Below are 144,179 nucleotides of genomic sequence, written 5' to 3' on the forward strand. Positions count from 1 at the left end.
TTCTGAGTGTTTCATACAGATAGTATCTATGCATTCTATTTGTGGTAGGATAACAACATCTATAACTTATGTGAAAATCTTAAAATTCTAGATCAAAGCCAATGTAAAGATTTAAATACTTTTACTCCAAAAGGGAACTTCATGGTAAAGACTGTATCAACCTAAATGTTAGCTTTCTCAACAATTTTTGAAAGATAAATGATATTTAAATCATTTAAAAAATATCTTTACTAATTATAATAAAAGGAATACATTGTTATTTAAAAGAACAAATAAGTTTACCTTAGTATATTAACTTCAAATGAACCAATAGCATCATGTTTTATTAAATATATATATAATTAATTTATTCATGCATATTTTATTGATTCCCTAAAAAACACATCATATTGTGGAGATTGTAAAGATAAATCATAATTCCAGAGATCAAGGGACTTATAATCATAAAATTATAGAAAAGTTGCTACAACTCTGGTTCTATTATATACACACAGTCCTTTTTACAGATTCATTCCAGATTCTCGATCAAAAATGCAATTATAAAATATAACATTTGGGGAACAAAAAATTCTCCACAAATTTATTTAGGGAATCTGACACATAAAATCATATTTTAATGTACATGTTTATGTTGTCAACTTTATAATATGGAAAATATTATTACTATTTATAATAATTATTTAAAATATAATTTTATAATTATTTATAATAATTATTTTAAAATTCTTTTAAATTTTTATTAAAAGAACTCCATAATGACTGTCTTGGAAATGCCCAACAAAGACAGTGGTTGTGTGTACATTGTTACCAGGCACTGAGGTGCTTTTGGAGCATTCTATGTTATTTTTCTAGTCTTAGTGGTGTAAGTAACCCCTTTATAGCTTTTCTTCATAAAGTCACACTGTTCCTCAAGACAGAGATGTCATCAATTTTCTGGCTTTGTCCAGTTTGCAACTACCTAGTTTTTACGACATGTTCCTAAGTAGCTCAGAGAATCAGATAATAACTGAATTTCCTTAAAAATATAAATATGTTTCAATAAACATCTGAAGGCATTCTCTCTTCAATTAGGTGACACTCAACAAACAGTTTTTGGTTTGCTGAATGAGAGAGAAAGTAAAATCATTCAAATAAATAAGCAAAAATCATATTGCAAATGTTTTTGTAACCAGCCTCCACCAGTAAATTTAATATAACAAAACTGACAAGTTATTTTGATTTTATTTACTCTTGCCTTGAATTTTAACTCTCTAAGGTACGAGACAATATTAAGAAAGCCAAAACGAGTGAAGATGTATTACTGTATTACATCCATTATTGCAAGAGTTTCCATTCTCCAAAGCGATGGAGGAGTAATGCCCTTTTCAAGTGTATCAAATGATCTCCACATTTGCAAGCATCTGGTAACAACAGAAATAAAATGCAAGTAAAAGCATAAAATATGTAGTTATATGGGAGCAACTATAAAAAGCATTTCTCTTTGATTTTCAATAAATTGTCCATGGCTCAGCTACAGAGAGTGTCTATACTAACTCTTTGTGGAAATAAATGCAGTTCATTCCACATCTGCAAAATATTTGGAAATATAATAAACATAAACATACTTAAAATATTTTTATCATTATTTTACCTGATGTAACATATGTAATTTTAGTTATCATTTGTTTGTTGATGGATTGATGGAATAGAAATTTATGAGCCTGTATCCATCATGTATCATCAATATCTATCTTAAATTGACTTCATAGCCCATAATGCATTATATTACCACACTTCCCTTTTTACTACTTCTCTGTATTTATGCAGCAACAATTGGCATCTTTGATTTTCAAATAACTGGAAATATTAGTTCCTCTGAAAGTGACTGAAATGAAAAAATATGACACAACCTCCTTGTAAAATTCTAATGCAGTCAGTTGGCTAAGTTTCTGGCCATCTGCCTCTTCTTAGGGTTGGAGTTAAGAAGACAGTGGTTTGTAATTAAAGACTTATCTGTCCATCTTTCTACTCCTATTGCCTCTTCTGCTTGATGTTTTGTGAGACTGTATCTTGCAATTAATCACTTCAAAGTGAAGTTCATAAAAATTTCCCACAGACTTTGGTCAATGTTTTCACATTTCATCAATTTCCAATGTTCATTCTAGTATTTTAATTTTCTATATCTTCATGAAAATCTACCGGGAAGCTGGGGGAGACGGTAGCAGAAACATCTAGAGGATCATGATATTGACCTTTCTCTTGGGTGGGTTCCCTAGGAAAAAGACTTGGAGATGGCATGTGCAGGAAGTTTACTGGAAAGTTCCTTTGTGATGAAGGCCTGTGGGGAAGTGAAGGAAGTAGGAGAAGAGAAATTATTGAAAAACCCAGAAGTTGCAGCAAAGACTTCGGATGATCCCACAACATCTTCTAGAACTAGGATAGCCCTTCAGAACTGTCCCACCTAAAGGCAAAGTGGGTGACCACTTATATTCCCTACATTGACTAGTCATTGGCCGTAGGCTGCTCCAAGAAGGGAGCCTGAGCTTAGACAAGGCTGAGAGAAACTTCCACAGAGTGATTTGGCTAAGAGCTTGAGATGCCACTGCTTTCAGCTCCTAGAAAAACCAATGCTCTAGTCTTAAAGAAGAAATCTCAATAATGCACCATGGCATCCACAGCTATCGTACATATGACATCACTATTGGCTGAAAATATTCTTAGTGGTTACCTGTTCCTGTCAGAACCATTTATAGTGTCTCTTGAGTGGTGGTTCCAAACTCTTGCTAAGTTTTGATATGGAAAGGTGCAAACCACAGCCCAACATATATATATGTTCAGCTAAAAAATTAAACATATATATTCATTTATATCTAAATAGTTAGGTAATTGTATCTAGCCAATTAATATCTGAAATAACAAGTGAAGCTATGCCTGAACTACATGACTATTGTATACACAAAATGTATATGAATGTATTTACATACATAAATACACATGCGTATTTATATATGTATATATGCTTGTGTCTATGCATGTATGTGTGTGTATAATTGTATATTGACTGGGTGACTCACTATGCATAAGAATGTCTCTATTAGTTCATGAAGTAACCTAAAAACCCATATTTATTCTTAATATAATATAGATATTTAAATCTAATCTTTAAAATAGCCAAACATGTTAGGTCTAATAATAAATCACTTTTTACTTATCATCTTTTTATCTTTTTTTTTTTTTAATTAATTAATTTATTTATTTATGGCTGTGTTGGGTCCTCGTTTCTGTGCGAGGGCTTTCTCCAGTTGTGGCGAGCGGGGGCCACTCTTCATCGCGGTGCGCGGGCCTCTCACTATCGCGGCCTCTCTTGTTGCGCAGCACAGGCTCCAGACGCGCAGGCTCAGTAATTGTGGCTCACGGGCCTAGTTGCTCCGCAGCATGTGGGATCCTCCCAGACAGGGCTCGAACCCGTGTCCCCTGCATTGGCAGGCAGATTCTCAACCACTGCGCCACCAGGGAAGCCCTATCATCTTTTTTAAAAATTGTAGTAAAGTACATAAAAATTACCATTAACCATTTTTTTTTAAGTGTAGAGTTCAACAGCACTAAGTACATTCACATTGCTGTGCTACCATTACCATCATCTATCTATAGAAGTCTTGTTATCTTGCAGAACTGAAACTCTGTACCTATTCTAAAATACTCCTAATTCCCTCCTACTCTCAGCCCTTGCCAACCATTATTCTACTTTCTGTTTCTATGAATTTGATTACTCTAGGTACTTCATGTAAGTGGAATCATACAGTATTTGTTCTTTTGTGACTGGCATATTTCACTTAGCATAATGTCCTTAGGGTTAATCCATCCTATAGCACATGTCAGAATTCACTCCTTTTTTAAGGTTGAAGAATATTCAATTGTATGCATATTGCACATTTTGTTTATCCATTCATCCATCAATCGATACTTGGGTTACTTCCACCTTTTGGCTACTGTAAATAATGCTGCAATAACATGGGTGTACCAAATATCTCTTTAAGATGCTGTTTTCAGTTCTTTTGGGTATATACCCAGAAGTGAAATTGCTATATCATATGGTTATTCTATATTTAATTTTTTGAGGAACTGCCATACTGTTTTTCCTAGCAGCTGCACCATTTACATTCCCATCAACAGTGTACAAAATTTCCCATTTCTCCACATCCTTGCCAACACTTCTTATTTCCTATTTTTTGATAGTAGTCATACTTATGAATGTGAGGTGGTATCTCATTGTGGTTTTGATTTGCATTTCCCTAATTATTAGTGATGTTGAGCATCTTTTCCTATGTTTATTAGCCATATATATTTTTTTTCTTTGAAGAAATGTCTATTCAAGTCCTTTCTCTCTTTTTTAAATTGAGTTTGTTCTTTTGCATATGTTATTAAGATGTAGGAGGTCTTTATATGTTTCTGATATTAATTCCTTTACAGATTTATGATTTGCAGATATTTTCTCCCATTTTATGGGTTGCCCTTTCACTCTGGAAAAATTGTTATGTTGATGCAGTTCTTTATCTGTAGGCTTTACTTTCCTTATCTCCTTGATACATTTTTCCTCAGCAGTTAAGCTTACACACCCCATGCATGCATCACTAAATTCCTTCAGACAATTTTTCATAAACTGTATAATAATATTCACACCTTATCTCTGCAAGTAGTGATCTACACTGTTATAATAATACTGAGCAATTCCATCAAATGTGTTTATTTTCTCTATCAGATTTGCTCTTCTGTCTTCATTGTAGATTTAATTTTAATATTGGAATGGCAGTAACTCTGTTATAATGCAGTAGGCAATCAAAACAGATATAAGCTTTTCAAGCAAGTAAAATATTTATATAGTGGTTATCAAGGAAATATCTTTAATTCCTTGAAACATTTTCATCTATTCTACGCCTTAGAACACCAAATTTATTAACTTCTGATTACCATTCCATCTTTATAGTAATTATATCCACCTTGTCTCTAAAGGTTAAGTGATACAACTTGACATCTATTTTAGAATTTTGTCATGCCTGTTGAAAATAGGGAGCCTAGTTTCACAACATTATCTCTACTATCAGCTGTGGCTTACAGAAATGAGTCATGCTGACCTAAACAACAAAAGCAGTGTGCATTTCACCAGAAAAATTCTTTTGAGCCCAGTGAACAGAGATCTCTTTGGCTTTCTCAAGAAACAAAGTCATCCTGTGGGTTCTCTTACACATTTTGAGTTATTTGATCATTTTCTCCACACCCTGCAAAGGGACTTTTTCTTTTTACATTTTTATTTCAGGTGAGCCATCACATTTGCAAGTTTCCAGGATCATTGGTTTCTGGTGTTATAGAAAAGCACTTAAATTCTAAACCAAAGAAGAGTCTCTCTATCCATAACACATTTTAGTTTATCTAGACTTAATTTCTTATTTCCTGCTATTCCATAAACTCATGGGCCACTCACAAACATGCTCTCAAAGTCTCTAATGATTAATTACTGCATGTTACTTTGATTTACCAAGGTTGCTTCGGTGCACATGCTGTTTTGTACACAGCTTGCTAGTCATATCAGCAGAGATTTGACCTCACGACTGGACTCATGGCCAGGAGAGGTAAGTATTGTCTTACAACTCATCTGTCTCACAATTTCAGGGTAGAAATGATATGTCCAGTGAGGAAAACTTGGATAGGAATCAATACTGTAATATGTCAATCCACAATTCTCCCTGAGTCCCAGTTCTACCACTTAGCAGGCATGTGAATTTTGATCATGTTATGAACCTCTCCAGGTCTCAGATTCTCAGTATGAAATGTGTATATAATACATATATGTATATATATATATATATATATACATAAAATATAAAATATACATTTTATATATATAATATATATGAGAGAGAGATAAGAATTAGTTCATTCTTGGAATTTTAGGTTGCAATCTGAACATTAGACTTGAAATAAATGACAATCTAACATAGAATGTGTCCCAAAGAGTATGAACAGGATTGTGAGGAAAACAAATGTTTATGTATGTGAAATGAACTTTGCCTGTTGAAGAGAAAAATGGTGGGGGGGGAGAAGGAGGCATGAAGATTTTCTTTAAATTATCAAAAGGGCACTCTCATAAGAGGAATTAGATGTATAGAATAAAACCACAGATGAGAGAAGTAAAAGTAATGGATAGAAATTATGGTGAGGAAGACTCTGTATCAAGATGATAGTGTTCTATAAACAACTACAGAAAAAATGTGGACTAAAATTTCTCTGAAATGGGCTTATTCTCACCTCTGTGGATGTGTTTAAGTAGAGTGGGATGTGCATTTGCACAATATTTTGAACAAATTTATGTGCCTCACAGGGGTCAGGACAACATGATAAGAAATTAATTTTGATTATGAGATCCTAGCCCCATGATAAGTTATAATTAATTCATGATTATATTTAATGGAATATCCAGGAACAGTATTAATATACATGAGTATTAATAGACATTAATATGCATAATATGCATTTATTTGTTATAAAGATTTGTACCATAATACATATAACACTTTGGTTTAGGAAAAAATAATTATTGACAAATTCAAAACAGCCTAGAGGTATGGATTCATTTATAAAATTACGTATGAAATGTTGGTGCTTTCTCACACTCAGTACTGCAGAAAGTCATGGCTAAGATATTTCATTTTATCTTTTATTTATTGTAGGTTTACTTTCCTACTGCTATTAATCAATGTAAATATAACTTAAATAAACTAAACCATCATTATTCATTTTGTTCTGTTTTTGTGAAACTTGGCTTTGCTAGGTGTAATAGTGATTAAAGTTTCTAGGTAGCCCAATTTCCCCTTGATAATCAAGATCAGTATCCCACCCAGTACATTAACCCCCTTCTTTGCCTAACTTAGAGGCATGAGGAGGTCAGAGTGGACAGTGGCAGTAGTAACTTCTCACCAGTGGAAACATTTTGTGTCTTGAAGGAAGCAAGGCTGCCTTTGGAAGTCTCTAAACCAGGACAGCCTAAGGTCATGGGGATAAGAAGCAAACGTTTTGCTAATGGATCACTAGGCATCAGTGTGAGTCAGCCACTCCCATTTCCACTCTTGATTCCTGAACTTATAAATCCTGGCTGTGGGAAAAACAGCAACATATTTGGACACTGGTTAAGATCATATACAGAATCTTGATGAGTATATCTTTAGCCCCACAAGGTATTACCACTTAGCTGACACTGAGAATCTTCAAAAGGCTATTCTATCCCTCTTGTCAAGCCAGGTGGACCAGTGAATTGCATGTGCATGGTTCCACTGATGCACTTTATTTACGGTGTAGTGAGTTCCATGATATGTAAAGATTAAGCCTGCCATTTTATTATTTGTTTCTATCTCACCAAAGGAAATAAAAAAGGAAAAGAAGAAAGAAAAAAAATGTTCATTCTCAAGAAAATAACTCACTTTGTTGAAATATGTTGAGACTGTTTCAGAGAAATACTCGATAAAAAGTCAAGGGACTTCCCTGGTGGCACAGTGGTTGAGAATCCACCTGCCAATGCAGGGGATACGGGTTCAAGCCCTGGTCCGGGAAGATCCCACATGATGCAGAACAACTAAGCCCGTGTGCCACAACTACTGAGCCTGTGAGCCACAACTACTGAGCTCGCGTGCCACAACTACTGAGCCCACGCACCTAGGACCCATGCTGCGCAACAAGAGAAGCCACTGCAATGAAAAATCCGTGAACGGCAACGAATAGCCCCCGCTCACTGCAACTAGAGAAAGCCCGCGGACAACAATGAAGACCCAACGCAGCCAAAAATAAATAAATAAAATCTTTTTTAAAAAGTTGAACAACATTCTTACATTCTTTTGTGGAATAATGTAATAATTTTTTTTTTTAATTCAAGATTAAGAGTATGAATACTCTTTCAAAGCAACCTGAGGTCCAGGTCTCAGATTTTTTGTGCCTAGCAAAATTTACTTCAAAATGATAATGGAAATTTAACCATAAATCAATTTTTGTGTAAAAACATATTAGAGAAGATGAGTTTGGCTGCATACTGAGTGATGCCTTAGAGAGTGCTGTAAAACTGATTTTTTAATGAATATTGTCATTTTGCCAGGTTTTTTAAAATTATAAAAACAATATAAGGTAATGGGTAAGTCCTCAGTAAACATTTTTGAATGGCTGACTATATGAATGAATAAGGAGAGATCACAAATTTTATAATAAACATGTTCTTTGATATGCTTATTGACAAAATTACTTATTTTTATCACTATTTTTCATAACTTCTAATAATTGCTTAGAAATATATTGAATTATCTATAATAATTTATCTTGGACAATTTTTATAATTTCTGAATTTTTTGAACTGGAGAAGTTGGCAAATATTAAGGATAAGTATTTAGAAATTTAAAAATGTAAAATATTTGCATATGTCATTAATTCAGAAAAATATAAAGCACCATAAAAAGTGAATGAAATGATTTGGAAAAAATGAAATAACAATTACAATATGGAATAATTACCTTTATGCTGAAAATAATTATTTAAAAAATTAAGATACAGATGAAAAAACTGGACACATCCCAGCTGATCTAATACTCAACAAGGGTATTAGATTAGCTAATATCAAAAGTATACAAATATCAAATTAAGAAAGGGCAAGAGAAACTCACAGAACAAAGACATTTAAAAAAGGAGAAAGAAAATATATCTCTATATATAAATCTGGAAACCCAGATGAAATGTATGCTTTGGAGAAAATATGGTATAGAAAAACTGCAACCAGAAGATACAGAGAGTGTAAACAATTTAAAAGAACTTCCCAGTAAAATGCCCAAGAACTGTACTTTTTCTCTGAGGGGAATTTTACCAAATCTTTAAAGATCAGAGAATAAAATCATACCTAAGCTATTTCAGAGAATAGAAAAGAAAGGACATTTTCCAATTTGTATGGGGGCATACTGAAGTGTAATTAATGTAAATGATAAAATACTACTCTAGGTCAATATCACTTAAGAATATCAATAAAAATTATTATCAAGCAATCCCACAGAATATTAAAGATAATACATTATGACTAATTACATTTTTGAAATTCAATGATTGTATAGATTAAGAAATCCTTTAATATGATACATTCTATCTATAGAACTTAAAAATAATAGTCATTTCCATGCATACAAAAGTATATTTTAAAAAACTGAACTTCTTCAACAAATACCTGAGATAATATCAGTTTTACAAATGAAAAAATTGAGGTTCAGATGGTTTAAAGGATTTTGTCACAGATGACAAGCTAGCAAGTAGTGGGTGTGGGATTCCAGCCTTCACTTTCCTGATTCTAAATGTCACTGTAACCCAGCTCTCATCAGTGGGCAAGGCTTTCATTCACATGCTGGGCAGTTGCTCTGTGCCAGGCACTGTTCTACATGCTTTATTTCCATCATCCTATTTAATCCTCCTAACAGTCACATGAGATAGGTAATATAATTCTCCCTGTTCAACAAAAATGGAAACAAGCCCAGAAGGGTTAAAAAAAAAATCAAACTTCTATTAATTGTAAAAAGAAGCAATAAAATAGTATGATGTGACATATGGTTATTACCTCTTTATATTATAAACTCAAGAATCAGAATCTTATTGGTCAATGGGTACAAACTTGCAGTTATAAGATGATAAAGTTCTGAGGATTTAACTCGCAACACTGTGAATATAGTTGACTATACAGTTTTATATTCTTGAAAGCTGCTAAGAGAGTAGATCTTAAAGGTTCTCACCACAAAAAAGAAATGGCATTATGTGACATGATGGCGGTGTTAGGTAACACTACAGAGGTAATCATATTGCAATATATAAGTGTATCAAATCAACACATTGTACACATTAAACTTGCACAATGTTATATGTCAATTATATCTCAATAAAGCTTGAAAAATTGTATATAAATAGAAATAAAATTATTAAAAAGAGAGAGATCCCACCAAGCTCTGGAGCCCTTTCTACCATGTGAGGACACAATGAGAAGTTTGTCACCTGGGAGAGGCCCCTCAGCCAACCATGCTGGCATCCTGACCTGGGACTTTCAGGCTCCAGAACTGTGAGAAATAAATTTCTGTTGTTTATAAGCTACTCAGTCTGTGGTACTTTGCTATAGCAGCTCGAACGAGCTAAGATAGCACTATAATAAAAATTATTAATGCTACATCTCTGATTTCCATCAGACTTTTTTTTTGTTAGTCTCCACGATACCATGCATGCATAAGTGTGAGAGCAGGAAAATTCTACAAAATCCATAGAATGAAACTAGAGCAGTTAATAAACCAAACACTGTGGTACACTGTTAATTCGGGTCCATGTAAAGGTCCAGTATGAACAGTATCAACATTGTGAGACTGTGTTTAAACAATTGTTGATTACTTATGTCTTATTTTTACCCAGATGATAGATGTGTGTATTTTTAAGGAAACAATGCTTTTTGTCTGTTTTTTTTTTTTTTTTTTTGAATAGAAAACATGCCTTGAGAAAAACCTTTCACTCTTTTACCTGAATTTATAAATCTGGGTCTCAGCATTTGTTTTGGAGGGAAAGTGGGGAATGAGAATATCAGGTCCCAACATTTAGTATGTAGTTTCCAGTAATATAACAACATTATACTGCATATTTTATGAATTGAAAATAGGACACCATGTCTATGCAGACAGAGCCCTACAGGTGAAGGGGTAGGGTATAGAATCTTGTCTTAGTCTGCTTTGGAAAAATGCTATAAAAACTGCTATAAAAAGCTACCACAGACTAGGTTGTTTATACACAACATTTATTTCTTATAGTTCTAGAGACTGGGAAGTCCAAGATCATGATGCCAGCAGATTCAGCGTGGTGTCGTGTGAAGACCGATTCTTGGTTTGTAGACAGTGCCGTGTGGTGGAAGGGCAAGCAAGCTCTCTGGTCTCCTTTATAAAGGGCACTAATCCCATTCATGAGGGCACTTCCCTCATGACCTAATCATCTCCCAAAAGCCCCACCTTCAAATAACATCACCTCAGGGCTTAGGATTTCAACATAAGACTTTTGGGAGAACACAAACATTCGGAGCATTGCAAATCCCCTGATCTCAGTCACTCCTTTTCTCTTCTGCAGGGTACACAGACTTCACACATGTAGGCTGTGCCCTGACAGATACCCACTCACTGCCTTCTGTGCAGTATGGTAACATTGCTCTCATTCAGTCCTGGCAGCCTCCAATCCAGAGATACTGTTTGTTCATTCCGCAAGAAAAACCCTGCTACTCTTCAGATAGGGTACAGAGAAGTGGCTTCAGGGTGCAGAATGAACACTTCTTTTATAGATATTCACCTTATCCCTGATTTATGCCACACTTTCAGCTCACATTTAGGGAAACCTGAAGCCACTAATTCCTAAGCATTTTGAGAATTTTGTCAGGGAAATCAGGGAGCATCTTGAGTTCTCCACCATTAGTTTACGATTATTCTTTCTTGCGTCTGTTAAGTCAGTTATCACCTTTACATTTGCTCTCCAGCTTTTGTACTTTGTTGTTTTCTTCATTTATATTCTCCTTTTTTTTGTGGAATCACCTCTTAAAAATCCCAGTACTGTCATTTTAGGGGGATTCTCTGAGGCAAGGGAGGTAAATCCATATACTTAGTTCAGTGATTCTATATGAAGTGATCATAGGCTTTTGAAAAGAACATGTTTATAGTATTATCTATCTTTTTGCCTACATCCTTGAGGTGTTCAACACTAAAAGAGAAAAACATAAAAGGGAAATCATGAATGTGGATAGAAAAGCAGAAAACTGCTAGAAAATATAGGGTGACATTTAAAATACAACCTGGATGATATTACCTGCCTGAAGAAGAGGTTTCTTTCAAAACTATTTGTTTCTCCAGTCATATTCTATTACTCACACATACAAATATCATAATGTAAAATTTAGCTCAATCCAAACACATTATCAAAGCAAAAAAAATAGCAGAGCAAAACAAAGCCTAAAATATTTATGCTACACTGATCACCTGCTACTCCCAATATTGTCAATTTTCTCTGCACCATATGTAGACTGTTCAAAGAAACATTGGTATGGTGTTCTGGACATATACTAACTAAATAAACTTAATGTAATTGCCTGGCAGTTCTCAAATACATTGAAAATGGCTTGCCTTGTTTTAAGATAATATTTTAAAGTTTTTTTTTTCCAGTCATTTTATGAGAAGAGGTGTAAAAGCTGAATCTTCAAGAGGCAAAATATGCTCTTTCTGTAATTAATATTATAATTTGAGGGAATGTAAAACTGTGTAAGTCAATGTAGATCATATCATTTGAAGTATTTATTCTGCTGAATAATGTTGAACTTTGCTTCCAAACAATAAACTCTGTGACTAAAAATTATACAATTTTATATTAATATATAAACATTTCTTCAGCTTTCCATTTGTTTAGTGTGTGGGATGCAATCAAGTAGGTGTACTGAGGAACTTGTATTAGTAATTGGTAATTTTCTTGCAATTAGCCAAAGATTTTTGTTAATTTGGGGGAGAGAAGATAATATGAGAGAAAAAAGAAGGATATAAATATTGAACTAAGAATCAGGGAAACTGGCATTAGAATTTTGGGTGAAAGAAATTAACCAGGTGTACATAAAGTACTGTTATTTCGCCTTTGTATACCATGAGCTAATAAATTGAAATGTCTGTTTCATGACCTGCGGAAATCGGGAAGCCTTTTTGTCACTACCAAAGGCAAACATAGACTTTGTTTAGGCTGTTGGAATGCAATCACCCTGCTTGAGAAGAAAAGTAAAACTTCATAAATGTTTTCCCTTATATAGATTATCAGAAAATAGCAACACACACACACAAAAACAAAACACAGAATCAGCTTAATTCTGAGGAAGATAAAAAGTTCAAGTACGAAGTCAGGAAGATGAAGAATGAAGAAATATGAAACAGAGAGAGAAAAGGAAAACTCTCAAACTTCCTCAGTGTACACTGCATATCATTGAAACTAAAGGGATATCAAAACATGGAGAAAAATGTGGTCCTTATGCAGATTTTAAAAATTGGAACTACATTTACTGTGGCAAGCCCAAATCAAGTGTGATCCACACGTACACAGTTTCATTTATTCTATTTTACCAAGTTAGATGGTGTTAAGGAACCCAAGGGACCGACTTACTGAACCAAAATCCCAAGATATCAATTTATTTCAAAGAAGATTAATTTATTAATTTAGAATGAGAGATTTTTCTGGTTTAAACTCATTGTACTATCTCCTGGAAGCAAATCCATCATGGAGATGAAAGTATAGACAAGAATTATGCTTAATGAGAAAAAAACTTAGAACAAAAAAAATGAGACCCCCAAAGGATATTTTCATGTAACAGCAATATTATGGATTGTCTTTCTAAACTAAGGCTTAATTATGCACTTAGAATACAAGCCACAACAACAACGAACATGAAGAAACTATTTCCTTTTATTATTTCCTAATAATTTCTGGACTCTACCCAAAATGACACCAACCTTTTTAAAAACATCATTATTTCTGAAAGGTTATGATTTAAAGGAATTATTATGTTAATTTAAATGCTCATTTATAATCAATTTTAGCCTTAAACATAATTGGAATATTGATAACTGTCCCTCCAAATGCTAAATTCTGCAGATGGCTAATCCCATTTCTCACATGATGATCTCTATTTGTAACATTTCAGAGGAAAAAAATGTTCTATTTGGAGGATGCCACCACCTACTCCTTGGTTATCAGTATATGGTGTACTTCCTTAGTACTGTTTAAGAAGATTTTTCTTTAAAGGCTTTAACAATATGAACGAACCACAGACAAACACAAATCACGGTGTTACTCTTCCAGGATGAAGAGTAACATTTTTTTCAAAGAGAGAGAAAGTTGTATACAATATTAGGAAGGAAGCATAAAGGAAGGAAGGGAGGGAGGGAGGAAGGAGGGAGGAAGGAAGGAGGGAGGGAGGAGGGGGGAGGGAGAGAGGAAGGAAGAAAGGAAGGAACCACCATGTCAGATTGAAAGTATATTATCCTCTTAGATTATGTAATAATATGAGATCAAGCCTTTCAAGATTTACCAAAATACTAATACCTAAAAATTCATCATCGTCATCAAGTCAAGAAATAATGGACCATGAAGGCACAAAACAACAGTTGATGCAATGAACTTGTCTTCAAAGTACAGAATTCCAAATTCTATTGATGTTTTTAAAAAATTTTGGTAGACACACATTTTTATATCACTAGCTTGTATCAAAATTAAAATGTATTTTATTTTATTAATATATATATATTGCATTTTATTAGTAAATAATGGAAAGACAATTTGGCTCCTGGATACAAGATCGAAAACATGGTATACATTGCCAGTTGATATCGACTAAATGTTTGTGTCCCCCCAAAATTCATGCATTGAAATTCTAATCCCCAGTGCAGTAGTACATGGAGGTGGGGCCTTTGGGGGGTGATGAGGTCATAAGGGTGGAGCCCTCGTGACTGGAGTTACTGCTTGTATAAAAGTGGCCGCAGGAAGCTAGTCTCAGTAAGAAGATGGCTATCTAAGAAAGGTGGCTTTCACCAGACATCGGATCTGCTGTCCCCTTTATCTTGGGCTTCCCAGTCTCCAGAATTGTGAAAAATACATCTCTGTCCTTTGTAAGCCACACAGTCTATAGCATTTTGTTACAGAAGCCTGAACAGATCAAGATACCATTGTATATCTAATTTTAATTGTTGTATACATGACACCTTAATATTATTGATCTTTTGACCCATTAACAAGGTATATCTCTTTAAATTATACAGGTCATCTTTAATTTTTCTCAGCACTATTTGTACTTTTCAGTGTGCAAGTGTTCACTCTTGTCAGAATTCTTCCTGTTTTATGTTTTTTATAATATTATACATCACTTTAATATCAATTTATGCTTTTTATTCCTATATATATATAGAATATTGTTGATTTTTGTATATTGATCTCATATTCAGTCTTTATCAAAGTTATTAGTTCCAGTAGCTTTTTTGTAGATTTCATGGAATTTTCTACATAAACTATTATGCTATTTGCAAATAAAGACAGTTTTACAATGACTGTCTTCCATTTTAACTTTAATGTAAAATCTACTTGAAAAAAGGAAACTTTGTACATTTCCAGAGGACAAGATGTCTGGAGGGATTAAAAAAATATATTGATCAAAATGATAAGAAAAGGTTTATGTTTAATAAATTAAGAACATTAATAGGAATGGCTCAAACACCCTCTAATTATCACCCTGTGTGGCATGTTTCTTAGGTGTGCTGACAATAATAATAGAATATAGTGCTTTTACTTGATGTAATGCTCAAAGGAAATTGATAATAAGATCTCACTCACAAAAACTAAAATAATCTTTGTCTTCATTCACATCTTTGTACTGGAATGAAGTTGTTGCTAATTTTCTTCCCACACATGTGAGATTACACATGTGTTATATGTTTAGCTTTGTACAATACACCTTAGAAAAAGAGGACTGTAGTTCGTTTATGGAGAGTCAGAGAGGGCTATCTAACACCAGTATGTGAAAAATGATTGGAGAGTGAGAATTGCTTATTTTGCAGAAGAGAAAGCTTGATATGAGAAAACTTACACATGCTAGCTGATAATGGCTCTTAATATCTGAAGGGCCTACGCATGAAAAAATTGTACTTCCATCCCACCTACTTGGCTTTATGTTCCTTTCAGCAAATCACGTGGTATTGGGTTTTATTAATTAACTTGCCTTCAAAGTTTTAACATGATGGTATTTGGCCAATTACTACCCCACTACTGAAAAATTCTAAATTCAAACTTCACACATTGGTCCTGGTGACAATGTTTTGGCTCTGTTTTTCACAATTAGAAGAGAGATAATTATTAATATTGTTGTTTCTTGAATTTATTTTTGGTACAGTTAAAACTTTTCAAAATTTCAGCATCTTGGTAAATAAATTTGAGAAAAAGAACAATTATTACAAGTTGGCAGTGTTTGTACCATGAATTATTTACTAGTTTTTATTAGAAATACTTGAATAACACTACCAAAATTTATCACAGAGGAATGGGATTTGTGCTTATCTAGACATTATTTTCAGAGCAGAGCTCAATTAAATTTTTATATAAAATAGATGGTAAATACAACTTTTTTTTAAAAAATTGATCTTTGTTGTCTTTATTTGATGACTTTTCTATAAGCCTAAGTTCTTAAGAAAGTTGTACATTGCATATTTTATATAACTGAAAGAAATAGCTTTAGGATCTAAAAAATGAAATACTAATATTTTATCTCCTGTTTATTTGCACATCTCTCACTCAATATTATTTTCAGTAGAAAAGTGACTCATTAGTTTTAGTGGGGGGTTTACATATTTTCGTAAGTATTACAGATGATTAAAACTGAGTACTCTTTCAATGAAATTCTGCCATTCGCAGCAATGTGCATATACCTAAAGAATATTATGCTTAGTAAGATAAATCGGAGAAAGACAGACACTGTATGATATCACTTCTTTGTGGAATCTAAAAAATAAAACAAACGAATGTGTATAGCAAAATGGAAACACACTCACAGAGAGAGAAAACAAACTAGTGGCTAACAGTGGGGAGAGGGAAGCAGGAAGGGGCAAGTTAGGGGTATGGGATTAAGAGATACAAACTACTATGTATAAAATAGGTAAGCAACAAGGATAAATTGTTAGCACAGGGAATTATAGCCATTATCTTGTAATAACTTTGAATGGAGTATAATCTGTAAAAATACTGAATTACTATGCTATACAACTGAAACTAATATGATATAGTAAATCAACTACATTTCAAATAAAAAAATTAAAAATTAAAAGGGAAAACCAGTGTGCTTTCAAGTTCTTACTCTCCATTTTTATTTAGATTAAATTAATCTGATCAGGTTTATGAAATAAACACCATCATTGAATAAATCTGTGGTGTACAGTTTCTTACGCACAGCAATCAAATAACATATACAGATAAGGTAATAATATAGGTGACTTTAAGCATAATTCATTTTCAAAACTACATCGAATACCTAATGCTCATAAAACACTATTTTTCCCAGGAACTGTTTGAACTGCTTAACATACATTAAGTCACTAAATGGTTGTAGGTTTATTATTAGTTCCATCCTACCTATGAGAAAACAAGCCACAGAGAGGCTCAGACTTGTTCAAGCTGGAAATAGCTCAGCTGGTTTCATACTCAGCCTATGAGGCGCGAGAGTGTTCCCTAGAAAGTAATTTTAATTTCCATCATGTTATAATGCTTCTTATTGAAATTAAGAAATATGTTTGTTCACTTTGTATTTTATGGAATTCATTTTATATAATTAAAATTGTGATTCTCATGCACAAAGGGTTTGAATGTGAGAAATTATAAAGATCAACTCCATGTTTTAACTGAGGCATTTTTCCATTTCGCTGCAAACATGAGCAACTATTTACTACTGTAAATCATTTGAGTATCCATACTATATCAGGGTATGAAGAATCCTTGAACCTTGCTAAATTATTCAGGAAATTTTCATTAATCTTCCTTTCATGCTTGTGATAAAATTTGAACTTCAAATTGAAATCCCAATTTAAATATGAATATCCAATATTGCTGCTGTACGAACTGGGTACCACTTTTAGAGGGTTTCCAGAGTCAGGCTGTTTTCAAATGCTTTCAGTTATGTGTACAACAGTAATGTTTAATAAAATATAGAAGGAATTTTCAAGTATCAGTGAGACCACTTCATGAAATTTTAGATTAAAAGGAATAAATCTAAATTATTAGATTAAAAGAGATAAATGTGTGGAAGTAAGTTCATGTATTTATTCATTTACCCAACATTTATTCAGCACCAATTTCGAAATTCACATCCATGTTATCCATGATGATGACCCAAGATGTGGAATATTTGAAACATCAATAGAGTCCACAGTCTCCTTTTAATCTCTGTTTCATAGAAGAATCAACTCTGTTATCAAAGTGTTAAGAAATGCTTTCCCCTCCCTTCCTGACTATCATTGATATCTGACTTCTGCCTGAGTGCCCCCTATAAAGTAGGCTGCTTATTATCTCTTACGCTGCCCTTATACCAGTTTCATTTGCAGAGTAGAAATTTGCTTTATGTACCTCTCACTCTTTCTGTCAGTGTTGTATACCAATTTTCTGGTCATTATCCCCCATTTATCCATCTTTCTCTCTACCCAGATCTTACCTTCATTATTGATATCTAAAATCTTAATACAGATGATTCATCCTCTCCCCTTTACCCACCCACTCTCAGGATCATACCTTGAATCCTGTCACCATAAATACTTGTTTCCTAAGTTTAAAAAAGGGTATTTAGACATCTTGTTTTCTGAAACCACCATACAGCCTTCCTGTGATGAACACCATCAACTCTTTCCTAAGAGATTCTCAAACTAACTCATTTCCAGATATCTACCTATAAAAAGGCAGCACATTTCCTATATTACAGTTGAAATGATAGTTCTAAAAGCTAAATATGATTATGAAAATTCTTTCATCGTACCTTACTGCAACTCTAGAGAAACTTCCCCAAAGTTTTCAATACAACATAAATCTTTCATGAGCCAGCTCTGCTTTTATTCCGTAATTTTTCATCATGCCCCACCTCAAGGAACTAAGAAGTACATTTGAAATTACAGAGAACATTGTATTAGTCAAGGTTCACCAGAGAAATAGTACCAATAGGAGATGATAGTTTAGATATATAGATAGATGATAGATAGATGATAGATAGATAGATAGATAGATAGATAGATAGATAGATAGATAGATAGATAGACAAATAGATATTTTAAGGAACTTGGGCTTTGACAAGACCAAAATCTGTAGGACAGTCTGGCAGGCTAGAAATTCAGGTCACAGTTGATGTTGCAAACTTGAGTCCAAATCCCTTCTCTGGGTAACCTCAATCTTTGCCCTTAAGACCTTCAACTGATTGGATGAGTTTGACCCATGTCACTGAAGGTAATCTGCTTTACTCAGACTCTACTGATTTAAATGTTAATCACATCTGAAAAATATCTTCACAGCAACATCTTAGTCTAGTCTTTGAAAAAACTATTGATCAACATAGCCTAGTCAAGGTGATACACAAAATTAATCATCAGGGACAGCAAGGAAAAACAAAAGATATGTTGAATAAAAAATTGTACATCCATACTGTGCATATTTTAATGCGTATGTATTGACTGTGATGAATGTGTGCAGTGGAACAAATAATGACAAGTTACTCAGTGGTACAGTGTCATACCACATAGGTAGAATGGAGAATATAGCAATGCATAAAATCTGGAAATAATCTCAACATATATCCTTTATATACGTTCATATCTTGTTATACTGTACATTTACCTCTTTCAGATAAAGCTCCAGTTTCTAGTGCAAATGAGTAAATAAATTTTTATTTTAAAAATTTAGAAAAAATTATTTATCTAAAAATTACCAAGAAATAGAAAGGTAGTAGTTACAAAATCTGGTTTAAAAGAATAATTATAATTAAAATATATGTTCTGAGTGGAGAACATATATTTATATCCCTTATTGACATGGAATGAATATAATACACTTTGACATCAAGTTATTTTTGACCATGAGACTTCAGTTGATTGGAGGTAGTTAACCTTTGATGTGAAAACATACAAACGACACTCTCTAGAAAAATTAAATTAAAAAAAAGAAAAGAAAAAGTAGTTTTTGAGGCTGTATACAGACTCTTTAGAGTCACAGGTTAGACTGGGTTGTAGACCACTGGGGAAACTGCCTCCAGCAAATGTCTGAACTTAGGAGAATTGAATGCAAAGAAAGAACCTAACTGAACTAACATTTCTGGGGACATGTTGGTCCAGCACTTGCCAATAGAAGTACATTGCAAGTAAGAAATGAAGGATAAACATGCAAACTTAATATTCTAGTAGCTACATTTTAAAAAGTAAAAATAAACAGGTTGTTACGTTGATTTTAATACCATATTTCACTTAACCCAACACGTTCACTATAGTATTTTGACATGAAATCAATATAATATTATTAATGATATTATATATTCTTTGTTTTCACATTGCCTTTGAAAAGCTATGTGTATTTTACACTTATATGACATCTCAGTCCAAACTAGCCTCATTTCTCATGCTCAACAATACACCTGGGGCTTCCCTGGTGGCGCAGTGGTTAAGAATCCACCTGCCAATTCAGGGGACATGGGTTCGAGCCCTGGTCCGGGAAGATCCCATACACCGCGGAGCAACTCAGCCCGTGCACCACAACTACTGAGGCTGTGCCCTAGAGCCTGCGCACCACAACTACTGAGCCCACGCACCACAACTACAGAAGCTGGCGCGCCTAGAGCCTGTGCTCCTCAACAAGAGAAGCCACCGCAATGAGAAGCCCGTGCACCACAATGAAGAGTAACCCCTGCTCTCCCCAACTAGAGAAAGCCCGCGCACAGCAAGGAAGACCTAATGCAGCCAAAAATAAAATAAATTTATTTTTAAAAATTACTTTAAAAAAATACATCTGTCTTGTCACTATCACATAGCAAATATGGCACGTGGTAAATATATAATAAATATTAGTTATTATTACTGGCACTATTTTAAGGAGTTTGATTTTATTTTAAATGCAAAGTAAGACATGAACTGGTTTAAGTAGTGGTGTGACATAATGCAATAAACATTTTAGAACAATGACTCCGCCAGCTGAGCAAATTTGATGTAGATGAATTCTTATTAGAAGTATTTACAGACCAGTTAAGAATTGTTACAATAGTCCCGGTGAGAAAGAATGATGGCATGTAACAGGAGGATAAGAGTCAACGTGGAGATAAGTGAATACATTTGAGATCTGTATAACAAGTATTCAATAGAATCAACAGAACTTGATGAGGGTTTGGATATGGGTGAGTGTGAAATGGGGAAATCAACATATTTCAACTAACAATCAACCCCATCATCTTCTGGTCCTTGCTGAATTATGGACAGGAAACATTGAGAGCAAATTTCTGGTTGAGGTTTACCAATGAGAAACTTTGAAAAGAAAAAAATCAAAGCCAGTTTGGAAGGCAGAAAAGAAGCAGAAACCATTGTTTCTCCTGCAATGGTTTCAGGCATAAGCCTGTGCTTTGGCAGACATGAAGTTATGTGGCTCTCCCAGTGCTCCCCTGAAAATTTCCCTGTCTGCTGTTATAGGCAGTTCCTATTATTGCCTAAAGTTTCCTTGTATTTCTGCAAAACTGATTTTCTAAAATCTAAGACTGAAATTAAGAGTTAGTAATAACTTTCTAGGCCTTGACTTCTCCAGCATTCTAACAGAATTTTAAGGATATCATTTATTGTATTAAATACCTATCTGCGGGAAAGGGAGGTTTCTATTTTTCTGTCTGATTCTGGCCAAACTGTGCCTGATGTGAGAAATGGGCTGAACCTCCCTCCCAGTCTGCTTTATTTCGGTTTTAACTCTACTGATAAGATGTAGTTTGTGAGATCTAGAAAGTGAAAGAGAAAACTAAAGGCAATTATTCCAGTCATGGTGGGCAGGACACATGGGCTTCTGAGGGAGTAATATATTGCAACTCCTCAGGCTTTAATATTTTTTTCCTGCAAATTTCCTGTCCTGTGCTATAGGCATCTGTGATCATTGGCATTTTCCTGCTAGTTTGATTACTCTTTGATTTCCTAAAACCTTTCCTAGGAAAGGTTCTCCTAGACTTTTGTAAATCAAATCTTCCAATAATTCTTATGCATTTAATTCCTTCAATTACTTTTTGACTTACCTAGAGTGATAATAATCAAGCTTCAATAGGCACATACTCAGTCCTATAAATTATGCTTTGCAATTACAAGATTAGGATATAGAGTCAGAAAATAATGCATCTGTATTTTAACAACAAGCTTGAAAGTGTTTCTTATGATATTTTACTGATACCTCTGAATAATGCAAAATCTGTAATAGTGTTTTTAGAAGACGTATACATGTTAATGAGAGTATCTCACCAGAATTGATACCTTAAGGTACAATACTAATAATCTTTTGTAGATCAACGTTGAAATTTAAGCTTTCAAAATGTTTGTCCAAGACTTCAATTAAAAACTAGAAGATATTTTATCATATTATCAGATTCAATAAAGCTGAGAGATTGAAAGAATAAATTGTATACTGTTGAAAATTCTCCTTGGTTTGTGATTTTAGCCAGTCTACTACCTAAATTTATTTTGACATTTATCAAATCCAAATCTTTAACTTATAAGAAGTCACAGGAGATCTTTCACCTGCTTGGTACTTTTTCCCATGTTTGATATAAGAATATATAAAAATGTAGTTGGTGTAAATTCATGCAATATAGATGCAGAGCAGCATGCAGGCTGCGGCATTTCATTTAATTCTTATTAACTTGAAATAGGAAGCATCTATGACCCCAAAAGAGCAATCGTCTCTCCCAGCCCAGCTTTAACTATTTGCCTTTTTGGATAAGTAAATTTTGTAAGGAAGGATAATTTATATCTATCTTAAGAGCCTAATTTATTATTTCATTGATGACCTATTAAGCTGTCAGCTCTGTACTATGCCCTGTGATTATTAAAGAGATAACCTTTTGGCATGATAAATTAGGATCAATTCAGAAAGAAGTATCAGATAAGAATTTTTAAATCTAAGCTAACTAGAGATAAAAAGATAAGTGACCACTCCATCTTCCTATGTCCTGTAAAGTGTCACTCTGGGACTTTGCAAATGAAGTGACTTGCATTTAATATTCCTTTTCTAAACGTACTTCTCTATGCATTTACAAGTTTCTCAAGAAGTGAATGTGGATGGAGAGAGTGCTTTAAAACTATTTCAGAATATGCTCCACTTGTATTAATTTTGAAATCAAGAAGGCTGATCCATATTGGACTATGTTTCAGAATAAAATGCCCATAAAGATATTGTAGTTCCATTCTGATAAATTCATGTTTTAGAGAAGTTTCCATAATTCTTAAGTAAAACATTAAACCCACTTCTCTGTTAAATTATATGAGAAAAAAATAATCTACAGGCTTTTGCTTTAAAGAAATGACAGGGATGGCGACTACTTAAACAAGATCTGTATCTTATAAGAAGTACTGTATATGATAATCACTTTAGGAAAAGTGTCCATTCAAAGAAATGGCTGCACTGGGAGAAGTTATGAATGAATTGTAGAGTCATATGCTGAAAATCTAGGTTATTTCAAAGTCATACAATCTTCTTTGCAGGTTAAAGCAGAGCCCAATGACAAAACCTGTGCTACAGAAGCATCTCCTTTAAGGTATCAAAGAACCAGGGATAAAAAAGTAATTGCTGTTCAATTGGTTAATTGATTGGATAGTGTATCAATCACTGGAATATGTCCAATTAGAAGCTTAGATAATATTTACCTGGCTATAAAGAACAGAGTATGTTTACTATTCATAATTACAATAACCCTTAAGTATCAAGTATCATATAATTTACTACATATTTTCAGATACATTTTCTAATTTGACCTTCAAAAACAGGCCAAGTAAATAAAGCAGGTGTGTTTAGTGAATTCCTACAAAGAACTGTAATAGGCATTGGGAAGTTATGACCATTTAATTTGTTTTCCTCAATTCTAGCCTCCTCTCTCATAGAGATATTACTATATTTGATTTTTCACATGAATAAAATGAAATAGGAAATTTTAATTACTTGCTGATATCTGACAGAATCTACATAAAGCCTGCTCTTCATAATCCAGGCAAATTCCACACCAGGTTGCTTAACTCTTTGGACATTGAAAAAACAATCATTATTTAAAGCACTAAAGTACTAACATATAGCTGTAAGTGTATTGGATTTCCAAAGAATACCTTAAAACAAGGGTTAGAAAACTATGGCCTGTGAGCCTGCTGCCTGATTTTACAAATAATGTTTTATTGGAACATAGCCATGCCATTAATTTATGTATCGTCTGTGGCTGCTTTATACTATAAAATCAAACACTGAAAAGTTGCAATAAAGACTATATGCACGGCAAGGCTAAATTATTTACTATCTGAGCCTTTAACGAAAGATTTGCTGACCACTGCCTGGAATTCACAAGGGCCACGAACAATTTCAAATTACAACAAAACAGTAGGGAGAACGCAACCCACAACAAAGAGGGAATTCAAAACCGTAGCTTCTGCCCGCGAAACGAATGGTTCTAACTCCACACTGAGCACCCCGACTTGTTCAGCTGGCTGGGTACCCACTGAGACACCTGAAAGATGAACCCCCAAAACATCCAACTTTGAAAACCAACATGGCTCGAGGCTCGCGACCACAATACCCGGCAGCGAACTGAGAAACCGCTCCTAAAAGGCTTACCCCAGGGCCCAGCACAGAAGCAGCCCTTTGAAAAGCACCCAAACTTTATATGAAGGAAGCCAATTCGCTAACCTTAAGGAGTTGGTCTGAGGGTCAGCGGCTGCTGAGATAAACTCCAGGGACAGAGACTGGCGGGCATAGTCTTTTTCTTTTTTCTTCTTTCCAGGTAGTGCCCCCTTTGTGCTCCCCTCTGCCTTGCTGCAGCTGGTGGGCTCCAGCTTCAGGCTTTCCTTCTGCCTTGCTTAAATTTTGAAGAGAGATTTCTGGCACAAGCCACGACGGATAAAGAGCTTGGAAGATGTCACCCCCCCCCCCACTTCTTACAGCAAAAACTGAACTGAAATTCACTGACTTTTCTTAAACCCGTCAGGTAACTGATATTGCAGCTTATTATTGGAAGGCAAACTGCCGCGCTGAAATTTGGAAAGACAGGTGAATCCAGTCAGTCTCAGCTCCTGGGCCCATTAACTGGTAGTTTGAACAAATTGCTGGGGACTGAGTGTTGACTAGCACAAGGGTGAGAAACTCCTGAAAGCTGCGGTCTTTGGTGGATTTCCCCTCTGGAATTCCAGCAGGTTTTATGAAAAAGAGCCCTCAGGTCCCCCAAAACAAACAGGAAAGAAAATGGAGAAGGGAGAAAGGAGGGAAGAAGAAAAGAAAGAAGGAAGGAAAGAAAAGGTAATAAAGAAAGGTTCCTTGTGTTTCTGGCAGTGGGGAAAGAAAAATAATCTTTGTGAAAATACACCCAGTATATTCTTGGTAGACCTGCAGAAGAGGGTTATTGCCGTGGCCTACCCTCCAGGGAAAAAGACCTTTCCAGAGACATACCCACCTAGAGACAAGGGCATTTATCTAAGTCCAGCTCCCACTACCTTTCTGCCTCACTTAAGCGGTTGGGGGAAGAAAGAAATACTTGTGAAGGTCACAGCACTGGGACAGAGGGCCACTGAGAGACATTAATCATAAGCTGAGATTTAATCATAATGTTATAGAATGCTTCCCCTCCCCCCCACATTATTACCGCCTCATTAGAGCTCCAGTAAATAAGAGTGGATTATAAATGAAATAACCGCAACCCAAGGACTCCATGTAAGGAGACAAACAGAAGGACACGAGGCGAATTTGAAGATATATACATGTAATCACTTTAAAAATGAATGGTATAATCATTAAAAAAAGAGATTGTAAGAGTGGATATAAAAATAATCCACTATATCTTGGGTATATGAAATGCACTTTAAATGTAAAGATTCAAAAAAGTTAAAAGTAAAGGGATGAGAAAAATGTACCATGTAAATATTAATTTAAAAAAAACCTTGAATCTGTATATAAATTTCAGAAAAAGTGGACTTCAGGACAGAGAAAAGTATCAGGTATAAAGAGGGATATTATATAGATTATAGACATAGACATAGAGATAGGAATAGATATAGTCAATTCTCCCTGAAAATATAACAGATAACGGTCCTTAATGTGTATGCATCTAACAAAAGAGCACCAACATACAGGGCAAAAACTTAAAGAACTAAAGGATAAATAAACAAATTCATTCTTAGTTTGACACTTCAACACCCTCTTTCAGTAACTGACAGTTCAAGCAGGCAGAAAATCAGTAATAATATAATTACCTGACCAACATTGTCATTCAATCGAATTGACATTTATAGAATACTCTATCTAAACACAGCTGAATAGATACATACAAAGTTTCATCCTAAAGGGGTACTTGTTAACAATTCTGATACTGCTATAGATGTATATTAGAATTGAATAATTAAGTAAATGGATGGCAGATATTAGAAACAAGGTTTCTCACTGTTGGAGCATAGTCTAGATATAAGCAAGTGTAGAAGGCTAGAATGACCCATTAGCTAATGGATTAGTGTTGGAAACATAAGTATAAGCTCATATTTTGCTTAATACAGATACAGATGGTTGCATATGGAAATATTTATGATATGATTAAGATATGTGAATCTACACATGACAGTAAACACATGTATATTTCCCTGCTCTTACAGCTGAGAGCCTAAAAGGAGGAAAAAAACCCAAGAAAAACCAATACCCCAGTAGCAATAAACACTCTTATTGCCCAAATCTTGGTTTCTAACATCATTCACCAGTAGAAGTCCCCAGAGCTCACTGGAGAAAAGGCTGCTTCTGAGAGTGAAGCAGGAAATATACAAAATAAACCTAGAACATCTTATTGTGCCAGAAAGTGCTACACACAGACATATACACATACACAGAGTCATGGGGGGGTTGTGTCAAAATGACACAAAATCCAAATATAAGAACTCCAAATGGCCAAAGCTGGAACAATTTGAGCAACAAAATAAAGTAATATTGGATTATAACCCAAAATATAAAGTAAATATCCATGAGTATATACTGATATAAATAACTGAGTGAATAAATAATCAGGAGACCTCTCTTCCATGAATAAGAATCTCTATAAGTATGCACTTACTCTGCCCTCAATGAGGGGAAGCATAATTCCCCATGTCCTAGATGTGGGCTGTACGTAGGCACTTCCTTCCAAAAAATATAGTATGAAAAGGGAGAAAAAAGAGTAACTTAACTATGGAGAAAAGTGACAGACACTACCCCAACCAGGCAAAGTCAACAACAGCAGCAGCAAATCATATGGAAAGTATGTACCCTTGATTTGGTATGATTAACATGGCACCTCAGTGATCTTCCCCCCAAAACACACAACCCCAGTCGAAACACTAGGAAGACATTAGTCAAATTAAATTAGAGGGATGTTCAACAAAATTCCTGACCAGAGATATTCAAAACAGTCAGGTTCATCAGAAACAGTGAAAGCCTGAGAAACTGTCACAGCCAAGAGGAACCTAAGGAGCAGTGAAAACAAAGTGTGTTGTATCCTGAAAAGGACCCTGGAACAAAAGAGACATTAGTTAATATCTATGGAAATTTTAATAAATTGTGGACTTTATTTAATAATAATATATCATTATTGGTTCATTAATTGTAATAAGTGTACTATACTAATGTAGAATGTTGATACTGGGGAGACTGGGTATGTGGTATATGGGAAGTCTGTACTATCAACACAAATGTAAATCTAAAATGCAACATAACAAACATAAATCTAGAATTGTCTGAAAAATAAAGTATATTCACAATTTCCTTGGGAGAGAGACATCTGTGGCCAGAGTTGCCTCATGAGTCAAATCCTATTGCAACATTGATTGCAAATGAATGGCACCCCTAAGAGTTTCTCTATGCATGGTTATGCCCTCTACCTAGCTGTCTGCATTTGCACCAAAACTGGCATTCACTACTTGTATATTTGGGGCAAGCCTAGCTTTGAGGCAATTCTTATGTCCCTGCAAGCTAAACAGGGTGTCACCAGAAGGTTCTGTCTAACATCTAAAGAAATTCCACTGTGTGGTAGGTAAATGTGTATGAGGTACAGTATTGTATCCACAAAAATCACGTGAACAACCATCTCCTTATCAATCTTCTTCAAACCCAGCTCAAACATCACCAGCTTATGGAGTGTTTTCTCACCACACCTCTCTGCCCTATCCCCTACTGGGCACTGCTAGCCTTGGGATTATGAGAAATGTATTGTTGCACACCTGTCTCTCATTTAGAGTATATTTTTGGTATTAAGAGACCTTGTAGTATTCTCTTTGATTTTCTCAGCATCTACTAAAGTGCTTGCCATGTAATCGGTGCTCAATAGTATTTATTGATTGGGGTTTAAAAGGGAAAATTGAATAAATAATAAATATGCTACATGCCCTTAGAAAAAACCAGGGATGAGAACATAGCAGAATGGATTCTCACTATCTTATGGTGTGACTTCTGCCTCTTACGATATATGTTACTATGAGTTGTTATATATACATAATGGTATTTTTCATTGCACAACTCTATAGGTACTTAGTAAACTAGAACCAAATCATCTTAAAAAATGCAACAATATAGGATCACATAGCTATCACATTTTAAAGATATTTAATAGTATTATTCAAATGGATCTTTTGAAGAAAATAATTGCTTAAGTAACAAAATATCTTCTAAAATTTGCATTTTCAACTTTTCTTGCTACTTTTAGTAGTTGAAGGACACTTTAAGAACATTGTGTCTTACAAGTAGTTTAACAGTGGTTTAACTGTATGAAATTTAACTTTTGAAAAGATTAACAGTGTTAACTACACATTATATTTCCCCAAAGAATATCTACTAAATACTTGAGTATTCCAAACCAAATTGCTTGACTCTTTTATTACTAATGCAAAGCAGTATAGGTATGATATTTAAAAATCCATTGTTATTCTGATCCTCTCTCATCTGGGGCAATGTCTTAAGTCAAAAGCTAATTGTAAAAGCCACATCTCAGATAATTTCTGCTTGAATAAGGGAACTGTCTGGAAGAAGAGGGGCATCTTGAATTGCTTTATAAAGGTGTGATGTTGTTGAGATTCCCAGTCTCTCAGTGGGAAAGTTGCCGTGTTTAACATATTTAATACATTTAAGTATCCTACCTTTCAGAAAAGCAATTAGAGGTCATAATGGAATTAACATTAACTTAATGTTATATACAGTATGAAAACCAATGGAAGTGATTAGGGAAAGGAAAATATGGGCTGAAACCTTGGGCAGAGATTAGCATACATGCCACAAAAAAGTAGCATTTGGCTTTTGGAAGTGTAAGGCGTGTGGCAAAACACGAGTCAGATTGGAAATGAATAGCTCTGCCCCCACAAGGCATTTGAGTTCAAATCTCAAGGTTCCACAAGCTTTTTGCAACCAATTTAATTAGAAAAAAGAATACATTATAAAGTAGCAAATGATTTACAAGGGCCGAAACCCTTCTGCAATCTGGAATGTTAAATACACTAAGATGACTCACTCCTAAAAGCTTCAGCTATGACTTTCAGTTCTAGTTATCTATACATTTTAATAAATCTAGTAGTTTTTATTAATGTTGCAAACCAAAATTTTTTTAAAGGCTGAAAACCATAAGAAATTCAGGATTTTAATGTACTATAAAATTCTGTGTGGGTTGGTGCTACTTCCTCATACATATTCAGTTATATTCTCTTACTCTGAGCTGTCAGTGGTAATGTTTGCTTTGACACAAAATACAGAAGGGCCCATAGTCTTCCATCTAAGTAAAAATGGGTAGAATGCACCCCCTGCCGGGGCAGATTATATGGGTGTCTTGTCTACCTTGCCTTTCCCAGATCAGAGTCAAGCTTCATTTCATGAACAGAAACAAGGCATTTTAATTACTTGGTTAGGAACACAGTAATGATTCAATGCTAATAACTGCCCACCATGTTTTAATATTTACTCTAAAAATATTAAGAGGAAGGATTTTAGGTTACATTCTTCCCACATGGAGAGTAGAAAGAGAGCATGGAGAATAGTCACTTGAATACATTTCCTTTGCAAAGGGCTCTAGGTATGTGGCTCCTGAGTTATTCTCTCTCTTTCTTGTTTTCATCCTTTCCAGGTTTATTATATTAAAGATTTGCATGGTTTTGGGCCCTAAAGTTGATCAGAAGACAATTTTAAACAAAGAATTTCAAGTTAAAAACTTGACATTTTTAAAGTCAAATTAAATTGACTTGTATCATTCTATGTTGACCACCTTAAAAATTAAGACCAGAGGGCTTCCCTGGTAACACAGTGGTTAAGAATCCACCTGCTAATGCAGGGTTTGAGCCCTGGTCTGGGAAGATCCCACATGCCGCGGAGCAACTAAGCCCACTAGCCACAACTACTGAGTCCACGTGCCACAACTACTGAAGCCCGCACACCTAGAGTCCATGCTCCACAACAACAGAAGCCACCCCAATGAGAAGCCTGTGCACCGCAACAAAGAGTAGACCCCACTTGCCACGACTAGAGAAAGCCTGCGTGCAGCAACAAAGACCCAGTGCAGCCAAAAATAAATAAATAAATAGATAGATAAATAGATAAAGACCATATTTGAGTATGTATGTAGAAAGATCAAAAATAAAAACAATTACAATTCAGATGTGCAAAAAATCAGTTGATTGATATGCTTCCCAGTGTGTTAATTTTATATGATGACCATATAGCCCAATATACAATCACACATTGCTGTGGACGAAATAGAAACTTCTATTTTGTTTTAATCCTGAGTGAAGAGGATGTGTGCTGGTGAAATCAATAGATGACCTGGTGCTCAGTAGTGATGGTGGCTATTATCTTGGTATTTCAGGTGGTCTCTTGGTCAGTTGCTGTCTCCTTTATTCAAGGAGTACTACATTCTTTAATATGATTCAGACCATGAACTCTGATGTCAGTAGAGGAAAGCTAAAGGAACATGTCAGACTTATTATCATGCTTTTGTTCCTAAGGCACAGATCATTGCTGAAAAATACATCAGGGAATCATGTGTGTTTATTTACGAAAGCTTACTTTGTGCTACCCAACCACATCAGAATAATTCAACAATCCTGTGAGTCTTGGTGTTCAGTTCTCTGTTTCTATGAACCTCAAAAGTCATTGCTTAAAAATAGCTAATCCTTGTCTCTGATTGAGGATTAAATTATGAAAAATAAATCAAGCACATTCTAAGATACAGAAAATGCTCAAATAGAAAAAAAAACAGCAAAGAAAGAAGCAGGGGGATGTGACAAAAGCAATGTAAATGAATGGTAGTTGCTCTGAATTCCCAATGTGAATTTAGTGGTTTTTTCATATTCTTGCCGAATCTTCTTTCTTTCTTTTGCTCATTATTTATTTGCTATTCATGACAACATATACACAAGTATTTATTTTATTCCCTTTATGGGGGGATTATTACTAAGGAGAGGGAAAAATATAAGTCATATTAAGTAAATTAATATACTGGATTTTTATGCCATTATCTAATATAACAATAATTTAAGAGTATCCTTAAATAATCAATCTTCTTTCTGTTCTCAAATATGTTTTGAGGGTGTCATTTCTATGGTTGATTAGTAGCAATAAGGAAAGGTATGTAATAATAATGGGAAAAGTAAAATGTTCAACATTTAATTTTGAAAGAAACAGTTTCAGTAATAATATAAAAATGGCTCAGTATATTTTGAAAAAAGAATACTAATCAACTCTTTATCCTATCTATATGTATATATAATTTATATGCTACCATAACGTCTAAAGTAACAAAAAAATATCATTGGTAACCAAATGAATAAAGCCCCTACATTAATAACCTAAGGAGGTGATGCAAATTAGGAGCCGATATGGTATGATGGGTGAAAGCCTGGAATCTAGGACTAACTTGCCTGGGTTTACATTATCACCACTTATTATATATATTACTTCAGGCAAATTGCTCAGTCTTTCTTTGTCCCAGTTTAATACTTATTAGTATTAGTATAAGTATTTAATACTTATTAGTATTAGTACCTTTCTCTTATAATAGAGATTTAAATAACACTTAAAACAACACTTAGAATAACACCTGGAAATGCAACTGCATTAAAAAAGAAAAAAGAAAAAAAAAGAGTGAGAGAGATTTAAAGGAACAGCTTTATTTATTTTCTTTTTTAACATCTTTATTGGAGTATAATTGCTTTACAATGGTGTGTTAGTTTCTGCTGTATAACAAAGTGAACCAGCTATGTATATACATATAACCCCATATCTCCTCCCTCTTGCATCTCCCTCCCACCCTCCCTATCCCACCCCTCTAGGTGGTCACAAAGCACCGAACTGATCTCCCTGTGCTATGCAGCTGCTTCCCACTAGCTATCTATTTTACATTTGGTAGTGTATATATGTCCATGCCACTCTCTCACTTCGTCCCAGCTTACCCTTCCCCCTCCCCGTGTCCTCAAGTCCATGCTCTATGTCTGCGTAAAGGAACAGCTTTGTTTGACATATTCAGAAACATTTGAAATAATACAAATCTCATCATTAATACTTTCCTGTTTGGGGCCAGTAGCGTAACTGAATGAAGACCAGTAAGAGGCAGTGACTCCTTTGCAAAGCACAGAGGGGAGCTGAACTCAACACCGAATCTCACCTTAGCGCCAGCTGTCACCCTGGTCACAGTCTCTCACTACACCTCCACTTGTTCCTCACCATAATTTTTCAAGCCAGGATGCAGATATAGCATTTGTTAGGATTCCAATCAGGGTTCATTATGCAGTACTCAACTTGGAGATGCTCAGTAGATGATTCTAGTGGATAAAATCTTTGATGTTTGTTATTTACTTATGGAGGATGAGTGAACACAAGTGTGAGAAATATGTAGGATTTTCACAGTTCACACTTTTTGCTAGTATGTCCTTTGGTACAGATTTCATTTTCAAGCATTTATACAAAAAAATAAAGTAACATGACTGTAGACTATTTTATAAAGTGGGAGAAAGTTTTGCTCTTAAAAACTATGTTATTGGGACAAATTATTTTAACAATGTGTGATAATGGTAAGGTAGTATGAATAAATATACCATATGATTTATCAACTTCTAATTTTATTTATATAATCTCTAAAACTTAAAACATTTTCAATTGATCAGATGAAATTCTAGGTAAATTGAATTTGTCATGTGCAGGTATGTTTTAAGTTTTAAAGAGAGTTAAAATTAGTTAATTAGCTCTGCAGAGGAATAATGCGGAGGTCATCTGGGATAAGAAAGGAGTTTCTGAACACTGAGGTGGCAGTATGAGCTGGATAATTGCCTAGAAGTTGCCTGAGCCCTAAGATTGGATAGAAGAAAAGGAGATGATAAAAAAGTACTCATCAGAGAACATATGGCAATGGGTCCTTAATTTTTTGTTTTTAAAATGAGAAAGGACAGGGGAATGTAGATAGAAGCCAAAGTGCAGCTTTTCATTTTGTACCTTCAGAGTTGATGAGAACAATCTGCTTTGTAATTTAATTTTAAATTCTTGACATAAAATTAGAACTGTGGGTTTCAGACCTTAGATATTACAACTGGTATGAAAGCTTTCTCTTGGAGCCATTAGCATGTTGACTTCACGTTTTCCATGTAGTTCTAATAAAGCATAGAAATAACTTCATTTCTCCATTAGTTGCAAAAGTGAGCAAAACCAACCCTTTCTTTTTTGATAGTTTTTGTTTCTAATATATATATACCTAGAAAAAGTTGCCGGCAAATGTTGTTACTACTTAACTTAGCAGGTCTTTTTCCAAATAAATGTCACAGAGGAGCGACTTTCAATCAGAACACCTCATACATAATGTATAACTTGAGCAATTAATTTTTTCCTTTGGTAATAACGGCACATTACCCTGGAAGGGTGAAGGTGGGCAGGCAGGAAGTAACAGCAAGCTAATTATTGTCCTGAATTAATTCATTTTCTTCTCTCCTTTTTTTTTTTTTTGTATTATTAACCATAGTCAGCATACTGTACCTTACATCCCCAGGATTTATTTATTTTATAAGTGGAAGTTTGTACCTTTTAGCCATCTTTGCCCATTTTCACTTCATTTTCTTTTTGGCCATAATATTTCAAGAGTAAGGAGATGAGTCTATGCGCATTCCTAAAGTTAAACTTAATATAATTATAATAATTATTATTTTAAGAAGCACAACAGGTAAAAATGTCATGTTTGCTATACATTAAGCCCAGTTAATTATTTATATGTATTATTTCAGTTAATTCCTCCAATAGTATGATGAGTTATATATCCTTAATATCCCTATTGTACAGATGAATCCCATATATCATCTCTATTCCCTTTCCTAGGACAAAATATTCTATAGATTTGTACCTCTATGTAATCATGAATATATGGTCGTTTCCATGTCCAGCCTTATTTCCAGCTGAGATAAACCACTTAGCACTGCAGAAGCCAAAAGAACATATCACATTTTAAATATTAAAATGAATAAGCACAAAGAAATAGCATGAAATAAAGTTGTGTAAACTATTTTAACAGGCTTTCAAATGTCCTAAGAAATCTATAAATTATATTTACTTTTTTTGTATTTTGCTAATGTTTTCTACTAGTAAGGTGAATTTTAAATTATTCAAACTATATGAAATGCCAAATTGATTTGATATGTTAATGTATCCACTTTATCGATTAGTTTGTAACTTGAAAGAAACATCATGAAGGGGCTTCCCTGGTGGCGCAGTGGTTGAGAATCTGCCTGCCAATTCAGGGGACACGGGTTCGAGCCCTGGTCTGGGAAGATCCCACATGCCGCGGAGCAACTGGGCCCGTGAGCCACAATTACTGAGCCTGCGCGTCTGGAGCCTCTGCTCCGCAACAAGAGAGGCCGCGATAGTGAGAGGCCCGCGCACCGCGATGAAGAGTGGCCCCCACTCGCCGCAACTGGAGAAAGCCCTCACACAGAAACGAAGACCCAACACAGCCAAAAATAAAAAATAATAAATAAATAATAAATTAAAAAATTAAAAAGAAAAGAAACATCATGAAAATGTTTCATTTTATTCAGTTTTTAAGAAACATTTGCCTTGATCTTTCTTATGCCCACTTTGGCCAAGGTGGTTGTCTCTCTCCCTGTTCCACTTACTCTGCAGCATCTGGACCTATGGTTTCTGGGTGGGGATGGAAAGATGAGAGATAAAGGGCATATAATCAAGGCTAGCGCTATCATAATTTCACAGCCAAAGTCCTGTGTGATGGCAGGCATCTGACTGCTGGAACTCTATTCTGGAGCTCATGCATTGGGTATTTGGAGACATTTTACGGACCAGAGGTCCCTGTTTTTCCTTAGCCTGTGTGACACAGTCTTTGGATGACTGATTTAAGCTCCCTTTCAGCTTCTACATTCTGTGCAAAATTTCTACACCTGGAACCACTTAACCTACGGGAAATTCATGCAGTTTTGCCTTGCCAAAGGCTAGGAACTGCATTTTGCCCAGTTTTAGCCCTCTCTGTTTCCCTGCCATTTCATATCAGGCAGCTTCCCATCCTTAGAGCTCTCTAGGAAAAAAAGACAGCAAGAAATACTAACATGTCTCAAGGATCTAATTTGTGATTGAGATGCTAGTCTCTAATGTAATCGTGAAATTACAGTTTCCTGGAAGAGGGGATAGATAGTAGAAAGGAGATAGTTGATAGATGGATATGTGGATGGAAGGATGGTTGGAGGGGTACATAGATATATAAGATAGACGTAATTGGATACGTAAAAGCCCCATAATCCTCTTCTACATTTATTTCCAGCTTTTAATGTACTTGATATCTAATGCCTATTTATATCATATAAAAGAACATGAAGCTACCTTGTAGGTTTTGTGTAGCCCTGTGAGCTTAACAATGCACTTGTTACCAAATTGTATTCTAAAATGTGAAGCATAGAATTCTCATGCATCACAAATGTTTTCCTATTCATCACACTTCATGGGAACTTATTCATATGAGACTTCTTCAGCAATCATCAAAGGACGTGTTTTGACTAAACAGTATAACATTATCACCTTTCCCCACAACAGGAAATGATATCAATAAGTACAAACAAGTTAAAATACCAAATTCATATAATTTCTAGAAAGATTTTGAAAAAAATCTTATTGTAACCCAGAACTACCCAGTGCTAACCTGGTTTGAAAAATACATTAATTTCACATTAATATTCAACAATGTCAATATGGCTTCCATACAGGACCAAGTAAAATAGATTGGGATTCATTATTACATTCATTTAAGAAATATTTATTGGTCACATACCATGCGCTAGAAACAATTTTAGACAAGAACAAATGAAAAAGTCAGACAACCCCTTGCCCAATTAGGGTTTACATTCTAATAAAGGATAAAGGCAATAACAAGTAACATATATATAATGTACTTGCTACAAGGTAGCTGAGTGATTTGATGCAAAGAAAGGCAGAGCAAGGGACACAGTGGCAGAGAGTGGTCCTTTAGGCCTTTCTGAGGAAGTTGCAATTGATCACTGACTTGAATGAAGTGAGGGAATGAAAAATAGAAATGTTTGGAGGAAGATTGCTTCAGGCCTAGAGCATGGCATTAGAAGAGGTCAGAGCACACAGAGATAAGCAGACACAGCATAATATATGACCTTGTATGTCAGGTCAGAAAACTGATTTATATTTCAAATGCGCTGTGAAGCCCTTGGGATCACTCAGTGCTAGAAAAGAAAGGGATCTGTGCATTCCAGCAGAATAATGTCAGCTGTTACGATGTTGGGCTGTTATTTATTGAACTCTTGCGTTTTGTCTAGTACTACGTGTGCTTCCTGTTTTACTTATTCTTCACAACAATCGTGTGAAATAGGTAGACTGGATCTCGTTTTACCGATTACAACCTCAGATACGGAAAGATTAGTTCGATAAAGTTCACACAGTTATTTAAATAAAAGTGAACTAATTCAAACTCAGATCTGATAGGTTCAAGCTATGTGCTTAGTGAACAACTATTATTGCTAACATTTTCTGATCCCTATAAAGGATTTCAATATTTTCCTGTTTCAACCACTAGTAATTTAAGACTTACACATAAACCTGTAAGTTAATGAAGGGTGCTATTTAAGTAGTGCAGGTATTAATGCAAAGCTGTGCTATTTCATAAATATCCTCGCATTGATTTACCTTTATTAAAATTTAGGAAAGTGAGACCTTAATGTCATGTCTTTAGCTTAGGATACAGCTGTGTTCTTGCAACAGCTGTGTGACTAGAAAAAAAGGTTAAAATAGTTATTGAAATATTACCAAGTATAATTTCTAGAAAATTGCAACTTATCTACTAGAATCAGATAGTATTTTCTTGATATAGTTTAAAAGGACACTTTCTAGACTAGCAAATAGGTATCCAGCCCTGAATCTCCTTTCCTATGTACCCTATGATTGACAATCCTATCATTAACTAAACCAGAATTTATTTTAACACATCTGCTTAGTGTCACTGGACTCAAACACTAAACTTAGTGATGCAGATACTGCATTTTTATGAGGTGTTCATCCAAGTTGATAAGTTGTTTATAAGGCTTTCATTCATGACTGAACTAACTGCAAGCCTCAGAAGACGCTATTTCTTTTTTTCTAATCTATTTTCCATGGATTGCTTCATCTGCTGTTTATCATACATTCCAGTTCTTCAACCAAGATTATATAGCACTATTTTCTAAATATAGGGTACAGCCATTCATGGAATAATTCATGAAAATTTCCCTAACTATACTCTTTCAACTTTTATGTCAATATGATAGGAATATAAATGTTCTCTCAACCCATACATTTTTTTACTTGCAAGTTTTTACACTTTTTGAATTTTCTTTTGTTTACTGTTCTTACTTTTCCCTAAGTAAATAATGATATGAATATACAAGGATTTACTACAGCTTATGTCCTCTCTACTACATTTAATATCTTCCTAAATTGTTGTATTTCAAGTCTGATTTTCTCAGGCCTTTGTAAAATGGTGATATCTCTGTTGCTGACATAATGGTACCTGATTGATACTGATGAAAAAATTCTCTTCTATTACATGGTATGGATGGTATTGTCTTAAAGTACAGAGAAAAAAATATTGTAGCCATTCAACTACTCCAACTTTAGCTCCAAATTATCTGAAATACTTGATTAGAACATATATGGTCAATTTGCTTCAGCTCAGTTTCACATGCTATTAATAAAAAATGAACACATAAAGCTATTTTGAGGACACAGTATTCACTACTTTCTTTCTGTTCAACCTGTGAATTTTGAATTCTACTTTGATTTGGATAGAATAATAAGAATCATTCTTATAAGGTTGATTAAAATTAAAGTGTTTTATTATCATACTATCTAATGTTACCTTAAAGCTTTATGTCCAGCAGCTTAGCATACTTCCTTCATAATGTTACAATAAAAGTAACTATTGCACCTAATTTTATATTCCATAATAAAAAAAATGACACAGAAGAATCAGTTATAGTCTAATCTCTTAATAAAAAAGGAAATGCTGAGAATTTTATCATGTTTTATTTTATGCATGGTAAGAGCAGGGCAGCTGATCATAACATTTAGGATGAATATTAACTCCAGTTTGAATCCAGTACTCCTTTCATGTATTTCTATTATTTTTAGTAGCAATAAAAGTAAAAATCAAAAACTAAAACTAAAATTGAAAAATGTTCACACTTTCTACCATTTTCTTAAAGTTCAAATTTAATGTTGAGTAAATGTTGATATGTGTTTTGTCATAGTATTGTGACATGATAAAGATGTATTTTGGATACATAAGAAAATAACATATGAAAATCTCCTAAACAAAGTCTATGCCCCTTTTTTTATATAAAGCTGTAATATCAAAGAGAATACAAATTTACACTATATCTTTGAGTAATTAACAGATACCAAGCATCTGTCTAAATTTGAAATCAGTTTTAAAATGTGGTCTTGATGACATTTTTAAAATATCAAACTAGAATGAATCATAGACTCTCAGTCGGAAGCTTGCTTATTCATAGAAAAGAAATCATTTTTAAAAGATGTATATAACCACTGAGATTCTCTTAGGTGTTTATCTCTGTAGAGCATCAGGAGCTGAACACACATAAACTCTTCACTCTTACTTCGTAAGATTTAAAAAATGGATAAATGAAATAATATTAAGACAATCTAGTGCAGGGCCCTTTTCACATTAAACTTTCAAAAATTTTGAGAATTTGTATTGGGTGGTATTGAAAACATGTCAGAGGAGTATTTCAGGGGCACGCTAGAGCTGGCCTGCATTGGCACCCGAGAGCTGATTGCTAGCTTCACTTCCCATACCTGCAGTCGGTGACCATGTATGGGTAGCTTGAAATAACCACGGGATACTTACCCCAAGAATATCAGAAAACATCATAAATTGGGTCTTTTCCTTTTTCCAGAGAACCGGAGTATACAACTCTTTACCAAGAGACTACCAGTTTGCCCAACTACACATTAGCATTTAAAAAAATGTATTAATAAAAAAGCCCTAATTATTTGACTGCATAGCAGAACCAAACATGCATGCTAATCTTTTAAAGCGAGGTCCCAATTCATTAAGGTAATCATAGTTTTCATCCTGATCAAAGGCTGCTGACCCTAAGGAGCTCAGGGATCCAGCTAAGGACCCCGTCCCCTCAAAAGCATAGGTCTGGAGGGAGTCAAAAGGAGGGGCACAGGGGTCAGTGTTAGCCTCTTCGAGCTTTTCTAGAATGAATTCCCTGAATACAGCACTATCTGGGCCAACCTGCAAAGACTGCCTGTACAGGCTCCGAATCTCTACCCTGGTGGTTCTCCGAGTCTTGCGTTCCCGCATGACCGTGCCGCCCTGCAGCTCCACTATGTCAAATGCCTCTGTATCTTCCTCTCCGCCACCTTCATCATCATATCTGAATATATTCTCTCTGAAATCTTCACCTTTCTCAGGAAATAGAGTCTGTTTCCTTCGTTGTTTCAGACCTAGGTTCAAAAAAATAAACCCTGTCAAAGAGAGCATACAAGAACATTAATTAACACAAATATAATATTATATATTATAAATACATATGCTTCATATTACCCATAATATTACTATTATATTATAAATATATAATATATAATAAATAGCATACATTAGTATGTTATCATATATTTATACTAAACACATTATTAAATATTGTATGTTACAATATTTTATATTATATATTATACATAAATATATAATGTACTATTTAATAAATATTATATGTCATAATATATTATATAAGATATTGTGAAATATTGTTATTTATAATAAACTATATAATTCTTGCTTCTGTTACAAGCTCAAGACATAAGCTTCGATTTTCTGATTATAAGACAAAAAGATATATTTGCTATTGAAAATTTACTGAAGGGACTTGGAGAATGACAAGGAAGTATAACAATCTTTCTGGCTGATGGTTTAAAGTAGAAATACATCATAAAAATATAGTGAATTGTTTATGATGATCAATTTAAGATTAAAACTTTTATATTTTTCTTATATATTGAAAATAGAACAAAGCAGAATGAAGGAACATTTTCCAATCTATATGCATCTGCCAATCTCAGGAACCAATGATCCATGTTAGTGGAAGTTAAGCACACAGAACTGATTTGATTTTCACCATTGAGACAAATTCTGTGGCATAATTATTTTCTAAGTTAATATTTATTGACTACAAAGTATGTACCAGTCATTTTTCTGAAAGCTTTACATTTATTCATTGATTTGTTATGATACCCATATTTTACTATGATTCTCTATTAAAGATAAGGAAACTGAAGTGCAGAGAGATTAAATCACATACCCAGAGTCACACAGCTAGGAAACAAAAAGCTGGCATTCAAAACCAGAAAGTTGGTTCAGAATCTGTGGTTTGTTATACCATATTAATTTCAGAAATTCCAAACCTATCAGGTTTTTGAATCATAACACTGGTATGTCCACATCGATCAATTATATAAGATAATTTTAGCATTGTGTAGAAATAGAACAATTTCAGAATGCTTTTTTAGATTTTTAAATTTTCAAGAAAAGTGCGTGTGTATATGTGGGTGTTTGTGTGTGTTTCATGGATAACCAATCCTTACACAATCTTGGATCTTATGTAGCTGTTCAGCATTTCATCTATAAGAATTGAAACAAACAGGAAGTAATGTTATTAATATTATCACAAAGAGAAATACATTAGGCAATATTTTATATAAATCTCACATTTAAAGAAATTGAAATAGTGTTCTTGAAATAAGGCCATCGTGTTTGAATCCAGGCACTGTGCTTTAATACAGCAGAGATATATGGTTGAAATAGAAAGGGATCTAATAAATAATTTTTCAATCTATGAAAATTGAAGAGCATATTCATGAAACTTTCACAGGAAACTGCTGACTGCTGGTTTACCCTGATTTCCCACCTTCTCAGTATTACTTGTGCCCTTGACTGTGAGGCTGCCCTTGGTTTTTACTCGCAGGGTTTCGGGACTAGGTTTACTTCTGTACCAGTGAATAATTTAGTACTTGCATCCTGCAAACATTATACTGTTTTTACTACTTCTTGCTTCTGATATCTAGCTACGTAGCTCTAAATTCAGTTTTATGATCAAAGATCATTAAAAATAATTTTGAAAAACTGAAGCTAGGTAGAAATGAAGGGTAACTTTGAATAGTAAAAGAGGAAATCTTTGAGAAAGACGAGAAGAGTGAAGGCAAAGCAAATCCTGAAACATTTTGTATGTCCCTTTGAGCAGTGAGTTTGGAATTCCAGAGCCCATGGCTGATACCATTGCTGTCAACACTCAGTAAAGTTGTGTTGGCTCTGATATGAAGTTATGAGGGAAAGCAAGAGAAGGGTTTAGATTATATATACTGGTATGTTAAAGAAAGGGAAAAAGTTATGCTAGATGCATGATTTGTAGTTGAAAGCCTGGCTAAAACATTTGGGGCCTCATTTGCCTCGTCCATAAAATGAGTATAACTTATCTCCTTGTGAAAACAACAGCAGCAACAAAAACAAACAAAAACAGGTAGAGCTATTTTACTATTTCTTCTGTGTTTAGCACTTTAAGTAAGACCCTCTCTTTTACATTTTTTCATCTTAACATTTACTTCCTCAGTGCTCCTAGGCTCCAGCAAGCTGCAGTATCAGGTTGGATAGAGGTGTGTTGTGGTTATGTAATCTTAGCGCTTCATTTACTAGCTGCATGACCCTTTGTAAGCCATATAACTCTTGGAATTTCACTTTCTTCATCTATACAATGAAGGTGATAATAGTTGCCACTTCTTAAGGTTATCCTGAGGATCAAACTGCATAATTTCTGTAAAGCACTTAGGACAGCCTCCTGGAGTATAATAAGCACTCAATGGAATCTCACCATTATTATTACTAATTTTTATATTACTACATATGTTGCAATGTGTGTGTTCAAAACACTCTTAAAAGGATGTGCACAGGTGTACTCATATAGTCAGAATTCAAGGATCATCGATTTTCAACCTGAAGTGTATGTTCACTCTATTTTTCATTCACTCCACTTGATTTTAGAATTGCAACACATTAAGAAGGGCAATTAAATGCAGACACACACACAAGCCCACACATACCATTATAATGGAATTAACTCTTTTCTATATTTATCAGGTTACTGTCAATAAATGAAGATATGCTCAGTTCACACAACTTACCACATATTATCATAATGCATATCAGAATAGCAATTATGACTTCTGTCTTGAATCCCATGGAAAGCATAAGATCCTTATTACTGCAGGTCTGTGTGCTACCAGTGTCACCACAGGCACAGACGTGTATGGTAAGGGTGTTTGTGCTTGTAAGTGATGGGATTCCATTGTCAGCAATTAGGATGGATACGTAGAAGACACGCTCTTCTTGAAGGCTGAAACCAGTTCTATTCGTCAAAATTACAGCTGTGTTATCTAAAACAAAAATCCATGTGCATGATTTTTTCAATAATACAAAGGAAATTCATACCAGTTAAATGTACTAGAGGCAGCAGTGTAGAGATCAAATAAGTTCAAATAGGGAAGAGCAAATTTCTTATAAAAAAGACAAGAGATCAACTCAAAAAGTCATTATTGATTTTGACATTGCCTAAATCCCAATTTAAAAATTAGATAAAGTATATGAATCAGTTCCAAAATGTTTTTTGATAAATATACGGAATATACATGTGGAACACAGAAAAGAAAACAGCATTTTAATTAGATATCAATAGTAAATAGGGGGTACTAGCATTAAATTTATAATGACAGTATCAGTTTCATTTGGGTTAAATACTCATGACAGTGCTTTTTCTAATAGAAGCTCATTATTTTCACAGATACTATAAATACACAAGATTTTCAAGTCATCTCCCTATCACAGCAAGTGATCTCAAATAATGTATTTGCTAATAAGACAAAAGAATTAATTTTACTTGGTGTAAAAGATTCTATTAGAATGTTTCATTTCACTTTGACATTATTAGCCCATTTTCTACTTAAATTTCAGAGAATCGTTAAACCTTGGTAGTACTGATTAATTCACCTAGACAGAACATTCAAAAAATTAACAAAAATAAACAATATATACTTCAACACATTTGAAATTGCTTTTCCCTCAATCCCAAAATATTCTAAATAGTCTTTTCCAGTGCAGCTTATTGTGTCTCAGTACTAGTGTTTCCCCCCGACTTGACTTTGTTTTTTGGTATTGGCATTCCCTGAAATACTTTCTGTGGCAATCAAACAAATTTTAGAAGACACAAACAAATAAATGGAAACATATAAATGGAAGCCTTTGAAATAGGCAAATGCAAATAAATGGAAGTCTTTTGAAATGTATGCCTACTTATGACTTTTCCCAAATCACCTTTTAAAAACTAATTCTCCATCATGCTCTTGAAGTCTATAAAACTCCTGTGATTTTATTCACTAGGCAGGTTGAAGAGGTGAGAGAGTTTATATATTTTTGGCATGTATTTCATTAAATTACTTGTAACTGCAAACATTAAACCAAATCAATTATTCTCTTTATGTTTCAATATATTTATTTTGTCCCACTAACTTATTTTATATTTACATAAACAAATCTAACCTACAGCTTATTTTTTATATTGATATTTGCATTTTTTAAAAATCCTAAATCTATTTGAGTTTCTTTCACTGGGGAATTTGACAAAGGCAAAAGAGAAAATGTGTCTGCATTTATTCTCCCATAACAGATCTCCCCTTATATGGAGCTTAAACTTAGTTGTAAGGAAGGACAGCTGCAGGTGTTTGGTTATAGATGCTTGAGTAATGAATCCTACGGTGTTTCATATCTTTGAGATATGAAGCAAAATTAGAATAGAAATCCATGTAATGACAAAAAAAATATTTTACTGAAGTGAAGGAAAAAAGAACAGAGTGGCTTTGTAAAAAGTTATTCCCCTTCTATGTGGAAGGAAAAGGAATTCTGTCCGTCCGTACAAAATCCTTTAGAACATTTTGTTCTCAGGCTGATATAATCATTTCGTTTTGAAGGAAAAAGAATAGTCTTAAACCAATTCCAAATACTTATAGCTCCTAATTAATGACTCCAAATATCTTTCAATCAATCAAACTAACATGATTATATATCATTTTCTTCCCCAGACATAGGTTGAAGTTTGAGTTATGTGAAGACATGAAAGGAACCATGGTGTCAGAACTGCAATTATATTTGCAAGGTCATTCAGACTTTACAGGGGCCTATAGCCAATGATGACTTGAAAAAGTGCTTCTAATTTAAAGAAATCCAGTGGGAAATGGGGCTGATATTTCCAGGACACTACTTTGAATTTTGTTTCCCATTTCCATTGCCACTCCTTGCTTTATTTCTCAACATTATCATATTGCAGGTATAGTATAAAAAGTAATGCTACAAATTTCCTTAAAATTAAACAAGATTCTCGAAGAAGAATGGATAGAAAGCTATTATGAGTGAATGGCATTACCTTGATTATCCATGATTGTAAAACTTGAGTTATTTTCTACCACAGATACATTAAAGTAAAAGTGGTGATCTTCTATGGATTCATCTCTATCCACTGCACTGATGGTCTGAATCACCTAGAAAAAAATAGGGATAAGTTTCTTTAGATTATTATTCAAAAAAATGATCATTATCATTATTATATTCTTCTTATTATTTTAAATTATTATTAGCTTTTATTAAAATTGCTTTACCAAAATCTTTATGGATATTGCAGAGGATATCTCAAACTGGTGGAGAATACGAAAATATTTTTTCAGGTTAAAAATATGTTTACTTGCTCCTTTCAAAAGAACATTTTAATATTACATAATAAATAAACTCTTGTTAACAGATGAGAAGATTTCCATAAGCTAAGTTCATTAGAAAACATCCTCCCATCCTTCCTGCCTGGATTTCTCCCTTCCTTCCTTTTTTCCTTCTCCCTTTCTTATCTGAATACCAACCATTATGATTTGCTGAAGTTATATATTTCCTGCTTATATTGACAGCATAACTGTGGTAAGCTTATTGTCTTACTAGAGTATTTGCTAAAGTAATGAGTTTTTAAATTGATTTGAGGAAGTAATGCGTTTAAAGCTTTGGGGCAATGTACATGATTTCCTTGACCCACAAAGATTATAGGAAAAGTGTTCCACGTCAAATAAATCCCTCTATCTCAGATCATAAAAAAGTGAAATAATGCAACTATGAACAAATCACAATTAGTTCTTTGCTTTCAAGACATGAAAGTGTCAGTCAAGTAGTTAATTATTGTCAAAAAAGAGATGTGCTGTCAAGATCAAATAATGAGATTGTGATTAATTCTGGAAATTAAAGTAAATTGACTACAGAAGTTATTGTTTTGAATTTTCTAGAATTAAAGTGCTTTTAGCAATGTGTCAAACAAAAATATCCTTAGTTACAAGATGACAGACCCATAATTTATAATGTTACACTTCAAAGGGTATCTCCCCACATGCATGAAGAACCTTGTGAAACTAATGCAATTTGTACATTATTTCTCTACATTGATTTATCTTTTCCCTCATAACACATTCCTAATTAAATCATAATCATGTAGTGTTAATTAAATAATCTAATAAAAGAAAACATTTTTATTCAATCCATGCCTACAATAATAAATGTGCATCGTATGAGGATAATGATTTTATTTTGGGTTATTATAAGATTCTGTATAGCCAGGGCGAAGGGCAAGGGCTTGGAAGTCTGATACTCTGAATTCTGTCTTTACCACTTAATTTTCTAAGCTTAAAAACTGGAGATACTTTTTTTTTATTTTAACTTTTTAATTTTTTTGGCCGCATCACACGGCTTGCATGTGGGATCTTAGTTCCCTAACCAGGGATCGAACCCGTGCCCCCTGCACTGGAAGCATGGATTCTTAACCACTGGACCGCCAGACGATTCACTTTGCTGTACACCTGAAACTAACACAACATTGTAAATCAACTATACTCTAATAACATTTTTTTTTTTAAATGGAGATACTAATACTTAACTTTTAGGATTCATTTTTAGGATTCAATGTCTTAGCTTGTCAAAGTGCTTGTCATATAAGCAGTACACATTTTTATGTGTTTTCTTCGGGAAAACATTGTCTTGTTGGGATTTGCATAGGATGGTGTCCTGAATACTGTGAGTAATCTCGTTATATATATATTTGCTCAATTAAGATTGATAGCAAACTGTAAAAAAAATCACATTTATCTTGTTGGCATATGCAGCCTTGATTTTTAGACAAGAAATAATTTATCTTACTACCTGACTTTCTGTTTTAGACACATGCCTCTGACTAAATGTTGAAAATGTTTTCCTTTCCTGTATGAAGGCTCAAGAACACTAGAGAGATTTTGACTTTGTATATATTTTTAAATACTTTTAAAACCAAACTACCCTATACATATGTATAGGTAAATGTAATATGTACAGGTTTCTCTGGCCCTTTTCAATGAACATACTTCCACTTATAAATTGCTTTGTAAACTGGGTTTCCATATGTTTTATTGGGTTCCGCCATTTTACAAAAATAGGAACCCACAGACATAATAGAATCAGTCACATAGCGGGTATCATTAATTCTATTGAACCAACCTTGAACACGTATATTTTTCTTGAAAACGCAAATCTCTAAAAAGGGGTCAACATTAATATATCCTCAAGTCTTGAGTGAGGATATTGATTTTTCATTTTAATATAACAATGGAAAGTTTTTCATTTTAATTTTAAAATAAAATTCTAAGAAAAATCCCTATTTGTTGCATTGGTTAGATTTCTAAACTATATACTTATATCTACTTACCTGGAGCCTATCTCTGGCCTTATACATTTATGAGAGAAGCAAATAAATCAAAATGCAAAGCTCATACAAAGAACAGCTGTGTTATGACAAATTCTGAAACTGTAGCTTTTTCATTTCTCTTTGCTCTCTGGGCAGAATTTTGTCCAATTTCCCTCTGACACAATACATGTGATTTCCTGTCTATACTACTTTGAAGTCTACAATGGGAATATACTTTGTAAGCATAGAGAACCTAACAATAACCACCTTTCACTGAGAACTTACCTATTGGTCGGGGTTTGTTCTATATATTACCATAGCTGATCTTTGCAACAATCTTGTGGAATAAACCTTATCATTGTCTCAACTTTATATTTTCTTATATTAAGCTTCAAGTCAGTTATATATCTTAGGTAGGGAAAATTGCTGGGTCAGAATTTGAATGTAAGCTGATGCAACAGCTGGTGTGAAATATGAGTAATATATGTGCCCCCCAGAGCCTTTTTTCAACTTTATTTGGATATAATTGACAAATAAAATTGTAAGATATTTAAAGATAATCAAGGAAGACATATAATCATTTTCCTTCTATTAATTACCTTTCATTATGGCTTTTTTTTTTTAAAGAAGCACCCATGGACCAGCTTACTAAAATGTCATTCCCAGATTAAACAGCCTGATTTTAAAAATCAGTCCAATACTCATTTCTCCACAAACTATAGGTATGGCCTTTGTTAAACATGCAATTTTTTGAAAGCTAGTCAATAAGCAAGTGTTATATACTGTGATTTGGAGTAAACAACTCAATTGAGTCTGTTTCCTTACCTCTAATGGCAGATATCAGTGAAACCTACTTCCAAGGTTAGTTGAGGAACACATTTTTGAATTATTATGAACTATAAATTGAATTATAAACTATAAATCAATACACAGGTACTGAGCATCAATTGATGTAAATTATTAATTCCTTTAAATGTGCTTAATAAATAATTTCTCTCAATGCAAGCTATATTAAACAAAAAGTAGGAGTTGCAGTAAATGAATATGTGGAAGGATTTTTAAAAATCTTATTGAAATTGCTTGCTTATCTAGTTACTCTAGGTATTTGTTCCTTATATCAAGCTATAAATGCAAATTCTTTCTCCTGTCAAGAAATTGTTGTCAACAAATATGAACAAGACTGTCACTTCTTATAGTACTTCCAAATCAGATTCCAAATCAGATCTGTTTGACAAAATAAATCTATAGAATTCAAAAAGGTTGTTGAACACCTGTTCAAAAGGTCAAAGTGCTAATTAATAAAATAATAGAGCCACAAGAAAATTGATGCTGTAGTCTGTTTTTTCTCTTTGTTTAGAATGTTTTTAGGGGAAAAATGTTGAGATGCTCATGATATTCTAATATTTTGGTCCTAGACAGAGGCAGAGCTACTCTGTTTTAAAAAAATAAGTTTTCACAAAATTTTATTAGATGTATTTAAAAGCCATAGATATTGCAATGTTTTGCCATTAACTTGTAGAAATTTAGGAGATGGAATCAACTGAACTTAATGACTGATTGGATATAAAGAATAAAAGCCTAGAAAGAATTAACGATAATATCCATTTGTCTTTCTTGCACGACTTGGTGAATTGTAGTAATTTTGCTGGGGACACTGTAAAAAAAAGGCGGGCTTGGGAACAAATCTGGTGTAACCATAGGACACTTGAGTAGGCATTTTCTCTAATTAGTTGGACATAGAGCTTAAAGTACAAGAGAAAGAACTGGCATAAAGATCTAGAAGTCATTTGAATATGAACTGTATTTACGACATATTTGTGGAGGATAGCAGGAAGAGTGAGTCTGAAAAAAATGAAAAGTACAGGACACGAGAGAGGAAGGAAGATGAGGAGAAACCAGGGAGCACACTGTGGGATCACAGAAATTTAGGCAAAAGAATACTTTTACATGGGGACAATGTAAATGTCTTTACATTAGACAGTGTATTGGTATGAAAGAATCTAAAAATCACTGCTATTACACTTTACTTCTGGAAAAGAGATTTGGTATAAGTCAAGATAATGGGAATCATTAATTTGAAAAATAACTATTTACGCCAAACAGAAAAGACAAATTGCCCTAATGTCAGCTCATTTATTATATTCATATTTTGCAAACCAATGAAAAATTTTCTCCTTCCTCTCCTCCCCATCCTGGCCATTTACACATTAAGAACAGAAATAAAACTTCTGTTTACCCACATAGGTCATTAAGGAAACGTCTGATTTCCTCCAGAATACAGTGCAGCTATTCTGGTATTTTGATTTTCTATAATGAATATTATTATCTACCCAAAGCAGATAGATATAGGAGACCTTTTCACTTGTCATTTTGTCCAGCTGTTTGAGCCTGTGGGAAATGGGATGGGAGTGATTTTCATAGTATGAGAAAACATATAAAATATTTCCCTTTTGATTTTTAATTCATTACATGTGAAAATCACAATATTCTGTATATATTGTGTCAAATAAACATTAAAATTAATTTCATCAGTTTCTCTTTGACATACTAAAATCTTTAATTGTGATAAGAGCACTTAACATGAGATCGACCCTCTTAACACATTTTTAAGTATCGTTAACTATAGAGACAATGTCTCACGCAGATTTCTAGAGCTTATTCACCCAGCTTAACGGAAACCTTATGCCTGTTGGATAGCCACCTCTCCTCTTTTTAAAATATTTTTAAATGTGGATTTAAGAAAATTTAAAATTCTATCGTATTTATCTGTCAGTATTTTACTCGATAATCTTATCTTCTCAAATAAATTTTCTTCTTTTCAGTAACTCTGTTTTGTATGTATTTTATATATTATTGTGTGGACCTAAGCTTCAGAACACTATGCATTGATAGTGTGGAAAGCAGGAATTCCTTTCTCATTACTGTTTTAAATTATGCTACCATGTGTGTTTCAGTATTAAGTGATATTTTGACTATTGATTTGAGTACGTTATTTCATTCTTACTATTTATGTGTGCATTTTGACTCATTTTATTTGTAATCCAAAATTTAAGTTTTTGTCAAAGGACTTCTTAGCATCAAATGAAAAGTTTACACATATTTTTACATTATGTGTATATTATATCACTATATCTAAGGAAAATATTAATAGGTTTTAAAATATTGTTTTGTTATTCTCCTAAAAATACTGAATATGTTTTCTCTTATGGATTGGGCTTTTGGTGACATATTTAAGAACTCTTTGCCTAGCCATAGAAGAGAATTTTTTCTCCTCTGCCTCTAAAAGTTTTGTTGCTTTAGGTTGACATTTAAATATATGATACATTTTGAAATAATCTTTGTATAAGGTGTGAGGTTAAGGTGGAGTTTTCCATTTCCTCCCTATGAATACCCATTTGCAACAGCAAAATTTGTTGAAAAGACTTGAGAATTTAAATGTATTTGTGTATCTTCTCCCCAATACTGCTCATATCATCCAGATTTTCAAATTATTAGAACACACAAATATCATATTATAAAATAGGGATTTAATTTTTACTCCTGTTTAATTATCCTTTCTTTTTCCTGATTTGCATACTCAAAGGTATCATTTCATTGTCTTTCAAACAATAGTTTTGAAATAAAATAATTTGGTACTCATTTTTATATACTCACTTGGTATTTCTATAGTCATAAGTAATTTACAAACATGTTTTCTATAAATCAATTTATTAAAAATGTTCACTTCCTATGAATATTAGTAGTAGATTCTATTATAAAAGACTATACAGTAGAATGTGGTTTTGATAAAAATGAAAAATAGATTAATTTATAGTAATACATATTATAGAAAATGATTTGGATAAACTTCAATAGGACCACTATATTCTAGGGAAAACATTCACATTGACAAATCATTACCATGTCATCTGTAATGGATACAAAGTAACTGGATATTTATTTATTGACAAATTTATTCATAGTATTTCCAAAAGACAGTTACTACATCAGTATCAAGGAACCAGCTTTTAATAAGATGATTTCTTATCAATCAGCATGCCCTCTTATATGTTAATAACAGAAGCACTTTTTTTTTCAGTTTTTGCAAATAATTATTTTCCCTCTCTCTTTTGCCTTTATTTTTAATTAAAATTTATTGATATACCAAAAATGTATAGGATTTGTGAATGTATTTACTTGTAATGGAAAACATTTACTAAATTTGACACTGTTTTCAATCATTTTATTTTTTAAATAGAATTTGCTTCTTCATCCTTTGTCTTTTAAGTTTCTGAGAGTGTGTGATATGTAAAATTGATGTTTTATCTTTTGGGTATCATCACCTTATAATAGGTTTCATATTAATTCTATTACATTTAAGAATAGAGAGTCTTGTAACTAGTCCTAGGATTCAAGTCTCTATTAGACATTTAGATGAAGTATTTTGGTCAAAAAGCCCACATTATTTGCCATAGCTGTATACGTATATATGTACACACATTTATGGCAGAACTATCCCAACTAGTGCTGAAATATAAGTGGGATTATCTTTTGCAATTTGAAAAAAAAAATTTTACCTCTAAATATTTATAAATGTTCTAATTAAAGAGGACCTCTGAAAATTATCATACCTATCTTTCTCTAAAATATATTAATTGTACATAACTGAAGAAAATAAAGAAACTTGCAAAGAAATAACAAAATGAGATGGAGTTTTCCTTACAGTGGTCTTCAATATTATTAAAAATAAGAGAGAGAGAGAAGAAGAGAGCTAAGATAGTAGGGTAAGAGAAAGAGAGAGCAGGGTTTTCCTTGGTTTACATGGACAAATATCCCAATTTTATTTACTGATATTGCATCTACATTTTCTATAATTCTCCACTAAAAATATCACAGAATCTTGGAAAAATAACGGATTTGAGATCTTGAACAGGAAATATAAAATGAGCCTATGTATCAGTCTGGTTCCAATTGAGAGAGACAGTAATTAAAATGAAGGAAGTTTAATATAAAGAGTTATTAAGCTATAATAGGGGAGTAACTATAAAGATGTAATGAGAACTCCAAACGGTACTCTGGGGCTCAGTGAAATCATCTAAGGACAGACAAATGTGGAAGGGAGACAAGCTTCAGTTGTCCTTGGAGGAGGTGTGGTTGCAGCATCTTGCACGCAGGGCAAAGGAATTCACTGGGCTAGAACCAGTCCACATTCTCCAGGCAAACATGGATAATCCTCCAGGGTACAAGTGGGCTGGTGGTTGGAAATGCAGAGGGAATTGGGAGACCACTGCAGGTGCAAGGCCTGGAGCACACAGTGACGACACTGGCAGGGATGTAAGACCTCCTCTGGCCTGGGCTGGAGTCCTACGGTCACCAAGGAATGTACATTTAGGACTTTGGGAACTGTGCTTGTGGCTAGGCAAAGCAATACATATATTTCCACACATCCAGTTAGCTGGTCAACCATGCAGCATGAGAAAGGGAAAAGCAAAAATGCTACACACATAGAACCAGGAAGAGGAGCCCTTTTCCTCCTGCAATGTGCATTCAGTGCCCTTTATTGACAAGACTCAACCTTGCACTCTCAATAAAAGATGCTCTAATGGGCCAATCCATTATCATAGTTTCACAGTGCCAGTTCTTTTTAAGCAGGTAGTGAAGGATGAATGTGCAGCTAGGAAGCAATAAATTGGTAAGTGGCAGAGCCTAGAACATATTGCTGTACCAAAAACGATGAAAGCAATCAAACACTAATAGGTTGTGTCTAAAGTACACAGAAATGGATACAAATTCTGAAGATCTATTTTTCTTAACATTGCCCATTTATAAATCTGTGATGTAGATTGCTTACATTCTTTTCTTTTGTTTTTACTTGAGTGTATTTATGTGTACCCATGCAAGCGCACATATATTTATTTTTTAAACTAGCATGGCTCTAGGTTTTTTGAACATTAAAGAGGACTTCTCTTTGTGTGTGTGGTGTGGGGAAGGAGAATGTGTGGGAGAAAAAAGAGTGAACTTCACTTTGGGATTCTTAGTATAAACAAATTCACACCAAGTCTATTGTCCTTGGCACAAAGTCTCCCCTCAGATTTTACTATTAAGAAGTTTTATGTTTCTTACTCCAATATTTTCTAAATTACATATTCTCTATATTTTATTCTTCATTCTTCTTTTAGCAATTAACTTTGGGAAACCTCAGGCTGAGATGTGTATTGCAAAAGGTTCCTCTTTCTCATTACATTCCCTTTCTCATCTGCAATCGAAAGGTGAGATTCTTTCCTCTCTGCTTTCACCACCCAAATTTCCTGTTTGCCATCTGCGGAAGTATATGCTGTTTCTTCATCTTCTCTTGGCTTAAGCCAGAATTTACACTATGTGACATGTATAGTTCTCATTTTGTGTTTTGATGGTGTAGCCACTTCTTTATTTTATTGATCATTTATTCTTTATTTTTAATAAAAAAAAATTTCCTCTGAAAAATTTTAAACAGAATGCTGCTAACAATATTTCACTTATCAGCACCGTTTGGTTTTGTTGTCAAGATTATGATAAACAAGTAACTTTTACTACCCTTTGTAATATTTTTATGAAACTTATTTATATAGATATAAAACTTAAAATAATTATGGTTTCTACATAAAAACCATTCAGTTACAAAAGATATGCTTTATTATCTTTTAAAGCAAATATTTTTTGAGAGCTTAATCCATTAAGTTTTAATGTTCACACATTACTATCAAACTTTTAGGAATGAGTAAGAAATTAACAGCACTTCTGAAAGTTTGTATTGGTACTCTGGGAGGTATGTATTAATATTTGGTGCTTTGTTTTAATTGTACTTGAAGGAAGCCTACCCAGTAAATTTCAGACCAGAAATCTGAGTCTAAGTTAGTCTGATTCCACATGTAACATCTGAGGAAACATGGGAGAAACCGTGACAATCCAGGAGCCATGATAGCCCTAATGCCCATATTATTTTTTTCTTTTCCCATGTTATTAAAATAAGGTCATTGCCATGTGCTAGAAAGAAAGTACGTATGGTAACGTTGCATATGTTGGCAGAACTCAAATTGTCCGTCCATTGAATTGATTTCAATTCATAAATCATAGTGTATGCAGCAGTGCCACTGGGAATTTTTGGAATCCATTTGAATTTGAGTGGAAGAACATTATAGGTAGCCATGCTATGTACCATTCTTTCAGGTACATATAGACCTGGGGAAAACTCCTAGGTTTGATAGTGACATCTATGAGCCCTCTAAGAACTATTTGATGATTTCTGGCCTTCCTCCTTAAAGGAAACTGATTGTAATATAGGGCTGATCAATGTGACTTATTCTGAATTTGAGCAGTACACATTCCGGGAAGGAGGTGAGGATCAGTTGTATTGACCTTATTTTAATTTTTGTCCTTAAAATTGTAAATGTAATTACTTATGAGTACAGAAAGAGAAAAACCTTTTTCCTATTTTTCTTTGGATTGAGCAAGTAATCTAAGGATAGCTAGTCTTTATGATTAGCAGGGCACAGTTAAAATTAGCATCATACTTGGAGATAGATACAAATGATAATTCCTGCTTAATCACTTATAAGCTATATGATGTTGAAAAAGTTACCTAAACTTTTTGAAGCATAATATACACATCTGTAAAATTATAAAAATATAGAATTTCATAGATTTTCAATGTTGGTTTACATTTAAACTCTTAGCAAGTCACAAGAGAACTCTATGCCACTGCATCCAATGGACATTTTTCTTCCACAGCAGAGTTTAACTCTCAGTATAGTTTTAGAGTTCATTGCACCAAAAATTAGTATTTGAGTTACTTTTTGAGCAGTTATACTTATTTCTAAACATTGGTATTTCATTTTTTTTTAATTCTTAGAAGTGTCCAAATAATAAAGAAGTATCAATTTATCTTTAAATAAATAAACCCTATCTTCAATTACTGAATGGTCACACTGGATACTTTTATAAATCTAGGATACATTATAAGAACTTAGTGATATAATTCTTTTTATGCCTATTTCATCATCCTACAAATTTCATCATTACTCATAAAGTTTTCTCAATGTGCTTTTTAAAACTTATATAAAACTTGTATGATGAATGGTCTAGAAGGTTGATGCAGCAATAAAATAAATTTTCCCATTGCATCATTCTCTTCTTTTTAAATGTATTGCTCAAAGTATTGCATCATCTTTCAAAAAAGATATAAAAGCAATGATACACTACCTTTTTAATCTGATATTGTTTTTCATCAAAAACAGTAGAAAATTCAAATTTAAAATTTTACATCCATAATGACAAAGAAAATAAAATGGACAGAGGAAGATATTTCACAGTTCTTAGGTGAGTTAGAAGATGAATACCAAAAGCAGAAACCAGCACTACAGACTCAAGAAGATGGTGAAATTGATCATGTAAGCAAAGCTTTAGACTGTGAGTCCTCAGATGAAGATAGAACACATGAATATTCTCAAAATCAAGAATCAATGAGCGAACAATATGATTCTAAGGATAAAAAGAAAATATAGTAATCATCCTTTTAGTCATTCAATAGGAAGGACTTCCTTACAGAATATTTTTAAATGAGAATCTGGGCTGTTCTGTTTTGCTAAAAATAAATGTGACAATGTTTTTTCATCTATTATAAAATGTTGGCAGCAAAATCTATTTGGTTTATCCTGAAAATTGGTGAAGACAGAATGTATCCAAATGTAACTGGAAGGAAAAGGATGCAGTAGAATATTTCTTTTTAAGTAGATTGATTATGCTATTTGCTTTTTATAAATCTAAAGATTAAATGCTCTGCAATCATGGAACAAAGCAGATAGCCATTCTCCAACAAAAATATGAGCTGTAAAAGATTTTTTAAAACTTCTCAAAGTATTATATATTGACAAATATGTATTTGCCATGTTTGCATTTTATTAACATTTGATCAGGAGGGCCATAACATTTCCCTCAGCTTGACTCAGTTTCAGACAAATTTCTTCCTGACTAGAGACTCCTGATGTACATTTTCTTAGAACAATTACACTAGAAAATTTCTAATCACAGATTCTTTCTCTGTCCCTTTGGAATAGAGATAAATCTTCTCCTAGCCTTTTCCCATTTTATAATGCTGGATGGTCTTTCTCAAGGACCTGGAAACCATTCCTCTGAAATGTAATCATCAAGAAAGACAGGGCCCCTATCTCCCAGTCACTATGGGAGATCGGGAGCCTAACTTCTACAAGAGTCAATCAGCAAACGTAGATGGTCTAATCTCATTGACCAACCTCTCCGCTGATGTGCCCTCCAGGACGTTTTCACTAGCTCACACCAGTGCTTAAAAACTCTCCTGCTTTTGGTTTCAATGGATTTAAGTTCTCTCTCCCCTATTGCAATAGTCTTGACCTTTTGTAATAATCTTGAATAACATCTTCCTTGGCATCCTTAACAAGCGTCCGGTGCAATTTTGGTTTGCCACATTTTAATAAAGTTGTTTTGCACTGTCTCTTTATATAGCTGTGAATTGTTTATAAAATACATTTTTTTTTTAAAGTAAATGATCAAATGGTGAACTGTGAGAGCTGTTTTTTCCCCTGAAATAGTGGGAATGGAGGCTATTGACACTTCTTCCTTCAAAAAACTATCACCTTTATGCATGTCCACGTCAAAAATCTTTTTGTTTCCTTTTTACCTCACTGGTCACACCTACTTAGTATCTTTTGCAGGCTTCTCTTCCTTTACCAAATCCTTAAATATTGCTGTTCCCAAAGGCTCTGCCCTGTGTTTCATGTTCTCATATGCCCTATGTTTCATATTCTCACTTTATAGGGCATTCTCATATGCCCTATGTTTCATATTCTCACTTTATATTTTCTTCCTGGGTGACATCATATACTTTCTTACCTACAAATATTCTAGTAAGTCCCAAATTGTTGAATTCGAATGGACCTTTTCTTTTCTGCTTTTACCTGACCTGTAAGCAGTAAATTAAAAAGGTAATAACTCCCTCCTCCTTGGAGCACTTTCTTTATTTGGTTTCTAGGGTCCCACACTCTCCTGGTTTGCTCCTTGCAACTCCCAATACTTACTACGGAGTATCTGGGTCTCAGTCTTTAGATTTAGTCTTTTCTCTGTCTACTCTCTCTCCTCAAGGGATCTTATCACTCTCAAGGTTTTAAATATCACATATTGGCTAATAAATTCAAATGTATATCTACAGAGAATTGTAGAGAAAAATACCCTATCATTGTTTCGAGAAACATAGTCTTCATGCTCTGTTCATTTATTCAACTAATTATTATTATCAAGAATATCAAAATAAACTTGCTCATTTATCACAAATATAATCTAGAAAACATGCAAAACTAGAGACAACTTGTTTGACAAATGTATAAGATCTATTCAAACTAGGTATAGATAGGGAGCAAAATATGACGGTAAAATGCATGGATTCTGATGCCAGCACTTGGGATAAAATATTTCTGTTTTTTCTTAGGAAGTAACTTCTCTGGGCCTCAGTTTCTTCACCTGGAAAATGAGGCATGTAATATATTTTCCTCATATATTTCTTGAGAATTAAATGGGTTAATGCTATAGTGTTTGCTAGAATCATGTGTGGGACATCGTAAACATTATTTATTTGTTTAAAATTGGTTAGGTTACTTATGGTAAATTTGAGTTCAGTTTTGCAATATAGTTAAAATTTAAACAGAATTAGATAAAGACATTTCAGAAAGGAGAGTTGGTATGAACAAAACTACAAAGTAGAAAGTGTTATCTATGTTTTAAAAAACAAGCAGTTCAGAGTATGAACAAGATTTTTTTTTTTTTCAAATCAAGGTAGATAAAATTGTGACCAAATCAAAGACAGTGTTAAATATGAGGCCAGGGAGTTTTGCACTTTTATGTGCTGGTTTTGGAAAAACCATTGAAGTTTTTTTTAACATTGAAGTCAGAAAACTGTGCTGTAGGAAATTTCATCTGCTCTGCCCTCTGCTATTATTTCCTCTGTACCTAATGTCCAAAGACTCTTATGATCATGCTTTCACTGTCAGTGAGCAGTGAGTAGAAAAAACAAACACTCATTTCTCAAAAAAGGTGATTATTCCGCTATATTATAAATGTACTGACTTCTGAGTTCTTGCTTAAGAGTTAGGGTCTATGAAAAGAATGAAAGGTCCACTGAGTCAGTAAAGACATGAATGGATTCTAATGCAATAGTGAAGGGAGCTAGCTCCTACTAGGAATGTATATCTCCATCTTGCCACGTGACGCAAAAGTTGCAAAAGGTTATTATAAACATTTTAAATTATGATTGTTATTATAAACAACAATTGAGGAGTTAGGATAAAAGGTCCAGTGTAGTCATTGGACATAGGTAGCATTATTCTAGAAGCACTTATCACCATGGGCTAGAGCTCTGGTCTAAGTCTTTTACTGTGTAAATCATGTTGCATTTCCAAATCTTCTGCCTGACTCAGCCTGGTCAAGACCACTGAACATGCAATTTTGTTGGGTAAGTGGACTTACCACCCAGAACATTTACAGAAAGAAATGTATAGTGTATGAAGTAAATTAAGCCTATTTTTTTTAAGTTTGAGTCTACATTGCCCCATCAATGGGGTACTCTGAATACATTCATATTTACATAAAGTATGTAAAACAACATACCACACTAGTTTTATACTTTAAATTTGACATATATAACTATAAAATATAGTACTACTTATAATAATTGTAAAAATATAATTTACCTGATATATGTAAATATGTATAGTTTAGAAAATTGTAAGATAAATTGATTATTCCCCAAATTATGTGACTTTTAAGGAAACTGATTTACTACATTTAAAGTATCATTTATTAGATTTACATTAACTATTTAAGTGATTTTTTTTAAAAGTTGCCTATTTGTTGATGTGTCCAGGTAACCAGGTATGTTTGAAATGCTTGAGAAACTTAGATATATCAAATTTTTAGGCATAGATCTATTTGTAACACCAAGTTTAAAGAGATGTCTAAGCCCAGTGTTTATAGAAGCGATGGGTCCCAGTTCACTTGCATTCTGTTTTTGAATCTTTCTATCCTATATTGTATGTTCACAAGTTTCTAAATCAGTTTGCTTTTGGATCTAGAGGACAGTGTGCTGCATTGTGGAGAGTCTCTGACAGTTTTATGTTCACCTTTCACTTTATCAAAAACCCTGGGTACAAATCCATTTAAAATAGATTTAAATTCATTTGTATATTTCTAATCATTTTTTATCATTTTCAAAAATATTTAGGAAATACTTATAGGCAAGATTTGAGAATTCTTTCCAGAATAAAATGTATTCTAGCATAAACTTAGCTGAATAAATTTCACAAGACATTTTAAGACCCATTGATGATTTCCAATATTTTACAGCTGAATAATTCATAACAATTAAGGTATATTTATTTCTTAAGATATGCCTAAATTTTTACCATATTAGGAAATTGAAAATAAAGCATAATGTTGACTACTACTGTTTATTGGTAAAAAATTATAATTTTCACTTTTGTAAAATCCAAATTGTCTCCAACTAGCTTTATTGATAAATTCAAGCCTACTTAGAATAATTGCTTTTATAGTATATATACTTATTTGGTATTTTGAAAACTAGTTTATAAGTTTTTAAAATGTTTTATGACATTTAATAGGATACTTAAAAAAATGTGAAGTTATTGTGTACCGGAACTGAGACACTCAAAGAAGAATCTAATTTACACTCTACATTTTACAAATGAAAAAAGGTAAGCTCCACGTGAGAAAATGTGGGAAAAAAATTGTGAAGTAATGATAATTTATTTCAAAATGAGTATGCTCTCATAAGTCTTTACATACTTAGTAACTCAATTTGAAATTGAGTTTCATTTGTGTTGATGTCTGATATATTTTATATATCATTTTATCTTTATCTTCATGATTAATGGAAAAATAAAAATTAATTAAAATTATTTATTCTATGGACTCACAAAAAATAATTTTTCTTTATTGAACTGACAAAGTACAAAGGATTTACTCTTGAATCCTGAGTGTTAGCAGATTTTTCAAACATTTGAGGAATTTGGAAGTAGAAAATGTGAAGTTTACATATTTTTTTAAAAGAAAGAGGGCTTCCCTGGTGGCGCAGTGGTTGAGAATCTGCCTGCCAATGCAGGGGACACGGGTTCGAGCCCTGGTCTGGGAAGATCCCACATGCCGCGGAGCAGCTGGGCCCGTGAGCCACAATTACTGAGCCTGCGCGTCTGGAGCCTGTGCTCCGTCCGCAACAAGAGAGGCCGCAATAGTGAGAGGCCCGTGCACCGCGATGAAGAGTGGCCCCCGCTTGCCACAACTAGAGAAAGCCCTCGCACAGAAACGAAGATCCAACACAGCCATAAATAAATAAATATATAAAAATAAAAATAAAATGTTTAAAATTAAATAAAGAAATTTAAATTATACAGAATTTACAGCATGAAAGCATGGAATTAATATAGCTAAATAACGCTTGTTTTTATCATTTTAAAGTGGGAGGAATACATAGCAAAAGTTATTCTATATAATACAAGGTAATGTTTCGACGTCGGCAATTTATTATGGATTCTTACCTGACCAGAGACTGCATTTTCACAAACGTAAGTCTCATAGTATTCGGAGAACTCAGGAGCATGATCATTGATATTGAGAACTTGCACATACACAGGGACTGCAGAAATCTGTTCTATACTGTCTGCAAATTGAATAAACAGAATGAAAATAAAGAATGCTAATGCTGTCTTTAGGGGAAAAATGGTCATGAAAATTGCATTAGAGGCTACGTGGTACATTTTTATTTTACTTGAATAAAAGCTGAGGACAGGATAGCTATATAATTCATCTATTTATCAACAATACAGCCTAGAAAAAATGTTCTCAACACACTCAGCTCAACCAATATTAATCCAGTGCCTTGTATCTGCCATGGATTGTAGGAGCTGATAAGGAAAAGTAGTAAAAGTAAAGGAGATAGTCAAGTACATGAACACTTTTGTTTTTAAATCCAGGAACTATTGAACATATTTGTATTATCCCTGGCCTCTACTAACTGAATGCCAGTAGCACCCTCCACTCTAGTTGTGATGATCTAAATTGTCTTCAGACATGGTCAAATGTACTAGGAGGCAAAAATGCCTGCAGTTGAGATGTGTTGCTCTATCATAACTTTCACAAAGGCGCTCGCTCACCAGAAATGAGGAGAATGATGATTTAGTCCATGTGTTAAATATGAAACACAGAGCCAGTGATGGTGGAAGGGTGAAAAATAGTGGGATGTTAGCCTCTTCTAGAACCTAATCTGGCAATGGATGGTAAAGGTTAAACTACACCTATCTTTGACCCAGTTATTAGTTTGGGAAACCTATGCTACAGTCCAAGGCACCAACATATAAGAGTATGTGATCTAATTTATTTATTCCAGAATTGTTTGCATCCCAACCTAACAACTGGAAATAACCCAAAAGGGATTGGGGAAATAAATTACCACCAAACTATGAAATTGTGCATGCTTATTAAAAATGAATGCATCAATGTAACACATGTAGTAATATCATGAGTTTTAAAAATGTATTTTAATCTTGGTTCTCAATTTGAGACAAATGCTTACCACTGTTTGTCTCAGTTGGTTTTCTGTAAAATGGAAATGATACTAGTAACTAGCTTACAGAGCTGTTATAAAGATTAAATGAATTAATACATATGAAACATTTAGAAGATCACTTAACATATAAATAAGCAATAAACATTAAATACTATTATTTTATTTATCTACTAACCAGAAGTGATATACATGATGTTTTGTGAAGTGCTAAGAAACAATTTGCAGCATAAGGTATTGTATATTTGTATATCATTATTTTAAATCTTTCTTGTCTATTTTAAAAAGCCGTGGGAAGGTACATACATTGAAGAGTGGGGAGAGGGAGTTTCTTTTGTTTGTCTCAGTGTTTTTATTTATAATCTTACATGCTCTTTTTTTTTAAATCACAAAGCATTATATTTGCAATTGTAATTTGTAAGGGCAAATACAAATTTTTTTAAAAAAAGAGGCTTAACTCTCCCTGTTGAAAATTAGGGAAAAGTCTTTCCTTCCTTCCTCTTCTTAGAGCATTTACTTTAGAAAAGCCTGTAAACTATTTTTCTATCTCTTTTAAATGTATGTAAACCTTTTAAAATTGAGATAAACCTCTTGCCAACTTTACAACCCAGGCCTGTCTTTCTCCAGTCCTGGGAGCCAGTTCCTTGAAATAAAACCACCAACGAAGATAGCACTTTTTTATCCCAGTTTCTGTGGGAGGGTAGGAGCCTAACTTCAGCAAAGGCCTTGACCCTAAGATGTAAAACTACCTCTTGTCATAAACGTATAAAAGTTTAGGTTTCAGTTAGTAAACAAACACAGATGGTCACTCCAACTACCTAGTGATTTTAGGATAAACTGTGTGGCACAGGGTGATGTGAAGTTCTCCTACTTTAAGGCCAGTAATGGTTTATCTTGAGAACACGTCTGCAGTGGGTTATATCTGCTCGGCTATGTAAAAGGCTGAGATTTCTTTCTGATTTGGCAATTTCTTATCAATTTACTGTGATGCACATCAAATTCTGGTTTAATGATTTTTAATTATAAAACTGTTTCTCTCTATTTCACCTCGTGAAGAGGTTTTCCAGGTTGGGATAAAATTTTTGGTTGTAATTGTTTTTAACTAATAAATAACAGTGGCAATTATGATAGAAATTGCAGCTTTCAATTAATTAAAATTAAAATTTGCAAGTTTTATGGCATACAAAAGAAACCCATGGCCTTTAGAAAATACATAAACCATTAAGAATTATCATTTTGAGACTCTTCTCTATTGTGTTACATTCAGGATAAAATTGATTAAGAAACATTAAATATGAAAAGATATTTCTAGATATTTCAAGATGAAATTATTCAAAGCTTAAGTCTAACATTTTTTATGGTTTAAATATATATCACTATAGAACAACATTCTGCTTAAGTAAGTAAAATGGAAAAAGTATATCAGTTACAAATAAATTTAAGGAAAATTAGTAAAAAATTCATTTAAAATTTTTATCTGTTTTTCCGAAAAATCTATTTAAAATTAAGTTCAAATTAAACCTTTGGCATGACTATAAAAAGCATACACATATCTTCACAGCTTCATTTTAAAGTAGTTAGTCATTTTATTCACTTTGTTGGCATGCTGATAAATAGCTTGGTGCTTAATGCGGGCTGCTTTCCAGGAAAAAGACTAAGCACAGTGAACTTCATTTGCTGGGAAAACAAATGTGAAAATGGAACATCTCTTTCCTGTAATCAGCATAATTGTTATGTCACAAGCTTCCAGGTAGTTAACACATGCAGCAAGTACTTTTTGTAACAATTTTATGTGAAGCCTTGCTTTCCACTGTTTAGGTGGTTTGTTTATATTACTATGTCTTAAGTGACTTAAATGGTCAAACAATTAGTTTTGATATCAATATTATGGTAATGAGAAATTGGCACTTACAATTATTTTCTCCAAAATTGTTCTAAAATGAGTTTAATAATGTGGATTAAAAATGAATCAAGAGACAGAGGAAAAAATACGTGAAAACTGGTTACTCAGTGTTACATAAGTTTTTTCTAAGCAGTTTCCCTTAAAATGAAACAAACATTTTCAAAAATATATCTTCAAAGATGAGTTAAATGATAATTAACTTTGTGGGTTTTTGAGAATATTTATCTGATTATATTTTATTTTGGAATTTTATTCCCCATCCTGTAACTTTTCAACTTAATGATAAAAATAACAATGGGAATATCAAATCTTTCTTTATCTAAAAGATTTTTTTTATTTTGAGGAAACTGATTTTACAGCACCAGAAGCATATCAGCATGAATTGTGTAATTGCTATACTCGATAACATTTCTAATCACTTATTTCTAGAACAGTGATTAACTTCTCAGTAATAAATTCCATGTAATATAAATATATTCAGTTTATATTCATTTTGCCTTTCACAGGCATTTTTTCCTTAGCCGTATTTTTAATCTTCTTTTATTTATAATTTCGTTTTAATACAATATTTGTGTCTAACAAAACAAATAACACATTTTAAAGACTCTGCTTTTTAATAACTTAAATTGTAGTACTTCTAATTTAACAGAAGTTAATGATATAGTCTTACAAAAAATTCCCCTTATATATAAAATAAGATTCCAGTGGCTAATTATTTACATAAATTCATTAAAACATGCTCTTTTAATAGTTGAAGGCTACTTTACGTAGAAACACATTTTTCAAAGATGTCCAGTCTTCCTTTGAACTGATTTGAATTCTTTTCTCAGCAGTCTTGCAAGTAATGATATAAATAATTTGTTCTCAGAAATATCCAATGAATAAAAGTTTCTTGCTTTTAGACAAACATCTTTGTGTTTTCTGACACCAAAGGCCTTGGCGTTTCTTCTGTGCAGCAGGCATTTACTCCCCTGCAACATTTGCTCCCCATCATTTATCGTTTAGTTAAACAGAAAATTCAAAACCCAGACCCAGTCCTTCTGCAGTTTCCAAAGAGCTATTCAATGTATGACAAAAAATATGCAAGAGATGCTTTCTACTCCACCGTCTCATCAGCCTACTGTTCAATAAGGTGAGGAGTGAGATATATGTTCAAAGACTTTCAAAGAACAAGCCAAGAAAGTAAACATGATTAATAAAATTCTATGCAAAGTCAGTTTTGAAAGGATGCAATCTAAAACATTGAAAACTCACAAATTGAATCCTTTACTGTATTATATTTAAACCATTGACTAAGTAATAGGGAAGATTTTGATAATCCTTTCCATTGTGTTCTATCTATTCTTTTGAGCCTGAATGGATATGGTTGACCTAATTCTGACTGAGAATTCTGAAGACACACTCTAAGTGGTAAACTGGGATGATTTTATCTATGTTTTGCAACCTGAAAATGGAATCATCTGCCTATCTGTGAAAAAAAAACTGGTCACTACTGATTATTAAAGATGTGACTATCAGCACTGCTGACACAATGAGTTTAATTTGAACACATTTTGCTGGGCAACATTTTATATGCCCAGTTTGAAAAAACTTACAAAATTTATATTCAATTTTTAAAAATTGATTTAAAAATGCATTCATGAAAAATATGGTAAGAATATATAATTATACAATTAAAAGTTCTTAGAATTTCAAGGGTTTTTTTGTTTATTTCTTGTGTTTTTCTGAATTTTCCATGATTTATTTCTTGCATTAAACATTATTTATTGCCATAATAAAAATGAAGATATTTAGTGGCGAGTATATAAATAAGCTGTAGTAGGAATGCACAGACATTTTGAATTTAAAATGATAAATTAAATACACATGTATGAACTGACATATAAAATACCATTTAATTCTAACTTCAGCAACACTTTAGCTTTTGTCTCTATGTTTAGAGATTACTGAATGGTTTAAAAAATATGGGGAACCAATATATGGTTCCCAAATGAGTACTTACATTTTTCTGTGGCTGTAACACTTAGGTTATACCAAGCACTAATCTCTCGATCAAGAGGGTTAGTTGTGAAGACTGTACCATTGTCATCAATACTGAACACTTTGCTCCTGGTAATAGAATACCTGCACACACACAAATAATTCCTTAATTTTATTATTTTCCCCATATAATACTCTTTAAAGAGTGTATAACACTCTTTTTAAGCAATAAGATATTATCAGATCCACACTCTACACAGCTAATACAATGCTGAACAATTTTCAGAAAGGTAAATTCTACATTTAAGATTCGGCTCAATGGAGACAGAAAAAAAAAAAAAAAACACACACACACACACGAAAAACCTGAAACAGTTCTAGATTTCAATTGACACGTGTGAAATCTAGACACATGCCACTCATTCTCATTCCGAGAAGAGAATTTTCATAAGTGAATGACTTGGTTAAAAAGAAATGGCAAAATGTCTTTTGCAAAATGAAGAGAAGTACAAATAAATGGGGGTAAAAATTAAAACTTGTGAACCTTTTTTTTCCTTTGAAGCAATGTAAAACAAATTCTCAGTTTAGGCTGCCGAGTCTCCTTGCTACACCACATAGTTACTTTCTAAATCTGTGCATCATATTATAATTACTTGATTGCTGACATATGAGAAATGTTTGTTTTTGTTTGTTTAAAGGAAATAATTAGATAATATCTAATAAAAATAAAGTATATATTTATTACATATATTTATATATGTATATATGTGTGTGTATACATATGTAAGTATATACACACATCTCCTAAAAGTGAGGAAGTAAGGATAGTAGGTGTAATGTGCTATTATTAGATCATGCATGGAAAGAAGCCAGATAATAAAATTCTCTCAGGCAAAAGCCCAGAAAATAATCTCAAATTCCACAATGAAAGAAGACTTTGAAGTACTCAGCATGTCTTATCTGCTTGCAAATGATTAATAATAAAAATTAAAGAAGAGTAATAACTAGGGTTCAGTGATGCCTTCTCATTGCATATATATTCCTAAAGATTTTGATAAGACATCAATGAGGTTTGCCATAATTATGTGGCAAAAGATGAGAATATTTTAATCTTGAATTGACAGTTCTCTAAAAATATCACACTAATTTGTACGTTGGTGTTGAGGGGGAAATTAAAACAGAAACTACAAAGAATTAAGCTTTAAAAGAATTCAGTTTTAGCTCTACTCATTTTTAAACCTTTATAAGCAATTTGCTTACATATCCACAAGTGGTCACATTTCCTACTTAGATTTGTTGACAAAACGAAACAGTAGTTTAATATTTTATAGTAAGGGTACAGAATATCCTGTTTCTATAATACACCATTCCAAATAAAACCAACCAAAAGTTTGAGATTATTTCCTTATAAAAGTTTTAAAAAATTATGACCCTGAGTCATCAGTAACATTTTAAATAATAGTGAATACACACCATTTAAGAGAGGAAAGAAGTGTGTCATACATATTAGAAAGAGCTTGAACTAAAAAGCTTAAAATATAGTTTTAATCTGTGGTTTGCTTCACAGTTCCTTTTTTAAAGACTCTTCATTCCTCTTAAAATGCTGAGTGAATAGAATGTGGCTATGTAATGTTTTCTCACTGCTAAGAGCTCTTGACAGAATGATAGAAACAAATGATTCTTCCGTACATATAAGGATGCCTTTATATCGGGTTCTTAATCTTCGTACGCCTCTACTATTCCCACTTCCCAGAAGAAAAACGGAGGCACTTAATAGCCAAGCCCATATACAAAGCCTAGAGATTCCCAAGTAGGTGCAACTCCACCAGATCTTTCAAGAATTTTAAAGTACTTTTTTAATGCACAGGTGAAAGATGTTTAAAGACAGCCTCTTCCACTGGTGAAAGATATCTCTGTCATTCTTGAACTAAATACAAACCTGCTTCTGGCTCCTGAGCTGGGCTGTTTCTCACAAACCTGATTACTCAGATTATTTGTCCTTTTATGTGAATATTGGTAGTTTCTTTCAAGGAATTTCAAGGAATTTCAAGGAATTGGTCTGAATTCATAGGCGTAGAGTTGTTCATAGTATTTCCTTATAATATTGTTTAATATCTATGGGTTCAATAGTTATGTGCCCTCTTTCATTTCTGATAATGGTAATTTTTGTCTATTCTGTTCTTTCCCTCTTGGTTGTCTGGTTAGATTGATCACTTGTACCAGTGTTTTGGAAGAATCAGCTTTTCATTTCACTGTATTTCTCTATTTTCAATTTCACTGCTCCTGCTCTAATGTTTTTTACTTTCTTCTTTTTTTCTTTTTTTTTTTTTTTGGCTTGCTTGAATTTAACTTGCTCTTCTTTTTCTAACAGAAAAGACTATATTCTTTCTCATATTTATAAAATATTATAAAATTTGACTACAGGTTTAGTTAGAAAGGAAAATTTAATAATGTCCAAAGAATGAATCATCCACAGTAGTGGCAAAAGAGTATATGCCCTATATCTGGAATCTAAACAATATGGTAATACAGAGAATGGGGGTAAAATGAAAATCATAAGGAAAATTTCTTGTGAAGTTTCTCATAATTGTATGATGGAGTTTTTATTACAGACCATTTCTAAGCTCTAATTCCCAGCACATTAGGCTCCTTAAAGCAACTGTATCATCTCACTTTCAGGTCTAGATACTGCATTCTTCCTTCATACCTGCCCCCAGTTTTCTTAAGCAGTTACCATATAGCTTATTATAGCAATTTATACCAAGGCAAACTTACTTCTCAAGTTTTTCTGCTCTTGACAATGACAAGAATATTTTGTTAAACCAGTTGATTTATCCCACCCAAGACTTGCTGAAAATGAGCCTGGGAATGTCTATGCTTCACAGAAACACCAGGTGATATTCACGAGGAAAAGCTGAGTAATATAAGTTATTGGAAGTAGGTATACTTTACCCTGCTTACTATGTCTTAATCTCTTTTTCCCAAGCAATGGAACATCCCTGAGGGGAAAATATACTGCATTATCATTCCCTTTCTTTTCTATATATCTTGCCATGGGGTGAATATTAAGGAAGAGATATTATCAAATTAAAACTCAAATTGAAATTATTTAGTATTTTCTGGATCTTTTGCTTCCAAAAAAAGGGGGAAACCTCCTGAAATGTGTTCTTGTGGTATTTTAATATACATTTGATTTTGTTTCCATGATATATTTTGAACATTTGCTACATCAAACTATACCACATGGAAAGAAATCTGTGAACCTATTATTTAAACATAATATTATTTAAAAGGCACTCTAAATGAACGTCCATAAAAGACTTTGAAAGATATTCTTTTTGTAGGCTCTCACAAACTGTTTTTAAGAGTAATTAATTTTGTGGGTATTCCCTGGTGGTCCAGTGGTTAGAACTCCATACTCTCACTGTGGAGGGCCTGGGTTCAATCCCTAATTGGGAACTAAGATCCCACAAGCCAAGTGGTGTGGCAGAAAAAAATTTTTTTAATTTAAATAAATAAATAAAGTTGACATAGTTGACATTTAAAAAAATAAAAGTAATTAATTTCAGTATAAAGATGAAACTATTAGCTAAAATATTTTTGGTAGAAAAAAATAAGTAACCACCAGTAGTGATACTATAAAACACAACCTCTGGAGAGCAACAGTCAGCTCTACCCACCACCAGTCCCCCCCATCAGGAAACTTGCACAAGCCTCTTAGATAGCCTCATCCACCAGAGGGCAGAGAGCAGAAGCAAGAAGAACTACAATCCTGCAGCCTGTGGAAAAAAACCACATTCAGGGAAAGATAGACAAGATGAAAAGGCAGAGGGCTATGTACCAGATGAAAGAACAAGATAAAAGCCCAGAAAAACAACTAAATGAAGTGGAGATAGGCAAACTTCCAGAAAAAGAATTCAGAATAATGATAGTGAAGATGATCCAGGACCTCGGAAAAAGAATGGAGGCAAAGATCGAGAAAATGCAAGAAATGTTTAACAAAGACCTAGAAGAATTAAAGAACAAACAAACAGAGATGAACAATACAATAACTGAAATGAAAACTACACTAGAAGGAATCAAGAGCAGAATAACTGAGGCAGAAAAATGGATAAGTGACCTGGAAGACAGAAAGGTGGAATTCACTGCTGCAGAACAGAATAAAGAAAAAAATAATGAAAAGAAATGAAGACAGCCTAAGAGACCTCTGGGACAACATTAAATGCAACAACATTCGCATTATAGGGGTCCCAGAAGGAGAAGAGAGAGAGAAAGGACCAGAGAAAATATTTGAAGAGATTATAGTCAAAAACTTCCCTAACATGGGAAAGGAAATCGCCACCCAAGTCCAGGAAGCGCAGAGAGTCCCACACAGGATAAACCCAAAGAGAAACACACCAAGACACATAGTAATCAAATTGGAAAAAATTAAAGACAAAGAAAAATTATTGAAAGCAGCAAGGGAAAAACGACAAATAACATATAAGGGAACTCCCATAAGGTTAACAGCTGATTTCTCAGCAGAAACTCTACAAGCCAGAAGGGAGTGGCATGATATACTTAAAGTGATGAAAGGGAAGAACGTACAACCAAGATTACTCTACCCAGCAAGGATCTCATTCAGATTCGATGGAGAAATCAAAAGCTTTACAGACAAGCAAAAGCTAAGAGAATTCAGCACCACCAAACCAGCTTTACAACAATGCTTAAAGGAACTTCTCTAGGCAGGAAACACAAGAGAAGGAAAAGATCTACAATAACAAACCCAAAACAATTAAGAAAATGGTAATAGGAACGTACACATCCATAATTACTTTAAATGTAAATGGATTAAATGCTCCAAACAAAGGACACAGACTGGCTGAATGGATACAAAAACAAGAGCTGTATATATACTGTCTACAAGAGACCCACTTCAGACCTAGGCACACATACAGACTGAAAGTGAGGAGATGGAAAAAGATATTCCATGCAAATGGAAATCAAAAGAAAGCTGGAGTAGCAATTCTCATATCAGATAAAATAGACTTTAAAACAAAGATTACTACAAGAGACAAAGAAGGACACTACATAATGATCAAGAGATCAACACAAGAAGAAGACATAACAACTGTAAATATTTATGCACCCAACATAGGAGCACCTCAATACATAAGGCAAATACTAACATCCATAAAAGGGGAAATCGTCAGTAACACAATCATAGTAGGGGACTTTAACACCCCACTTTCAGCAATGGACAGATCATCCAAAATGAAAATAAATAAGGAAACACAAGCTTTAAATGATACATTAAACAACATGGACTTAATGGATAATTATAGGACATTCCATCCAAAAACAACAGAATACACATTCTTCTCAAGTGCTCATGGAAGATTCTCCAGGATAGATCATATCTTGGGTCACAAATCAAGTCTTGTTAAATTTAAGAAAATTGAAATCGTATCAAGTATCTTTTCCAACCACAACACTATGAGACTAGATATCAATTACAGGAAAAAATCTGTAAGAAATACAAACACATGGAGGCTAAACAACACACTACTTAATAAGCAAGAGATCACTGAAGAAATCAAAGAGGAAATCAAAAAATACCTAGAAACAAATGACAATGAAAACACAAGGACACAAAACCTATGGAATGCAGCAAAAGCAGTTCTAAGAGGGAAGTTTATAGCAGTACAATTCTACCTTAAGAAACAAGAAACATCTCAAATAAACAACCTAACCTTACACCTAAAGCAATTAGAGAAAGAAGAACAAAAAAACCCCAAAGTTAGCAGAAGGAAAGAAATCATAAAGATCAGATCAGAAACAAATGAAAAAGAAATGAAGGAAACAATAGCAAAGATCAATAAAACTAAAAGCTGGTACTTTGAGAAGATAAAAAAAATTGATAAACCATTAGCCAGACTCATCAAGAAAAAAAGGGAGAAGACTCAAATCTATAGAATTAGAAATGAAAAGGGAGAAGAAACAACTGACACTGCAAAAGTACAAAGGATCATGAGAGATTACTACAAGCAACTATATGCCAATAAAATGGACAACCTGGAAGAAATGGACAAATTCTTAGAAATGCACAACCTTCCAAGACTGAACCAGGAAGAAATAGAAAATATGAACAGACCAATCACAAGTAATGAAATTGAAACTGTGATTAAAAATCTTCCAACAAACAAAAGCCCAGGACCAGATGGCTTCACAGGCGAATTCTATCAAACATTTAGAGAAGAGCTAACGCCTATCCTTCTCAAACTCTTCCAAAATATAGCAGAGGGAGGAACACTCCCAAACTCATTCTATGAGGCCACCATCACTCTGATAACAAAACCAAAGATGTCACAAAGAAAGAAAACTACAGGCCAATATCACTGATGAACATAGATGCAAAAATCGCCAACAAAATACTAGCAAACAGAATCCAACAGCACATTAAAAGGATCATACACTATGATCAAGTGGGGTTTATCCCAGGAATGCAAGGATTCTTCAATATACTCAAATCAATCAACATGATTCACCATATTAACAAACTGAAGGAGAAAAACGATATGAACATCTGAATAGATGCAGAAAAAGCTTTTGACAAAATTCAGCACCGACATGTGACAAAAACCCTCCAGAAAGTAGGCATAGAGGGAACTTTCCTCAACATAATAAAGGCCATACATGACAAACCCACAGCCAACAACGTCCTCAATAGTGAAAAACTGAAACCATTTCCACTAAGATCAGGAACAAGACAAGGCTGCCCACTGTCACCACTATTACTCAGCATAGTTTTGGAAGTTTTAGCCACAGCAATCAGAGAAGAAAAAGAAATAAAAGGAATCCAAAGCGGAAAAGAAGAAGTAAAGCTGTCACTGTTTGCAGATGACATGATACAATAAATAGACAATCCTAAAGATACTACTAGAGCTCCAGTAAAATACTAGAGCTAATCAATGAATTTGGTAAAGTAGCAGGATACAAAATTAATGCACAGAAATCACTTGCATTCCTATACACTAATGATGAAAAATATGAAAGTGAAATTAAGAAAACACTCCCATTTACCATTGCAACAAAAAGAATAAAATATCTAGGAATAAACCTACCTACCTAAGGAGACAAAAGACCTGTATGCAGAAAATTATAAGACACTGATGAAAGAAATTAAAGATGACACAAATAGATGGAGAGATATACCATGTTCTTGGATTGGAAGAATCAACATTGTGAAAATGACTCTACTACCCAAAGCAATCTACAGATTCAATGCAATCCCTATCAAACTACCACTGGCATTTTTCACAGAACTAGAACAAAAAATTTCACAATTTGTATGGAAACACAAAAGACCCCGAATAGCCAAAGCAATCTTGAGGAAGAAAAACAGAGCTGGAGGAATCAGCCTCCCTGGCTTCAGACTATACTATGAAGCTAGAGTAATCAAGACAGTATGGAACTGGCACAAAAACAGAGATATAGATCAATGGAACAGGATAGAAAGCCCACAGATAAACGCATGCAAATATGGTCACCTTATCTTTGATAAAGGAGGCAAGAATATACAGTGGAGAAAAGACAGCCTCTTCAATAAGTGGTGCTGGGAAAACTGGACAGGTACATGTAAAAGAATGAAATTAGAACACTCCCTAACACTATACACAAAAATAAACTCAAAATGGATTAAAGACCTAAATGTAAGGCAGACACCATCAAACTCTTAGAGGAAAACATAGGAAGAACACTCTATGACATAAATCACAGTAAGATCCTTTTTGACCCAGCTCCTAGAGAAATGGAAATAAAAACAAAAATAAACAAATGGGACCTAAAGAAATTTAAAAGCTTTTGCACAGCAAAAGAAACCATAAACAAGACAAAAAGAAAACACTCAGAATGGGAGAAAATATTTGCAAATGAAGCAGCTGACAAAGGATTAATCTCCAAAACACACAGGCAACACATGCAGCTCAATATCAAAAAAACAAAAAACCCAATCCAAAAACGGGCAGAAGACCTAAATAGACATTTCTCCAAAGAAGACATACAGATTGCCAACAAACACGTGAAAGGATGCTCAACATCGTTAATCATTAGAGAAATGCAAATCAAACCTACAATGAGATATCCTCTCATACCGGTCGGAATGGCCATCATCAAAATATCTACAAACAATAAATGCTGGAGAGGGTGTGGAGAAAAGGGAACACTCTTGCACTGCTGGTGGGAATGTAAACTGATAGAGCCACTATGGAGAACAATATGGAGGTTGCTTAGAAAACTAAAAATAGAACTACCATATGACCCAGAAATCCCACTACTGGGCATATACCCTGAGAAAACCATAATTCAAAAAGAGTCATGTACCGAAATGTCCATTGCAGCTCTATTTACAATAGCCAGGACATGGAAGCAACCTAAGTTTCCATCAACAGATGAATGGATAAAGAAGATGTGGCACATATATACAATGGAATATTACTCAGCCATAAAAAGGAACAAAACTGAGTTATTTCTAGTGAGGTGGATGGACCTAGAGACTGTCATACAGAGTGAAGTAAGTCAGAAAAAGAAGAACAAATACCGTATGCTAACACATATATCTGGAATCTAAAAAACAAAGTAAAGAGAAAAAAAAATGGCTAGAAGAACCTAGGGTCAAGACGGGAATAAAGATGCAGACCTACTAGACAATGGACTTGAGGATACGGGGTAGGGGAAGAGTAAGCTGGGACAAAGTGAAAGAGTGGCATGGACATATATACACTACCAGACGTAAAATAGATAGCTAGTGGGAGGCAGCTGCATAGCACAGGGACATCAGCTCGGTGCTTTGTGACCATCTAGAGCAGTGGGATAGGGAGTGTGGGAGGGAGGGAGATGCAAGAGAGAAGAGATATGGGGACATATGTATATGTGTGACTGATTCACTTTATTATACAGCAGAGGCTGACACCCTACTGTAAAGAAATTTTACTCCAATAAAGATGTTAAAATAAATAAATAAATAAATAAATAAAATTGGTTACATAGAAAAAAACCCAAAAAACAAAAGAAAGCTGGAGTAGCAATGCTCATATCAGATAAAATAGACTTTAAAATAAAGAATGTTACAAGAGACAAGGAAGGACACTACATAATGATCAAGGGATCAATCCAAGAAGAAGATATAACAATTGTAAATATTTATGAACCCAACATAGGAGCAACTCAATACATAAGGCAGCTGCTAACAGCTATAAAAGAGGAAATCGACAGTAACACAATACTAGTGGGGGACTTTAACACCTCACTTACACCAATGGACAGATCATCCAAAATGAAAATAAATAAGGAAACAGAAGCTTTAAATGACACAATAGACGAGATAGATTTAATTGATAATTATAGGACATTCCATCCAAAAACAGCAGATTACATTTTCTTCTCAAGTGCACACGCAACATTCTCCAGGATAGATCACATCTTGGGTCACAAATCAAGCCACAGTAAATTTAAGAAAACTGAAATCATATCAAGATCTTTTCTGACCACAACGCTATGAGATTAGAAATGAATTACAGAGAAAAAAACGTGAAAAACACAAACACATGGAGGCTAAACAATACGTTACTAAATAACCAAGAGATCACTGAAGAAATCAAAGAGGAAATCAAAAAATACCTAGAGACAAATGACAATGAAAACACAACGATCCAAAATCTATGGGTTGCAGCAAAAGCAGTTCTAAGAGGGAAGTTTATAGCTTTACAAGCCTACCTCAAGAAACGAGAAAAGTCTCAAGTAAACAATCTAACCTTACACCTAAAGGAACTAGAGAAAGAAGAACAAACAAAACCCAAAGTTAGCAGAAGGACAGAAATCATAAAGATCAGAGCAGAAATAAATGAAATAGAAACAAAGAAAACAATAGCAAAGATCAATAAAACTAAAAGCTGGTTCTTTGAGAAGATAAACAAAATTGATAAACCATTAGCCAGACTCATCAAGAAAAAGAGGGAGAGGACTCAAATCAATAAACTTAGACATGAAAAAGGAGAAGTTACAACAGGCACCACAGAAATACAAAGCATCTTAAGAGACTACTACAAGCAACTCTATGCCAATAAAATGGACAACCTGGAAGAAATGGACAAATTCTTAGAAAGGTATAACCTTCCACGAGTGAACCAGGAAGAAACAGAAAATATGAACAGACCAATCACAAGTAATGAAATTGAAACTGTGATTAAAAATCTTCCAACAAACAAAAGTCCAGGACCAGATGGCTTCACAGGTGAATTCTATCAAACATTTAGAGATGAACTAACACCCATCCTTCTCAAACTCTTCCAAACAATTGCGGAGGAAAGAACACTCCCAAACTCATTCTATGAGGCCACCATCACCCTGATACCAAAACAAGACAAAGATACTACAAAAAATGAAAATTACAGACCAATATCACTGATGAATATAGATGCAAAAATCCTCAACAAAATACTAGCAAACAGAATCCATCAACACATTAAAAGGATCATACACCATGATGAAGTGGGATTTATCCCAGGGATGCAAGGATTCTTCAATATATGCAAATCAATCAATGTGATACACCATATTAACAAATGGAAGGAGAAAAACCATATGATCACCTCAATAGATGCAGAAAAAGCTTTTGACAAAATTCAACACCCATTTATGATAAAAACTCTCCAGAAAGTGGGCATAGAGGGAACCTACCTCAACATAATAGAGGCCATATATGACAAACCCACAGCAAACGTCATTCTCAATGGTGAAAAACTGAAACCATTTCCTCTAAGATCAGGAACAAGACAAGGATGTCCACTCTCACCACTATTATTCAACATAGTTTTGGAAGTCCTAGCGATGGCAATCAGAGAAGAAAAAGAATACAAATTGGAAAAGAAGAAGTAAAACTGTCACTGTTTGCAGATGACATGATACTATACATAGAGAATCCTAAAGATGCCACCAGAAAACTACTAGAGCTAATCAATGAATTTGGTAAAGTTGCAGGATACAAAATTAATGTACAGAAATCTCTTGCATTCCTACACACTAATGATGAAAAATCTGAAAGAGAAAATAAGGAAACACTCCCATTTACCATTGCAACAAAAAGAATCAAATACCTAGGAATAAACCTACCTAGGGAGACAAAAGACCTGTATGCAGAAAACTATAAGACCCTGATGAAAGAAATTAAAGATGATACCAACAGATGGAGAGATATATCATGTTCTTGGACTGGAAGAATCAACATTGTGAAAATGACTATACTACCCAAAGCAATCTACAGATTCAATGTTATCCCTATCAAATTACCAATGGCATTTTTATGGAACTAGAACAAAAAATCTTAAAATTTGTATGGAGACACAAAAGACCCCGAATAGCCAAAGCAGTCTTGAGGGAAGAAAATGGAACTGGAGGAATCAGACTCCCTAACTTCAGACTATACTACAAAGCTACAGTAATCAAGACAATATGGTACTGGCACAAAAACAGAAACATAGATCAGTGGAACAAGATAGAAAGCCCAGAGACATACCCACGCACCTATGGTCAACTAATCTATGACAAAGGAGGGAAGGAAATACACTGGAGAAAAGACAGTCTCTTCAGTAAGTGTTGCTGGGAAAACTGGACAGCTACATGTAAAAGAATGAAATTAGAACACTCCCTAACACCATACACAAAAATAAACTCAAAATGGATTAGAGATCTAAATGTAAGACCAGGCACTATAAAACTCTTAGAGGAAAACATAGGAAGAACACTCTTTGACATAAATCACAGCAAGGTCTTTTTTGATCCACCTCCTAGAGTAATGGAAATAAAAACAAAAATAAACAAATGGGACCTAATGAAACTTCAAAGCTTTTGCACAGCAAAGGAAACCATAAACAAGAGGAAAAGACAACCCTCAGAATGGGAGAAAATATTTGCAAATGAATCAACAGACAAAGGATTAATCTCTAAAATATATAAACAGCTCATGCAGCTCAATATTAAAAAAAACAAACAACCCATTCCAAAAATGGGCAGAAGAACTAAATAGACATTTCTCCAAAGAAGACATACAGATGGCCAAGAAGCACATGAAAATCTGCTCAACATCACTAATTATTAGAGAAATGCAAATCAAAACTACAATGAGGTACCACCTCACACCAGTTAGAATGGGCATCATCAGAAAACCTACAAACAACAAATGCTGGAGAGGGTGTGGAGAAAAGGGAACCCTCTTGCACTGTTGGTGGGAATGTAAATTGATACAGCCACTATGGAGAACAGTAAGGAGGTTCCTTAAACAATGAAAATAGAATTATCATATGACCCAGCAATCCCACTACTGGGCATATACCCAGAGAAAACCATAATTCAAAAAGACACATGCACCCTAATGTTCATTGCAGCACTATTTCCAATAGCCAGGTCATGGAAGCAACCTAAATGCCCTTCGACAGACGAATGGATAAAGAAGTTGTGGTACATATATACAATGGAATATTACTCAGCCATAAAAAGGAACGAAACTGGGTCATTTGTAGAGACGTGGATGGATGTAGAGACTGTCATAAAGAGTGAAGTAAGTCAGAAAGAGAAAAACAAATATCGTATATTAATGCATGTATGTGGAACCTAGAAAAACGGTACAGACGAACCGGTTTGCAGGGCAGAAATTGAGACACAGACGTAGAGAACAAATGTATGGACACCAAGGGGGGAAAGCCACGGGGGTTGGGGTTGGTGGTGTGCTGAACTGGGTGATTGGGATTGACATGTATACACTGATGTGTATAAAATTGATGACTAATAGGGACCTGCTGTATAAAAAAATAAATAAAATAAAATTTTTAAAAAAACACAACCTCTGTTAATATTTGGGTGTGCTCACTTATTTTTCTCATTTATTTTACATAATATTTTACTTGTAGTGAACATATGACTCTAATGATTTTGTATTATTTTTAAAGAATCATGCCATGTCTTTATGTTCATAAGCATCATTAGAAAGCATTCATCATTCACTGCCTTATTTACACCACTGAGATTAGATATTTAAATTGTTTCTACAATTTTATTATTATAAAGCATAATATGATGAAAGCTTTAATCATGAAAGCATTTTTTAAAATTATGTATTCTTTAGTATTGTCAGAAAAACAAACAGGTTAATATACTCTTTAAAATCTAAACAATTAATTTACTGACTTGTATATACACACACATATATATACTACATATATACTTATATTCATTATTAGATTTACTGCTAATAAATAGGAACTATATCTACATATTAGAAGGCAGCATTTTATGGTTAGGAATTACAGTGGAAAAGTGGGAGCATCGTCTGTCTCATTAATTTAAAGAAGCTCTTCTTTGTGTCAGTAGCCCTTCCAAAGAGCAAAGCAGTACTCAGCACCTTAATAAATATATGGAAGTTTGTGTAAGCCCCTGGACTGTAAAGTACAGAAAATGGATGAAGGGAAGGTGGTGGAAGGAAACATGTAACAGGTTTTGCTTGTATTTTTAACCATAACTATGATGCGAATACAAAAAAACAGAAATATACTTCCTGAATATAACAGACTAATTTAATAGATGGTAAATATTGTTTAATTGCAACACAGAAATTTATTTCTAATTGATTGGACTTAGTTCATTTTTACTCTTTTAGTGGTACCCTATAAATCTTAGTTAATTTTTGAATATCATTTTAATTAAACAGTGTTTAGATGAACCACATTGTGATCAGCTTTGTTTCTGTTCTGATTTGGCATAACCAGGGGTTTCTTTTCCCTCACCTTCTTACCCCAATTAATAGAGAGTTGACTGCATCTAATTTTAGTTGGTGATTGCCTCTTTCTTGCACATGTTTTCAAGTGCTTATTTCACTGCATCTTAACCAATAGTGAGGCTTCCTGTTTCAACTTGTTTCAACTGTTGCAAATTTTATAAGTACCTTAGAGAGAAATACAGATCTAGATATATCCCTGTTACATTTATATGAAATTTTATTTTCAAGCTAATCTGTGTTCCCTCATTTACTAATGCAAAGCTGGCCTTCCAGACATACCTGATAGGAGATTTCCTCTGATCTGGATCTGTGGCAGAGACTGTGCCTACAAATGATCCGTACGGGCTTCCTTCAAAGATTTCAAATATGTAATACGGGAGGGGGAAAACAGGAGGTTCATCAACATCTTCCACCTGGATCTTGATGAAAGTGGTGGAAGCTTCAGTATGGTATTTCCTGAGCTGCTCATCAACTCGGCGGTTTTTAACTTTTGCTCTAATACGATAGTGGTTCTGGTGCTCAAAGTCTACTTTCTACAAAGAAATGCAGTGTACACAGAAAACTGGTATCAGTGACCCGAGGAATTACTTAGGGAAAAAAAAGTTTTTGTTGTTAATTTAAGTCTCAGTTGCTTTCCAGTTAGGTTTTACTATTTATGTTCTTGGATCCCTCTGATATTATCATTAAGTAGTTGCGTAGCAAATCCCTATGTGTATTTTGTTATTTACGTCTATTATAAAATGTTTTGGGTTAATAATTATATTTTTTATTTAGGATTAAAAGTGTACTTTTCTGAGTATAAATATCTTATGGAGTTGAGAATTAGTTTCCTGTTATTTAAGATAGTTTCAAAAAGTTTCTCCTGTATATTAAAATCTTTTTAAAAAACTACTCTACAATATAATTCAAAAGATCTCGGTAATAATGAACTCTCTCATCAATTATATTTGAAATATATGGATATAAAATATAAATAACTGAGCTTTTTTCTTTATTTTTTCAGAAGTATCTTGCATAAAACTGATAATTAGCTATTTGTATATTATTATTTGTAATTAATACTAAAATGTAGGTAATAATCATATATGTTAATATTCTAAAAAATGAAATATCTCAGAATTTTTTATAAAAGCACATATATCTTTTCTTTTGCTCCCTAAACTAAATCACAGGGTCTTATTTTACTTACTTAACAAAGCAAAAACTAACTGGTTACACAAAATATATATGTATTTCTGATTTGATTTTGCATTATTATGCAAAACAAATAATATTAATGCATCTACCTTTTTTAATATAATTATTCCTTCTTGGGTCTCATTATTAGTAATGACATCGAACGTTTTTGAATCATCTTCTATGCTGTAATCCATTTCTGCATTCTCTCCTATGTCATTATCATATGCCATGATTTTTCCAATCGACATCCCAACAGATGCAGATTCAGAGACAGTCAAGCGGTATAAACCTTTAAAAGCAAAATTCAGGATATTTTGCACAGATAATTAACATAAAAAACTCCCAAATATAGCACCCTCCCTTTATTATGGGCTGTCGGAAAAACCATACCCACCCTTTTCACCAATTACTTATTCTAAATACCTCTCTCTCTTGCTCTCTCTCTCCCTTTATTTTTTTGCAATCTGAACATTTCCCTCATATCTTTTTGAGTACCTATTATTTTCTCTTAAATATATCTTAGGGAAGTCCTTTCACCAGTACATATAATTTCCAAATTTCTATTCATATGCATACCTTCTTAATATTCATAGGTTTATTTTTATTGTATCCTTCCACCGTGCCAAATTAAATTTAATAAAAAGAGTTTTTCAATTTCACTCAAGCATTCTCTGATACCTAAAATAACCAATAAATATTGAGTTGGCCAAAAGGTTCGTTTGGGTTTTTCCGTAAGATGTTACAAAAAAAAACCTGAACGAACTTTTTGGCCAACCCAATATAAGTATGAATTAAAGACGGTAGAGTCCAAAAACAAATAGTTGAGTTCTAAGGGTAACAGTTTGACTTTGAGAATCTGAGCCTGGATTGCATTAATTCCATTCCATTAGTGGAAATGGAGAAGAAAGATATGGAATATTATGCAACCATAAAAAAGAATGAAATAATGCCATTTGCAGCAACATGGATGAACCTAGAGATTATCATGCTAACTGAAGTAACTCAGAAAGAGAAAGACAAATACCATATGATATCACTTATATGTGGAATTTAAAATGTGACACAAATGAACTTATCTGTGAAACAGAAACAGACTCAGAGACATAGAGAACACAAGTCTGTTGTCAGGAGGATGGGGGTGGGGGAGGGATGGATTGGGAGTTTGAGGCTAGCTGATGCAAACTATTATATATAGAATGGATAAACAACAATGTCCTACTGAATAGTACAGGGAACTATATTCAATATCCTCTGATAAACCATAAAGGAAAAGAATATCAAAAATGATTATATATATGTATAACTCAATCACTTTGCTGTACAGTAGAAATTAACACAACATTGTAAATCGACTATATCTCAATAAAATAAATTTTAAAAAAAAGAAAAAGAGAGATAAAGATGAAGTCAGATGACCCTATTGTTTTGGTCACAAGAAAATAATGGTAGTTATATTTGAAATACATAGATATAAATATAAATAACTAAGTTTTTTTCTCTTTACTTTTCAGAAGTAACTTGCATAAAACTTACAAAGAACTAGTCATTCATATATGATTTGCAATTTATGCTAAAATGTACAAAATAATCACATGTGTTAATCTCCTAAAGAATAAATCTTTTTAGAATTAAAAAAAGGAGCATGTTCAGTATAATTTTTCTTTAGAGGGATTCTTGACTTCCTTAGGAGCATAGAGCAAGTCATTCCACAGACTGCTTTGTGAGATTTTCCTTTTTTTTAAGTGGGAGAAATGTTACTTTAAAGTTGGTAATATTTTGCTGTTTTCAGGAAGTAACAGTTTAACTGTGCTACCGTGTCTCTTTCGTTGTGGGAAAATTAAAAGAACCGTTTATTTGATTGTACAAATTAAAAATTGCCAACAAGTTAATCTGGAGGAAAGAGTGACACTACCCTAAATCTGAAAGCAGATGCTTTAAACACTTTGCTAAATCAAGACTTAGTTTGTGCTATTTCCCATACTTTCAAAAATTATTTATTAGAATCCTTTTTACTTACTGTCTTTAAATATAGGCTTATTGTCATTAACATCAGAAAGTTTGATTAATACACTTGTTGTTGCAGACAGTGCTCCAGGCAGACCAATCATGTCTTTGGCTTGAATAATCACCCAATACTCATCTTGCAGTTCTCTATCCATTTTAGAAGATATTCTTATGACTCCTTTAAAGACATAATAAACTATAATTATGATTTCATTATTAACCATGGCATCTGCCTAGTTAATTTCTTAAGAATTCAAACATAAAGTCATTCTTTTGACACATTTTGAACCACTACAATGTGCTAGATGCTGCCCTGGAGAAAAAAATACAACAATAATAAGTCAATCACCACCTCTGCCTAAAGTTTAGAGTGGTCATCACAATACTAATAGTAGTGGAATCTTAATAAAATAGTATGTTAAGATAAACCACAGGGAGAGAAGAAGAATGTCTTATTTTTACCTCAACTTATTTTCTGCTTTCTTCCCTAACATAATATTAGGGCTCTACAATTAACTTTTCCCCTAAACTTAGAAGAAGTTAGTTTATTATGGATACATGTAAAACTATAATACCAAATGTATGCAAAAATATTGTGCACCTGTGATGTTAAATCTATTTTGAGTCATAATATATGAAGAAGAGCTGATTTTTGACTCACAGTTATTCATAATCCACCAACAGAGATATTCATATCCATATTGGACCATGGAAATGTTGTAACAAGTGTCCACTTTCTATAAAATTATTTAGTAAGAAGTTAATCATCACTGAAAAAAACCTAGGAAAAATTAAGGTGGTAAATAGAAGAGCTGTAATCCTAAAGATCTGGGGAACACATAATACAAATATAAGAAGGAGAATGGCTAATCTTCAAATATGTCTGGGGAAAAAGTATTAATTAAAAAATTGTGATACCTGTAAAAAAATTTTACAAAGGACAAATTGGACCACATTATGATGAGATTTTAATTGTGGACTGAAGTGTTTCACAATTATACTCTATTAATATGAATCAGTATGGAAACCATGGAATATATGAAACAGACGCTCCTAATACCTCCCTGTGTGTGACTCAACAGAGAATTGTGTTTCCTATTAGCAAAGGAGAATAGTATTAGAGTTTTGGAATTATATATCCAAAGGTGTAGAGATTAGTCAGCGAGAGAGACGAACACAGAGGCCTTCACTTCCCATGTATGGAGGCTTCAATTAACTTTGCTGACTTTATTTTCAACACGTCTTCTTACCTTCAGAATGGATAAAGGATGTATATTCCTAGATCCTCTTACACCCTCGAAAACTTACCACTTCTGTGCTTTGGCTTCCAACTGTCTTGCTGCCGGCTCTACTGCTCCTCCATTAATGCAATTAATTGCTTTAGCTAATTTGCTCAATATGTTTAAGAAGTCAGTGAGCGCTGGAGGAAAAGACAGTGCTCAAAATGGTCGTGAAGATCCAGTGTCACCCAGCACACATCTACTACACCGATAGCCCATTTTCTATTCTCCTCCTCTGTGCTCTTTCACACTGGTGTCTAGTTAGTCTCAGAGCTTAAACACTCTCCTTTCTCAGGAATTTCCTATACATTCTTCCCATAACCTAGAACGCCTTCCATGCTCTCCTCACCTTGGTCACATGCTCAGCTCAGCCTTCTGGTTTCAGTGTATTCTGCCTTGGCCACACACTATGAAGGAGTTCTTACTTTCTTCTATTGAACCTTGTTTATTTCACTTCATAATATTCACAAACTTAATGTATTTATTAATATGCAAATGTTTAATATTTATTTGTAAGTTCCAAGAGAAAAGAGTCCCTGTTGCTTTCCTTTTATTATTATTTTTTTAATGTTGCAATGGTGTCCTGCTGTAAACCTAGTATACTGTATAATGCCTGTTGCATATTCAACCCTTCTCAACCAAAATTGTGTAAGGGAATTAAAACCTAATGTCTTAAGGCATCCACTGCATGTATTAAAATAACTTAAACATGTACATTCAGAATAATAGAAACTAGGTATTATCCTGGGGAGAATTAAGAATATAGTCACTCAAATCATACTTTTCAGAATCTGATTCTCAAAAGAAACTTGATTGATAAAGGCTGACCTATTTAATACTTGCTAAATGAATGAATCAATAACAAATGCTTAAAGACCCAACACATGCTTTAATTTTTTAAAGCTTTTCATGTCATCAAGATGGAAATAATATTTGTCTCATTAACAATCACAGAATTTTATTGCTTTTTGAACTTGCCACATTCTTGGTTTGTTAGTCAGGTATTTTTTTTTTCTCATCTTTAGAGACTGTAAGCTCATTTATATGGGTTTAATCTTTGTAGTGACCAAAGCAATCAATATTTGTTAAATGAATCAATGTCACATAATTCTTAACTGTTTAATAGATGTAAATAAATAAGAGCAATTTTAAAATTTATTTTATAAAGTATTCAATTGATTAACAGAAATTGGAGAAGTAAGGACAGAAAAAGCAAATGTTGTATTCATGTGAATCAAAAAGACATAAAATACAGAACTATTTTTTTTTAAGTTCCTACACCCAGCCATAAACTCAGCTTAATCTCATTCTGGCTGGGTGTACAGGTAGAACTCTGTGATTTTAATTTGCATTTCCATGATGACTAATGAGGTTGAGCAATTTTAATATGCTTGCAGGCTTTTTGTTTGTCAATTTTTTGTCAATTGCTTGTAAATGTCTTTTCCCCATATATTTAGATTGGGTTGTCTGTAGTTCTGTAATTAATTTGTAATAATCCTTAAGTATGTTTTATATCCCATACACAAATCATTTGTGGTATGGGTGTGAAAAATCCAATCTCCCAACCTTAGAAAAACCAGCTAAAAGATTAAAAATAATTAAATTTTTAAAATTTAATGAAAAAACATTACAACCCATTTATTTATTGAAACATCAGGTCTACTTTACAACATGTTTGCAGGCAGAGAACTTTTGCTCTGACGTTTGCCTTAGAATCATGTTGAATTGCACTTCGTTTCTTCCAGGAATACCTGTTGTTGGTTCAATGGAGAAATACGGTTGGCCTTGTCGTAAGCTGTACAGGAGACGAGCGTTATTGCCACTTGAAGGATCATCAGCATCACTTGCTGTCACCTGGATGACAAATGTTCCTGAAGAGAAAATACATAGTTACAAGAAATTAAGCCAATGGTCTTTTTGAAAAATGGATTCCAGTTCTGTAAGGTATTCTTTCTTTAGCAAGCAAGATGATGATATGCAATAAAAGACTAGTCCTCTCTGTTCTGAATTATAAAACAGGTTTCTTTCTGTATAGACAAGAAAATATAACCTTATACAAAACAACCCTAATTTCCAGATACCGTATAGAGTTTTAAATATGTGAATCCATGAGCTAATGAAATATAACTATTAAACAGCCCATTACAATACATAATTAAGGATCATTTAAAGAGGTGTTATTAGCAGAGGAATCAAAGGGAAATTAGAAACAGTTTCCTTCAAAAAACTATGTTGTGACCTGTACCTGAAAAAATTACAGAATATTAGTAAAATATTCATAAAGATTATTGAAATGATCTCGACATAGTGTCAAGCTGAAGATGAGCATAATTATTTGGCTGGCTTCATCCCCTTCTGTAAAATGCCTACTTTCTTTAAAGAATTTTTTTTAAGTGCAGAACAAAATCTACCAGATTGATAAGGTAAGTATTCTCATTAAAATTCAGTAACAATCAATAAAACTCATGGGAGATAAGTATTTGTATGTTTAAAATTAATGGTAAAATTAAAAATATTTCTTTAATGAGCTTTTAAATTATTTTTATGTAAACATGTAATCTAGCATTATGGGTCTTGTTGGAAATCCACATCTTTTGAAACACTATGTTCTATATCAATAAGAATGGCAACACAAATGGCACTAAATCAAATAGGCTTGTGATTTTATGTGAAATTAGCATTATGAAGTTTTTCATTACAACCTAATTTTATAAACTGACACATTCTAATATGAAGCCATTCTATGCTTCATTAATAAAAATGTTGAAACTTTTACTGTGGTCCTCAATTGCATGTATTGATAGTATTTGCTGTTTTGTTTTAGAATTGTTATGTTAGTTATTTAACACTTGTTTTATACTGTTCTCCACTCAACATGTAGACACTCATTCGTTTCATGTGTTTTAAATACATTCCTGCCATTTGAGACAACATGGATGGACCTTGAGGGCATTATGCTAAGTCAAAGGCAGAGTATGCAATGAATTATATGAGGAATCGAAAAAAAAAAAAAAAAGCAGAACTTACAGAGACAGTGGATTGCTGGTTACCAGGGTCTGGGTTGTAGGGGAATTGGGCTGTTTGTCAAAGGGTACAAACTTACAGTTAGAATATGAATAAGTTTTGGGGAGTTTATGTACCTTATAGTGATTATAGTCAGCAATACTGTATTATATACTTCAAAGTTGCTAAGAGACTAGATCTGAAATGTTTTCACCATGGAAATGATAATCATGTGACATGATGGAAATGATAGCTAAGGCTATAGTGGTAACCACATTGCAATATATAGATGTATGAAATCAGCACATTGTACACCTTAAACTTACACAATATTATATGTCAATTATATCACAATAATACAAATAATAAATAAATGAATAGATACATCCCTGTAGGAATCGTAAAGAATTAGTCCAACAAAAGGCTTCTTAGAGACCATTTCTATCAGTTTGTAATAGGCAAGTCTTGTTCTTTTAACTACGCTTCTATGCACTCATCCATTTCCTTCCCCTACATTTCCTCATGATGTTTCCATTCCATTTATTTCTATAAGGGTTTCCTGTCTCTAGTTTGCAGGACTAGACCACCTGTATTTGGCTTCAGGAATAATAGTCAAAGTCATTGTACTGTTAGTTGTTGACCAAGAGAAATTCTTAGTATTAAGACTTTAGATTTCTTAACTTAGTACTGTACAAATGAGAGTCAGGAAGACCAAGAAAATGCACTGACTCATAGACCACCCCATACTTCATTTCTAGAGACGAGCTATGGAGTTAGGTTATTTTTCCCAGTTCAGTTTATTTTAAAGCACATTTTAATCGATGGTTCATTTACTTCTAACCCAAACATACCTCTTCAATGTCCTAATATGTCATGACCTTTTTCTCTACTAAATGGAAAACTTAATGTAATATATTAATATCACAAAAAATAATTTCTTTGCGTGTGGGGTAAATCCAAAAAAGTCAAACTCAGAAAATTTAGTGGATAAAAATATGATATTATAAATATTCAGAATAACTCTCTCATGTGAATTTGTTAGGGAGCTCAATTTCTAGGAAAATAATTGTTGTTCTCCCTTATAAGACTCACTGCACTTTTAAATTAAAAGTAGCAATCGTATGGAACTGGCATAATTCTACAATGTTTCAATGTTTCAAACACTGCTTGATGATGAACCATTGATGACTAAACAGTGATTCACTTTTTATGTTTGTGAGTGAGTGAGTGTGTGTGTGCATGCGTGTGTGTGTGTGAAATCATGTGTCTGTGAATCTTACTGTAAACTAAGCACGGAAAAAAGAAATGTAAAATAAATTAAGATGATACAAATATGCAGCAGAATTTCCAAAAAATTCATTGCATAAAGTCTTGCTTTATTCTTACTCATAATTTGTAAATGTCGTCTATAAAATTCAGAAGGACTTTAGTAATGTTCAATTCTTACATCACTCTGATTATCTGATTTTATTTTCTTCAGTTGTTTCAGTCTTTCCTTTTTTCCTGTTTCAGTTTTATTGACAATTCATTAAATACAGATTAAGCAACTTTAAACCCTCTAAATATTTTCTAAATGGTTTTTCTAAAAAAGTCAATAGAGAGATATACTTTCCTAATCAGTAATTTAAATACTGTAGAAATCTTCAAAATATAGTCAAACGTAAATAAATAGTAATAATAAATAAACATCAAAGCAATTAAGAGATACAAAAATATTTGATAATATTTTGTATATTTATGTTTTCCATGAGGACTTGTGTAAGAGGAATTGTTCATTCACTCGCAGTTAGGTATGCTATACTATAGTGCATACAAAGTTGACAAAATCACTATGAGGCCAATAATGTGTCTTTCATGGAAATAATCAATAATTGTTTCATAGTCCCCCCTTCCTTGTGTTACCAGTTAAATATAGGCAACAGACACTTAGTTGTTGAGTATCATCTTTAATGTGCATTACTGACTCGATCAATGTATGAAGCATGGTACATGTCACATATATAATCTAACCGGTTTAGTCTCTCTTTATTCATTTTACTGTGCTCTCACTAAAACTGACAAAGTTGGGTTTATTACATTAATGGATAAAAATTAAATTCTCTCTAAATTAGATTAGAAATAAATGTATTTCTAAAGGATAAATGGTCTATATGTACATTAATGAAAGATATCTTATGCAGACTATTTTAAACTGAAATATATCATCAGAAGGATATTCTTCATATGTATTTACATTATTTAATAGGTTTCTTAGCTTAACTGTGTTTTATCATATAGTGTACTGGGTTATAACTAGCCCTCTTTCAGATTTAACCATGTCTTAAAACAACTTTATTCACTGCCCACATGTCTCACACACTTTTTCTCACACACCATGAAAGAAGCTGCAAGTAAAAAAAGTAGATGTCTACCAAATTATATCTGGCTTGTTGTAATGCAGGTACTAATAAAATTAAAAAAAAATTAAAAATCAGGGACAAATACTTCTAGGACAAGATGCCAGAAAAAAAAAAAATAGGGTTTAGTAGGGCTGTCATAGGTAGAACTGGAAATCTGATTGCCCTACTTTAGAACACCGGTGACAATGCAAAATGATCACAATGATTATGTGTAAAGGGAAGGGCCAATAACCCAGAACGAATATGTGTATACTGAATCCTCTCACCCTTAACTCCTATTATTCCACCTTAAGACACCATCCTGTAATTAGAATTGAGTAACTGATGGCAACTCTTAAAAATTTAAATTGACTGGATTCATGAAATTGAATTAGCAAGGAATGTAGACCAGAGAGTGGGAAAAGCCTTCTCTTGGTGACTGAAGGATCCAAAGGTCATTGTGAGTCTCTGAGTTGAGTCAGCATAGCTTGATCACAGATGGACAAACTATTTGGAAATGCAAAGAGCCAATGACTGGACTCTTGCAGTCTGAAGATCTCTTAAATCAGTTGGTATCTACCCTGTTAAGTGAACAAAAGTTTAATTCTAAAAAATTATTATCTCAGAATCAGATTTTAATAAAAGTAATTTCTTAGTTTACTTGTCCCGATAATAAACTTACAACATAATATGTTGTAATATATCAATTCTGCATTCTATCCATTACATTGATAGTTGATATTGTTTGCCTATATTACCCTTGAGAGATTTTCTTCAAACATGCAAAATTTAAATCAGTTGTGTCTTTCTAGATAGCTTTCTAGAATCTTAAAGTTAGTTTTTGCAAAGGACTTTATAAAAATAAATTTAAGACGATATTTGACTATGCCCACTTTATCAGACATATCATATTGCAAAAACTTATTTTATATAGGTGATGCAGCATGTAAACTTGTACCAAATGCTTGAGAAAAAAAAATCACATTGATTTTATTCAATCTCAAAGCAGCTTCCACACAGTTGCAGGATCTCTTCTTGTGCAACGTCTCTCCTCGTGTCTTTCTTTTCTTACATGACTGACCAATCTCATTGATTCTAATCCAGCAGTCAACTAAGTTCTAACAGTTCGGTCACCCTGTATGTTTGCCTTTTCTCTACCTAAATTCTCTACCAAGGGGATCTCATCCTTTGTCATGTCCTCCATGCCAGCAATATGCCAATAACTCCAATATTGATATATGCAATTCTCCTCACCCTGCAATGGAAAATTTTTTTCCCAGAACATGGCATGGCTGGCCTCTTTGTATCATTTCCTTCAAATGTCACCTCCTAAATGTCCCCGCTTCCTCCAGTCAATTAATCATCATCATACTTTACCCATACTTAACACTTTTTAATAACATACAATGTCAAATATTACCTGGCTTATTTAAAATAGTTATTTACTGTTCGTGTGCTATAACTAAAATATAAGTTCCATACTAGCCATTACTTCATATATTTCCTTTACAACTGAATCCCCAGTCTTACAAAAAGTTCCTAGAACATGTGAGGACCATAACATATGCTAGTTGAAGAAGAAGGAGGAAGAGGAGGAGAGAAAGGAGGAGGAGGAGGAGAAGAATGGAAAGGGGAAAAAGAAATATCACTGCCGGGCTTCCCTGTGGCGCAGTGGTTAAGAATCGCCTGCCAGTGCAGGGGACACGGGTTCAAGCCCTGGTCCGGGAAGATCCCACATGCCACGGAGCAACTAAGCCCGTGTGCCACAACTACTGAGCCTGTGCTCTAGAGCCCGCGAGCCACAACTACTGAGGCTGTGTGCCACAACTACGGAAGCCCGTGCGCCTAGAGCCCATGCTCCGCAACAAGAAAAGCCACCGCAATGAGAAACCTGCACACCCCAGTGAAGAATGGTCCCCGCTTGTCATAGCTAGAGAAAGCCTGTGCACAGCAAAGAAGACTCAGTGCGGCCAAAAATAAATAAATAAATAAATTTATTTTAAAAAAGAAGAAATATATCACTGCCTAACTATCAAATAGGACAATATTAATGTGTCAATTATATCTAAGGACAGTTGGTCTTGATACATGCTACACAGCTAAATTTGTTTAGGCTGTTGTTAAAAACCTATGTTCTGAATACATGTAGAAATAGGTCTTTAAATTGTTACCTGGAATGTTAAAAAAAATGAAGAATCAGGAAAATATATAATGGAATATACATTTTTAGACTTCCTGGTTAATGAATCAAATGTTTAGGTAAGGCAGTTTTAAAGCACATTAGCATAATTTAAAAATGACAATTATTAAATCACATTGAAGTTTATCATACTTAAGTAAATTTTGTTAATTAAATTTTACTATCTGTTGTATTATTAAACTTTTCTGACAAAGAATGAGTGGATAAATTTTGTATAACCATACCATAATTTTCCCCCTATTGGAAAGACATGTCTGATTTCCAAGGCAGTCAATTATTACATCTCATGGAAAGCATTCTTTTCTACAAGTATTATATTTAAAATATTTATTAAAGTGACATTGGGTTTGAAAAGAACTTAAAAATGGATATGGCTAAACAGAGGTCTTCAACCATCTTGTTTTGTTTTTAGTTTTCATGTTCTGTTGTTTGGATGCATCTAGGATTCTAGTCTTATAAATTGTTTCTCCTATTTTTATGTGTGACTCTTTCAGGATGATCTTATGTATTTTTTGAGATACAAAAGAATAGTTTGTTTTGGAAAGTAAATTCTTTTATTGAAGAAACCAATAAGTGAACAAGCTAAAGAATTTTATGTATACTCAAATAAACTTTTCTTTCTATTGAAGACTGAAATTATACTTTAACAAGACAAATTACTTAATATATAGTATGATTATTTACAAGATTTTAATCATTAGTCTAATTTTTCAAATATTTTACTTAACACATTTGCAGAAGGAAGTACCCATGTAGAACGGTAAATAATTCACTTCCAAAACATATGCTCGAAATTTTAAATCTGTTTTCATTGTTAATAGGTACATCTTTGACGTAAATTAATATGCAGTACCTTCTGGAGACATCTCTGGTACAATGGCCTCATAAGGTTCATCTAGGAATTTTGGTTCATTGTCATTGATATCCGACACTCTGATGACAAACTCAGACTCAGGTTCCATAGCCCTTCCAGTAGTGATGTCTATTACCTGGGCTCTTAGAGTGTAGAGGGACCGTTCCTCTCTATCAAGCTTCTGTACAGCATATATGTCACCTGTTCTTTCATCAATGACAAAAATACTTCCAGCTCCAGCTCCCAAAAGCTTGTACTGGAAAGAGTTGTTCCCATTGTCTAAATCAGATCTTAGCTGCAAGTGCAAAGAGAGATAATTTACTTTCCAAACATGTTAAGACAAATTTTAATCATTGCATCTTCATGTCTGTTAATTATTCCCTAAGTTAAGAATTCCATATAATTCCCATATTATATTAAGTGAGGTAAAATGTTAAGTTTAAGATTAAAATCTATCACCAGGCAGAGAAGTCTTTGAATTTTCAACGTAAAGCGCTATACAAATTTCATTACTCTAAACAGATGATTCTAATTAGAAACTATAATGATTGAAAAACAAAGCCCCTTTTATACATTATGCACAGAAAAGTTGGTTCGTGTTTACTCTATATGATTACACTTTTAGTCACTAAAACCATGCTCTCAAATATTTATATTAGATCGGGGCCTAGAGACACAGAGATAATGATCTAAAATAAATTTAAACAGTGATGTTCTATCTCTAGGCTAAAAACACATAGAAAACATGGAAATATTAGTAAGAAAATTAGGGAGCATGTTGAGAAAATGATAATAATCTCAATCATCCATAAAATCTACAAATTGCTTTATATTAGTTTTCTCAATTAATCCTCAAGCATTCATTGTAAAATACACATTATTGATATAATAAATTCTTTCAACAGAGAAGGAAAGTGAGACTGAAAATTTTAATAACTTTCACAGAGTCACATGGTTTTGGGGTAGAATTATGATTTACACCAAAAGGCCTGTTTGATCTCAGATCCTCCCCTGCAAACCAGTATGTAACATGGTCTTTTAGTCCTTGAGTTTTAGCCAAATTAGCTCTAACTCTTCCTTTCCAACATAGGTCACTCAGTTCTCAAATGTACTTCTTTTGTCCTCACTATTTTATTTATTTAAGAGCAAAGTAAATTTGTTCATTATTCATAGTGTGAATGGAATTTTGAATTTTATATATAAAAAAGATGTTATGATATAGGTAACATTGTATGATTTTTCATATCTAACTTATTTTTACATAAAGAAAGGAAGCATTAGAGAATAATCTCTTAATCATTGTGAATCCATGGTTTTCTTGATTCACCATTTATGAATATTCCCTTCTTCAAAGTAAGAGCTTCTCAGAAAATTTACAAAGTTAGCCAAAAAATACAACCTTAATTCCATAATTTTTCTGGTAGCTCAAAGTACCATATATTATTCTGGACTAATTAATAATTTTTCTATATGATTGTCGAGAATATCTAAAGATATCTAATACAACGAATTTTAATAATTTTAATAATGTGTTGAACATCACTGCTCTACAATGAAAGAACCAAATTGGAGATAATAAAAAGATAATAAAAGAGTTACAGCTTTTAAAATTTGAAAGTCCTTCATTACTCGTAAAAGTGAAATCCCCATGCCCCAGTGATAAGAAATTGTGGAAAACAAATGTATTCTCCAATAAGTATACCAAATGAAAGCAATGCATAGCCCCTGGTTTCCAAATATTATTCCAATGTAGTTTGAAAATTTGAATGTTAGAATGAAGACTAGTCAAATTCAGTCATGAATAAATGTATTTCAAGTATATTCATGTTAATTTTCATAGATCAGTGAGCTTGATCTTTTTAAGGACCCATATTTAATTTAAAAAAAGTTGAACATCTTCCTCTTGTTGTCACAAAATGCATAAGTTCAACACATTTCAATTTCGTGGATTCTAGTGTTATAAAATTTTCTGTACTTCCATTCAAAAATTTTTTTCAATTACAAAGTTACTATCAATTTGGCAAATCAATATGACTAAATTTTTACCTAATTGTGCTTTCCAAATTTAATCTCTTTTAACAAACAGATCAAAAAGAAAGTTATTTTGGACACATCAACTACATTTTATTTTTACCAGCTCTGTTATTACAAGCATGTAAGTATTCATTATTACTCTCTTTTAAACCAGTTACCTGTATGTGGTTTAAGCTTAATGAGGTTGTTTAGAGGAAAAAATATCTGTTAGAATATTTTCATAAATATTTTTACAGAATGAAAAAGAAGCAAAACAAACCGCTATATGAAAGGAGGAAATGGGAGATATGTGTAGGGAGCAGAATGTGAGTTATTCAGTGACTGGTCCCTGTTCTGACTGCATTGATGCACTTCCCTGTAGAGCCTTACCACTAACATTTGCCTGCCAATAGTAGCATTCTCCTTATTCAGTGGTGGGAGAGCCTATGGGGGTCTGTGGAGTCCACTGTAAATATGGCTAGAGACTCAGGTAACTAGCAGACACTTAACAACGGACCTCACACCGTTCTGCCTGTGCTTTACCTGGAGTCATCTTAGAAAATAAAAAGGGATGAGAAATATTACTTATAGCAGGCAGGCACGCGCGCATGCATACACACACACACACACGATTGAAATCTGTTTGCCTAAAACCCTAATCTAAGCCTTTGGTTGAAGGTACTCATATATTTGGCTGATGGGACAGATGAACTCATGGAATCCAGACAACACACTAACACTGCAGCTCTCCTAAAAGGGCTAGAAAAAGAGAGTTAATAAATTTTGAGTGCTTCACCCTTTGGGCCCAATTAAATTTTAGTGTCAGTTAATTAGTGGTTAAACTTATTTCAGTTCATTCATCCAGAGAAAGAGCCTTACAGAGAAGGACATGATATTATAACTACCTCTGTTTGAAGAAAATCAAATAATAATAAAACCCAAAAACATAAATAGGAAATGTTTTGTCTCATTAAGGAAATTTTCTTAAAATGTATTCTTATAAGAAAATGAAATAATTATTTGTTTTACTTCAACTTCACTAATCAAATGAAGTGTGTAGGCTCTTGAAGCTACATAACTGTAAAAGGGTTTGGTATTAATCTGCTTCATTAAAAATTAATGAGGGGTAAATCAACACCTACTTAGCATAATGGAAAATCAGGCTAAATACCGTTGGTAAACATTACTGTTCTCCGTGTGGTGGCTTTGATCCATTACCAAAAATAACACCGTCACATTTCCAGATGTTGATAAATGCTGCAACTTTGTATGAGGTTAAAGTGAAATTTAAAAACCAGAGCTTTCCCTCTTCTTCAAGTTTTTGTGACTATTTTAGGTGCTTGCAAATATAACAATCAATTATGCTGGTGTTTGAAGCTTTCTAATGGTTCCACTAAGAAAAATGGAGAATTCATCAAATACCAAAGCCTCCTTCACTCTTTCGATCAGATTTACAAGGTTATTTCCTGTAGCACTTTCAGAAAATCAGTACCTGGCCAATGTGATGTCTAGTCTTATTCATTTCTTCTGGTACAAAAAACTGGTTCCACATCCAGCCCCGCCTCACTCTCAAATGAGATCCCGCTGGGTGCTTAACTTCCTCTGTTTTAGAGTTTTCTGTTGCTATAAGGCAAGGCAATAGGAGAGGAATTCCCAACGTAAAAGGCAGCAATAAGCAGCAATTCATTCTGATCTTGATTCCAACTGGTACTCTTCAGAGGAACAGTATGTTGCAAACAAAAATCTTATGTTCCCTTGCAATATTTTTAACTCTTAGGTATCTTTCATATTCCTAGAGAACAAAAAACAAAACAAAATTCTCGACATTTAAAAAATAACATTTTCTCACATAATTGTTAAAGACAGGATACAACTTTTGCATCTGTAAAAATGGAACAGAAATATACACTCATCTTCCAGTTAAGCTACTTAATTATGTTTTGTAACTCAGCAATAATTTGAATGGTACAATTACAAATTTCTGCTCAGTCACTGTAGTCATAAATTTGCCTGAAGGTTGAAAAGTTGCTCTAGCAATCTCCTTGATTGATAACTGACACTGAGATATTTTTAAAAATTTAACCTGTTTACTTCTTCCTTTCTATCAGTAAAATTCAAACTATCCAATTATATCAACCATCAAGCCAGGGAAAAATGTGACATTTTTCCTCTTTTTCAATAGATACGCTTTGTCATCCAGTTTCCCACGTTATGGTATTTTACATAGCTAATTAAATAGACAAAATGAAAATTCAGCTTAAAACCTGGGGGATTTAAACATTTAAACTGATTTATACTGATGTTATAAAACATCATGTGAATAGAAATCCTGTTAAGATATTTTTATATTGCAAAAGATATGAAGAATGTTTTTCATCTTAACAAAGAAATAAAGCCATTTTAAAATAATAAATGAAAAATTACAGTGCTTGGGTAAAATGGCTGAATGCTTATAATACGTAAAATGTAGATGAAAGGTATCTTTTAGTATTTAAATATTAAGACAAAAAACTCAAGCTAGTGACTTTTCCATTTAAAATTTTCCATTTACCTGATACTGATCATACCAGCTCTCCATGAAATGATTGGTAATTCTCACTCTTATATGAAACTGAATAACTTTGCAATTTCCACATCTATATAGCACCTCCGTATAACCAAATTGGATTTGTTTGTTTGGGATTAATGAAGAAAAATAATTTTGTCCAATCTACAATGCCATAATCAGCAGAAAAGTCATAGAATCTCTTTCTGTTAGGAGTTTTTCATATGACCTTGTTTTGAATTTTCTCCACATATTTTTGATTGTCCCTGACAGGTTTTTTTAGGTCTTTGGCTCTTGTTAGGAAGAGTTGTTAAAAACATCTAATTAAGAAAGAACACATTGTCATAAACGGGGATCCTGCGGTCCCTCTGTAATTCCTCCAAGCAGATGTATTCTTTGTTATAAGTTTACTTAATGAAAGTCATGAAGTAATTCAGCTGAGGTGAAAATTAAAGATGAATTTCACCCTTACGTTAAATATTTGAAATTCTTATGTCTGTTGCTTAGAAATAGCTAAAATATATATTTTGATAGCTAGTGAATAATGAAAACATTTGAAACAAGTACAGTTTTCTTCATGAGAAGATATTTTGTATACATTTGTAAAACTATCACTAACAGTGATATGAATTAGGCTTAAAATGTTGGGTAAATAACATCTATGTTAACTTTATATTACGGTATCTTCATACATCTAAACAGAGAGAGAATAGTATAATGAACACCTATATACCATTACTTAGGTTCAAAATTATCAAAACATGGTCAGTCTTGTTTAATCTATATACATATCCACTTCCTGATATTAAAACAAATTTCAAATGTCGTTATCATTTTAACCATTCATTACACACACACACATGCACACAAACACACTTGGGCACAAATGCTATATGACCTTTTTAAAGATCAAAATTGAATACTAAAAATTAAGAGTAAGTCTTCAATATAATCAAATATCCAACCAATGCTCAAATTAAAATTCTTTAAACATCTTTGAGTCAAGATTCAGCTATGTCCACAACGCAGTTTGTTGAGACATTCGTTAAGTCTCAGTTAATCCACAAGATTCATGACTCTAAATTTAATTTTTCTTTCCATTTATGTCTTGAACAAACAAGGTCATTGATCCTATAGAGTTTCCCACATTATGGATTTTTCTGACTGCATGCCCATAGTGTGGTTTAATGTAGTTCTTTATTCCCTTTAAATTAGTAGAGTCTTGATTAGATGCAATTTTAAATATTTGTCAACAATACTAATAGCTGATGCTGTATATTTCATATTCCATGATATCTGGAGGCACAAAATACTTAGTTTTGTCACATTTTGTTTCCTGTCCTGAAGTTGTTGTTCTTGTTCCTAAGATTCATTAGTAGATTCATGTACTGTCATTTGAATCATTTATTATGAATTTCCTAGTCACCCTTTCTTTTAAAGTTTTACCAGTTATTGATGACAATTGTCTAAATCAAATATTTCAGTGACCATATGATGAAACACAGCAGAAAAAGAAAAACTCAAAAAATGAAACTCCTAGAATTGAATGATATAATATCTGAAATCCAAAATGGTTTTATCAAAAGATTGAACATTACAGAAGAAAATGTCATTGGTTTAAAGATTGTTTTATGGAAATGATTCAAATTAAAGTAGAAAGATAACATCAACAGTAGAAAAAATAATTTTTAAAAATAGAGAGAATTTCAATAATTATGGGACAATCTCAAATAGTATAACATATATATATAACTGAAGTCCCAAAAAGAAAGAAGAGAAAATAATAGTGGCCAATGGTTTTTCAAATGTGCAGAACAATATTCCACCCAAAAAGACACTCAACAAACGCTAAGCAAGAATAAAACAAAACAAGCAAAAATCATGTTATTGTAAAATTACTAAAAATAAAATATAAAGAGAAAATATTAAAAACTCACCAGAGGAAAAAGGGAAATAATAAGAATATCCATTAAATGTTCATCAGAAATAATGTAAGACTGATGGCAATAGAATGACATACATAAAGTTCTGAGACAAAAACTTTTAACATGTAATTACATATCCTTCAAAACAAGAGTAATATAAAGCAAATTAGAAGAATTAATCAATAGTACAATTGCACTATAAAAATATTAAGTAGAAACTCTTCAGAATGAAGGACATATGAACCAACATAAAGTAATGAAATTAGAAGGCAATATTAAATATATAGATAAATATAAAAGGCTATTTTTGTTTTTATTAATATTTTGAAAATAATTTACTATTTATAAATTAATAACAATATTATGGGATATATAACATGTAGAATATAATGGCACAAATAATGGGATGTGGGAAATTAAACTATCTGGTGGTCAACTTCTTACATTATAGATAAAGTGATATAGCAAGTATTCAAGTAGACTGCTGTGAGAAGTGAAGGATGCACATCAAAATCACTAGAGCAATCACTGAAAACAAACAAAGGGCCACATTAAGTGACTAAGAAAGGGAAAATAAGATTCTAAAAATTACCTTTTATTAGTACAATAATAAACAGGAGAATAAGGGGAAAGAAGTGAACTCAAGAGTGTATAGCAAATTTAACCAAATGAATCATTGCATTAAAAAGAGATTAGTAAAACACACCAAATAATATGCACTGTTTTTCAGTTTTGGATTTAAAAACTTAACCCAACTATGTACTAAAGAAATAATTTAATTATAGATACACAGATAGGTTGTAAGGACAAGGATGAGAAAAGATATACCATAAAATAATAATCGTAAGTTAGCTGAAATGTTGTATTAATATCTCAGAAACAAGACCTCAAGACAAGAAGTATTACCTGACATAACAAGTGCATTTATAAAGATAAAAAAGTAAATTAATCAAAAAGGCCTAACAGTCCTATGTGACTGAAGTTAATACCAGAGCTTTAGAATACATGAAACAAATATCAACAGCACTAAGGAGAAGTAGACAGTTATAATCGTGGAGTAGGTAACACTGGTCTCCTCTACTGAAACTCCAATAGGACAAAAAAAATCACTGACGTATAAAAAATGTTAAAAGTACCATCAATCAACATAAAATAATTAAGACTATAGATTGCTGCACCAAATGGAATATAGTTTCTTTTCATGTACTGCTGGTGGGAATGGAACCCAGCACAACCATTGTAGAAAACAGATGCGCAGTTTGTTAAAAACTTAAACATACGCTGACCGTATGATCCAGTCATTCTGTTCTCAGATATTTGCCCCAGAGAAATAAAATTATTTGTCCATACAAAGACGTTTACAAGAATGTTTAAAGCAACTTTATTTATAATAGCCAAAACTGGATACAAATCAAATACCCACCAACAAGTTAATGTATTAACAAAGTGTGGTATGTCCATGTGGTGTAATAATGCTCAGTAGTAAAAAGAAATGAACTATTGATGCACAAAGTAACATCTCCAATAGTTATGCTGAGTGAAAGAAGCTTGACAAAAAATAATTCAGATTGCATGTTTCCATTTATATATAATTCTAGAAAATTCAAAACTATTACAGTGACAGAAAACAGATAAGTTCTTGAGAGAGAATAGAGATGAAGAGGAATAGGAAGAAGGTATTACCAAGGGTCACAAGAGAAAATTTGGGGGTGATGGTTATGCTTCATTATCTTGATTGTGATGATGGTCTTACAGAAGTAAAAATATGTCCAAAAAATGAAACCAAAATAACCAAACAAATCCAAATTGTTAACCTTTCTATGGATTTTCTACCCACCTTGTGATCTGTGGAACAGCAGCATCTTATTAAAAATGCTGAATCTTGAGCTACTCCAGATATACTGACACTGAGTCTGCATTTATCACACTATGTGTGAGATCGTATACACAATGAATTTTAAATAGCATTTGTCTATCAAAAAACTGATATAGTTTCTTCATGTCAGTAGTTTGAGAAAAAAAGTGAGGGGTTTTAAAGAAGATATTATAGTAGATTAAAAGATGTTTAAGACACAAGAACAAGTGTAAAATGGAGACATTATCTAGATCTTGATTTGTATAAGCCTATTTTTATCTTAGCATTTTTATGAATCTGTAATATTTAATATAAGTTGGTTATTAGATGATAAAGAGAAAATATTGCTAATTTTGTTAGTTATAAAAGTTTCTTTGTGGTCATACTGGTAATTAATATCCTTGAAATTGGCTAATAAGTATTTGCACAGCTATTTTTTTATTCTTCACTTGTGTTTAAAACACATATATTGGGGCTTCCCTGGTGGCGCAGTGGTTGAGAATCTGCCTGCTAATGCAGGGGACACGGGTTCGCGCCCTGGTCTGGGAAGATCCCACATGCCGCGGAGCAACTGGGCCCGTGAGCCACAACTGCTGAGCCTGCGCGTCTGGAGCCTGTGCTCCGCAACAAGAGAGGCCACAATCGTGAGAGGCCCGCGCACCGCGATGAAGAGTGGCCCCCGCTTGCCGCAACTACAGAAAGCCCTAGCACAGAAACGAAGACCCAACATAGCAATCAATCAATCAATCAATAAATCTTTAAAAAAAAAACCATATATATTCAACAACAACAAAAATAAAAATGATTTATTTTGCATTTTTTAAATCACTATGATGGACCAAAATTATTAAATATTTTAGTACCAGCCATTGATGAAAATATACAGAAAATAGAAGTCCTACACAATGTTAATGAAGTTGAAAGTTTGGACAATCATTGTGGAGATAATTTGTCCAAATTTAGTATATATAGAAGTTAGCTTAATCTATAAACTAAGAGCTTCTTTTTTATTGCTTTACACCTAGAAAAATTTGTCCACTTAGAGGCAAATATCAATTGGATTAACTAGAAAAAATGTATAAAAAAAAAGTTCAAATTAGGGCACAATATGATACCAGATAAAAATGTTTCAAAGTTGTAAGATGATGCCATATGAGACTATTCTCATAAATTGATTTTGTAAAATAAGCCTAGGAAAAGAAAAACAACGCACAAAATTTATTTTGGTAATTAACATGATAGGAGAAAGAGAAACTGGTTTAAAGTTTGAAGTTTAGAAGCGTCTGTCACATTTTCCTCCCTCTAATGCAATCTAAAGGTGTCAAATCATAATATTCATTAAACCTGGGTGATTTTTCTACCATATGCTATTTTTTTTCAGTTTAAGTGTATGATTGAAATATTTAAAAGTTAAACTATCACTATTTCATATTCCTATATCATAACAAAACAGATATGAATACCCTTTCATTTGAACCTCAATATAAAAATAGAGGAATGAAACAGTGGCAGTAAGCATGCCCGAATGATGAACTATTGTGACTTCGTTTACACTCTTGTATACTCCAAATATTCTATAATGGTCATACATTTCAGGGGAAGGGAAAAACGTTTCAAATAATAGTCCACTTCTGATTGAAGAGTGTTGACAGCTGTCAGCAATGCCAGTCTGAGAAATATTCAGGGCTGAGTTCAGGCTAATAAGGAAAACTGTTATCAGTTTGTATGTCTGAAATGGGCCCTAGAGAAATAGCCAGTGACATTTCTGACCTACATCTGCAATCTTGGTTATATTTTCCAGTCAGGTGAATACATGGATATGAATCTGCATAATATTTCAATATGAAAAAAATGTGCTAACACTGTGTCTCATGTTAGTGTGTTTGGATATCCTATCATTGCCAGTATCTAGGCATATTTGTAAATATTAAATAAAATGTAGAGCATAGTATATTTCAAAATACATGATGTATAAAAATAAAATGGCATTGATACTAACACAATATTACATAATAAAATAATTATATTAATATTTGAATAACATTACTGTAAGCATCAACATATTATATCCAAGTAGAATCACATGATTTTAGTATAGAAAAGTATATTTCATGTAATACTTTACATTCACATATGAAGAAATGTCTATTCAGAAATTTTAAGTGACCTGCATAATACCAAATAGAGGTAGGACTGGAAATCTAATTTTAAGGGCATGGAGTGTACAATATACATTGTGCTTTACTGAATGGAAGAAAGAAAATGCATAGATATCTAACACTGTGCATGACATCTGTCGCTGAGAGTTCACGTTATTGAAGTTGAATAAAGATCTATAAATTGCATTTTAACATTTGGACCAGTCTTGAAACTAGACATAATAAAATGTTTTCTATTATCTCCTTTTGGACCATCATTTTCCCTCTTACTCTAAAGATTCTTGGGGTCACAAAAAAAAAAAAAAAGGGAAAGAGTAAGTCAGAATGATGGATTTGGTGGCTGTGTGTGGGGAGATAAAAGTTGGAGCTGGGGAAATGTGGATGGGATAAATATAGAAACTTAATCCTATTTGTGATCTCAAAAATCAAGGGAAACTTGGCAGTCTCTTAGGGTGACATTATAAATAAAGGCTTTTAAATGGCTTTCTCAGAACTGCTAATAAGAATATAACAAGAAATGAGTGGATATAGCTTGCAGATATAAGTGAGAAGGAAGAAAGACAATTTTTGAACCAAAAATTATAATTAACCATGTGCTAGTTCTTTATTAATAGATCTAGAATGTTAAAGACCTTTTCTTTGTCCCATTTATAAACTCTCATTAGACTTACATTTTGAGTATTTATTGTGGAATTAAAAGTGTATGCCACACATGAAGCAATATAGTGTCAGAACACCTGTATGAGAATCTCCTAAGCCCTCTTTGAAATTACAGCCTTCCCCATTCACTATGTGTGTAGTGTCCTAAAATATGGAGTCGTTCCATTCCTGGTCTGGCTGTTGTGAACTCTGTTCTGGAGTAGTGGGGAGGGCTGTGGATTAATGAGCCCCATATTTGGAGTGCTATGTGTTGACAAGATTGAACCTGACCATGCAAAATATTCTAGAATGAGAAGAGACAGATTCCAGTTGATGAAATACACACTGGCAAAATCTCATTTTTAAAAGTCTCATATCCTACCTTTTATTCCCCTTCCACAAGCTACCAAAATATGATTTATTCTTATAATTTCAAGGCTAAATCTTGGTATGCTTCTGTGCTGAAGATTTGCCTAAACTCCTTTTGGACTATATTCCTCATTACATGTTGCCAATGCAATTAATATGTATAGAACTTAATTATGTCTTTACTATTTTTGTAATCTAATTTTAATTTAGCCATTGCATGTCCATAGGCTATTTCTCACACTTATTTTCTTGTGTGACTGCTGTGCAAATACTTTCTTTTTTTGAAATCTTTTTCTCTTAATGTTCTTGTGAAAATATATAACATGGACATATAAAACAGTGCTTTAATTCTAACACCTCAAAAGGTATTCTAATATATTATTTCTGGAGGTAAACCCATATGTATTTGTCTATATTTTTCTATCATTGTATAATTTTAAAACACTGGAAAATCACTGAATACCCTATATATCATTTGGAGAAGATATACAAAATTGCTCTCAGTGTTGACAAAGAAAAAATTGAATAAAAACAAATTTCAAAATTCATGTTAACGTAATGTTATTCAGCCATTATGTTGCTGTAAATGTTGTGCTGTAAAGTCATTTAATGAAACAGAAATATGCTGCAACACTTTGTTAGGTGAAAGAAAGAAATTAAATACACAGAAAATGATTCCATTAATTTGACAATAAGTGTAGACAAATTCAGAGAAGAAAGCCTGGAAGACTATGCCCTCAAATGCAGATAGAAATCATCTGTGAATTGAGGAATTATAAATGGAGTAAAATTAATATGTATTTCTATTTTTTAGTTTTAATATTTATTTCATTAATACATATATACACAGAGTTTTATAATGAATTATATAACTATTTTACATAGATTAAGGTTATGTAGCACCGTAATGAAGATCAAGAGTTTACTATTTCCTGACTGAGGTTATTCTCCCAAATATGTTGAAATGAAATGTTCTAAAGGCTGCTTGACGGAGTGAAGAGCGCCACCTGTGGGGCAAGGATGACTATTACTAGACCAGCCCTACCAACCAATAGCTGTGTGACTTTGGGCAATTGGCTTAACCTCTGGGTGCCTCAGTTTTGTCACATGAAAAATGAGGATGATAATAGGGCCTATCCCTTCAGGTTGTTATCTTGATTATATGAGTTGATGTACCCAGAATATTATCTGACACATAGTATGTGCTATGTATTTTATTTATTTTTTTTATTTTTAAAATTTTTTTCCATGACATTAAAATTTTATTCTTTTTTTAAACTTTTTATTTTATATTGGAGTATAGTTGATTAACAATGTTGTGATAATTTCAGGTGTACTGCAAAGTGATTCAGTTATACATATATATATTTTTTTCAAATTATTTTCCCATTTAGGTTGTCACATAATATTGAGCAGAGTTCCCTGTGCTATATGTGTTATGTAAGTATTTTAAACTAGCTCTATAAGAATAGTTACCTATACCTGGGTAGTAAAGATCTAATGATTTCTTTATTTCTAAACTTTGTATTCAGCTATTGTGATTTCTGCAAACTTCATGCACATATAAAAATTTTATATATGACTATTGCAAACATAGTGTAGGATACATTGTCCCTAATGTATGTGTTCTGCATGTATTTTCAAAGGATTTGAATGTCATTATATTTTTTCCAAGCATGCTAAGTGACTATGACAAATAAACATTGTCATGCTTGAAGAAATATGTGATATTGCATGGACATATATAGGCTGAAAATGATCCCAGTGTGACTCAAAACAATTATGTTTTCAAAGAAGACTAATTATGACTTAAGGGATGAAAAATATTATAATCTATGCACTTACACAGTTTGTAACTGAATCTAATTAGAAACTGTCTTTTCTATGACCTCTTCTTGGTTACATACAGATAATTATTCCATCTGTGAAAACGTATAAAAATGTAATGTATTCTGAAAGGCTTGTGGAATGCTGAAACTAGGCTCAACTAAGCCAGCTTCTCATAGAGAAAAGCAGATGGCAATTAATATAATGTCTTTGTCTTCAGAAAACCATTGAGTAGGCTTGGCCAAAATAATATATCAAAAGACACATTTTGCAATGATCAGGAAGTTCCAAAGCTCAAAAAAAAAAATTCTGAAAATCATGGTTTCTAAAATACTACTTAAAAAATAAGATAAAATGTTTCTCTTTATCAATTTAAAGAAGCATGTCTAACTTCTTATATTGGGATCTCAATGTTTGAAGAAAGCAAATTTTACAAAACCTCAGCGTGAAACTAATAGTAAAATGAGGCTCTTGGGGCTGTGAGTGGTAATATTATCACAGAGGAAGTAGTTAGAGATTATTTTCCTTTTTCTATTTTAATTTGACTAATTATTTGTGAAAGAAAAAGAAAATGAATGCCTCTTAACAGTCCCCCTTATTCCATAAGCATCTTTATAATTCTTTATAGAGTAGTAACATAGGTGGTTGGGGGAAGGTTATGGACTGCACCTTGAAGTTTACTTTTTCTATGTTGTAGACCCTGCCTCAACATTCATTTCAAAAAGAGGTACTCTATATTTGTGTGAATCTATTTAAAACCTTCTCTACTTACTTAAATGCAGAAGCAATAGAAAAATGTTAAGTTCTCAAACCGTTCTAGCTGAAATATCTTGCAGACTCTGTATCACCTACATTTCCCATCTCAATGTCTACCTTCATATTTCATTTGTACTCATTTTTATTTTAAACATTAGTTAATATGGTGTTAGTTTTCAATGAAATAATTTGAATTTTCTAATCAGGGCTAAAAAAGCATCTGCAATTCCAGGACTTTGAAATGGTTGTTCTGTTTCTCCCATCTATTGTGACAGTTTATTGCCCACTTGAAGGTTCTACTGCATCCCAGAACTCAATTAATTACGGTGCCCAGAAAGGGATAATATGAGTAAGAGCAGCAATGAATAATATGGAAACGGAATTGACAAAACTTGATGGCTAATGGGATTTCAAGAGAGATTTCCTGTGTAGGGGATGTCAAAGGTAGGTTTGGAAATACTGAGGTTGAGATACCTGCAAAAATTACAGGCGAAGATTCCAAGTGGGCACTTGGTGATTCCAGACTCAGCAAAACCTGTAATTGTTATCATGGTATCTTCCCTTCCACCCCACTGCTCTAAGAAAAGCCTAGCTTTAATTCTGTAGGATTTCATTAACTATCTCTAACTTCTGGATAATTAGTAAGCTGAAATGACCATGACTGGGATATGAAATAAGAGAGTAAAAAAGCAACTAAAATCTTTCGACCACTATGGTAGACATATCATGGTTTACCAATAACCCTACTACAACTGGGCAGGGTTATGAGATTAATTTTGTTAATGAAATATAAGTAAAAGTTATATGACTCTTTTTTCAGAACAGAAGCAGTAAAAGAACTGTGAATAATTCTTTTGTCTTTATCTTTCTTTTTTTAGACAACCAGATGCTGTAGTTATGAGATGGTGGAGTCTCAATCAAGCTTGAGTCACTGAGGGACTGCATCCCCACTGACTCTTACGTGTTTGTGGTATGAGACTGCTGAGAACTTGGTTCATAGCTTAGCACCCTGATAAAATCACCAAATTTATTCTTGACACCATGGTAGGTCCTCCATGTATTTTCCTGTTAATCTTCCTTGTAATTCAAGGAGATACTAATTATTAACTTCCACTTAAAAAAAGAAGAAAGATCAAAGTGAGCTTATATAAATTAATGAGAGAAAGGGGATCACAAAGCCCAGCTATAGATAATAGCTGGAATAAAGACTTGTCAGAGTAATAGAAGAGAGAAAAATGCCTAACCTGAAAGAATACAAGAAGTCGAATAGGGTCAGAGTTGGGGAGAAATATGATGTGCCCAAGGACAAGTACATTTGCATATTAACTTCAAAAACATTATTTCAAACAGCTGCCCAAGTTAAGTATTCTCAAGTTAAGATATGAAGCATAGGTTAATAGGCTACAAATCTCCGTAGCCTGTATAATTCAGTTAACTTTTTCTTGTGTATATGTCAAGTCTTGGTTTCTCTAGTTCAATCCAGTCCTGATTTTTTCTGGGATATTTTCTCCACAATATTAGGTACTGAATTATTTCTTCTGCCACCTCTGCAGTATTTTTAAAGCAAATGGTTAAAATCTTTTATCTTGAGTTTTATTTTTCTTTGTGATTTCCCCATTTGTTGGGTACATTCAATTTTGGGTACATTTCTCAAGCGTTTAATACCAGGATATTTTACATGCATGTCAACAATCTATGAAATACTAAAATCAGTTTTGGATATGACACTAAAAATAAAAACTTGAAAGAAATCTTCATTTCATCAGAGTTATAATGAACAACTTTTAAAATTAAGGTTAGCTGGGATAATGAATTTCCTGGAAAATAACCGATTTTAATCCTTTTTTTCCCCCCTCTGAGGGGCATAACCTATTTCTTTTCTTTCTCAGGTAATTAGTTAAGGTATTAATTTTTTTGTTTGGAGTTATGCTTGAATATAGATAGATAGACATTCAATCTGGTAGCATTCCCATGACTTGAGGTGGCAAGCATAAAATATTTTTATGTTAGCTGTTTTTAGTCTGTAGTGTTATTTAACATTTAAAACAACAGCACTTAATAGTTGGAATAAAGAAAAGTAGATGTTAAATTTTTACTGTAAATAAAGAAATGCTTTACTATTGATTTTACTTTATGTATGATTACAAAGATGAAAGGTAATTGAGAGTAGTATATACCAAAAGAAATATACATCTAAAGGTTAAGTCTACATTCACACATACATAAAATAGTAGTGGCAGGTCTAAAATTTTCAAAAAGCAAGTGCACAAATACATGAACTATTCTCAAATATATATTTTATATCAAGTCCCAACACTCAATCAATATGAACAATCTGTTATACACACACACACACTGAAACAATGTATATATTTTGTTTTATTGTTGAAAACAATGTGTATATAATTTATTGTTTATGTTATATATAATGTTTATATGTAATTAAAGTGCTTATATGTAATTAAACATTTTATATATATAAATATACACACACAGAAACATATTAAAAACAATTGGAATTCCATCCAAAATGCAGTGATTACTTATTAGTCTACTTTGATAAGTATTTTTACTTAAGCACACTGAGTGTTATAAAACTTTTCAAATATTAACCTTTTATTATATTTTGTTATTTTAAATAGTTAAAAAATCATAGATATACCTGAATCTTCAAACCACATGTATTTTCCTCCCTTTCCATCAAAATGATAACTATTATCTTGAATATGAAGAGATTTATTTCTATAGATTAAAAAAAACTTACTCTATAGATGTTTACAAATAAAATATATTCAGCGTTCAAAAATATGCATGAATAATATATTATGTAGAGCTTTGCTATTGAATATTTAATCAATGACTTAGACCTATCTATATTGATATATGTAGACCTAGTCCATTAATTTCAATTGATTTGGATTATATTGATATATGAAGAAATCTCAATTATATATCCATTGCATACTGAGGGAGCTGTGAGTTGTTTTCTCTTCATTCATTTACCATCAGTGTTTAATAAAATGCTTTGTACCTGTTTCCTTGCATCCATGTTCGTGAATTTCTCCAGAAAAAAAACACCAAGAAGTTAAACTTATGAATTATAAGGTCATTTTAAATTTTTATTCACCAGGTATTTTCAAATGCATTTCCCAATTATGTGTAGCTCTATTTCAGCTAGTAATGTCTAAGTGTTCTAGTTTGCCAATATCATTATTGATATGTAATTATAAATATCATGCAATTTTGTTAACACGTGAATTAGGAAGTTAAATGTTATGATTTTAAAATTTAATTTCTATATCCCTAATTAGTGAAACTAAACATTTTTTTCATAATAATTATCATTAAGTCCTTTTTTTCCCTCTGTGAATGACCTCATTTATTTATTTATTTATTTATTTATTTATTTATTTTTAAAATTTATTTTCGGCTGTGTTGGGTCTTCGTTGCTGCACGTGGGCTTTCTCTAGTTGCGGCGAGCTGGGGTTACTCTTTGTTGTGGTGTGAGTGCTTCTCACTGCGGTGGCTTCTCTTGTTCTGGAGCACGGGCTCTAGGCACACGGGCTTCAGTAGTTGTGGCACGAGGGTTCAGTAGTTGTGGCTTGCGGGCTCTAGAGCGCAGGCTCAGTAGTTGTGGCGCAAGGGCTTAGTTGCTCCGCAGCATGTGGGATCTTCCCAGACCAGGCCTTGAGCCTGTGTCCCCTGCTTTGGCAGGTGGATTCTTAACCACTGCGCCAGCAGGGAAGTCCAGACCTCATTTATTTTTGCTAATTTTTAATTGCTTGTCTTTTTCTAACTGATTTTTAGGCATTATTTACAGAAGCTAAAAAAAAATTTTAAATTGCTGGTTAGGCACATACATTTAAAATTTCTTCCAGTTTAGGGATGTTTTTCACTTTCTTTATGGTGCCTTTTCTCATGCAGAAAATTTTAGAATTTTTAAAAGAGTCTAAATTATCAGGTTTTCATTTCTATGCTATTTTAAAGAAATCCTTTCCTACTCAAACATTGTAAACATTTTCTACTCTATGTTTCTGAAAAAATTTCCTATTTTGTGTCTCACACTTAGTACTTTTCATTAATTCACATGGAAATTTTTATTTCTGTTTTATTTGAGTTAAGGAATCAACTTTACCTTTGATCATATAAATGGTAATTCTCAGAAGATTATTTTGGATAACCCATAATTTCCTAATAAATTTATAATGTCACATTTGTTATGGACTAAGTTAAAGGCTCTCTTTTCTGTGTAGACTAATGACACTGTTTTAAATATCATATTTATATGTATTACTATATTATATCTATCTAGATCTACTAGTACTAGTATTTTTTTCTTCAAATGGTTCTTTAGCATTTTGTATACATTTTAAAATTAGCTTCTAAAGTTATATGAAAAAATCTGAATATGTGGTTGAAATTTCCTTGATTTTATAGATTCATTAAGGAAAAGTTTGTCTCTATCTTTACCATGTTGAATATTTTCTCCATTTTTAAGCATCTCATCATTTATTCAGGTTTTTAAAAATATTTCAATATGGTTTTTCTTTTATATTTTTCCATTACGACTTTGACCATTTATATGATAGTCATTCCTTAATACTTTAGAGTTTCTTTTGCCATTTAGATTACACCAATTTAACATTTAAACTTTTTTGACTGATGATATTTTTCTTCTTTTGAATCTAGTATAGTTTTTGAACTCTCCTATTAGTTTTAATTGTTTTATTCTGTATGAGTAATAATAATTCTATTTCTTCCTTTCTAACCACACTTCCTCTGAGCACTAACCGAACTCCTGAATCATAACCTCCTAATGATTACCTTACTGATGGATTCAATTCAGCTTATTTGGTTCAAGAAGAATGAGTAGAATTATTATGAATGGACACTTGTATGTTCAGTCCTATAGATTTCCACTTCCAATTTCAATCCCAGAGCCTGTAACCACATGCTTAAGTTGAGTGCAGGAGAGGAAAATTTAAAAAAATTAGGGCCACACAGGATGCAATGGGCAGCAGACAAAGGCTCATCTATTTCAACAATGCCAAATAACAAATAATTTAAAAGTATGTAACATGCATGCGTACACACAGACACAAAATTCCAAAATTCTCACTTTTTTCCCCGTCTTCACATGGGAAAGCTGTTAGTGCTTAAACATTAAGTGGCTATATATTGCCGAGTTTGTTATATATATCTTAGTAGGCTAAATAAGTTACTTTCCATTTCTACTTTTCAAAGAAATTTTGTTATGAATATGCATCTTTTTAAAATTGAGATTATGAATTGAGATTACCACATGGTTTCTTTCTTTTAGTCTGATTTGATAATTCGCAGAATAAATAGATTCAGTAATATTGAGGCATTCTTGCATCGCTAATATATGCAAACAACTTTGTATATATATGTCTATATATACAATATATATAGAAAGCAATATGTAATGTAAATATGTATTATATAAAATATTATACATGACAATATGTTGTAGTGTAGGTAGTATAAATATTTTATATAGAATATACATTAAAATATATATAACATATAGGATATATAGTATATGATATTTTCCAGGTAATATCATATGCAAAATTATTCTACTATTTCTTCCCTAGACAGTCCTGGTTTGGTATTGGAATATCTTATCTATATAAATTGAGGAACTCTCGTGATTTGGATCACTATCTTAGGTTGTTTGAGAGTGGACTTGTTAATTGGTCCCAAGTAGGCACTCTCTTTACAATTCATTGGCTTCAATTGATTTTTCATTTTTATGACTAGAACTAATCAAAGTTGCATTATGCACACACACACACAAATTGTGTCTAAACAAATAGAACATTGTGTTTATTTCCAGGCTCCAGCTGTGTGTGTGTGTGTGTGTGTGTGTGTGTGTGTGTGTGTGTGTGTGTATGGAATTTATACAGGGTGAAAACTAAAGTGTAATTCATGCAGATAAACCACTGAAATATTGATTAGAAAATATAACATATATTCCAGGTTTCCTTTATTATCTAATCTTAATGAATTCACAGCTTTCAGATAGTATATAACTAACAAAGAATGATTTTCAATGCTAAGAAAAACTAAAAGACAAATTTAGAAGAGTAAAAATTTTAAACAATTGATGAATAAGGTACACTTTTGAAGATTTCATGAACCATGAAATAAATCATAGCAGTTTTACAAAACCATCAGTTAACATATATTTTGAGCCAAAAATTCCACCATCTTAGAATCATGCAAAGTTATTGTTTTAGGCATTTTTCACCTAAAACATTGTTTTGCATGATTATAAAACATTATCAGTTAATTATTTTCATCACATAAATAGTATCTGTCGAATTGAACATATATATTACTATAAAGACAAGACAAAGGAAAAAAATGTTTTTCTTCTTATGAAAAATATATTCTACTCTCTGAAGAATTTGTTACAGTTATTTATTTTGTCCTCCATTTCCATTATAAAGATATTATTTTGGTTTTCACTTGTTGAAAATCTTTTTAGCCACTTCTTATTATAGTATTGTAAATAAAGACACAGTTGTACTCTATTTGACAATTTTTGCTGATATTGTATTAATAGCTCAATAAAACCTAGTCAAATATATCCAAAAAGTGTTCCTTTCTCCAATTATCAATTGTTTTCAGTACATCTTCTTTACAACTACAATATCTATAAATTTATTCTACCATCAAAAGCAATACTTAGTAAGCACCACCGCTAAATGGTGTGGAAAATATGATTCTGTTATTGAAAAAGGCATAATATAAAAATGATTTTTTAAAGGCCCAAATCATAGTGAATGAAAACAAAGTTTAAAGTCATATACCCTGTATTTTGCTTGTGTGTGTGTGTCTGTGTGTGTATGTGTGTGTATAGAATCAATGCAAAATTTTAAAATTCATAAAATAGTATCACAGAATCATATAGTATCAGATTCAGAGGAACTGGGTGAAATATTAAAAGCATTTCAGCAAAAACACATTTTTGACAATAGTAGTAATAATTATTAGTTTAAACTCTGAACACGTGACAATACTGTTATTAGTTTATGTTGGAGCTGATTACATTTTTTCTACTTTGAAATTTTTACTATGCATGAAGAGAATCCCTTGATCCTTAAATGTATAAAGTAAACAGTAACTTGGTTAGTTCCATCCCTCTATTTGTGGGAAATGATTTACACATCTTATTCTACTCTGGATAAATTGTAGATTTTCCACTCCATAGCTTCTGATTCACCAGTTAGGTATTTTTAACAAGCACTATAGGTGATTCTAAGGCAAATAGTCTGAGGACACTACCATCATCATTATCATTATCATTATCATCACCATCATCATCATCATCATCATCATCTTGTCTAGCAAGTATTGAGGGCTTACTCCATGATTATAACTATACAAAGAGTATGCCATTTTTTAATTAATTTGTCTTACAACAATTCTATGGTATATTTTCTTTTAATGTTGCTATTCTATAAATGCAGACAATGAACATAGGTAGGTTAACTAGCTTTGCTTAGCCATGTAATAATTGGTGGGATTGGCGTTAAATCCAGAGAGCTTGTTTCTTTCTGAGTGGGTACATTTAACCAATGTGGTTGCAGGATTCTGGAATATGGATGCTATTTTGGAAATGAAATATGTGTGCAGATATTGGCCAAGGTTTATTTTTAGAGCAGTGGTTTCTGAACTTTCATATTTTATACTCCTATCTGAAAAAAATGCTGAAGGTGGACTCCAATATTTGTTGTATATTTATATACTAATCATTTACTTCTACAACTTTTACCACCATATAGATATTTTATAAATCATACTGAAAATTGAAATGCAAGAGAATGAGATAAAACATCAATACAAATAGAATTTCTTATATTTTCCCACAGCTCAGTTGATGGTCTTGTGTATGCCCTATGTTACATAAACACCCATTTGGAGACTGTTCTGCAAGGTAGAGGAGCACCACATGACCATGTTGGATGTTCCAAATCCACAGCCCCCACTTTATCCTGCTTCCCTTCTCTTCAAGAGAATAATCTGCTCTAGTTCTCAGACTGACTTTTACCGTAAAACCCTGATAATGTAGTAGTAACTTTCTGGTTGCCAAATTATATCTAGAATGGATGGTTATTATAAATAATAAAGGTTCAGAATACATAATAGTAGATAAAGGTATGACATGAAGTAAAGAATTAAATCAAATAAACCATATAATATCCATCTGGTTCTTTTTCTTAATTATATTACTTATTTAAGTCTTCATTTAATATTAAATTAATGCTAACTATTAAGGAAAATCCGTATAAAATGTGAAGATTTGTACATATATAGATACAAGAGTTGCATGGTACTAATCAGGGTGCTTAAACACTCTCAGATTGAGTTTCTCCAATTGCAAAATGAGATAACATACCTGACTTCTATGTATGTTGAGATAAGTCATTTAAAAAGAACTGGAACTGCATCTGGAACATATTAAATGTGCAATAAAAGTAGTTATTATTATGCCATAAACATGGCATAATAGATTTCTTTGTAACCCTCTTTGTAACATCACAGACTTCTTTGTAACCCTCCAGTTAATCCATCCTTAGGGTGCATAAGAGAATCACTAGTAAGTCCCCATTACCACAGGAATAAAAAAATCAAAGGAGTAACTGTCAACATTAATGTTGTTTAAATCATAGAGGAAAGAACTCCTTTCAAGACAGGGCAACAAAAAATAGGAAATATTTGCTGCAGACTGTATACAAATGATTTCACGTTTATACACCCAAAGCTAATATATGCAGTTTCTATTATGTGAAAAGTCAGGTTTTGAAGTAGAAACGTACTATAAATAGTGACAAGACCTAAGACACTTTAGAGATAGAATCAGAAGGCTAAAACCATCACCTTATAGTGCCATTGTCACATCTAAATATAGATTTAGAAAAGTTGATTCCATGAACTTGTAAACTGAAATCTATCTACTTGCCTATCAACTTTGTTTAATAAAGAAACATATATCCTCAAGTACAAAGCTGTAATGATAGTTGGGGATATCTAAATCAATCACCTGAGTCATTGCCAAAAAAAATCTAGTGAAGTCCAATTTAATGACTAGTTTTTTAAAAGGTGGAGGGTGGTGAAAAGATAAATTTGAGAAAATCTCTTAGGAAGTAGAATAACAATGCATAGATCTAGAAACTTAGATAGAAAAGATCAGGAAATTAGAGGGTTAATTCAAAAGGCACAGCATCCACAAGTAAATCTCAAAGAAAATGGAGGGGAAATACTATTACAGGATAAATGTCCATCTACTGTCTTCACGGTCTCTCATTCAGTCTACAGAAAAATGCAGTCTGGCTTTTTCCGCCAATACTACTGTACAGTGCAACCAATCCATTGAGGTCAAAAGGGATCCCCTTTATTTCTTTCTATACATTTAATAAATACTTTTACTTATTTTTTTAAAATTAACTTCACAGTGGCATGGCACATTGTTGCCTGCACCATAACCACACATCCTTTTCAAAAATCTCCCTTTTTTGGTTTGCAAAAGTCCATACATGTTTGTGGTTCTCTTTTGTCTGAGGAATCTCTATTTCATTTTACTGTCCTATTTCTTAAATTATGGAGTTCCATTCTTAAGGAATTTTTTGTCCATTCGATTCATGTTTATCTCCTGGTTTTACAGCTTCAATTAATATTTATATCCTGAAGCATCACAAAGCAATCTCAATAGTCCATATATATCACTTTCCTGATCTCCAAACCTATTTTCCAAGAGGCATTTCAATGTCCATGTCTCACACAGAAATAATTTTCTTTTATCCCCCATTCCACATCATCACTATGTTGTTTCTTTCACTGAATGAAGCCAGGTTCCACTCAGAAACTCTCAGGTGAATAAAAATTCCCCTTTAATGTTTTCTTCACTTTACCTCTCATATATATTCAGGCTTCATCTATGGTCAATTCTACCTCTTAAGTCTTTCAGAGATATGCACTAATCTCTTACAACCTCTAAATTCCTAATCCACAATTTCTTGTTATTAGTTGCTTCTCATACCAGCAAAATAAACTGGAATGATATTTTGAAATTAGAAAATATCTTTCAGGAGTGTTAAAGATTTCAGACCATTTAATCTACTAAACTCAGGCCTGAAACTCTATCCTATAAGAATAAACTGACATTTAGAAAATTCTGGTGCAATGCATTTGTTTATTGTGTAAAAAATTTGGAAACCTAATTGTTGAAGCTAGTTGAGTAATTTTTGACATCTACACTCAGTCAAATGTTTAAAGAGGTTGGACAGAATTATGACAATGACAGTGCATAGTTTTGTAGTAGAAAAACTATATGCTATCAGGAAAGTAGAGTTTGCTGGTGAGTTGTATTTAATTAGAAAAATCAGTATTAACAAATGAGCATGAAAAATAGATATCTTTCCTAAAGTGCCACTAAAAGAGATCATAACAATATCAGCAAAAATTTACCTATCACCAGCACTAATATGCACCCTAAGTGTCCAGATTTTATTTCTTATACCATTCATTAATTAAAAACAAAAACTGGTGCATCCTGATGAATAGCTCAAGAGAAGTTTTACAAGTGATTCTCAAGAATTAGAAAAGAGTGGATTGAAGAGTGACTAAAGGTCAAGAATTGAGTCCCAAGAGTAGATGTGTCTCTCAGAGTAGTTGCAAATAGAGGGAAAGCAGAGATATGTCTCTGCCCTAGGGGGCTTAGAGTTAATGAAGAATTTTTTAAGATAGAAATTACAGTGTTTGAGAGCCCATTTGTAGGACAATTAAATGGGCAATAATAAGCAAAGATGCTGCAAAGAAAAAAAATAAAGCAAGCACCAAAGTAACCACTCAATAAATTCTGTTTATTATTAAGAATGATAATACATAAGTAAATAATAATAATGTAATTACCACTGTTTCTCTATGCTTCGCTATGACTTTAGAGTTAAAAAATAAATTCAGGAACTTCAAATAATCTCTCAGAATATTCCATGTGTTAAGTTAATACTTACTCAAATCAACTTCAAAACTGAAAAAGAAAAGTTTATAAAGAGCTTACTATTACAATATTTACTCACAAAAAGTTGGATTAAAATTATAAGAAATTTTGGGTCCTAATATGGAACGTACATTTCAAAGGACATGTTTTTAAAGGAAGTGAGAATATATCACTATTTTAGTACAAAATATTTTAAAACAAACACTCCTTCGAGATAAGTAACAGATGTTTTAAAATATGTAAAACAGTAAATGTACCTCCAAGAGATGGGATGGGTTAAAAATACATAGACTTAAGGAAGGAAAATCATCATGAATATAGTTCATTTGAGACACAAAATTGAGTTAAAAAGTAAGATAGGATATCTTACTTAAATTTTTTATTCCTTTGTAATTGATACCAGGCAGGATAAAGATGCCTTCTTTTAGTGCTTAATGTAGAAGCATTCAGTATAACTTTATTTTTTTTAAGATTTTTTTTATGTGGACCATTGTTAAAGTCTTTATTGAATTTGTCACAATATTGCTTCTGTTTTGGTTTTTTGGCTGCAAGACATGTGGGATCTTAGCTCCCCAACCAGGGATTGAACCCACACCCCCTGCATTGGAAGGCACAGCCTTAACTACTGGACTGCCAGGGAAGTCCCTCATTCAGTATAATCTTAATGTAGAAGCTGAATGACTGAATTATTGAAGGAATAAATGTCTCTGTTTTTCCTAAAACTTTAAGTTATGTGGAATATGAGACACTCCAACTTGTCAACGGGTAGGGAGAATTCATATATTCTGTGGGAAGGGATGATGTTCTCACGTGAAATAACTCCTTACCTAATTTTTAAAAAAATCTGGCAACCCTTATAATTATTTTGTTTTGTAATGTGTAGAAAGAGGCTAATTAATATCTTACTAAGATTTGTAATATTTAACTTATATACATATAGCCTTAAACATGTATTGCTTGTCCTTTTTTCCCTACAAAACAAAAGCTTAGTGGTATCATTATAATACAATGTCACATACCTCATGAAAATTACTCTTATGAGTTAAGAACTGTGTGTTTTAAACATTGGTTTAAAAAATTCCTATGTATATATGTAATATACATATATGCACACGTGTATACACACACAATGACAGCACTGTTTCATACCTTTAAAACAATTTAAATTTGCAGCAACATGGATGGACTTGGAGGGCATTATGCTAAGTGAAATAAGTCAGGCAGAGAAAGACAATTACTGTATGATATCACTTATATGTGAAACCTAAAAAATATACACAACTAGTGAAATTAACAAAAAAGAAGCAGACTCACAGATATAGAGAACAAACTAGTAGTTACCACTGGGGAGAGGGAAGGGGGGAGGGAAAATATAGGGGCAGGAGATTAAAAGGTACAAACTGTTAAGCATAAAATAAGCTCTAAGGATATATTGTACAACATGGAGAATATAGCCAATATTTCATAATAACTATAAATGGAGTATAACCTTTAAAAGTTGTGAATCGCTATATTGTACACCTGTAACTTATGTAATATTGCACAGAAACTATACTTTAATTTAAAAAACCAGTTTAAATTTCATATAAGTGACTTTATTAAATCTACACTCTAACATGGCACAGTATTTTAACAAATAATTTGTGTGGGCTTAAAATTATTAAATGAGTATATATGTAAATTTAAAATTTGACCATAGATAAATATATAGACACACATATGTGTGTATATGTATATATGTGTATGCATGTATAGAAACACATATGCTTATTTATTATTAACCAATAAATTTGGAGTCAAATTCTGATATGCCTATAGAATTGGCATAGTCAGTAGACATTGGTTAAGGACAGAAATAACCAAAGAGAAACCGATGTTTTGAAAAGCCCCAAGACAAAAGTCCAAATTAGAAGAACGGGATTTACATCCAATTAAAAAATTACAGTGTGGCCCTTTTATTTTTCATCTAACACTTTGGGGAAAGAGTTATATTTTGCTTTACTAATTCAAGAGCAACTCCAAGAACTGTCAAGAAGTATTTGCTTAATGACAAAAAATATCATTAAAATTTCAAACAGAAGATTCATCCCTATCTTTTTCTTTTTATCTTTTTTAGTGTTCTAGTTATATTTTATATCTGTGTCTGAATTTGGTGGTATTATCTCTTTATCAAAGGAGGTCATACAAATACCATATGATATCACTTATATGTGGCATCTAAAGTATGACACAAATGAACTTATCTACAAAACAGAAACAGACTCAAAGATATAGAGAGCAGACTTGTCGCCAAGGGGGAGGTTTGGTGGGGGAGGGATGGATTGGGAATTTGGGATTAGCAGATGCGAACTATTATATAGAGAATGGCTAAACAACAAGGTCCTACTGTATAGCACAGAGAACTATATTCAATATCTTGTGATAAACCATAAAGGAAAATAATATGAAAAAGAGTGAATCACTTTGCTGTACAGTAGAAATTAATGCAACATTGTAAATCAACTATACTTCAATAAAATAAATTTTTTTATAAAAGGAAGTCATAGATACTCCACTTGAGATTTTTAAAAATAAAAGATGGCAAACTCTCAAAAACAATTTAGCTTTAATCCAATTTAAAGGCAGAAAAATGGTGGCATTTTCCGTTCCCATGATTTATATATAATTTTCTCATTTCCACAGGAATGACATTTCTAAATTTTGCACTTAGAGAAAATTACCTAGGTTATTTTTAGCCATAACTAATGTGCCAAAATTACTCCCACTTTAATATATTATCCTGCTAATTTACAAAATTCATTTATCATGTAAGTTCTTAGAAGGAAGGAACAGATAAAATGCAAATGTACTGATATTGTATGTTGATAAGTCACTGTTCTATAACAACATTTCAAATTTGACTTCATATGCCAAAGCAGAGTCCCTGAAAAATTATGTTTTGCTTTAAGACATTTTTTGATGATTCTGAATGTCTTTTATTGAGTACTAATTAATGCGACAAATTTCTGACAAAAACATTTCTACTTTACTAATTCTAGAGGCGTTTTTAATGTGAGACAAGAATTGTCTTACTGAATCACATCAGAATATTCAAGAGGGCATGCAACATTTCAAAAAGAAATAGATTTGCTGTAAGTTGTGAAAAGGTGGGTTTTAGAGCATTTTAGCTGAATCCTTTTAATTGAGTGGTGGCAACAAAACTCTCTAGTGGTATAGGTCTTTAAAAAAAGGGTCAAACATGTTTCTGGTCACTATGGAAAAAGTAACTCATTCATTTCTCAAATTTGTGAGCTGTCACCAGCACGGCAAGAAAGAAAGGATTCATATGCTTTATTAAGTTCCCTATTTGTTTATGCTTCATCCTTCATCTGTTATGCCAAAGCAAAGATACAGGTATTCGAAGATCATGGTTATCAAAGAAAGTCATCATGACAACAAAATATAAAAGTTCCATCTTCCCATATTCATCAGCATTGTTCTCAAATATTAGGTCAGTAGCAATAAATCCCAATCTAAATAAAGGTATATGAAAAGATCAATATGTTCTTTTAAACTGTGTAATACATTTATTCCTATTGCATTAGTACTCAATAACATGTTAAATACTATACTATAACACTTTAAATATAACATAATATTTAAAGGGTACATGTTAAGAGCATGACTCGCAAAAAATTTACTACCAATTTATATTTAGTTACTGATTATTATTTATCAAATTATATGTACTACATTATGACATATTTCTGAAAGATGGGTCAGGTTTCTTAAGAATGCATGGGAGGGGGCTTCCCTGGTGGCGCAGTGGTTGAGAATCTGCCTGCCAATGCAGGGGACAGGGGTTCGAGCCCTGGTCTGGGAAGATCCCACATGCCGCGGAGCAACTGGGCCCGTGAGCCACAATTACTGAGCCTGCGCGTCTGGAGCCTGTGCCCCGCAACGGGAGGGGCCGCGATAGTGAGAGGCCCGTGCACCGCGATGAAGAGTGGCCCCCGCTTGCCACAACTAGAGAAAGCCCTCGCAGAGAAACGAAGACCCAACACAGCCATAAATAAAATAAATAAATTAATTAAAAAAAAAATGCATGGGAGGAATTTGTGCACATCATTTTAAAACATCTTCAACTTATGATAATTTAATTGAATTATTTTTTAAAATTTCCTGGAGATAAGTACCTTAGAAATATTTCAAAGGGGGAAACAAAATAAAACAAAAAATATACTTAGGGGGCTTCCCTGGTGGCGCAGTGGTTGAGAATCTGCCTGCTAATGCAGGGGACACGGGTTCGAGCCCTGGTCTGGGAGGATCCCACATGCCGCGGAGCAACTAGGCCCGTGAGCCACAACTACTGAACCTGCGCGTCTGGAGCCTGTGCTCCCAACAAGAGAGGCCGCGATAGTGAGAGGCCCGCGCACCGCGATGAAGAGTGGCCCCCACTTGCCACAACTAGAGGAAGCCCCCGCACAGAAACGAAGATCCAACACAGCTAAAAATAAAAAATAAATAAATTAATTAATTAAAGGGCTTTCCTTTAAAAAATTTTTTTTGAATAGGGACATAAAATGAGAAAAAAAATACACATTCGTATCTCAAAAAAAAAAAAACATACTTAGGTAATATATGCTTTAAGACTTCTACAAATTGTGTGAAAGCGTGTGTGTATTTAAGCATAAAAGGGCACAAGTAAAGAAAATACTAAAATTGAAACCATAGTCCTTCCCTGGAGGTCCGGTGGTTAAGACTCTGTGCTTCCACTGCAGGGGATATGGGTTCGATCCCTGGTGGGGGAACTAAGATCCCACATGCCATGCAGTGCAGCCAAAAAAAAAAAAAAAATTGAAAACGTAGAAGGAAGATATAATTTACAGAATAATCTGATTCATTTCAGTCATTGTTAAACACTGTTTGGTAAAGTAGAAAACACATATAAAGAATAAGAGGTCAAATGATTTCTAGATTTCACAAACTGGCTATTTTAAAAGATTAAATAATTCTAGACTTCTAATTTTGTAACGTTTATTCCTTTTAGGAAATATTTTTACTGGTTACAAAATTTGGTAAACAGAAATGTTCAGATTATATTGAAATTTAAATATTTTCAAATTAAAAATTATAAGTATATATATTTGCATGCTAGTGATATTTAGACATTTAAAGTATTTAGAATTTGAAATAAACAACATTATATAAATGTATATTATTTTATTACATTACTTCATATTGCAAATACATCCAAAATATAAATATATATTAATATATAAACTTTTATATATTATATATTATAAGTATATAAAGTTGCAAATATTTTAAATAAATAATGTTTTCTCTCCAGGTATATTAATTAAAAAATAAACTTATAGAGCTACACTATAAATTTATATAATCTAAAGAAAAATTTGCCATTCTATTTATGTATCTTTGTTGTTAACCTCTTCAGGTGTTATTTCATATGCTAGTTACTGATTTACTAAATCCCTTTGGCAAATTTGCCTTGAAATATTTTATTAAAATTAGTAACCCAATTAAAGTTATTTGTAATGAATTAGAATTGAAACAATAATAAATGCCTTTCACAGTTTGCATTGCTTAATTTATAGTTTTGTGTATTTCATATTTGATGAATTAGCCTTCTTATTTCATGTAATAGATATAATAGATTACAAATTAATATGTGTTTGCATTCATAATATGCTCAATAGTTTACTTTTTTTAGTAGTATTTTTGTAACATTCTTAATTACTTAAGCTTTTTCACTCTAAGAAATTTTGAAAGTCAATAGAAAGTTTGATAGCCAAAAAAAACCCAGCAAAGAGGAAGAAAATAAAATAATTATATGTCAACTTTAATAATAGATTGTCCCTCAGAGAAACATATAGTTTTATTCAGATACGTGAAAAGCTCCATACTGAATGTCATTTATTAAGAAATAAATAATTTATTATTTTAAAAATATTTACTCTATAAATAAATATTTTTCTCATATCTTTAAGGTTGATAACTTTATTGCTCATAGCATCTGATAGTAGAGAGGTAAATACAAAAAAACTTAAGAAACAAAATCCTGGAGAAAGAAAAAGATGCAGTAATGCTACATTCCTCCCAAGAAACTTGTTTTAAATTTTCTAGATATAAGCAACTTTTATTTTCCTCAATCTGAATTGTAGAAATGGCAAATTGATTTTTGTTTTAGAGAATGTTCAATGCACATGTCAAGTTTTAAAATTTTTAGAAATTTTTCCTTATGAAGTGCAAATTAGCAGAGTTTTTCAAGTACTTTTTGGCCCTATTTTCATTAAGTTAATTTATATAATCAATACATGCCTGATTATCACATTCTTACCTGTGTATCTTCAAGTTCAATAAGCTCTGCAGAAACAAATCCAAAATTCACATGAAACACATGAGGAATAGTAGGAGAGTTTGTCCCGATTTTGTTTCACAGGCTTCTCATCAAACCTTATATGTGCCACATTGCTCTGAGTTACAGACGCTTGTGCTTTTAGTACCAAGGCCCTCAGTATGTCACTGCTTACTGAATGCTATTTTGGGTTCTCTGAGTAGAGCCATGAACACTGAGCCTTTGTGCAAAATATCATAAGGGCACTCTGATGTCCGTTCATAGTCTGGGATTAAAATGCAGACAGCTCCAGCCAGAAGCATGAGCTGATTTTTTTCGCCCTTTTTCCTAACAACAACCAAAAAGAAAATAAAGTACTTATTGGCTTGAGGTGATAAGGAGGGAATTCAACTTATGTAAGAGAATTCTGCAAGTGGAAAGGACATGGCCTCTACTTGGGGATTAGCTGATGAAACAAATGATCAATTTAAAACGGGCACAGAAGTTACTACAAAGAGAAAAGCTTTTTAACTGTGAGTCTATGCCTTCTGGCTGCTCCTTGATTCAGTCTTTCTATTCAGGAATAAAGTAAAATACAGAAAGAGAGGGCAATGTCTAAATTATAATCCTCTTCTTTTCCTTGGTTTATGCATTACCTAAATATAGTTATTGTATTAAATTTATAATTAGAATTTTTTATAGTTATTATTTATTATGAAATACATAATATTATACTCCATACTGTTTACTCAAGCTGTTTTTAGTTAAAAATCATCTTTTAACCAAATCAGAGAGAGGTTAAAAAAATGTGAACAGTGTCTAACACTATGATTGATGTATATAAAATTTAATATTTTTATGGTTTACATATGCAATTATTGTGAGGAGACAGCTTCAAATTTCAGAAATATACTTGAGACCTGCAATATCAGGAGTATATACATGTTCACTGTATTTTTTATCATAACAGTGGAAGGAAAGTAGGAAAAAGATTACAACCAACGTTAGTGAGAACTAAATAGATTACGTGACGTCTGATTCATGCTTACTCCATTTTTCAATTCATAAAAACCAAATTTCATTTGTTACCATTTGCTAAATAAATAGATGTTAGATACCTCTGTACCATGCGGCAAAACCAAACAAGAATAAGTTAAATAAGTTTTTCCCCATTAGCTATTTTTTTAATTTTAACTGTGGTGAGAACACTTAACATGAGAGTTACCTTCTTGACAAATTGTAAAGTGCGTAGTACAGTCTTGTAAACTAGCAGCACAACATTGTACAGCAGATCTCTAGAACTTTCTCATCTTGTATAACGGAAACTTCATACCCATTGAACAACGGCTCCCCATTCCCACCTGCCCCCAGGCCCCATCAACTGCCATTCTACCCTCTGCTTCTGAGTTTGACAAATTAAGACACCTCATATAGGTGGACTCATGCAATATATCCTTCTGTGAATGCCTCATTTCACTTGCATAATGTCCTCTAGATTCATCCATGTTCTAGTGTTTGGGTAAGAACATAACATTTTATGGGGTATTGTTTTCTGCCTTGATACAGTATCCAGATCCACTCTGAACTGCAATTACACTTTTTCAACCTGATAGCCTGGTTCCACAAGATGTCCTGAGGGCTTATCTTAAGGCCAAAGAGAACAAGTGTGGATCAGCATTTTCTACACTAAAAGGACAATCAGGACTGCAGAAAATCCACTGAGACAGTATTCAACTTTCTAAAGAAGGTACAGTTTGAAACTATATATTTTATGTAGAATACCATTAACAGCAATTCTTGATTTCATTAAGGGAAATCTGTCATAAAACACCTATGTAAAGTGACCAACTAGATTTGATTTTAATATAGCACAAAGTACTATAAATTACGAAAAAATGCTTGTCCTCCCTGGGGGACAGATAGGCTGGAATCCAGCAAGTCTCCACAGGTATGCCAAAACCAAGAATGTAGACTTGGCTGGATTGATGGGACTCAAATAAGCTCAAATAAGCTTAGTCATCAAATAAGCTTAGGGATTACTTCTGGTGCATTTTCTTCATATCAGGAGAAAAGCCTTTTTCAGGAGTGGGAGGGAAAAGAAGTAGTGCACGGAACATGACTGTATAAGAATGGAGAGTCTCAGAATTAAGTACAGCACTATCCACAGAAGAGCCAAAGCCATTACACTACGGGTTATTGGAGGTCTCCACACCATAGAACAAACGTAAGGGAGGGTGGACAATTCCTGTGACACAGACGCGGTTTCATAACTACACAGAAACATTCTAGTAAACAATCGTCAGCTTTCACATGCAATCTGGGGGAATTCTACAAATGTCATCTGCCAGCAGGCTGATGAAAAGAGCATGAAGTTTTAGAAGCGTTCAAGCCAGGATTGAATTGAGTCAATCTAAATAGAGATTTAAATTAAAATGTTACAATTCATCGATGCTCTGATGAGCCATCAGTTTCTTTTTGAAAAGAAGATAATTAAGGAATGTAAATCCATTGACTAGCTGCAGCCTGGACCAGCTAATGAAGTTCAGATCTAACAGCAGGCAGAGGACAAAAGCCAAATGTTATTCAAGTTCTGACCCATCCCTTGAGATAAAACTTCATTCAGAAAGTTTAGGTCTACCTCCAGTCACAGCATAGATGATCAAGGTGACTTTAATTAGATATAAAGGCTCTAATCAGCTGTGGTCTGGATGGTAGAATTTAAGGTCTACAACCTGATCATCACAGTCCTGGAGCATACTATTATTTATTATTTATTATAATAATATATTAGTATTATAATAAAATTATATTCATGAATGGTTTTGGAAAGACTCATAATGTATTAAGATAGAAATAATTGAAAAATGTATTAACTGTATGTCACACTATCCATTAGGATTCTTTTGGCTGCCATAGAAACAACAATACAAGTTAAAGTTTAAAAAATGGATTAAACCTTGGAGAAATGTGGAACATACATAGAAAAATGAAGTAGGCTTAGGGTTAGTTGGATCCAGTGGTTTCACACTGCAATCAGTTTTCTAGGTCTGTTTGCTCTCCTCTGGTGCTTAAGAGTAAGTAATTTTTTCCCCAAGAGTGTCCCAAACACTCCACTTTTACCTTATTGGCTAATATAATCATTTGTCCATATCTGAACAAATTATGCCAAAGAGAAAAGCTTAGAACCATTAAGCCATTCCTGCACCTGGGGGTACGAACTACCTGGTAAATAGATTAATGTCACCAAATCAAGGTTAGATTGTTGAATCTAGTTGGCAATCAACAGTATTCACCATAGACATGTATGTAATATAGCTTTTTAAAAAGCTGAAAATAAAAATAATTTTTGCTGTGAATGACTTTTAGATGGTATTCTTTTCTAATGGTCCAATTTAATGTATTTTCTTTTCTTTTTTTTAAATTGTGAGCATATATCACAATGATAAATAGAAGATAAAATAAAATGAATAATAATAAAAATGACAATAAAACACTAGTTAATCCATATATTTCAAACAATGGCAGAATCCTTTTTTGTTAAACTCAGAAAACTTGGCTCCTAGTAAAGAAACATTCTATTGAATATGGCAACATTTTGTAGGGTTTTAGAAGATTTACCTTTTGAAGTCTAGTTGCAGTAGCCATTGATTTGCTCTAATTAAAATGTATCTGTTCATATATCTATATTTTCTTCTTTTATTTTCTGTTTTGTTTTGTTATTTTTTTTATTTTCTGTGGGCAGAACTTACTCTGGAGCTCTGCATCTAAGGAATAATTTTGTTTGGTTAAACTACACAAACCCCATGATACAGGAAATTGACATTGAATAATACATAAATAACAAAAGTCCCATTCTATAAAAAATGTATTTTAGTAACTGGTAATACATAAACAATTTATAATAATGGAATTCAGAAGTACAACCCCAGAAAGGTAGAATTATCCCTCTTGACCCCTGGCTCTTCAGCTACCTATCTATCCATCTGTCTACCTATCAGTCATCTATCATTTTTCCTTTTGCAAGACATTGTGTTCAAGGTTATAGTTACATAAAGACAAATAAGACTCTAACCAACCATCTCTTGAAAATGTAAAGCACACATCATTTTTAAGCATAAAACAAGATGCTTAACAAAATGAAATTTAAAAAAAAAGAAAATCCAATAAAATCACTTTGGAAGAGAGGAATGTTAACCTCCACTGACTTTGTGATGAGATGTGAAATACGTGTTATTTAATCAAGAGCTGATCATGAGAGAATTTTAGAACATAACAGCTGTTTGCAGACTGAACTGTACTGTACAACATGTCCTGACTATTGTTTAAGTTCCCTGAAATATAATGGTACCTCTAAGACATTTCTGCATTTTATGAAAGATTTTGCATATATCTATATAAAGAAAAATCCTGTTTAAGTGGCATATATTTAAATTAATGAAAATTAGTCACTGGAAACTAGTAGTGTTTTAATATTAATTAAAGGACAATCTTTCTCCACATCAGGATCTGCAAACTAAGAAGCCAATTGCCAAATACACCCCAGCTTTCTGTTTTTATAAACAAAAAAAGTTTTATTGAAACACAATCATTCTCATTTATTTACATATTGTCTAAATTGTCTGTGGCTGTTTTCATGCTCTAAGGGCAGAGTTGAGTAGCTGCAACAGAGACTCTTGACCTATAAAATCTAAGCTATTTACCCTGGGACTTCCCTGGTGGCGCAGTGGTTGGGAATCTGCCTGCCAATGCAGGGGACACGGGTTCGATCCCTGGTCTGGGAAGATCCCACATGCCGGAGCAACTAAGCTCATGGGCCACAGCTACTGAGCCTACATGCCACAACTACCGAAGCCTGTGCACCTAGAGCCAGTGCTCCGCAACAAGAGAGGCCACCACAATGAGAAGCCTGCGCACTGCAAAGAAGAGTAGACCCCGCTCGGCGCAACTAGAGAAAGCCCGTGTGCAGCAATGAAGACCCAATGCAGCCAAAAATAAATAAATTTCAAAAATATAAAAATAAATAAAATAAAATATTTACCCTGGCCATTTACAGGAAAAGTTTACCAACTTCTGATTTATATTCATGTGGTGTAGTGATTTTTAGTTCATATTTATAGCATAGTTTACTTAAGAATTAAATTACATGCATTTGATCAATAGATAAATAAGCACACATAAATATACAAAAATCTACACAGCAGCAATCATCTTGTTCTACATTATCTTGCCTGTCGGTGGGTCAATGAATTAATATGGTTGAATAAAATGTTAGCTTTTTTAAAGATAGCTTAAATATTTTATGTTTACCTAAAATATATACATTCAGGTTAATTTTATACATATATTTTGCCCTAGGGTGCCAAGGCATTTTCTTTGCGATATTATCCTCGGAATGAGTCTCTGCATATTTTTCTATAAAACACATTCAACACATGTCTATGTTTTCCAGTTTGCTTAAGAATAAAGAAGGAATTTAAAGAAACATGTGAAGGCATACAGTTTAATAAACTATTTTTAAGGGATGTTTTAGGTTATCAGTGAATTATGGTAGAAAGTACACATAGTTCCCATATTCCCCCTGCCCCACACATGCAGAGCCTCTTCTACTGTCAACATCCCCCATCAAAGTGGAACATTTGTTATAACTGATGAACCTACAGGGATACATAATTATCACCCAAAGTCCATAGTTTACATTAAGATTTACTATTGGTGCTGTACATTCTATGAATCTGGACAAATGTTTGGACATGTATCCACCGTTACAGATACAGAGTAATTTCATGGCCCTAAAAATCCTCTGTATTCTGCCTATTCATTCTACCCTCCCCGTTAACTCCTGGCAACTACTGATCTTTTTTATTGTCACTATAGTTTTACCTAAAGTTTTACAAAATGTCATATATTTGGTATCATACAGTATGTAGCCTTTTCAGATTGGCTTCTTTTCCTTACAATAGGGATTTAAGTTTCCTCTATGTTTTCTTCATGGCTTGATAACTCACTTGTTTAATCCCTGAATAATATTCTACAGTTTATCCTTTCACCTACTGAAGGATATCTTGATTGCTTCCAAGTGTTAGCAATTATGAATAAAGCTGTCATAAACATCCGTGTACAGGCTTTTGTGTGGATATAAATGTTTCCTATTTGGTTTCAATGATTTTTTTCCTATCTATTTTAAAAAATGCTTTTATTCATACCCTTCAATAGCTTTTAAAACATCTTACTTTTAATAAGCATTTCTAGAACATATATCTTAGATTTAATAGAAAAATAATGGCTTCTACTTTTCAGACATATTTCATTTGTTACATTTTGTAAATCTATGTTTTCAATAATTAGAAAACCTCATATAAATAGTTTTGCAAACTAACATAGCTGGCTTTTTGGAAGAATATATCTGCATGGTTGGGAGAAAAAGTGTGCTCATAATCAGAGAGTATTATGGCAGGTTCAGAGTGTTGTTTTGCAGAAGAAATGGAAAGCTTCAGTTATTTCATTTTATGGTACATATGGAACGGCTGTGCTATGATAGAAACTATTTAATACTCACTGCATTTCTGCCAAGTAGTTGTTGGCCCGCTTTACATTTGAGTAAATGTGAGACAAATAGCAAAGCAAGGTCCTGAAGAGTCAGAGGATTTTTTATGCCAAAGCCTATATTATACTCACTATAACACACTCCCTCTTTACTGAAGAAAACATACAATTTTTAAAAGAAATACTTCTCTTAAAAACATGATGGGCAATCTAATTTAGTAGTATTATAGTAGCCACCACTTGTAAAGCAATAAAACTAAGCATATAAGCACTTAAACTATGTCCTTTCTTCCTTAATTGATTCCTTTTTTGTCCTTCCCAAGAAATTTTTTAGCATCTACTGTTTCTCAGGCCCCTGTCTTAGTGTTGGAGGTACACTCAGGAATGTTCCAGAAAAAAAGTCTCTATCTAGATGAAGTTCATGTCCTAGTTTAGGGCATAGTGAATAGACAAGGTAAATTAGTAAAATATATAGTATATTAGATAAACAAAAGTGTTAAGTAGAAAAATAGAGGAGGTAAGGGGGGTTGTTAGTATTGTCACGGGGTAGGAAGCACAAAATTTTATACAGAAGATTCAGAAAAGGTCCAACTGAGGAGATAGTGGGTAAATACATGACTAAGATGAGGGAGTGAGCCCTGAAGTTATCAAGCTGAAGAACAGCTTAGGTCACACAAAACTATTAGGCAAAAATGCTCAAGGAACATCACGGCATCCTTCATGGCTGGAGTGCAGAGAGGTAGAAAGCAGAAGATGATGATGATGTGTGTATGTGTGTGTGTGTGTGTGTGTGTGTGAGACTTGTGCACATGGGGGCAGATTTTATAAGGTCTTGCTGACAACTTTACGTTATTTGGCTTTTACAAGGAGTGAGTTGGGAAGAATTGGACAGTTTTAAATGAAAGACAATGTCATCTTATTTACATTTTAAAGAACCAATCTAGTTTATGTGTTGAGATTACAATGTCAGGGGTCATGATGGAAAAAAGGGTATGACATGTTAAGAGCTGTTGTAAAAATCAGATCTGTTTTCTGGATTATAGCAAACTTATGAAGCAGGTAATAATTGATCAGGCAACTCTGGTTGTAAGGAAAAGAGATTCATTGTAGTTATATTCAAATAGACTTTTACGGAAACAAAAGTAGACGAGCCATGGCAGGGTTATAATAGATCTGGTGATGGCAGTGGTGGGAGTTCACAGCTTTCACTTTAGTTCTCCAGAAATGACTTGGCTACTTTCTCTGTGTTCCTTTTCCAATTAATATCAAATTACGTTATTAATCTCCTCTCTCTGTGTATGGCTTTCTTTCACTCAGAGTTTCTGTTTATTTATAATTTATCTTATTTATGGCTGATTGTCAACACAAATTCTTAGTGACAGATTTTCAACTTCTACTAGTAAATGCCTATTCTCTTGCTGTTGAAACTTCTAAGGGGACAATAGCCAGGTCATGGAAGCAACCTAAATGTTCATTGACAGATAAAAGGATAAAGAAGATGTGGTACATATATATAATGGAATATTACTCAGCCATAAAAAGGAACGAAACTGGGTCATTTGTAGAGACGTGGATGGACCTAGAGACTGTCATACAGAGTGAAGTAAGTCAGAACGAGAAAAACAAATATCATATATTAACGCATATATGTGGAATCTAGAAAAATGGTACAGATGAACTGGTTTGCAAGGCAGAAATAGAGACACAGCTGTAGAGAACAAACGTATGCACACCAAAGGGGGAAAGTGGCAGGGGGTGGTGGTGGGATAAATTGGGAGATTGGGATTGACGTATATACACTAATATGTATACAATGGATAACTAATAAGAACATGCTGTATAAAAATAAATAAATTAAATTAAGTTAAAAAAAAAAACTTCTAAGGGGACAAAGTAGTCTATGTCAGCAATGATCCTATACTCCCTTACTTTTTGGATTCACAACCTCTGTCCAGTTTCTATGGCAAAGGAAGTAGATGGTGTTGTACGCAACAAATGGTAATTCTCCAGGGCATCCCTTCCAGCAGCAGTAGGATAAAGGATGCTGTGACTCTTTCGGGTGATATGGAGTTGTCAGGCATCATGATATATGCTGGTTGCTATTATTTTCATCCTCATATAAGGCATGAGGAAACTAAAGTTCAGAGAATGCCACGCAGTTAGAATGTTTTGCAGCCAGATCTCAAGCTTCTGTCATCTGATGCCAGAAATGACACAGTTTCCAGTCTCTCACACTGTCTACATTTAGGAATGCAAGCGAATATACAGCATTCATTCTTTCACAGAATGTTTACTGAGTGTTACTATGTGCGATGTACTGGGCTAGAAATAGACAAAAACAAACAAATCAAAATTCCCACTACTGCCTTTCCCTACAGGAATCATGGCATCTATTAAAGAGCTCTGCATTGTACCAAATGTCTTAATGAATTTTAAACCTTTAACACATACACATTCACATGCTTTAAGTAGCTTATGTACAAATAACAAAATTGGACACACACATATATTATAGTTTTATATTCTATATATATTCCAATTTTAGAATTTATAATATTTATTTGCAGGAGACTTTGCCCAACCATTAATTCTTGGGTTAAGTTACTGGAAGCCTAACACTTGAAATCTCCCTATATTTATATACTACATAATATAAGCCTATAGATATGGAAGATACAGACTAATATTTATTTTACCTCAACTACTCTTGCACGTTCCTTCCATACAATTATTTTAATTAATCCTCATAACAGCCTCAGTATGTAGATGGTTTTCCCATGTCAGGGTTGAATAGACTATAGGCCAGAGAGGTCAAGTAACTTCTTCAAATTGTACAGAGAATAAATGATAGAATCAGAATTCAAGCTCATGAAGTACAATACCAGGCCCTGTAATCTTGACTACTACATTTGGGGACTTTGTAGAGGGTGATTAAGGAGTGAGAAATGTGCTTGAGTTGACAAGAGTGAGTGGACAACACAGGTGGTTTGCTTTCAAATGATCCTCTTTACTAAATTATCAGATAGAAGATAAATCTGTATACAGATACTAGTAATATATGTGAATTGTGGAATAATAACAAAATGATAATAAATAGGCACTTTTTAAAACATCTTTATTGGAGTATAATTGCTTTACAATGGTGTGTTAGTTTCTGCTTTATAACAAAGTGAATCAGCTATACATGTTCTATATTTTTTTATCTGCATTCTATCTTGACACTATCAAAGAATGAGAGTGTAAGATTGAGACAGAAATGAAAGATGTCATGACAAACAAACAAAAAATATTGTAAGTATATTTTGAATTAAAATGTAAAAAGAAGGGACCATATGCTAACGTAAGACTTTTCAATATGGCAATAGCAAATATTAATATTTATAATGTTTTTCTCTGCCCAAAGCATGCTTCCTGTAAACTGATTTTATTCATTTAACAATTTATATGATCTATCTTATATTTGTTTTTATGATTGAATGAGGACATATGGAGGAAATGTATGTTTATTTTACCTTAAGTTATATTTGTAGAGTTCTTGCATTATTCACACAATACAATTTGGCAAGACTAATATAGAAAAAAAAATGAATTAAATGTTTTCTTGTAAAGCCCCAAAGAAATTCTTACAGATATGTATGTTAACCTCTCAATACTTTGTTTTCTTAGTGATGGTGGATTTTGTCTGTTAGGATGACTAGCCCCACAGATTCATCCTTATTGGGATAATAATGGACGCTTTTATCCAAGATACCAGAGGATTATCTAACATACATTACATTTAGGTCTAACAGACATTTAGGTCACACTGTGTATACTGAAGCATTTTATGGTGAATAAAGCAACCATTTTGATCTATGCTAGCATTGTTTGGATTCAACAATAGCTAATGAGAACTCAAGAAAAGAGTCACCTATCATATGTTTGCTGATGATATGCATAATGTATTGGTTTTCATCTTCCAAGGGGCAGATGGCAAGATGGGATTAGATATGCAATAGTTTATTGGGGGAAGTGCCTGGGAATGATGAACATGAAGAATCAGAAGTAACTAAGGAAAACAGTCAGACCACAATGCAAGCCTGATGCCTGTGAAAAGGAAGTGGAAAGGAAGGAGGATGGAATAGGAGAGATTTAAGACTACAGCACTATTCTGATAAATTTTTGGTTGAGCTCATGGGCAGTCTTTGACTCAAAACATCCTTTGAAATAGAGTTTCATAGAAATAGGCCTGTACTAGTAGCTCTGTCATGGTCAATCATTGGCTGGGAGCAGCCTCAGGGAATCACGAATGTGGCGCTAACATGGTGGTGGATCCAGAGTCTAGAGGGGTATTAGCGGGGGCTGCCACTCAACCATGCTCCTCACAGCAGAGGATCATATGGAAATGTTCATGGCTATCACAATTACCATACTGAAGTGGTTTGCAGAAAGACTTTTTTTTCCCCCTATTACAAATGTATAGAGACTCACAAACTCAATATCAAACGCCAAATATTATTTTTGGTAGATATTTGTAAAATCAAGTCACCTACTTGATCACCATCTGACTAATTATATGGATAGCATGGACTAAAATAGGGCAACCAGGAAGTGTTCCCATCATTTTCTATTTTACATGTATCTTCATCTGAAAGCTCCTCCAGGAGAGCGGGGCGCCCCTACCATTATTGTCTTTATTCTGCTGCTACTGATCATCACTTTCCATCCAAAACTCTATTGTGTCAACTGGATTGACACTCCTTTTCTGCTGAAGCATGAGAGAAATAGGCAGTAAAGGCTGTTTCCTCACAAGCCTGCTTTAAGACTAAGATAAAAGATGCATACGCTATGAATATGTCTTTACTTAAAGGAAAATTTTACTATGGAATTAAAATTTTGAAATGATAAAGAATCTAAAAATCTTGAAATTTTCCTTGAATCTTAGAAAGACAAACACTTAGACTTTCCTAAATAGGCCATCATATGCTTCTTTCACTTCTGATGCAGCTCTGTTATTTCCAAGTTTTTGCCTGTGCTGCAATTTATTTATTGTCATTTTGTTTGATAGTGAGAATTGTCAAAAGCATTTCTCTACAGTCAATGGTACTTTTATCAACTTAACTTACACTTCATATTAAAATGATTACAGTGAACTTCAGAAAGGTATACAAACCAAAGTTTCTGCATATGAGAATGAATGTCTTAAATCATTAGTTTAGATGTTCGCACCTGAACTGTGCAAGTAAATAAGAAGCACTTGACTTAGTTGGAATGAAATTGCTCTAGTGGCATTTAGGATATCCAATAAACAATGAAAAGTATGAAAGCTTATAAGACATGATAAAGGCAGTTCTGTGTAACAAGCTATGACACTGCTCTTTATAAGGCTGGCATCGGACCTTGTGTGCATTCCCAGTGGGAAACATTATAGGACAATCCAACATAATGCACTCTCAGGCTAACATTATGGGCTTGTTTTCCTGTATTTCCATATTAACATTACAGGGAATGTGAATATCCAAAATCAAATATAAAATCATTCTCCAGAACATTACTTCAAAGTTATGGAGAAGAAAATAACTGTAGCACATTTTTCATTCATGTTCAAATAAAACTGATGGTTAGTTTATACAAACACTGAAATTTGAGATATAATTACGTATATATGAGTGAATTTATGTAATGTTACTGGATCTCAATTTCATTCCCACATAACCATTATAAAAATATACTAAATCCAAGGGCATCTGAAGAGTTTTTAATGTTAAATATCTGGTCAATTCAAATATCATTTAGCATAGGATGTTACTGGAGAAACATATAAAATCATTTTAATTAAAAGGCTGGTAGTCTCTGATAAACTAAATTTAACTTCATTGCTCATAACTGTTTTGATGTGTCTTAGTAAGTTTTTGCTTTCACTATATATTATAAATAATAAATTCAGTTCCGAGGAAGCAACTTACTTGTAGAGACTGATTTATGTTCGAACACTTTCTTTTTTCCATTTCAATACATCTTTTAGAAATCCCAAGAAGAACGTTCTCATGTTAAGGAAATCTGTAGCAAAAGTATTTCTAACCTAAACCAATGAATAGTAGTTGTTTTCTTCACCGATAAATTGATAGCTGATGCAAGCTGTATTTTTTTCTTCTGTACTCTCTTGGGAGGTATTTTTGCAACAAGATAACAATTGTTTCACTGATTGCTTCTCACTGGGAAGCACACTTAAATGGGAAATGCACTATCTAGGTAGTTTCTGTGAGTAAAAACAACTTTGTCACCGGGGGAAAGAAGTATGCTAAATGTATTACTTCAACATTTTTTTCAAAGTTGCACTGGCATGCAGAGGATCAGGAATGCTTGTTTGTATTTGAGTCCACGGTGCACTATGGTTTGCCTCTTTTTATAACAAAAATTTCCCCTCACTATGATTATATCTTCCTTAACATGGACTACAAAAATGGGTCCTATGTTAACAGTTTATTCTACATGTAATTATAATTAAAGAGGTATGTTTTGGATAAAAAATCATTATTAGACTATGACTAATGCCTAAATTAATTAACATGGTTATGTTGGATAAAAATATGCACTGTTTTCCTGTGTTAAGTGGATAATTTTCTGTAAATGGTTGTATCTGTCAGGATAGACTAACTCAGGCTGTGGTTTAAAAAAACTGTAAAATCTTAGTGGCTTAAAAAAATAAATGATTCTTTCTCTGAAACCTACATTTTATAGAAGGTAGCTGGGACTCCACTTTGTGTATATTCGCTCCAGAACTCAAGTTATCAGGGCAGACACTATATTGAATTGATGCATGTTGTCAGGGTCTGATAATGAAAGACTGATGGTTCTTTAAATTTCCACCTGGACCTGACAAATGTCACTTCTGCTCATGTTTTATGGGCCTTCGATGGAGCGGGGCAGTGAAATCATATTAGGTTCCTAGAAGGAGAGCCAGCAGTATAAGAGGGACTACCACGGGGCATTTATTTGTCCAAATATTGGGTTCCTCTCCTTACCACATGCAGACACACTCATTCAGTCCTCTGGGGAACAATGCAAAAGTCCCATCCAGTTATTATGTTCCAGCCCACCTTCCAAAAATTCTGAGTGATATCTATTTTTTTTTATCATGTCCAAATGTGATTCCTCTTGGTCTAGAGACCTACATATTAGAAAGACAAGTTTTCTCAAAACTCAAATAATGTGCAATGATAGAATAGGTACAGAGCCCACAATATGCTCTTGAATTTGGAAAGAATACAAAACACACAGAGCAGTGACCGATAGGTAGCAGTTTTGAACTCTCCCAGAAAAGCATGGCAAGAGCCCTTACCCCAGCATGGGAAACACTCCAGGGTTAGGTCTTAACTCTGCTCCCTAGGAAGAAATAGCCAATTAATTTTGCTCTGTAAATTTTGACATCACATTCTGGCAGTTTCTTTTTATCCTTTATTCTCCCTGACCATGTCTGAATTAGATTGGAGAATATATCCTTACCAGGGCTAAGCAGCTTTCTCAGCCCATTTCCTGACTCTAGACACCTGGAGACCAAAGGGACCCTTTAAGTCTTAAGCAGTCACAAGTTATGCTGGTTTGAGAGTGGTGGTGGTGGATATTTTGGCATTACAACTTTCTCAAAAACCAAGCTGGCCTCTGCTTTATTTGACTCTAGTTAGATCCACATGTCAATAGGTACATTCACAGTACTTTCTTAAATTTACTTCCTGAATTTGCTGTGTATCTTTATTTTTTTCATTCCAACTCCAACCATGATGGATGTATGTGAAAGGCAGAATTCTAAAAAGAGTTCTTTCAGAGAATGATTAAAATTGAACACATATTAAAATAGTTGTATTGGGTGACATCAAATCACTTTCTACAAATGGGCGGTTAAAAAGATGACTTTGCCTATTACCAGAAACCAATACAATAGTCTGAAGATTACTTAGATTTTTCCGAATGCTGCCAAGGAGATGAAATTTTCACTAACCAGGAAGGCTGGATTGTTCATCTTGTTTGTATTTTTATTAATATTGCCATCATTGTTGTTTCAGGTTGTATAATAAAATAACTTTTTAGTACAGGATTTTCAGCAGCTAGCTATTTGATCTTAAACCAGAGATTTACAGTTTTGGATTTCAATATTTATCTTTAACACTATTGTTGTCAATTATAATAAAAATTGGAAAGTTAGAGAATTTCTGACCATGTTTTTCACACAAGAACTCTAATATAATTGTAAATCAAGCCAGCTGCTGAAGGGCTATAACACAAATACATGAGAATAAGCATGTTTCTGAAAATATTGATCACAAAAAAACATATTTATTTAAATATGTTTTCATCATTTGTTTAATTTCATTACGTTGTTTTAGGTTTGACCAAGTTGTGAGTTTAAGCTTGGTAGTTAACTTATTTGACTCACTAAAACCCTATATCTAGATGCTTTCTAATGATTAAATAGGACACAAATGTATTTAAAAGATTTAAACTGCTCTCTATTTAAAAAAAAAAAGAAGTTCAAAGAGAATTTTTTTTTATGTTGAGAAAATGTCCAAAAAAGGTCAACTGAATTATAACAATAGTATAATAATGATCAGATGAAATAGTAGAGAAGTCTTCCCTCCTTTTCAAAATTCAGCAAAAAAGTTTTGAAGAAATAACTTATTTCTGTATTGACTATTAGAATTTGCCTGTGAAATTATATGGTACTAGAATTTTTGTTCCTGGAAGTAAACTAAGAATTAAACTTCTGGGGATGGAGGGAGATGCAAGAGGGAAGAGATATGGGAACATATGTATATGTATAACTGATTCACTTTGTTATAAAGCAGAAACTAACACGCCATTGTAAATTATACTCCAACAAAGATGTTAAAAAAAAAAAAAGAATTAAACTTCTGTAATAGAAATAGAACTATAACAATTATTCATTTTTTTTCTTCAGTTGATTTTTATAGTTTGTGTTATTCAAGGATGTCTTCCTTTTCAAACTAAGTATTTACTACCATACATTTTCATAATATTTCTTTAGTGCCAAAGACCAATATAGTATTCACTAAACATAATACCCTCTGGGTCCATCCATATTTTTGCAAATGGAAAAATTTTCATTTTTTTTTATAACTGAGTAGTATCCCATTGTATATCTATATCTATATATATCTATATATCACATCTTCTTTATCCATTCATCTGTTGATAGACACTTAGGTTATTTCCATATTTTGGCTATTGGAAATAATGCTTCTATGAACACTGGGGTGCATATAAGTCAGACAAAGAAAGACAAATACCGTATGTTTTCACTTCTATGGGAAATCTAAAAAATAAAATGAATAAATGTATCAAAACAGAAACAGACTCATAGATACAGAGAACAAACTAGTGGTTACCAGTGGGGAGAGGGCTAGGAAGTGGGGCAAGAGAGGGGAATGGTCTTGAGAGGTATAAACCACTAGGTATAAAATAAATAAGATGCAAGGATGTAATGTACAACACAAGGAATAGAGCCAACATATTTTATAATAACATTAAATGGAGTAAAACATTAATCTGTAAAAATATCAAATCTCTATTTTGCACACCTGAAACTAATATAACACTGTAAATCAACTAGACTTCAAGTAAAATACTTTAAAAAAAAGATCAATATTTACTTCAGAAGCCTAAAATAAGTTCATAAATTAATGGATATTAAAAGCATTTATTAAACTGTAAATTCCATGCAAACAGTAGTTATCTTAGTCACTTGGTATCATACATCTAACTGACTGGAAACTTAGAGTTATTTGTTGTAAGCCAGGGTTCTCAAACTTGGCACCATTGTCATTTGGAACTGGATTATTTTCTGTTGTGAGGGCTGTCCTGGGCATTATTGTCAAATGCCTACCAGTGCCTCGGGCCACTACCCCAGGCACCTTCGCACCCTCTCTTCCCCAGTTATGAAAACCAGAATGTCTCCAAACACTGCAAATGTCCTCTGCAGGACAAAATCACTGCTGGTTAAGAGCCATTGCTCCAGGCTGAAGGATGAGATGTAACATCTCGCTCATGATGAAGTCTATGCATTATTTCTTAATTAGATAAGAAATTGTATCATTATTCCATTTAATCCAGCTTCTTAAATAAACAAAAAAGTTTACCACAAAAGCTAATTTATCTTTCAAATGCTCTGTTTACAAAGAGATTCACATTCTAAATTTAAGTGGCTTTGAACATGAAGATTTTATAAAAAGAATTACATTTGTGTATCATGCTAGGGATAAGATGGTTACTTTTTTTTAAGAAAGACTAGGAGTTAAATATTTGAACAATTAGCACTATTCTCTTTGCCCTTAGGTTGAACTTTAAACAGGCATGCCTGTACAATATTTTAATAGACTGTTTTCAAGAATAAGATGGAATGTTTAATGGAAGATAAACAATTGAGGAGTATAATCAAGAAATAAAAAACAGGATACTAAAAATAATATAGAAAAGTAAACTCTAAATTTATGCAACTAAAACAAAGACATAAGTCTCCCAAAGGGGTTCATTCATATGCAAATTGATACAGACATATTAGAGTGTGAAAATGGAATTAAGATTCATATAAACAACACATAACATAAAATACTGGACACCATTTATTGATATTCCATGTTATAAAAAGTTAAGAGGTTTAGAAATGTATAGTTCTGGACTATCTCTTGTTGCTTTATTTACCAATTTAATTTAGATACATGAAATATACTGAAAATTTAAATGCATATATTGTGTGCAATACGAAGAAGGAAATAATATTATTCAAAACTTAAATGTATGTATTCATATATTTCAGAAAGCAAATGAGAATGAATTAACCTAAAATGAACATGAAAGAATTGGAAATAAATATACATTGAAAAGCACGTTTTAAGGATAAATTACTTTCCGGATAATATTTTGTGTTTCCTATCCAAAGAATGATATGTCTTGCTCTTGGATAGATTTGTCCCAATTTTATGACTGGAGGGTCTCATACATCTCTAGCTAAGGACCAATAAGATTATATGTGAGTGGAAACTACCTGATGCCAGAGAAATAGTCATCCACAAGGAGCATAGGTCTCACAAGGGCTAGGAACATATTGTGTCCCAGCAGTCAAAGTGGAAAACTTGTAATTCATCGGACATGGGTTTAGTACCCAGAAAGGTATTATCTCACTATGACTATTTAGCCCTTTACTAAAAGCTTCTTTGGTCACATCTAAAAAACCTAAAGCCAGCACTGATATGCTTTAACCATACCCTCCAGAGCTTGATCCTCCATACCTGACCAACAACTCAAAACTAGGATCTAGGGTCTACCACCTCAGGTCTTCTGAGATACATTGTATTTCTACCTGTGTCACTCTATTTTCTGACAACACCCTATGCCATTCAATCATTTCTTTTTTTCTGCCCAGTCCTGGTTGGCTTATGTGGTTCAGCTGACACTTTCCTTCACCCCTGCATCATCGTGGAGCTCTCCTTGGTGCTCAAAGAGACATCAGCACAAAAGTCTCTATCTGTAAATGGTAGATTTTCCTTGGTTAAGTGTCAAAAGAAATGCTGAAGCTGAGACAGCACAACCTGAGCACAAAACTAAAACTTGGCCATCACAAAATAGGAGCCCAAGGATTGTTCATGTCCACAGCACCCATGATCCAGCAAAAACCTTACATCCTCAAAAACAGTCATCCATGGTGGTACTACATGGATTAATGGCAGAGGAGTGCTGAATTAACTATCTGCTTTCTCATATTAAGACTCCAGAATAAATAATGACAAGCGAAACCTACAACATCAAAAGGAACATTAGGGGCCGCAATGACATGAACTTCATCACAGCAGAGTCACTGAGAGGTACAGCTTTAAGCAACATCACTCATACCTGAAATAGGTCTCCTGTTGCCATTTATTCACTGCCATTTTTGGAAATCTTGAAGTCTGAAGTTGAGTTAGGAAGGATTACCTTGGAGACCAAGACTGAAATTTCTGATGAGAGAAATAGTGTAATCCCAAGGTTGCACACCTCAATCCTGAGCGGGAAATCTAAGGAAGGATTTTGCTGCTTAATCACTAGGGGAATCAGGGACACACTAATGACCCCTCGTGAGAACTACAATACATTCACTCATGTCCTTGGGATATTTTAATGTAAATATTCCATTACAAACTCTCTTTATTGAGCTTAGACTAGACCTATGTTTAAGCTAACAAAGACCTACTAAATTTCTGAGTTGCAATATATTAGGGATTCCTAATGTGTGTGCTATTTAAACTCTGACAAGCAGAGAATCTTAGCAGTTCTACAGTAATAGCAAGGAAACCTGTTATTGTTGGGATTGAAAGCCCAAGGGACAAGTGGTCACTTTGTCTTTTTCTTACGAAAGTATAGAGATATTCTAACACACTGAGAAAACTTTATTAATGTTCCTTGTTCTTTTTCCTACTTTTTTAATTATCAAAAATTTTTTTTTTTTTTTTTTTAATTTTTGCTTGTGGCCTTTTTTCAAGTTTATTTATTTATTTATTTATTTTTGGCTGTGTCGGGTCTTCGTTTCTGCGCGAGGGCTTTCTCCAGTTGCGGCAAGTGGGGGCCACTCTTCATCGCGGTGCGCGGGCCTCTCACTATCGCGGCCTCTCTTGATGCGGAGCACAGGCTCCAGACGCGCAGGCTCAGTAATTGTGGCTCACGGGCCTAGTTGCTCCGCGGCATATGGGATCTTCCCGGACCAGGGCTCGAACCCGTGTCCCCTGCATTGGCAGGCAGATTCTCAACCACTGCGCCACCAGGGAAGCCCTAATTATCAAAATTTAATAAAACTTCATTTTATGAAGTTATCATCTAAGTGCAAATGAATTGTGATGAGTTACAGAAGACATAAATATACTCAAAATGACAGTACACTCACAGTTTTGCTCTGTATTCTTCCTATATTATGGTAGCTTAGTGGTGATGGCTTATTTTCAGTAGTGTAAAATGGATGAATTCAATGTGACCTTCCCTACTCCATGTGTTCAGAAAATATGATATGCTATGGGGAATTAATGACATATCATCACCATTACCCTAGCAAGCACATCATTGCTGTAATTTGTACAAACCATAAACTGTTGTGGGAAGGATACTGAAATTAAATTGACATTGAATGAAAGTTAAAATTGCAGCCCCCCTCACATACACATATTTGGCTTTCTTCGTTTTAATAAGGCGTTACCAAGAGGCTTTCTGATTGATAGGTGTTTGGTATTTACGATCATCTAAAACAGACAAAATTTGCAGAAAACCTAATGAAAGTGGTTTTACTAACTTTTCATAACTATATTTACTGATGCACATGTAGAAATTTTTGTGTTGGTGGTAACTAAACTGGCATTATGTCAACTCACTGCATACCATTTGTTTGTAAACTTTGCTGGGGATGATATAAACCAGGCTGCGTATTTGTTCTTTAATTCCATTAATCTTAGTAGTTTGGAGATATTAGATATTGATAATGTGTTTACATGCAGATGTTATGTCTACAGATTATATTTAGTTACTATTATTTTGATTCTTTTATTTCTATTTAATTTTGCTTCAAAATGCAATTGAAGGATAGGAATATTACTAATACCTCTCTTATTAAAAATGCAGGCAATGATTACTTTAGTCTAATGCAACATGGGCTGTGATGGGAGTAGCTCTTCTGATAACACTGTAGAAGCCAAATAAACATATCAAATAGAAGCAAACGTGATGGAAGGCATCTAGGACTTGAGGGATCACGATTCTGGAGAAAAGGTAAGCTGACCGAGGTGAGCTCACCAGCATTTTGTACACCTCTTTTTTTCAA

The 144,179-nt window shown here is 33.2% G+C and overlaps 1 protein-coding gene across 1 annotated transcript; it reads right to left on the minus strand.

Moving 5' to 3' along the window:
- Positions 1 to 39,343: 39,343 nt before the first annotated feature.
- Positions 39,344 to 96,051, minus strand: CDH19 (cadherin 19). Its single transcript, XM_068563402.1, has 11 exons — positions 95,857 to 96,051; positions 92,352 to 92,646; positions 85,669 to 85,788; positions 82,651 to 82,815; positions 80,741 to 80,922; positions 79,734 to 79,987; positions 65,670 to 65,791; positions 60,740 to 60,861; positions 44,829 to 44,943; positions 42,538 to 42,789; positions 39,344 to 39,834 (listed from the first exon to the last, which is right to left on the minus strand). Exons 1-11 carry the CDS (start codon positions 96,049 to 96,051, stop codon positions 39,344 to 39,346), a joined length of 2,313 nt encoding a protein of 770 aa, XP_068419503.1.
- Between the last annotated feature and the right edge of the window lie 48,128 nt (positions 96,052 to 144,179).

This window comes from Eschrichtius robustus, chromosome 14, assembly GCF_028021215.1.
Source record: "Eschrichtius robustus isolate mEscRob2 chromosome 14, mEscRob2.pri, whole genome shotgun sequence".
NCBI classification, from domain to species: Eukaryota; Metazoa; Chordata; class Mammalia; order Artiodactyla; family Eschrichtiidae; genus Eschrichtius; species Eschrichtius robustus.

What these genes read in the sequence shown, in the direction of transcription:
- CDH19 (XM_068563402.1), bottom strand. Translation starts at nt 96,051, where the DNA reads ATGAATTGCTGCTTATTGCTGCCTTTTACGTTGGGAATTCCTCTCCTA. An exon ending in ACCAGAGATGTCTCCAGAAG is followed by an intron (nt 85,789 to 92,351) that starts GTACTGCATATT and finishes TTTTCTCTTCAG; the next exon opens with GAACATTTGTCATCCAGGTG. An exon ending in ATGCATTATGATAATATGTG is followed by an intron (nt 39,835 to 42,537) that starts GTAAGTTGTGTG and finishes TCTCTTTGACAG; the next exon opens with GGTTTATTTTTTTGAACCTA.